Source organism: Anomaloglossus baeobatrachus, chromosome 3, assembly GCF_048569485.1.
Source record: "Anomaloglossus baeobatrachus isolate aAnoBae1 chromosome 3, aAnoBae1.hap1, whole genome shotgun sequence".
Taxonomy (NCBI): Eukaryota; Metazoa; Chordata; class Amphibia; order Anura; family Aromobatidae; genus Anomaloglossus; species Anomaloglossus baeobatrachus.
Window position 1 is genome coordinate 567,670,329 of NC_134355.1, and position 144,179 is coordinate 567,814,507.

The 144,179-nt window shown below is 47.2% G+C and overlaps 1 protein-coding gene across 6 annotated transcripts; it reads left to right on the forward strand.

Moving 5' to 3' along the window:
• Positions 1 to 8,828: 8,828 nt before the first annotated feature.
• Positions 8,829 to 111,418, forward strand: LOC142295563 (beta-galactoside alpha-2,6-sialyltransferase 1-like). Of its 6 annotated transcripts, none has more exons than XM_075338667.1 (8): positions 8,834 to 8,914; positions 15,791 to 15,928; positions 26,613 to 26,759; positions 40,097 to 40,710; positions 67,224 to 67,321; positions 86,923 to 87,024; positions 99,336 to 99,510; positions 110,747 to 111,418. In XM_075338667.1, the coding sequence occupies exons 4-8, from the start codon at positions 40,137 to 40,139 to the stop codon at positions 110,986 to 110,988; spliced, it is 1,191 nt and encodes a 396-aa protein (XP_075194782.1). In that variant the 5' UTR covers positions 8,834 to 8,914; positions 15,791 to 15,928; positions 26,613 to 26,759; positions 40,097 to 40,136; the 3' UTR covers positions 110,989 to 111,418. The 6 variants fall into 6 exon arrangements, with proteins under 6 accessions (XP_075194784.1, XP_075194786.1, XP_075194782.1 ...); XM_075338668.1 differs by lacking the exon at positions 8,834 to 8,914 and adding an exon at positions 11,078 to 11,137; XM_075338669.1 differs by lacking the exon at positions 15,791 to 15,928 and having other exon boundaries at positions 8,829 to 8,914.
• The last annotated feature ends 32,761 nt before the right edge of the window (positions 111,419 to 144,179 follow it).

The window sequence follows — 144,179 nt, forward strand, 5'->3', positions numbered from 1 at the left end:
ATGCAAGAATCAGTGACGAAGTTGAAGTTACGCAGGGGATGGATATTTCAGCAAGACAATGATCCAAAACACCGCTCCAAATCTACTCAGGCATTCATGCAGAGGAACAATTACAATCTTCTGGAATGGCCATCCCAGTCCCCAGACCTGAAAATCATTGAACATCTGTGGGATGATTTGAAGCGTGTTGTCCATGCTCGGCGACCATCAAACTTAACTGAACTGGAATTGTTTTGTAAACAGGAATGGTCAAATATACCTTCATCCAGGATCCAGGAACTCATTAAAAGCTACAGGAAGCGACTAGAGGCTGTTATTTTTGCAAAAGGAGGATCTACAAAATATTAATGGCACTTTTATGTTGAGGTGCCCATACTTTTGCATCGGTCAAATTTTGTTTAAATGCGGATTGCACATTTTCTGTTAGTACAATAAACCTCATTTCAATCCAGAAATATTACTCAGTCCATCAATTATTAGATATATTATTATTATTATTATTATTGTTTATTTATAGAGCACCATTGATTCCATGGTGCTGTACATGAGGGGGTTACATACAGAATACATATACAAGTTACAATAGACAGACTGGTACAGAGGGAAGAGGGCCCTGCCCTTGCGGGCTTACGTCCTAAAGGATTTTGGGGAGGAGACAGTAGGTGGGGTGTAGGTGGGGCGGCAGCTCCGCACGGTGGTGGGGCGGCAGCTCCGCACGGTGGTGGGGCGGCAGCTCCGCACGGTGGTGGGGCGGCAGCTCCGCACGGTGGTGGGGCGGCAGCTCCGCACGGTGGTGGGGCGGCAGCTCCGCACGGTGGTGGGGCAGTGGCGTCATTGTAGATTATAGGCATTTCTGAACAGATGAGTTTTCAGAGTCCGTTTGAAGTTTGCAAGTGTAGTAGATAGTCTGACGTGTTGAGGCAGTGAGTTCCAGGAGACTGGGGATGCTCGGGAGAAGTCTTGGAGTCGGTTGCATGAGGAGCGAATGAGAGAGGAGGAGAGAAGGAGATCTTGGGAGGACCGGAGGTTACGTTTTGGAGTGTAGCGAGAGATTAGTTCAGAGATATATGGAGGAGACAGATTATGGATAGCTTTGTAGGTCAGGGTTAGTAGTTTGAATTGGATACGATAGACGATTGGGAGCCAGTGGAGGGTCTTGCAGAGAGGAGAAGCGGGGTGGTATTGAGGAGAGAGGTGGATCATTCGGGCAGCAGAGTTAAGGATGGACTGGAGAGGGGCGAGTGTGTTAGCAGGGAGACCACAGAGGAGGATGTTGCAGTAGTCGATGCGGGAGATTATGAGGGCATGCACTAGCATTTTTGTAGATTGGGGATTGAGGAAAGGGCGGATTCTGGAGATATTTTTGAGTTGAAAACGGCAGGAGGTGGTGAGGGATTGGATGTGCGGTATGAAGGACAGGGCAGAGTCAAAGGTCACTCCGAGGCACCGAACTTTGGGTGCTGGGGAGAGCGTGATGTTATTAATTGTAATGGATAGGTCAGGTGGAGAGTGTAGGGGAGATGGAGGAAAGATGATCAGTTCAGTTTTGGCCACGTTAAGCTTTAGAAAGCGAGAGGAAAAGAAGGAAGATATAGCAGATAGGCACTCTGGGATTCTGGACAGCAGAGATGTGACATCTGGACCAGAGAGGTAGATCTGAGTGTCATCGGCATATAGGTGGTACTGAAAGCCATGGGACTTTATGAGTTGTCCCAGGCCAAATGTATAGATAGAAAAAAGTAAGGGTCCCAGGACAGAGCCTTGAGGGACACCAACAGAGAGAGAACGGGATGAAGAGGTTGTGTGGGAATGGGAGACACTAAAAGTGCGGTTGGAGAGGTATGAAGAGATCCAAGAGAGGGAGAGATCTCTGACACCAAGGGAAGAGAGGATCTGTAGTAGCAGGGAGTGGTCAACAGTGTCAAAGGCTGAGGATAGGTCTAGAAGTAGGAGTACAGAGAAGTGGTTGTTAGCTTTGGCGGTAAGTAAGTCATTTGTGATTTTAGTCAGGGCAGTTTCAGTGGAATGATGTGGACGGAAGCCGGACTGTAGGTTGTCAAAGAGAGAGTTAGAGGAGAGGTGGGAGGAAAGTTCAGCATGGACGTGCTGTTCCAGGAGTTTTGAGGCAAGTGGGAGTAGCGATATGGGTCGATAGCTGGTAGTAGAGGTTGGGTCGAGGGAAGGTTTCTTTAGGATAGGTGTGACTGTTGCATGCTTAAAGGCAGAAGGGAAGGTACCAGTTGTTAGAGATAGGTTGAAGAGATGGGATAAGGCTGGAATAAGGATAGTGGTGAGGTTGGGGAGGAGGTGGGATGGGATGGGGTCAAGTGCGCATGTGGTGAGGTGTGCTTTTGAGAGAAGATGTGCAAGCTCTCCTTCGGTGATGGTGGGGAGGAAGTTTATGGGGGAGGAGCAGTGGTCTGTTATATGAAGGGGTTGTGGTGGTTCAGCAGAAAAGACTTGTCTGGTTTCGTCGATCTTTTCTTTGAAATATGTGGCAAATTCTTCTGCGGAGATGAGGGAGGTTGGAGGGGGCAGCGGTGGGCGAAGGAGGGAGGTAAAAGTGTTAAATAGCTGTTTGGGGTTGTGTGTTAAAGAGGATATGAGGTTTTTGAAGTAATTCTGTTTAGCAGAGGTAAGGGCCAAGCGAAATGTGTGAATTGTATTTTTGAATGTGGTGAAGTCTTCCTGGGAGTGCGTTTTCTTCCAGCGCCGCTCTGCGGCTCTAGACACTTGCCGTAGTTTTTTAGTGAGGCTGTTGTGCCAGGGTTGTCTATTGATTCGTCTTGCTCTGCCATTCACAAGAGGAGCGACTGAATCAATAGCTGATGTGAGAGTGGCGTTGTAGAAAATGGTGGCACTGTTTGTGTCGTGGAGTGAAGATATGGAGGACAGCGGTAGGATAGAGTCAGAAAGGGTGTGTATGTTGATGTGTGCAAGGTTTCTGCGGGGGTGTGATACGTGCTGGACAGGGGGGGCAGGTGAGGAGGACAGGGCTGAAAAGGTCAGCAGATGGTGGTCAGATAAGGGGAGAGGGGAGGTAGTGAGGTTAGATAGAGAGCAGAGACGGGTGAAGATAAGGTCTAGTGTGTGGCCATCTATATATATATATATGAAACTGAAATAGCTGTTGCAAAAACCCAAATTGTTATAAAGAAAAAAAGTTAACATTAATAGGGGTGCCCAAACTTTTTCATATGACTGTAAATGTTGAAGCTTCACCATTATGTTCGGAAATTAAATATATTTGGACATATTGTGAGTAACTGCATTTTACAGTGGCAGCCGGTATTAAGACCATTTTGCAGGTATGGATCCATGACCAGGATCCTCCTTTTAAGATTTTTCTAGAGAAATTGTCATTTTTGCTTCAAATGGATTGGGTTGAGGCCTCCCTACATAGAGAGGGAAAAGTGCAGGCCTTCTTCGCAACCTGGGAAAGTTTCATCTCTCTGCTTCCACAACGCATTCAGGATGACATTAGAACTTGCATTCAACCTACAGTGTGGTTTCAAGAGCAACTACTACTGGGAGAAGCACCCGTATAGAATTATATTTGTGAGAACCGCTGTATAGAGTTCCTTCTCGGTGTTGGAAGTCTATCCGGGTGTTGGTGGATCTGCACAACTCTTAAAGATAGGGGTTACGCACCAATGTTGGGTGATTTATATATATATGCAAGAGAGGTACATGTTTCAGACATGCTTTCTTCTCCCCTCCTACTCTCCAAGTTCCTGGTTTATTCTTCTTTGAGTCAAAGTAATCCTATTTGGAATACATTATTGTCTCATAGTAATGCAGCCTGCATGTGATTGCATACTAATTAAATAATGTACGTCTGGAACACCATGGTGTGAACAAGGTGCAAGACTCAAAAATATACAACTAAACAATAGGATAAAGAGTTGCACACAAGTCACAATGTGTAAGGGATAATGATGAAAAGCAGAACTGCTATGGGAATACTAGACTAAAAAATACAATGGACTATCTGAAAAAAGTGAAAAACATGAAAATGGAATGTGCACAACTGCTATGAATAATAGGAATGAGAGATGTTTAGCCATTGTATTGATCAATGCAAAGGAGCCATGTGTCTTATTTCACATATAAAGCTTGGTCCTTTGTTTTCCATACAGGGCACGTTTTTTAACTGCAGGTGAGGTTACACATAAGTTAGGGACCCCAAAAATATAGATTACCTTGGCATTTGGTTTTGGAGATCCTTTGCATTGATCAATACAATGGCTAAACATCTATCCTTCCTATTATTCATAGCAGTTATGCACATATCATGTTTTTTTCATTTTTTCAGATAGTCCATTGTATTTTTCAGTCCAGTATTCCCATAGCAGTTCTGCTTTTCATCATTCCCCTATACATTGTGACTGGTGTGGAACTCTTTATCCTATTGTTTTGCATTTGATTGCAGGCTTTGCCTAACCCTTGTCATATACTGTATATGTATATTTTAAATGTGTATTTATGTTTGAGAGAATTTAAATAAAAAACGTTTATAAAAATAAATAAATAAATAAAATAAAAATGTCCCACTTGGGCAAATTTTCCCCAAAATTTTAATTTGCGGAAAAAAAATTATGTAAATTGCACAATTAAAAAACCTCTAATTGCCTGGAAAATAAGTGTAAAAAACACAGACGTAAGCAGCCCCATAGATTTTTATGGATACGTGTGGTATTGAAGAAAAAAACGGATGACATTTGTGTTGGAAACACAGACATGTGAAGGAGGCTTAGAACATATAAAAAAAGGTATAAAATGGTGATCCCAATGTAATTGTAGCACCCGGTCCCGGTGCCAGTGCGGAATCCCCACACTCCCCTGCTCCCAGACTCTGATGGGGGCACCCTCCCTCTCACCTGCCCGGTCCCAGCGTCATATCCCTGCAAGCTCCTGCTCCCAGGCTCCGGCAGTGACGCCCTCCCTCTCACTTGCCTGACGGCTCCACTTGCTCCTCTCCTGCCCAGCTGTCTGCCGTGGCCTCCTCCTGCTTCCAGGCTGTGTGCAGCCCTTCTGTGTGTACCCGTAGGGTGCGCTCGTGGCCACACTCCCTTTCTTAAAGGGATGGACCCTTAGTGTGTTGCTAGTTCTCAGGTCCCATTATGCTACTGCTTACTATGCTTCTAGTTCTGCTAATTGTGTCCTACTGCAAGTGTTATGTTCGTAACATGTGTATCGTCCTACAGCCTGCTCTCTACCACCACCTCCATGCTGCCACATCTGAGCCATCACCTCTGTGCTGCCATGTCTGAGCTACCTCCTCCGTAATGCCACGGCCGAGCTACCACCTCTATGCTGTCACATCTGAGTTTTCACCTCCTTGCTGCTAAGTCCGAGTTACCACCTCCGTATTGTCATGTCCGAGCACACAAGCACTGGACATTAAGAGACTCTACCAAGCCCGTAATAGCCGACCACCACTGGTTCCTGGCAGTTGTGGATTTAGGCACCCTGTTGCTGCGCCAGAAAGTCTTTGTAAAAGGGTTCGCTACTGGTTATCTCCTTCAGGGGAGTCCAGTGTATGGCCCAGTGGGTCCATTGCCGGACGCTTGCCGCCTCTCGTAACCAATAATGTAATATTTACATTGTAATACGCCATATGATGATTCTTGAGAGGTAACAAAGTTTTTAAATCATTGAATGGAGAAGGAGAACTCTTGTTTAATCATTGACTAGAAAAATCTGACTAATTCAACTATGAAAAAATATATGTCATAAATGTTATTTCATTTTCATATATAAGTACACGTATAGACTGCACAAGGAACTGGGACATCATTCATTCCTTATAAGGACTTTTCAAATGAATGGGGACATTCATTTCTTCTGGCAGTAAGTAAATTGCAGACCAATATGTGTGTATTTTTGTGTATTTTACAATATTGATAATCAAGCTATGAAACAATGTAACCCCAGGACGGTGGCAGATAGTTAATAAGTATTTATTAAAGAGCTAATTGCTTATTCAATAACAAATTTATTAACAAAATTAGGGATTGTTCAGACATGCTTATTACACTGACATGTGATATCCGTGAACACATGCACCCATTATAGCCAGTGTACACATGGTCAGTTTTCCACATGGGCCAACAGTCTGTAAAGAAAATAAATTGTTCTGTGCGCTCTCTCTCCCCTGTGCGGTCTCTCCTCTGTGTTCTTTCTTCTCCCCCTCTATAGTCTCTTCCTTTTGCTCTCTCTTCTTTCCCTTTTCAGTCTCTATCTTGTGCTCTCTCTCCCCTGTGCTCTCTCTTCACCCCCCCGTGCGGTCTCTCCTCTGTGCTCTCTCTTCTCCCCTTGTGCAGTCTCTCCTTTGTGCTCTCTCTTCTCTCCCCTGCGCGATCTCTCCCCTGTGCTCTCTTTTCTCCCCCCGTGCGGTCTCTCCCCTGTTCTCTCTTCTCCCCCTGTGCAGTCTCTCCCACATGCTCTCTCTTCTCCTGTGTGGTCTCTCCACTGTGCTCTCTATTCTCCCCCCTACGCTGTGTAATTAGCACAGCATCTGACTCGCCCACCCCAGGGCTATGGGACACCCGGTGCCGGGTCGGACTAGTCCGGTGGTAGTCAGTGGTGGCTGGGCCCGGCTCCGTGGCCCTGGTGGGTGTCAGTAGAATATGTGGCTTGATGAAATAAAGTTTGTGTTCGTGACACCACCTGTGGTATGCGGCTATGAAGCCGCCGCTGCTGTGTAAGGCCTCCGGGGTGATGATGTGGCAGCAATGATGGTACTTCTCCCCACAGGTGGAGCAATGCCCGGGGCGCTGTTGGTGCTTGTAAGAGTCTATAGTGTAGTGGAAGTCTGGATAGCAGAAATAACGGAGACCACTCCAAGGGTGCAGTTCAAGTTCTTTACTCACAATTCTTGTCTGGGCCCAAGGGCCCTTGGACTGCTGGGACCACGGCCAGGGACCTCCGCCGGTTCTGGGTGATTCTTGGAGAAAAACCCGGTGCCCTTCTCTTAAGTGTCTCTTCCTTCTGCTGTCTTCCTAAGCCTTGCCTTTTATAGGATAAACCTGGCTTGGCCTCCACTACAGCCTCCAGGCTGGGGGGTCACCTGTCGGCTGATTACCCCTTTTCCAGAGGTGCTGCTGTGGGCTGTGGCCCGGGGAGTCTACAACTTTCCCTGGGCCTCGGTTTTTACTGTTTGGAGATGATTTTACACTCCTCCGGTTTCTAGGGACCGTCCCCTGCTGCAGCTTGATCCCTCCACCGATGCTCCTGTGGAACAGGCCACCGCAGCTCTACAGCTACCCGTGGCCCTGGGATCCCTTCTATTCTCTGCTTGGTGTCACCTGGACCCTCTGAGTCCCAGGATCTTCACCAGGAAGCGTCTCTTTCTTTCCTTTCCTTTCACTTCTCCTCCTTGCCTGCCTCCTGCAGACCTCTTCCTCCTTCCGCACTCTCTCTCAGACTTCTGTTGCTTTCTCTGTGCGGACACTCTGAGCTCACAGAGCTCCATTCTCTTTCACAGCTACATGCTGGCTCCTCACTCTCTCACTCTCTGAGGTAAACTGACTAAACTTGACCTTCCTCTCTGTGTCTGCTCTCAGATGGCTCCTCCCACCTCCCCAATTGCCCTGTTCTACCCTATAGGAGCAGGGATGGGTCTTACGACCCCTCCCAGCATGCAGCATGGGAGGGTTGTCTGCCACTTTCCCTGGTCCCAGTGTGTTCCTAGCAATGGGTGTAGTGTGGATTTACCAGGGGACCGGAGTTCACTCTCTTCCTCTCCCAGAATGGGGCATCACACCGCTGGATGGGGTGCAATGACCTGTGGCGACGGAAGCCTCAGGGGCGCCACACATCCTTACTGCTGAGTGGTGTCCCAGCGATGCAGAAGGTCAGTGCTGCTGATCGCAGGTATCAAGTGATGTCACTGGTCTCTGCTTATTACTATTCATAAGCCGGGAGCAGTCAGGATGCTTCACTCATCACATAGTGCAGAGAGACAGAGCATGGGAGGAGAGAGTGCACAGGGGAGGGGGGAGACAGTTACCCGAGCCCCATACATCATAAAGGGCTGGGTACACCATTGGGCAAGCAGCACTGATGGTGTCCCCGACAGCAAGTGGGCCCCCTGTTTGTCCAGGGCTCCAGCATTGCCCAGGTGTGCCGGAAGGTGGTGCCAGCCCTGATCGATCACAGCCATGCCAATACTCGGCATGATTGTGATTGCCAAAGGAGTGTCCACAACTGAAAAGCTTGTTGAATGGCTGCACTGCAGCCTTTCAACAAACTTTATTCAGCATCCGATCTTCATCCAAACTCCGACTTTGACCATGAATTTCCGTGAGAAGTCTGTGTTCGCATTTGAGCTTTGAACACTATGTCGGTTTCGCTCAGCTCTGGAGATGAGATTTTCTTTCAATACTTAAATTGCCCGGCTTCGCCAAATTTTCAGCAAAAATTTGATTTGCGGCAAATAAATTTGCGAAAATCACAATATTAAAATACCTATAATTCCCTGGAAAATATGTGTAGTAAACAACGTCATGAGCAGCCCCGTAGGTTGTAATGGATATTTGTGGTATCCTTGAAAAAGTGGATGCTAGATGTACCGGAAACACAAACGGAGGGCTTACAATGTATAAAAAGGAAAGTAAGATCTGTGATCCCCATGTAATATTAGTATATTACCCATAATATAATATTTACATTGTACTAGGCTATATCATAATTCTGGGGAGGCAACTAGTATGTTAAATTATTACATGGAAAGCGAGAATTTTTGCTTAATGATTGACTAGAAAAATCTGACTCATTCAGCTATGAAAAAAGATGCCATAAAGGAGATATCGTTAACACAAATAAGTATAGACAGTACAAGGTACTGGGACATCATTTATTCCTTCAAAGGACTTTGCAAATGAATGGGGAAAATTCATTTCTTGTGGAGGTAAGGAACTTTACACACCAATATGGCAGAGTATATTTTACTGTATTTTACAAATTTGATAATCAAGATATAAAGTGACTTAACCCAAGGCACATGGCAGTTAATTAATTAGCATTTGTTAATGGGCTAATTGCATATTTAATAACAAATTTAATAACAAACTGAAGAATTGTTCAGACGTGCTTATTACACAGACGTGTGATATCCGTGTATGCCACAGACCGAGAGCACACTGCACCCATTGTAGTCAGTGTACCAGTGCACATGGCCAATATTCCACATGGAACAACAATCTGTAAGGAAATAAATTGCTACATGTACTCCTTTAGTCCGATTTACGGATCAGACTTAGGGTACTTTCACACTTGCGTTGTTTTTTTTTTGGCGCAATCCGCTGTCTTGGGAAACAGCGGAATCCGTTAACGGATTCCGTTGTTTCCCATAGACTTGCATTGATGACGGATTGTGCCAAAAGTACCTGCATTGCTTCCGTTGGCCGATGCTCCGTTGCTTCCGCCGAGCGGAAGCAACGCAGAATGTAACGTTAAATGCTGGCGTCAAAATGACGCCAACCAACGGATTCCGTTGGTTCCGTTAAAATTTATAATGGTTCCCTATGATAGCGGATTCCGTTGCTAAGTGCTTAACAACGGAATCTGCTGCTGGAATCCGCTAATTTTTACTGAGCATGCCCAGATTGAAAAAAAATGAAAAAAGAAATAAAACAGAGCCGACGGATTCCGTTAGACGGACGCCTAACGGACGCCAAACGGATGCAACGGTCCGTTATTTCACAGGAATCAGCTAACGGATTCCTGTGAAATAACGGACCCGTTGCATCCGTTGACACCACAAAAATAACGGATGCGTCAAAACGACGCAGCAACGGACCCAGCGGATTCAACCCAACGCAAGTGTGAAACTAGCCTTATGCAAGTAAATAGCAGCCAGATTCGACACTTGTCTAGTATGTGGAGGAGCACATAAAGCTACACACGGAGCCAGTCACGTCCACAATTCACTGATGTGACTTACACAAGTTTAAGCATGTCCATCTAAACCCAGCCTTAGGGTTATATTAAATAATTTAGTTATGGCTAATTAATAGTTCATTAAATAAACTGAATTATGATAGACCTGTGGCTTGTTTAATCTAAGGTAATTTGGAGAAAAGTGGATCGATCTGCAGTGCTGTGTATAAACCAAGGGTCCAGTCTGTGAAGAGGATAAAAAATAAAGCACCTTTTCATCCACTTCACGGACTGGACCTTTGCTTTAGACCCTTTTCAGACATCAGTGATTCTGGTACGTTTGTGCTTTTCTTTCCACGTACCAGAATCACTGAGATACGCAGACCCATTTTAATCAATGGGTCTGCTCACACATCAGTGATTTTTCACTGACCGTTTCTCCGTGCGGCGTACACGCTTGTCCATGATTGCCGCACGGAGACATGTCCGTTTTTTTCTGGCATCACTGATGTCCCACGAACCATGCAGTGGTGTGATCCGTGTGTCATCCGTGAAACACGTGCCAGAAAAAACGTACTTATACAATAAAAAACATTTTTACTCACCCGCCTTCAGCGGCGCTCTGTGCAGCCTGTGCTGCCTGCTGCTTCTGAGCCGGCTCATTACTGTTGTGCATATTCATGAATGCACGACACAGCCGACCCAGAAGTAGCTGCTGTGGGGGTCAGCGCCAGCCGGATGCTGCACCGTGGGAGCGTTCGGCATCAAGGAGAGCGGGAGCGGGCACAGGTGAGTTGATCGCCATGTGCAATCACAGACCAAAGAGAACGGAGCCCGGATTGCACATAGACAACCCACGTGTGCCGTGAATCACGGAACACGGAGGAACATGTGCATGTTTTACACGTCAGTGAAGAACGTTTGTGTTTTTCACTGACGTGTTAAATGGGCCTTTCGATTTGTGGATTTTAGGAACTGAGTACCAATGAGGTTTAGTAGGAAAGGAGGGTAGTAATTTTTCAGCTCTGTTTTTTGTCAGGAATCCCACACCTGCACACATGATTGGAGCTTGCTGCTTTTTTATAAACCTGCATAGTGAGGTCACTAATCTGTAAGACCTGTTGAAGCCCCACCTGCAGGGGCGAAACGGCCGTAGTCTTTTTGTGCTAACAATCCTCATTCCCTCCCTGTAACGCCGAAGCATGTATCCTCTGACCATGAAATAAATCTGAACACTTCACAGCAATTACCGGTGAGTGCCGTTCCTTTTTTCTTCCTTTGCTTAATGTTCTATGCTCTGATGCTTTTGGAACAAGCACCCCGCAGCTGTATTCAGTATAGTCCGACCTGGAAGTCTCCTCTGGTCGCAGCAGAGATCAATAGCACTGTGTGTGCTTTTCACAACTAGCTGCTGATTGTTTAATGTGGACAGTCCTCAGTGAAAGTAGTGCCCCGTAAATCCTTCTTACTACTACTTCTCCAAGTTCTTATCTGTTTCCCCCAGCCTTAGGGCTCATGGACCTTGCAGCAGCTGTTATCCCTTCTATAATGGTTATGTGTCACACAACGCACAGAGGAGAAAAAGGGCACACATAATTCAGGCGCACATCAAAGAATATTGTAATCATATATATTTTTTATTTTTACGAGAAAAACAGTTTATTAGGTCCATGAAAAACACACACAATAAAATCATTTAAAACCATACAATACAAGACACGGCCTCTATAAAGTGACTCCGGGATAATAAACCTAGTCAATATAAGACAGATATAATATCAAAATTGTACATCAATTGATTCTCCAATCCACAGATCTAAGGTAAGTAGTGATTATTTGCATGCAGAAAATAAGCTCTACTGGTGAGGTAGACAGTTGTATATACGGTATATATATATATAGATACGAAGTATGACACTATCGTGTATGTACTGTCTTATAACCATATCAAAAGACAATGGAGGTATAACCAATACCAGGAACAATTGATTGGCAACAATATATCAGTGTGAATTAATCATACAAGTGCATATCAAATATATAGAGCTTGTATAACAAAAAAAATACATCAGTATTTGGCTCTGGAAAACAGCTCTCTATAGGGGTGATGGTGTGAGCAGCAGAGAGTTATTAATGCAATACTGAAGAGCTGCCACCAGACTGCCTAGATACCTGCTGGCTGCATAAACACCAGATATAGATCAGCCAAAAATACCAAATGTACACACATGGTCAAAAAGGACCGAAAAAGTCTCATCAGAGAAGTATAATTACCAACCGGGCCCGGCTCTCCCCACGGCCTCTCTTACAGCATACCTTGCTCCTTTATATTCTCCCTATATTTTTTTGCATGCAGTTCTACTTATACACCGGGCCCGATTGGTAATTTTATACTTCTCTGATGAGACGTTTTCGGTCCTTTTTGACCATGTGTGTACATTTGGTATTTTTGGCTGATCTATATCTGGTGTTTATGCAGCCAGCAGGTATCTAGGCAGTCTGGTGGCAGCTCTTCAGTATTGCATTAATAACTCTCTGCTGCTCACACCATCACCCCTATAGAGAGCTGTTTTCCAGAGCCAAATACTGATGTATTTTTTTTGTTATACAAGCTCTATATATTTGATATGCACTTGTATGATTAATTCACACTGATATATTGTTGCCAATCAATTGTTCCTGGTATTGGTTATACCTCCATTGTCTTTTGATATGGTTATAAGACAGTACATACACGATAGTGTCATACTTCGTATCTATCTATATATATATATATATATATATATATATATATATATATATACAACTGTCTACCTCACCAGTAGAGCTTATTTTCTGCATGCAAATAATCACTACTTACCTTAGATTTGTGGATTGGAGAATTGATGTACAATTTTGATATTATATCTGTCTTATATTGACTAGGTTTATTATCCCGGAGTCACTTTATAGAGGCCGTGTCTTGTATTGTATGGTTTTAAATGATTTTATTGTGTGTGTTTTTCATGGACCTAATAAACTGTTTTTCTCGTAAAAATAAAAAATATATATGATTACAATATTCTTTGATGTGCGCCTGAATTATGTGTGCCCTTTTTCTCCTCTGTGCATTGTTGTTTTGCACACATTAGGCAGCACTCATTGTGTTACTATAGGCTGTGCACCCCTTCATTTTGTTTACAGTCATGTGTCACACAACCACACAAGATGAGTGGCCTGCTCCCTCTTTTATTTTCCTTTTATTGGTAAGACCCTATTACGCCGTTTCTTCCACAGTATTGTTTAATGTATGCAACCATGTAACATGTTTATATAATTGGTGTTGGTCAATTTAGATTTGAACTATTGGAGATCTATTGCCATTTTAAAGACAACCTTTCCCCATGTGAAGCACAGCACCCCCTTTATGCCCTTATATACAGCATTGTAGAATGCTATATATAAGTCATAAAGCTGATCTGCATTACATAAAAGGACCTTTTATTCTACTCACCTATCGGGCAGTCTGGTATCATGGGCGTTACTGGTCTTGATCTCTTCTTGCTTCTTGTGAATGATGCATCCCATGTCATCCACCCAGTGTCCTTTGTAACGCCGTTACTAGTGTCCCTGCACTGTCCTGCCCTTTTTCCTCAATGGGGAAGCTGGCACACTCACTCTTCCAGCCACTCTGCGGTGTCTGCTCTGTTTGTGGTCCCTGTGCATGCCGCACAGGCCACCTTGGAGCACACTTAGGGCGTGCTCGAGTGCACCTATTCTTAAAGGGCAAGAATGCCCTAACTCAGAAGTGCCTTTCAGTCTATGGCTGAGAGATACTAAGTGTTTAAGGCACTCTCCCCTTATGGGAGGTGTCTGGGCAATGTGGTCTAAACTTAGAGACGTGTTGTGGTACCTATCTACACCAGAAGTATCAGTCATACATGCTGCGGCATATATCCATAGAGACCATGCCTGCCGCATTAGTCATCCCAACAGAATCTGCCTTATAAGAGACTATCAGTATCTATACCCCTGGGGCCAGCTGTCACAGCACTGAGTATCCCTGAGTGGCACCTGGTTGCTACTGGTGTGGCGCCCCTGTCCTGGTCAGGCACCACTGAGTACTGCACCCATGCTGGGGGCAGTACAATACAGGTAATCCAGAAGGCTGACCGAGGTGTGACTACACAGGCGCATAGTAAGCAGGTCTCACACATCTACCTTTGGGAGGACTTCTGAGAGATTCCAGGAGGGGGTGTAGCCTCCATGTCCACTCAAGGAGTGTGGTAGAGGGCCTGGTTGCTTGGTGGCGTAGGCAAGAACAGGAGAGGAGGAGCAGTGAGCCAATTTAGTGTGCAGCTCAGGGAGAGCAGACGTGAGGAGCAGACCCTGGAGCTGTTGCAGTCTAACAGCGTCCGCGCAGTGACTACCGACGGGGGAGATCGGTCACCTGGTAGTGCCACCCGAAATCCACCCAAGGCTAAAGAGAGCAAAGGGTTGGCAGAGTAAGGGGACTGCCAGGGAGGTACCAGGCCCGCAAGGGTAACAGGTCCCAGTGCAGAGATAGATTCACCTTTCTTCTGCCAAACCTGCCGGTGGGGGCACTTCAGACCTCCAAGACAACACCACAGAGTCCGCAGCCACGTAGCAAAGAGAGGGCCCTTAGTTCACAGGAGGAAGCAGCTGGAGTGACCTGGTCCAGGCTACAACCAAACGGGCCGAAACGAGGGGAGAACAGACAGCAGCAACTTCCCTGGGTGACCCCTGTAGGGATTTCAAGTCGGGGTCACCACAAAACACAAAGGGCTAAGAAAGGCGAGTTGGTAGCCACCCTCATCAGCCAGCTGGAAGGATACCTGGTTCCAGCCTGGTTCATCTCAGCTACGCCCGGGTTACTCACTCTGCCACCTAATGTGAGTAAAACCCCTGAAAGACATTCTGCTTCTGTGTTTGAGTCATTCTGCGCCTTGTGGTTCCACACACTTAGGGTATGTGCGCACGTTGCTTTTTACCTGCTTTTTACCTGCTTTTTTGCTGCTTTTTCTTCTGCGCTGTTTAATGCCAAAATGGATGTGTTCTTCTATTCAAGCAAAGTCTATGGGAATTTGGGTTTCTTGTTCACACTATGTTGTTCAAAATGCTGCCTTTTTGAGGCAGAACTTTGGTCAAAAACTCAGCTTTTCAAAGAAGCAACATGTCAATTGTTTTTGCCATTTGGGTTTTGCACTGCAAAGCTGAGTTTTTGACCAAAGTTCTGCCACAAAAAGGCAGCATTTTGAACAACATAGTGTGAACAAGAAACCCAAATTCCCATAGACTTTGCTTGAATAGAAGAACACATCCATTTTGGCATTAAACAGCGCAGAAGAAAAAGCAGCAAAAAAGCAGGTAAAAAGCAGGTAAAAAGCAACGTGCGCACATACCCTTAGACAGGGCCCTGGGGCTTGCCTTACTCTCGGGAGGCCACTACAACTGACTGCACCCACCATCAGCCCCAGGCACCCCTTAATCTACAGTGGCGGTCCCCACTGACCGCAATACCAAGAGTGGCGTCACGAAAATCCTAAAAGAAGGTTCCCTACCTGTGACCAGATCGTTCCATCCACGTGGAGTCTCTGAAGGTAATGCACCGACACAACACCTGTGGGGCTTCACACTGGAATCCCAGTTCATTCTCACCATCAGAGGCTGTGGTGAAAACTGGTGTGCACCTAAGTCATGCCTCTCAGGTGTACCGTGTGCTGCGACCCAGAGGGTCCACTACTACTTGCACCCATAGGCATTAAATCCTCCGTCATCCTCCTGCGCACATGCCCTTTTTTTGCCCTGCTGAGGACACAACAAAGTACAGAAGCACACATGTGCAGCCGCTCTTTGACCTTTCCACGCACCTGTACATTACAGTATTTTGCTCTGCCCCCGACAGGGAAGAGAGATGTGCGCATGTGCATGAGCGCAATGGAGGACATTGTGTGGATGACACACGACACGTCATTCACGAAAAGCAAGAGAGAAGGCGCCGGATCAAGATCAGTGACACCCATCAGATCGGACTGCCCCGCAGGTGAGTAAAATAAAAGGTCTTTTGGTATTTGATACTGATACAGCATTCTAGAATGCTGTATATAAGGACATAATGGGGGTGGCCATACTTGTATGAGAAAAACATGGTGACAGATTTCCTTTAAGACGTCATTTGGAAAATGAGTGACTTATAAGGTATTTTCTTTATCTAAATCTGATCAAAATGCAGTTTATATGAATGTATGGACCATCTGTATAGTGGTATATCTGCAGATCTACCTTTTTTGTAGAAAAGTACACCATCCTACTTTGCTATTATTTTGCGATAACCTGTTATTTTTAATACAGAGACGGAGAAAATTAGCACTATTTAATGTGCATAAACTAGGGCTGTTAATTTTCTATTTACATTGTGTACTATGCTATTCTATAAGCCATATCTTTAGTACTATTCTTACACTGTTTGGTGTTTTTACTTACAAGAATATGTGTAAAATGCACAAAGGTTGGGGATTATGTCGCGGGCAGGGAGGAGGGTGTCAGCACACCGCGCTCACCCCTTCTGCTCGGGTCCGGCAGCTGCTCAGTGGTGGCTCGAGCGGTGGGCCGGATCCCGGGGTTTCTCGAGCGACACTCCTCGCCCGTGAGTGAAAGGGGGGTTTTGGGGTGTTGGGATAATGTCCATGACGCCACCCACGGTTGTGGTGATGTGTAGCACCACCGCTGCTCAATGCGGGGATCCCGGGGATGGTGATGGGGAGCAGCCAGGTGTTGTGTTGCCCCTCCGTGGGTAGGGGTTGGTGATCCCGGGACCCAGTGATGGCTTGTGAGGTGCAGGGCCTGGTGGGCGCAGGGACGCGGGGGCAGCGCTGTGCCTTGCGGCACTGTGGTACTCACTCAGCCTGAGACTTGGACACAGTTTGTACGGTAAACCAAACGGCTGGTAGGATGGTCCCACAGACGGCTGCTTTGCTTTCCCGGTAGGTGACGGTGATGTCCCTGTTCCTTGCACCTGTATGTACGGTTGGTTGCGATGGGTCCCCACCGGTAACCCGCTCCCCGGCTTCAAGCTGGGCCGGAGGAGCACTACACTTTGCCCGCAGGCGCTGGCCCTCAGAGACTGGTGCCCTGGCGGTGGCGGTGCCTCTGTTGTACGGGTTGGACTGTTGCCTTCAATCGGGACTTGGTTGTTGGGGGAATCTACGTCCCCTTCACTGACGGATTCGGCAAATTTGGCGACTCCTAGCCTTGCCGGGGTCCGAGAGGCCCCTGCCCTGGTGCTGACTGTCCTTCGGAACACTGCTCCAGACCACCGGGCACACAGCCAACGGGGTCCTTCCAGGAACTTCCAAACGGTCCCCCTCCGGACAGTCACCGCCGTCGCTGACCTTGCTGTTCTGGCCCTACACACGGCTGGGCCCTTCAGGCTTTGCACACTCTCTGCTCTGTCACCACTTCTTGCTCTCCTCCTTTTCCACTTTTCCTTCCTTCACTTTCACTTCTCTGTTTACTCTAGCCCTCAGCTAGACTGCACTCTTCCCCTGCCCGGGGCTATCTGCCTGTTACTTCCTGCCTCCAGAGCTGTGAGCCCCTTGGTGGGCGGAGCCAACCGCCTGGCCCACCCCCTGGTGTGCATCATCAGACTCCTGGAGGAAGGCAACAAGGATTTTTTGGTTCAGCTTAGGTGTGCCTACCTGGGATGTGGGGTGTGGTGGTGTTGTGACCTGTGACCCCTGGCTTGCCCAGGGCGACACATTCCCCCTTAGCAAAACGCAGACCGTCCGCGGGCTGCCGTCCTACACCGGTTTTATTTTTCTGTAAAAAGGGGTAACAAGGTTAAACATAACATATGACATTTTTAATAACTCTTCCCAAGACGGGAGGCACATTTACTTTTAACGTTTCAACGGTATACGGTTACGGTTTCCGCTCTCTCCCACCCAAGTAACCTGGCCCTGATGCTGCCCCTAAAACCCAGGCAGCACCCCTTGACCCACAGTCCAGCACACGGTACCCGAGCGGGATCTGTCCTTCCCTCCAGAGGGTAGCCACCGGTTCCTTTGGTGGCTGGGCCCTGGCCTGCTCTGCTCAGGGCCCTCCCTCCAACCTGCCTCTCCGGAGGCGGCATTGCGGAAACGGTAACGGTACCCAACATATTTACAAGCCACTAACGTTTGTGGTTGCCCTGCAAAGTTCACGGGCTTGTCCATGGATAGTTCCCATGCATTTTAAACGGTCCCCACGGGGACAACGGTGCCGGCTCCAGACGGTTGCAAATCACACGGTGAATCAGGTGAACACTCGGTAATCATTTTCACTTATCATTCTCTGTAAACTTTCAAACAAACAGGTGGTCCCAACGGGGACGGTGCTGCGGGCCTCCATTGCCCTACTCCGGTCTTTCAAGCGCTGGGGCTGCCGTCAAGGGGTAGAGGCCTGCGCTCGCTCGGGCCTCCGGGCCCCTCCTGAGGTTAACGTCCAGCGCAAACCACCCTCGCTCCCCAAAGTGCCGGGTATACTGCACAATATCTCCCGGCATCAGGTTACGGCCGGGATGTTCTTCGGGCAGGTGAGCATGCACATCCCGCCGGGCTACAAACACTTCGGCCTCCAGGCCCGGCTCGTAGATGAACCCGTAGCCCCGGCGGACATCAAACCGCCTCACCTGTCCCTCGTACAGCGGTCCCCGGTTACGGAATGTCGCTTGCCGGAGATTCTCTTTCTCCCGGATCGCTCTGGCCACTAGCTCGGCCTTCTTCCTCTCCCTCTCGGCGATCTCCAGGCCCAGCGGTACCGGCTCCCTATCCCAGTATGGCGCTGCTGCCAGCGCCGGCGCACGGGTCGGGCCCCGCGGGACATCCTGGACATTACCCACTGTCAGGACTACGGGCGGCATATCCCGCGGTGTCTTGGCCTTGGGCGCTGCCTTGCAGCAACAACCCGGCGCTACCTCAGCCGAGGTGTGGGGGATGGGCCTAGGGGCTTTCCGCTGCTGGGCCTTCGGCCCGGAGCGGGTCATCGGCTCCGGCTCGGGGAGTTTCTCAGGGGATGCCTCCGGTTCGGTCTTCGAAGTCTTCCACGGCAACACCGCTGACTTGCTGCGGGCTCCGGCTACAGGTTGGCCCGCTTGGGCGGGGACGCTGGGTACTGCTACCGGTTGCGATGGTAGCAGGCCTAGTGGCGGGGTCACGGCCTCCGGGACGGGTGGCGAGGGAGGCAGCGAAGGGAGAGGGCTTGGACCGGGCCCCACAGCCGCGATGACCGGCCCCTCAAGGGCGTCGGGACGTGGGTCACTCACCCTCCCTTTCTCCGCTTCCTCCTCGCGTCTCCGCACGGTGGCTACAACGTCCGCCATGTCGGCCTCCCACTCCTCCATGAGGAGCTGCATCTTTACCTGCAGCCGTTGGTAGAGCTGCGCGGTCCGGATCTCCACCCACGCCGCGGTTCCAGGCGCGGGGGGTACGGTGTCGCGGGACGGCATCCACATGATGGCTTTCTCTCTTTCTTCCAGGAACGGGATGTTTGCAGAGTCCTGGCGTCCCTGCTTTTATAGCCGCAGCTACATGCGGCCGGCCGCCATCGCGTCCCCCTTAGCTCTTTCCGGCCCCTCCTCTCTCGGGGCGGGGTTCTGGCCTTCGCGCCTCTACTGCTCGAGAAGACGCTCGAGCGGGAACTTTTCGCGCCAAAGATGGCGGCTTCTGCAATTTTTCTGCCGGATACCTCCGGCGGTAACAAGGCGCACCTCTACCAGACGGCAGAGCGGTAGGATCCTGTTCGTGACGCCAAGTTGTCGCGGGCGGGGAGGAGGGTGTCAGCACACCGCGCTCACCCCTTCTGCTCGGGTCCGGCAGCTGCTCAGTGGTGGCTCGAGCGGTGGGCCGGATCCCGGGGTTTCTCGAGCGACACTCCTCGCCCGTGAGTGAAAGGGGGGTTTTGGGGTGTTGGGATAATGTCCATGACGCCACCCACGGTTGTGGTGATGTGTAGCACCACCGCTGCTCAATGCGGGGATCCCGGGGATGGTGATGGGGAGCAGCCAGGTGTTGTGTTGCCCCTCCGTGGGTAGGGGTTGGTGATCCCGGGACCCGGTGATGGCTTGTGAGGTGCAGGGCCTGGTGGGCGCAGGGACGCGGGGGCAGCGCTGTGCCTTGCGGCACTGTGGTACTCACTCAGCCTGAGACTTGGACACAGTTTTTACGGTAAACCAAACGGCTGGTAGGACGGTCCCACAGACGGCTGCTTTGCTTTCCCGGTAGGTGACGGTGATGTCCCTCTTCCTTGCACCTGTATGTACGGTTGGTTGCGATGGGTCCCCACCGGTAACCCGCTCCCCGGCTTCAAGCTGGGCCGGAGGAGCACTACACTTTGCCCGCAGGTGCTGGCCCTCAGAGACTGGTGCCCTGGCGGTGGCGGTGCCTCTGTTGTACGGGTTGGACTGTTGCCTTCAATCGGGACTTGGTTGTTGGGGGAATCTACGTCCCCTTCACTGACGGATTCGGCAAATTTGGCGACTCCTAGCCTTGCCGGGGTCCGAGAGGCCCCTGCCCTGGTGCTGACTGTCCTTCGGAACACTGCTCCAGACCACCGGGCACACAGCCAACGGGGTCCTTCCAGGAACTTCCAAACGGTCCCCCTCCGGACAGTCACCGCCGTCGCTGACCTTGCTGTTCTGGCCCTACACACGGCTGGGCCCTTCAGGCTTTGCACACTCTCTGCTCTGTCACCACTTCTTGCTCTCCTCCTTTTCCACTTTTCCTTCCTTCACTTTCACTTCTCTGTTTACTCTAGCCCTCAGCTAGACTGCACTCTTCCCCTGCCCGGGGCTATCTGCCTGTTACTTCCTGCCTCCAGAGCTGTGAGCCCCTTGGTGGGCGGAGCCAACCGCCTGGCCCACCCCCTGGTGTGCATCATCAGACTCCTGGAGGAAGGCAACAAGGATTTTTTGGTTCAGCTTAGGTGTGCCTACCTGGGATGTGGGGTGTGGTGGTGTTGTGACCTGTGACCCCTGGCTTGCCCAGGGCGACACAATTATATTAATGTTTTTACAATGTGAACTGTTCTTGAAATATGCCTCAGGCTATGTGTCCACGTTGCTTTTTACCTGCTTTTTACCTGCTTTTTTTGCTGCTTTTTCAACTGCAGGGTTTAATGCCAAAATGGAGGTGTTCTGCTTTTCAAGCAAAGTCTATGGGAATTTGGGTTTCTTGTCCGCACTATGCTGTTCAAACTGCAGCCTTTTTCTGGCAGAAATTTGGGCAAAAGCTCTGCTTTGCAGTTCAAAACGCAAATGGTAAAAACAATTGACATGTCAATTGTTTTTGCCATTTGGGTTTTGCACTGCAAAGCTGAGTTTTTGTCCAAATTTCTGCCAGAAAAAGGCTGCAGTTTGAACAGCATAGTGCGGACAAGAAACCCAAATTCCCATAGACTTTGCTTGAAAAGCAAAACACAACCATTTTGGCATTAAACGCTGCAGTTGAAAAAGCAGCAAAAAAGCAGGTAAAAAGCAACGTGGACACATAGCCTCAGAGTGCTTGAATTGATGCTGTGTTTTATTGTTTAGTATTCAGAACACACTAAAGGATCTTATGGATTCTAAATGGATCCCTTGTAAATATGTATTCACATCAGGTGAACACATATTTTATATGAGGTTAATCTAGTCGAAACCCCACCGACTGGCAGCCAGCCAATTACATGACAGTGTATGGCCCAATTCTTCCATTCCTTTCTTATTCCTTTCCATACTGTGACGCCCTGGACTAGCCAGGTAGTCACAGGTAGGACCCCTGCACAAACACCAGCTCCTAAAAAGGTATCAGCAGCCAACCTAAAAACCCTGAGTCACCCCTCTCAGGTCTTGATGTTCACACCCGGGGGCAGAGCCAGGCAGTTGGCCACTCCCACCGAGGAGTTCAGATAGCCTGAGGTGGGAAAAACACACAGATCGGTTAGGGAAGTGAAAAGGAGAGGCGGTGAAGTGGAGTAGTGAGGAGTAGCATCTGTCAAGGATCTGGGTAGGAGCCCGGATACCCTGTGGCCAGGAGGCAGCCGGTGGTGGCCGCCTGCAGGAGCCGGGAAGACAGCCGGTGGAACCGTCAGGGACCGGGACAGGGTAGTGGCCCGCCGGTACTGAACCGGGGGACCGAATGGAAACCGAAGCACCAGGAGGGGTACTCAGACCCAGTATGGGGCCCAGAAGCCACTGGACCGAGTCAAATTCACTGATTGGGGTCTGGACCTTAGGTTCTTTCCCACCCAAGTCCCGACTGAAGGCAACAGCCCAACGAGGGGGATAGAAAGCCACCGTCCAGGCATAGAGATCCCACGGGCCAGCGTCTGCGGGCAAACGGGCTCCCCCGACATCCACTAGCCGGGGAGCGGACTCCCGTCACTGAAGCGAAGGAAGTTCGCATTCTACTACAGAGGTGCAGGAGAAAGGCGGGGACCACCAACCTCAGTAAGGGGCAAAGCGCAGCCAGCTGCGGGCACCGACCACCATCCTTTTGGTTTACTAGAGACTCCGATGAATTTATAATAGTGAGTACAACAGTGCCCTCGGGCAGCGCATCGCACCGCACCATCCCGCCCGCACCTCTTGCCCAATGGGGCCCCCGGAGCCACCAACCCCTGCCCACGGAGGGCATCAACACCAAGCTGCACAACACCGTCCCCGGGAGCCTAGTCAACGGCAGCGGTGGTGCCCACTCACTCACCACAACCCATGGGTGGCGTCACGAACTAAACTCCCAAACAACCGCGGCCCCCTGCCGTGAACCTCCCCACCGAACACCACCCCTCATGTAGCGCCAGCATCCCTTCAGAGCGACGTGGCCCCAGGGTCCAGGAGGTGCTCGAGCCACCCACCGACGAGCACGGATCCGAGTGGCTCGGCAGCTGGCTGAGGCCCGGGGCGGTACAATACCCCTCCTCCCCTTTTACTTATCTATATAAATAAACACACCACACCATCTTTTGGATAAATTTGGCCGCAGCAGCCATTTTATTAACATAAATAGAATAACCAATTAAATAACTGACAAATGGGGGCAGGTCCTTGAAGCTACCAGATCTGGCACATACCACCACATTGCAAGGTATTTCTATTTTACCCTCAGCCGTGAACCCCCATCTCAAGGGCACCATGCCACAATAAGTGGCCCAAAATGTGTAAATACCCTAAAATACCGGCTCCCAGGGCACAACCCCGTCCAGAGCCCCATTAAGTGCTAAATCACTAAATACCCCAATTCCATCCGGGAGGGAATTATCCATATAACTCCGCCCCCAACTTTACCAACTCCAAGGACCCTACCCCACTGCCACGACCACTGTGACATGAATCCCCCAAAATAAAACTACAGACAAACCAAAAATTCTTACACCTTTTTTTTTTTAATAAATATATGACCTTTTAACAAACCCCTTGAAAAATTGGGTGGGTGAGCGGGACTCCAGTCTTTGAGGCACCCTAAAATGGCTCCTCTTCCCGCACTTTTCCTATGTATTACCCCCACCCCGTGTCACATGCCCCTCCCCCATTTCCTTCCCTTAAAGCTACCCCTCTATTCCCTCATGGACCAACCCCTGTCATGTGGGCCTCTGCTTATTTTCCGCTCCAGCCCTTTCTTTAACGAGTGGGCATGATTTGGCTTGGGTGGGTGGTGTTTAATCCACCAAACACCAGAATTTTTACGACTACTGAGAGTCATTATGAGAATTTAGGGGCTCTCGCAGGGGTTATGGCTCCCATCATTCATAGCAAGGAGCCGGCTCTGTCTCGGATCATTCCCAAATGACATATCACTAGCTGCTATCCAGAGTAGCAGTGAGGCAGCCACAGGAAGACTGTAGGAGAGCAGTCCTCTCCATTGTTCCAGAGGCTGATACAGCAGAACTATCTGAGGAAAATATCGTGTAGTATGCCTGTCTACCCCTTAATTGGAGGAATGCTCTGATCCTTAGATTCTAGTAACTGTGTTAGGGTCAGCACACATGGCGAGTAATACGGAGAGAGTGGAATACGATAAATTGAATTCTACTCAGACCAATATTACTCTATGGGGCAGCTCCCATGAATGATTATTTTCTTAGCCCTAATCGGACCGAGAAAACAATCGCAGTATGCTGTGGGTGGAATGCAATCCTGTTCCACTCGCACCCATTCAAGTCTATGGGGAGAGAGAAACATCGCATTGCTTTCACGTTCCATCGGTGTAATGCGAGTGCAGTGCGATTCTCGCATCAGTCGGCAACGGAGGAGATAGGGAGATAAATCCCTCTCTCTCCTCCGCAGCGCTGGCCCTCCCCTCCGCAACTGTGTTCTGATCGGACCACAGTCACATGACACTCGGCTCCCGCTGTGCTGCGAGCATGTGCCGAGTGTCATGCGAGTACTCGCTATAATCCCCATATGGCCTCAGCCGAAGGAGTCGGCGAAGCCCCTCTGGTGAGACCGAGAGAAATAAAGAAGCAGTTGAATAAACTGATCACCAACTTACATGTAACGAAGATTAGAATGTACTTGGATTTGGAGGCCCACTAGGGTATCACACCCCCTTGCAGAGTGGAAGTTATTCACCAAACTAGGCTTTTAGTTTTGTCTTCAAGGATAAAAAGCAGCTCTTGGCACATACTCTGCTGCATTCCCATCTAGTTCCAGTGTGACTGTGCTGCTGTCATTGAAACCTATCTTAAGAAAAGTGTCTCTCTGATTGTCAGACATGTAACTATCAAGTTTAGATTATGTAACACCGTGTGCGGTTTTGCATCTATTGCTTTACTTAAAGTTTACTTCTGTTTTACAACACCAAGACCGTGGCCTCTTCTCTTTCCTCCCTATATCACCATCAAAGGTACTGACCATACACCCATGAGGGAACATTATTTGTCGGCATCAAGTCTGCACATTCATTCACCACCAAATGCCCACCACTGCCTCAGTGCACAGGATCCGACCCATGCCTAATGTATTCGGTTGCCTGCACATTGCACATGGTCGACATATACAACAGTTCCTGACCAGCGGAGGAAGGAAAAAAGAGTTTGTAGCCAGGACTGCTGATTCTTTCTGTGAGGTAAAACATTTCCATGCCTGTTTTTAAATATTTTAGCTCACAGAAAGCAGCATCTGCGATTTCATCTCTGCTGTTTCTCTATATTTCTGAAGCAATTTGCTCCTTTTTAGGGACTATAAATTTTAACATCATCTAAAATCATCTTTATTTTTAAAGTCTTTGGCCCATTTGGTAATTGCTTTTGAATCTTTTTTTGTCAAGTTTTTTTTTGTATTTAGCTATTGAAATTTTTTTTCGGCCAGCCTTTGTCTGCAACTTTAGAAAAAGCTGCATAATTTTGTGAGGCGCCACTCCAATTCCCTCCTTGGAGTGTTTTTGAGTATGAAAGTATTTTGGAGCAATATTTTGCGAGATTTTATGAAGCGTGTGACAGAAAAATTTCAGAAACAGTTTACAGCAGGAAAAAAGACTTTTTGACTTGGACCAAAATTCATGAATTCATGAACCACTTATATGAATTTCAAAGAGTAGAAATCCTGCAACCGACCTTCTTTAAAAATTTCAAATTTATTCCAAAAAGTTAAAACAAATCCATGAAATGGTGGCATAAATAGTCCAGGAAAATATCAGATGGAATCAGAAACAGACGTGTTTCGGATACTATTACTTATTGATTGTTCTTTAAAGAAGATCGGTTGCTGGATTTCTACTCTTTCAATCTCCTTTCGACTGGCATTACAGTGTCCTTGCAATGGATCTTCTGTGGCAGAAGTGAGCTGAAACTTTCCTTCTTTTTAACTTATATGAATTTAGTGCAGAAAACATCAGCAAAAACCACAACACAAAATAGAAAAGTGACTTAAAAAATGCAAAAGATGGATAGAACCCTTTTTTTTTTTATTTTACTTTGACATCTTTGATTAGCAAGATGTTTTAGCTATATTCATAAAATGGGTTTTTACCAAATGTCACATTTTTTGACATCTCAGTCAAATCCCTGCCTACAGTAAGGCTCTGTAGGAATGTTTAATTTGGCTTTTTTTTGCGAATTTTCAACTCACATACATCACTAGAACCACCATAAGTAGATAAAAACATCACAAGAACCACCATCAGTACCTGAAAACATTACCAGAACCATCACTACTATATGACTACATCACTAGAATCAACATCAATACATGAGTACAGCACCATAATTATCATCAGTACATGAATACAACACCAAACTTAAAGGGGCTGTCCTCATTTAGACAATTCTGATTCCTGAATGCTGTTTGCTATTAAAAAAAAAAGAAATAAAACATGATTTACTCCTTGTCTTGTTGCAACAATGAATTTCAGCTGCTGCTCCAGTGTGTGGAGCTAGATGCAGCACTGATGTAATGTCCCACTCAAAGCTGCTGAGCTCAGTGATTTGCTGTTTTACTTTTAAAATGATTTCAGCACTGCAACCAATACCACACACTGGTATTGGAGACTTGGCGCTGCACCAAAGGATGGTGCGTAAAATGTGTTTTTTGTTGTTTTTTTATAACAAACCTAACTTGGGGGACCAGAATTTTCTAAAAGGGGTCAATTCAAATAATATAGTAATCAATAAATCCCCCCTGATCACATGCAATTGTACCGCATAAATGTAAAACTTCCAGAATGTCCTTAATAGTAAGGTGACACTGAGAACTGTTGTTATTATCCAATTTATAGATTGACTGACGGCACTCACCAAACTGCAATGTGAACAGGTGCATAACTGAACATGACATAAAATACAAAGAAAGACAGTTTGCACTCTGATAATGCTAAAGTATGGAAACCATGAATGTATGAACTTGGACCTGCATTACTGCTAAGGTAAATCTAAGAAAAATGAGATATTTAGCATATAGAAACGGCCATTTCTATATCTGCCCAGTTGCCACATCATGGCATATCTCGTAATTTGGTACCTACTCTATGTTGAAGCCTCTCTCTGAGTTAAAAAACCTCCTGTGTATGGGCAAGTAGGAACCTGCTATATAGTATAAAATCACTTGAGGCAAGTGGGGGAGGGGTGCACGGTCAGAAGGTATGACCCTTTTGAATATAGAAAAAAATACTGACGGCACTCACGAAACTGCAATGTGAACAGGTGCATAACTGAGAGCTGTTGTTATTATACAATTTATGTAAAAGCAAAAATAAACAACAAAAATACACATACTTGGTATTACTGCATCCGGAACAACCCAATCTATAAAGCTGTCATGCTTCAGTGAACACCATATAAAAAATAAATTAAAACATAGTAAAAACTATGTCTTTTCATCATTCAGCTGACAAAAAAAGTGCAATAAATTGTGCCAAAAGGTCAAATGCAAATAAATATAGTAGCGCTGAAAATGTAATTTTGTCCAGCAAAAAAAACAAGCCCCCAAATAATTCCATCAGCAAAAAAACAAAAAAGCTATAGCTCCCAAATTACAGCAATGCAAAAACAATTTTTTTTTACTATAAATTTGTTTTTATTATGTAGTTTCATAGTTTCATAGTTTTTAAGGTTGAAGGGAGACTCTAAGGGGTACTTTGCACGCTGCGACATCGCAAGCCGATGCTGCGATGCCAAGCACGATAGTCCCCGCCCCCGTCGCAGCTGCGATATTCTTGTGATAGCTACCGTAGCGAACATTATCGCTACGGCAGCTTCACATGGACTTACCTGTCCTGGGACGTCGCTCTGGCCGGCGACCCACCTCCTTATTAAGGGGGCAGGTCGTACGGCGTCACTGCGACGTCACATGGCAGGCGGCCAATAGGAGCGGAGGGGCGGAGATGAGCGGGATGTAAACATCCCGCCCACCTTCTCCCTTCCGCATATCCTATGGAAGCCGCGGTGACGCCGGTAGATGTTCCTCGCTCCTGCGGCTTCACACACAGCGATGTGTGCTGCTGCAGGAGCGAGGAACAACATCGGACCATCGCGTCAGCGTAATTATGGATTACGCCGACGCTGCACCGATGATACGATTACGACGCTCGTTAATCGTATCATCTAGGCTTTACACACTACGATGTCGCCTGCGATGCCGGATGTGCGTCACTTTCAATTTGACCCCACCGACATCGCACCTGCGATGTCGTAGTGTGCAAAGTGCCCCTAAGTCCATCTAGTTCAACCCGTAGCCTAACATGTTGATCCAGAGGAAGGCAAAAAAACCCCAATGTGTCAAACAAGCTCCAATGGGGAAAAAATTCCTTCCTGACTCCACATACAGCAATCAGACTAGTTCCCTGGATCAACACCCTGTAATAAAATCTGATATACATAACTGGTAATATTAAATTTTTTAAGAAAGGCATCCAGGCTCTGCTTAAATGTTAGTAGGGAATCACTCATTACAACATCATGCGGCAGAGAGTTCCATAGTCTCACTGCTCGTACAGTAAAGAATCCTCGTCTGTGATTATGATTAAACCTTTTTTCCTCAAGACGTAGCGGATGCCCCCGTGTTCCAGTCGCAGGCCTAGGTGTAAAGAGATCTTTGGAAAGGTCTCTGTACTGTCCCCTCATATGTTTATACATTGTGATTAGATCCCCCTAAGCCTTTGTTTTTCCAAACTAAATAACCCCCAAGTTTAATAACCTGTCTTGGTATTGCAGCCCACCCATTCCTCTGATAATCTTGTAAAAGTGGCAAAACATAAGATAACACCAATATAAATGTGTTATCACTGTAATCGTACTGACCCGAAGAATAAAGCTGTCTTACCACTTTTACTGTAAAAAGAGAAAATACATGTGTCACACAATGGGATCACCCACAAACAGTTTATTGACAATATACAGTAACAGAAAAAACACAAACATTAAAAACACTTAAAAAGCCGAAAGGCTTAAAAAGGCATCCTAATTGACACCCATAATAAAATACAGAAATAAATCATCCAATTAGCTCTGGCAATATAATATCCACCTAACTATACACCAAATAATCCTGTACAGTGTATTTTATACACTGGCGATTTTGCAAGTTTTGCCACCTACAAAGAATTGAGAGGTCAGTAGTTTTTATTGTTTTATTGAAAGTTTGAAATTTGCAAAATTTAAAAACTTTTAGTCACAATTCCTACATTTTCACAACTAAATGTAAAAATTTTGACCTAAATTTACCACTAACATGAATGTGTCATGAAAAACATATCAGAATCACTGTGATTCATCGAAGCGTTCCAGAGCTATTAACTCATAAAGTAACAATGGTCAGAACTGTAAAACTTGGCTCTGTCAGGAAGGTGGAGACAGGCTTCGGTGGTAAGGGGTTAAAAAAAAGCAGTATCTAAAATACTCCTTAGGAGAAATATGTGCCCTATGCTCTGCCACTAAATAAATAATTATTCAACTAAATAATTGAAAAATAAACACACAAAATATTTTATTTGAAAAATCCCTCCCCCACTTTGCCACCAGACCAGGGCAATTGGAAAGAGCTGGGTAGAGCGCCGGAATTGGAGCATATAATGTATGCGCGATTTCTGGGGCGGCTGAGGGTTGACTTTTTAGGCTGGGAAGGGCCAAATAACCATGAGCCTTCCCACCCTAATAAAACCCTTCAGCTGTTTGCTCTATCTTGGCTGGTTATGAAAACTGGGGGGACCCCACATCATTTTTTTAAATTATTTTTTGATAAATACCCTTTAGTACCATAAGAAAGGCATAAAAGGGAGCAAGTTTAGCATGTATGTATAGGGGTGAGACATTATATAGGTGTTTGACGTCCTATCTATCTATGTAGCAATCAATCATCTATCTAGATATTTACTTGCTTGTTTTGTTATTGTTGCAAAATATAAAATGTACATAGAGTATTGTCTTATGTAAAAGATTATGTGAAAAATAGATTTCACATGGATCTCACACCGATGTCCCTCAGACGTTGAATAGAGGCTAGGTGAGGGGAAAAATGCAATCTCGTAGCACTTGCTTGACATATGGAATGACACTCGCATGTCAATCGCATCACACTCAAAGACGTTTTCAGGAGCAACAATAGAGTTACTGTATATTTCACACACAGATGTGAGTGAACCCTAAGACAGAGGGTTTTTCTGTTTATGGATGGGGCAGGTATAGTGACAGGATAATATTGGAGTCACATTAGCATATGGCATTCAATGCAAGATAATCTGATGTGATATGCTAATGATCCTCAGATCCCGCTCTGCTCCAAGCGGGAGCCGAGTGTCATGCAACTGTGATCTGAGCTTGTGATCAGATCACAAGTGCGAAGAGGAGAAATAGAGTGATCTCTCCATCTCCTACATTGTCGGCCTGTGCATATATCGCACTGCACTCAGATGTCATCCGAGTGCAGTCTGATGTGTTACTCTCACCCACAGACATGAATGAGTCCGAGTGAGCTAAGATTCGTAGACAATAGCAGCAGTCCTAATCATTATCGAAGTAAGGAAAAACTCGCAGATGTGAGTTGTATGATTGATTAATATTAGGTTGAGAATTTCTCACATTGCACTTGTGCAAATCATACACCAGTGTAACGCTGGCCTAAGGCTGGTCGTTCACTTGCATGTGACTAGCGCAAGGATCGCATCACAATGCCCCAAACGGCCATCTTCTATCCTGACAGGAGCGTGTCAGCTGCATAGAAATACATGAAGCTCACACGCTCCTGTCAGGAGAGCAGTGGCCGATCCGGGTGATACGATGAGATCCTCGCACAAGTCACACAAAAGTGTGACTACAGCCTAATAAAGATTTTCTGCACATGTTTGACCACCGAAAAACAGTTTCATACCCAGAAGCACATAACAGCCATTATTACTAATTCTAAAGAGCACCATCCTTATGATAAAAAGTATATTTATAATAATTCTTCATTTTTAAAATAAGAAAATAAAAAAATGGTCAAAAATAATATTCTATCCATTAATATATAGAAATATGATGGAGGTGCAACCCCCCAAGGTCCTTTTAGGCCTAATCACTAAGGGATTAAGAAAGACTACATCAGCATTATGTTATATTGTCATGGTATAAAGTCCCCCATACATATTAGACTAATGTCGGCCTAATAATGATGGTTTCAGACAACAGTAATGTGTATGGAAGTTCCAGACAATTGATTATCAGGGGAGTCAAAGAGGCTTTCCCATGAATAAAGTCAATTTTAATCAATAGATATTGGAATAATAATAATTTCCACAATTGGATGTGTTTAAAGAAATATTCTTCTGCTGAGATAATCTTATATATGTGTCCCTGCAATGTACTGTGTAATCGCCATGTCTGACCATACAGGGACATGGTCTGATCATACCACATCTACTGGGCATAGGTGGACGCAAAAGGGTATACAGACATTACAGCACATGTTTGCAAATAATTCATTCTTTGAGGTAAAACATTTTTAAAAACAGGAAGGGTAATGTTTTACCTCACAAAAAGAATCAGCTGTGAACCAGTGCTGTAATGTCTTTATACACTTTTGCTTCCTCCCCTGGCCATAGCTGTGGCATAATCATACCATGTCCCTGTACTGACAGACACGGCCATTACACAGTACATAGCAGGCGCACATATATAAGATTATCTCAACAAATGAACTTTTCTTTTAAAACATCTAATTGTAGAAATTATTATCATTCCAAGATCTATTAATGAAATAAACGTTAAAATTAACTTTGTATTAGGGTTCTAGCAGATCTGATTTCGGCCTGATAATCCTTTTATTCTCTCTGAGATTAGTCACCTTCTGGCAGCCGCTCCTTCATAGAACACAGATGAGTTCTTAACCGACAGCTGTCTTATGTGCATAGGGGCTTTATTGTGCCTACAGCACCATTAAACATCAATTAAATAACAGAATGTTAAGATTGACTAGATACAATAAAGATATAGATAGTAATGGATGTTAGTCCAGGAAAGTACAAAAAAGTATTATGTAAACTGACATCATTGCACAATAAAGCCATGTATATTATGAGTCACGTTATAAGCCACAAATTGAATAACCTGGGACACAATTAAGCCTGGAATGACGGAAGACCATGACGCATGTTTCGGTGCAACTTTTCTCAGGCAGGAATGCTGCTTTCTCACAATATAGTAAATCAAGTATAACCAAAAGATGTTTATATTTTTTAATTTATCAATTTTGGTTTTATTTTGGTCTGTTATTTTATTTTAGATTTATTGATACAGTAATAAATATTAACAACAATAATACAGGAACCCAAGGCAATTATCATTATGTAAGTGTGCAACAACTTTGAGGAATATACGGGTACATGAAGGGAAAGTCTTTAATTTTTGCACATTAATAAACCATCGCCTGAAGCCAAAATCATGCCAGATAAAATTTTATTATTGAAGTATTGCTTCAAGACAGTCAAATTTAATACAGCAAAATATCAGAAGAGAGGGTATGATGCAGAGGGAAAAAAGGGTAAGACCCCACATGCCCCTGGATATGTGTTCAAAGCAGGCTAAGGGGAAGTACATCAATTAATCATAGGGATATGTATAACGGTGCACCATGGCCCCAATACAATCTGATTACACTTGGTAACCTCACAATGAACGAACCACTCACCCATGCCGGTAAAGTGACACACCAGGGCTGCACGTGGGGACCAGCGTCCCGACACGTGTTTCACGTCTCCAACGCTTCTTCGGGGGACAGATAAAAAGTGTATGTGAAGTGCAACCTTATAAATCTCCCATGTGAGAAGCTTTATCACGCCTACTCCCGCCCAGTTGTCATTGCGCACAGCCGGTGTTCCAAGTGCAGCGGCAATCAGTCACACCGGCGTCCACAGCGGAGATCGAAAGGAAAAAAACTTCCTGTGACGTCAATAGGTAAATCCCGATCTCCGCTGTTAAGGACGCCACCGTAACCATGCATGCAGGAAGACACACACGGCCGCGCGTTAGGGGAGGAAGATAAGGAAAACAACCTGGATCATAGTCCACCCCAGGGAACCCGCAGTGTGAATACCATCCAGGTAGACCATCTGACCGGCGTCCTCGTGTGGTCTATCTCTGTCAAAAAAAGACAGAAAATGCAGAAAACCCACATCGCGGATAAATAGGGGAAAGTGACCAAAGGTAAACAGATAGAGGTGATCACCCCCATGAATACATAAATAGATAGATAGATGCATATGGCTGTAATATGAGAACATGTATAAGAGGCATCAATAGCATATCCTCATCAACATTATGCACATATGCACTATCAGTACAATACATCATGAATACAAAATCCTATATCTGTTGAAATTCTCCATAATTGTGAGGCTTCTTCCCTGGTATCAATAGTCGACTTCTTTGTGCCTTTCGTTGTGATACCATGAGTAGATTTTTTATGTTCTGGTTCTCAATTTTAACAGTGTGTTTTTCTTATGTTTATTGTTTAGTATTATCTCCTGCTGTGATGGACCCCCCACGCCTTTTTCCTCTTCCTGGATGTGGGATCTGCTTCCATTTTTGGAGAATTTCAACAGATATAGGATTTTGTATTCATGATGTATTGTACTGATAGTGCATATGTGCATAATGTTGATGAGGATATGCTATTTATGCCTCTTATACATGTTCTCATATTACAGCCATATGCATCTATCTATCTATTTATGTATTCATGGGGGTGATCACCTCTATCTGTTTACCTTTAGTCTCTTTCCCCTATTTATCCGCGATGTGGGTTTTCTGCATTTTCTGTCTTTTTTTGATAGAGATAGACCCCACGAGGACGCCGGTCAGATGGTCTACCTGGATGGTATTCACACTGCGGGTTCCCTGGGGTGGACTATGATCCAGGTTGTTTTCCTTATCTTCCGCCCCTGACGCACGGCCGTGTGTGTCTTCCTGCATGCATGGTTACGGTGGCGTCCTTAACAGCGGAGATCGGGATTTACCTATTGACGTCACAGGAAGTTTTCTTCCTTCTGAGCTCCGCTTTGGACGCCGGTGTGACTGATTGCCGCTGCACTCGGAACACCGGCTGTGCGCAATGACAACTGGGTGGAAGTAGGCGTGATAAAGCTTCTCACACGGGAGATTTATAAGGTTGCACTTCACATACACTTTTTATCTGTCCCCCGAAGAAGCGTTGGAGACGTGAAACACGTGTCGGGACGCTGGTCCCCACGTGCAGCCCTGGTGTGTCACTTTACCGGCATGGGTGAGTGGTTCGTTCATTGTGAGGTTACCAAGTGTAATCAGATTGTATTGGGTCCATGGTGCACCGTTATACATATCCCTATGATTAATTGATGTACTTCCCCTTAGCCTGCTTTGAACACATATCCAGGGGCATGTGGGGTCTTACCCTTTTTTCCCTCTGCATCATACCCTCTCTTCTGATATTTTGCTGTATTAAATTTGACTGTCTTGAAGCAATACTTCAATAATAAAATTTTATCTGGCATGATTTTGGCTTCAGGCGATGGTTTATTAATGTGCAAAAATTAAAGACTTTCCCTTCATGTACCAGTAATAAATATTAGTTTTAAAGATTAACCTAGCAATTATACTTTAATGGTTTCAAGTATATTTCATTTGTGGGGTCCATTGCTTGCTGCTCACAAAAACAAAATCAGTCATCTGATATGTATCTCCGCTAGTGATGATGAAAGCTGTTGATATCAAATTCTGATGGTTGAACAAATTTAGCCAAGAAATTCAATTTACTTTCAATTTTTTTAAATGCAAATTAAATGTATCTTATTATATTCTGGGGTCTGGGGAAATAAATATAAACTTGGCTGGATGTCATAGCTCTAGGTCCAATACTCTACTGGCTTCCTTTGGCTCTGAACTCTTCTAAACGTCCTTCACTCTGCACCTGGGCTTCGTGTGCTGAGCAATATCCACCTTGTGATGACGTAAAGTCACAAAGTCAGAACATAATAACGTACATCATCCAAGACATTTATTAGACCTTGGCTTATGCTTATCATCATATTTTCCCATCGTGTTATCATAAAATCAAAATGTGCATTGCCAGAGGGTTTCTCAGCACAGGAAGTGGCTGAACAAAAGAAGGTAGAATGCAAAAGAGGATGTTCCCTGTTATGAAGACCAGAAGAGACCAGTGCAGCAGTGAGCCATTGGAGGATTGGGATTGTGTGCTGCACCAATAGGACAGGTGAGGAGTAGGGTTAGTATACTCCTTTCTTTCCTTAACACCAGCCAGTTGCCTTTTTCTTGGATTTGCATGAGGCAAATCCCTCAAAAATTCAGATTCAAGTAAATCCAATTCCTTTGCAAAATTCAAATCAAATGTAATTCTCCTAGAACCGATTTGCTAATTTTTATTGGTCACATATAGAACTTACAATAAATAAGGGCAAATATGAGAAATGGAGAACTTTTTTTAGCTGGATGTGTTGTTTACGTAGACCACAAGAATTACCAGAATTACGATATTTTCGGATTGTAAGACACACTTTTTTTCCCCAAAACTGGAGGTAAGATGGGGATGCGTCTTACAATGTGGATATGGCTTACTGGGGAGGTGATGGTGGAGTGGGGTCATAGGAGGCACAGTTGGCGATACTGAGGGTGTCATTGCAGTGTCGCGGTGACAGCGGGCACCTGATCTAACTGTGGGATCTATTGAATCGCCCGTGGTTAACGCGAAGAACATAAAAAAAATGGCTGAGGAGGCAGCGCGTGCGCAGATTGATGCGATGGACTTCAATAAAATGGCCACGGAGGCCTTTCTGCACAAGCGCCATCTCCATGGCCATTTTCGTGAAGTCCATCGCGTCAACCGTGGGGGATTCAATGGAGCCTGCAGTCATATCAGGCACCCACCTCCACAGTGACACCCCGACACCCTGTACTGTGACCCTCCAGAATTTCTCCACTGCAGTGACACCCCCACAGCACGCTGGCAGATCAAAGGCGCCCGCCACCGCAACACCCCCGAGCCACAGTATTGCTGTTCCTCTGTCCACTGACCCTCCTGAGACGCAACACTTCTTTCTCTGATTATATCATTCTGTACACAAATAATATACATGCTTTACATTTCTATTACCATAACATGAAATCTCACTATATCTAACTTTGTGATAACATATTTTATAAAACAACAAATGTTAAATAATAAAATCTTCAGTTTTTAATTTTTCTTTCTAAAAAGGTTGAACAGGTTCATGCATTTTTACATTGAACATAATAATAAAACACGTTCTTTACATAGATATTTTGCACACCCAGCACATGTCAGATTTGTTTTATTATCACAAGAAGATGGACAGAAGTTACATCTCTTCCTTGTTTGGCTGGTAGTCATGCTGGTGGAGGCCGTGGAGTCTCTTTCTGGTAGCTGTGCTGGTGGAGGCCGTGGGTATCATAGCTGTTCTGGTGGAGGCCGTAGAGTCTCTTTCTGGTAGCTGTGCTGGTGGAGGCCATGGAGTCTTTCTTGAGCATGCTGCTGGACACTATTCACAATGGCTGCTGGTCCTTCACTTCTGGGGTTTACTTTTCTGGCCTCGATATACAGCCTAACTAGGGATTTTCCAAATTCTTTGAGAAAAAATTTTCTTTTATGCAGCTTATTTCTGTTCCAATTGGGGTCGATTTATCTACATAAAACAAATGCATTGCATGCAGAAACATCCAGAATGTTGTCAAATATAATCATTGGCCACAGATTGGTTTTGCGTTTGCATGTGTATGTTGATATTGCTTGATCTAGACTATAAACTGCCCCTTTTGTGGCATTATATTCTAATATTAAGTCCGGCTATCTGTCTTCTCGATTACTTATTGCATTGTCATAGTGCATTGTGCTCATTAGAATGACCTGTTTGGGTTTTTTTGGGAACGTATCTGTTGTATCTCCAGTAAAATAAAAAGTAGAACTATACATATCTCCTTTACTAAAGGCTGCTTTACATGCTTCAATTAATCGTGCGATCGCATTTCCGATCGCACCCACCACCATCGTTTGTGCGGCACGGGCAATTACTTGCCCGTGTCGCACAATGCTGTAACCCCCCGTCACACGCAATTACCTTCAAAACGACCTCACTGTGGGCGGCGAACATCCTCTTCCTGAAGGGGGAGGGACGTTCAGCGTCACAGCGACGTGACACAGCGGCCGGCCAATAGAAGCGGAGGGGCGGAGATGAGCGGGACGTAAACATCTTGCCCACCTCCTTCCTTCAGCATTGCCGGCGGGACGCAGGTAAGCTGTGTTCATTGTTCCCGGGGTGTCACATGGAGCGACGTGTGCTGCCCCGGGAACGATGAACAACAGGATGTGCGATTTTTAGAAAATGAACGACGTGTCAGCGATGAACGAGAAGGTGAGTATTTCTGCTTGTTCCTAGCTGTCACATGCTACGATATCACTAACGATGCCGGATGTGCGTCACTTACGACGTGACCTCGCCGACATCTCGTTAGATATATCGTAGCGTGTAAAGCCCGCTTATGGATACCTTGCGGCAGTTCAGGCTTGTTTTTCCTTATAGTGCCCAGCATGGTAAGTTGTCTTTTTCACAACATCTGGCCCAGTTGGTAGGATGGGAAAACGTTGTCACATGTGACATTTTGTCCTTTTAGTCCATGTATCAAATTGAGAACAATTCACATACTCAGATTTTTTTCAGCTCTTTCTCCAGGGTTTCTTCCTGTATATGTGGTGCCCCTGAGGCTCCAGTCGCCACAGAGTACTACACCTCATTTAAGGTGCGGTATTTGCCCCAGGTAAGGAGGGGGTTAATCACCGGTGTTCGACATTCACACCTTACATAAAGCTTAGGAGCCTTCTCACTGGGGAGCTGGACTAGGGTAGGCAGGGGGTTGGCCAACACAAAGCTTGGGACTGTCCCGGTCACTAGGACAGCCTCTTGGTGGTCGGATTCTACTTGGGGTAGAAATAGGAGCAAACTCACACAATCACTAGTTAGTTGACCTGGGACACCAGTTTTGGGACACAACACCTTCACCACTTTCTTCTCTTCTCTTCACGGGGCCTGCGGCTTGGAGCGGAGCACTCAGCCCAGGTTCCTCACGGCTGGAAGGGCAACTCTGAAAAGGGACTTTCTTCTTTCAAACACTGGTGACTTCTTCTAACTTATCCGAGGTCGATGGGGCACATCACAGCAGGTGACCGGTATTACCTGGGCAAGCGGCACAAAGAGTGAGTAAAGACACCTGGAACCGCAGCAACTGACTCGGACACTTATTACCGGTGCCGCCGCCGCCTCGGTGCCAAAGGTCATTGCCATCACTACTCCCCTCATCATCCTTCTCGGGGCCCGCTCCACCTGTGGGGAGTGATACCATCTTCGGCTGCTATTACCATCCACCCCAGAGAACAGCGACAGCAGTGGCGGCTAATCTCTGGCTATGTACTACAGATGTAGTCACAACAATCATCCTACTACAACCCCCATCATCCTCCCTCCTTATCGGTGTACACCTCGGGGCACGAAGCTGGGCAGGCCATAGCGACATCCCTGACCACCACACCGGCCCGGTGACAAGTAACTCAGGTACGAGACCCCGTGCCTGACTCCCTCTGCCCCCTGGGTGCTACATATACACTTGAGCGTTTACAGCATATGAACTTTTGTTGTCACAAAGTGTCAATATCTTGATGCCGTACTTTCCTGGCTTACTTGATATATTGTCTGAATGAGCACCTACCTCAGAATGCTACCAATTGTTCATCGACAGTTGCAGCTTCACCAATATTATAGAATTTTGGTAGAATCTCTACCCATTTATTCAAAACATTTCTAATAGGGGCTAGTTTATCTTTAGCTCTTCTTTCATTTCGATCTGTTTTATTAGTAAACCGCAGTACTCTAGAAATCTCATGAAACCTTTCAAGAAACATTGTAGATATAAATATGAGGCGACCAGTTTCCGAATTCCACAAACTTTTAGTTGATTTGAAAGTGAAATGACTGGATGAGCACTTGCTTACTGATGAGAACAGTGAAACCTCCACCTTTTTGAATAATGAGATGACGTGCATAGGAAAACAAATACATTTTGCAGGCAAAAATAATTAACGACCTGTTTAACAGTATAAAATGTTATCGGGTCATAATGACCCAACAGTATAAGTGTAACAATCAGCGTGTAGCCAAAAGTAAACAAAAAAAAGATTAAAAAAACAACACTCATAGTAATAACCCCTCAAATGAGGAAAAGTCAATTAATCACAAGTTTCAGATCAGTATAAAATAAAATATTTTTTCCTATTTTCCTCCTCTAAATTTGAGGTGTTTTATAATGCGGGGCGTGTTATAACCCAAAAAATATGGTAATAGATAATGGACCATGGGTCACTAAATAAATCATACAACTATTGGTCATGCCTCTGTCATTACCCTGGCTGTCAGTGTTTCCTTGAGTGTGGATGGGGGAGGGGCCTCCCCTCCGTGCTTCAATCCCGGGGTCACGATGCTTTTATGTTCTGGGCACTTCCGTTCATTCGGTGCCAGTTATAATCCTGCTCTGCAGTGTGCCGCTGGTCTCTTGTGAGTTCTGATTGTGCCTCCCTTCCTGTTTACATTCGTCCTCCGTGCCTCCTGCTCTGACTGTGTACGTTCTCCCTGCCGTCCATCCTGACTGCCTCTGTTCCTCTCTGACTCCCATCCTCCCTCCTCTGTTGTTCCATCCTCCTGTACTCCCTGCTCTTACCTGCTCTCCCGACTCCCGACTTCGGCTTGTCTATTTACTCTGGTTTCCGTACTCCCCCAGGTCTTTGACTTTCCCTCTCGGTTCCTGACTCGGCTTTCCCTGGACTCTGTCCCCGTTTTACCCTTTGTACCTTGTAGACATCCTGGTTCTGACCCCGGCCCGTACGACCATCCACTTCTTCCACTGGGCACTCTCCCGGTGTTCCAGCTCCCCCTGCTGGTTCATTACAGCCTCCTTGCCTATTAATCTCTAGATCCATGTTAGAGTATAGTATATTAATCACTAACCAAGAATCATGCCAGACAATGATACATTCTGAGAAACCTGAAAAAAAAATGATCCTTCATACACAGAACTATAGTAATGAGAAAAGACTCTTGCGCTGGCCTAGACTATTATTTCATCGATCATATTATGATTTACTTGTAACTTTTAGTAAAATTCAAATTAATAAGATATTTATAGCTCATTCAGAATGCAGCTGAATAAATTGAATGTTTTGCTTTTTTTTTTATAGGTATTGAACAGCTTATTTCATCTCCTTTGCACCTGCCACCATGGTTAGCCTCTTGAAAAAGCTAGGTCTCATCACTATAAGCCTCTGCATTTGGTGTTTTATTTACGCTGTTCTTTACAGACATCCGAAAACGTTTCACAAAATTGTGGAGGATCAGCATATATTTACCTTTATTTGGGAAAATGAAAAAGTTAGTATTTCATTATCGGAAACAAGTAGCTCAAAATATGTCTCAGAACAGAATACTCACTTACCAACACCTAGCCAGAAATCCATAAAGCAGCAAGCTAAACTGTGGGAAAAGCAGATGACTTTCCGTGACCTTGCCCTACAACTACAGAAACGGAAGAAATATTTTCAAGCTAAGAATATGTACAATGTTAAATTTGAGGGCAAAATTAACCAGCAGCACAATCCACATGACCTTCTGTGCCAGATTAAGCACAAGGTGAACATAACAACATTGGCGAGGTCTGACCTACCTGCCAATGCCAGTTACTGGAGTCAGTATCTACCCAACAAGGATATTACAGAGGTGGTGGGAAAGCTAAGACGGTGTGCTGTAGTTGCTTCAGCTGGATCTATGAACGGTTCGAGGCTCGGAGAGGAGATTGGTGAGTAGAACAGTCATCTAAATATTCATTCTGGTTACATACATTGTGAGACTAAAAAATAAAATCCATCTAGTTAAAATTATTTTCCTGATATTCAAAGTAAAGGCAAAGCCCTCAGATGGCAAGAGAACATTTTTTTAATCTTAATCCCTTCTCGACATTGAACGTACAAGTACATGCTATGTTGCAGTGTGTTTGCTCAAATGGACATACCATTAGGTCCTGGAGATTAGGCAAACATACAAGTAGTGTTCTATAGATTGCCACTGGGAGTTCGACGTAAACTACCTGCTTAAATAGCCAGGGCCAGTGCCTACACCACCCCTAGCTGTTTAACCCTCTAAATGCTGAGATAGTGATAAAAGCATTTAGAAGGTTAAGAGAGGGAGTGGGTTCCCTCTATCACCCGATCAGGACCCCTGCTTTGCGATCATGGGAACTCAATGGTTGTCATGGCAGCTGAGTGTCAAATAATGACCTCCTGGTCTGCCAGCATTAGTTGCCTGTTAGACAATGCCAAGATCACGGTCAAAAAGATGTTTTGTCAGTATAAAAGTGGCAGGTCTAATGCATTGCAATGCAAGAGATCAGTGATTAAACTAATAAAAATTAAAATCCCATAGAGGGACTAAGTAAAATAGTTTTAAAAAAAGGAAAAATATATAAAAAAAAAATCCCACAAAATAAAAAAAAAAAAAGATTAAAAAAAGCCAATAAATCCAAATATTTATGCAACACTAAAAATAAAGAAAAATGTACACAAATGTAGTATTGCCATGCCCATAACAAACCGACCTATAAAACTGTTGCACTACTTAACCCTCTGCCGTGAATACCGTAAAAAGTGGCAAAAACTATGCTTTTTTTGTCAAATTCCTGAAAAAAAAGAATAATTGGGAAAGATAGTGGAGCTGCACGGCTAAAGCAGATATACTCAAAATGGGTGCTCCATGCTAGTAGCATATGTGTCGCTCAAGGGATACCGATCCAGCTTCAGGGACGCCACGGGGTCTTCTTCTGTATATGGCAACAGGTATGTCGGTTTTGTATATGTGTCGTGATGCCACTCACGGCTTGCGGTCAGGCATATGGGTGACCGCCACTGCAAATTTAACGAGCGTCTGGGGCTGATGGGGTCTGCAGTCAGATGGTGTGGCCTCCTGTGAGTGAGGCTGGCCCCAGGGGCTTGGGTGTGTAAGGATAGCGGGTCAGGAATAACTCAGGCTCAATCCAAAAGTCTTTCAACTGCTTTTTACTCACTTCTAGATGTTTCTGTGAGCTGACCCGGGCAATGCTTCAATAAACCAGGTGAAACCAGACATCCTTCATGCCAGTCTGAGGGTGACATTTAGCTCGCCTTCCTAGTACCATGGGGGTCAATCCAGGGAGTCGCTACCGCCTTTTCTCCCTTTTTGGACCATTTGCCGGCAGCATGGACCAGGTGAGATGGCTTCTGGCTCTGCCTCCTTTTGGGTCCCTGCGTTGCTGCTGAGGCTCGGACTCTGTGTGGTTGGTGAAGTACTGTTAGTTCCCCTCACCGGCGGGTTTAGCAGATCGTTAAAAAGGGGTCTGCTCTAGGGACCCGTTCCCCGTACATGCCTAGTCACCAGGCACCTTTTTAGCGTCCTCACTCGACGACCGTTCTCCCCCACTAACTGTCACTACACTGCGCAGGGTCTGACAAGTGTGTGCGCGCGTCTGCGTCTCTTAACAACCGCCGCTCACCGCTACCAGACTGGCTCGCTCCACTCCTTTCCTTTCTGCCTCTGCATTTTAGCTCCCAGGCCCTCCACTACACCCCTTGACAAGAATTGAAGGCCAGACCTCTCTAGAGATTGCCCAAGGGTCCCATCTAATGGTGCGGGAGACCTGGTTGCTATGTGTCTGTGCGTACCCACCTCTTTCCGGCCTTTAGAACTACCTGGAAGCACTGTCCCAGCATGGGTGCACTACTCAGTGGTGCCTGACCAAGTCAGGGGCGCCACACATACACTTGGAGAAAAACACTCGGCACAAAAGTGAGCACACCATATACAGTATAATGATAAAAAACAATTCTTTATTCAGTACAAATAAGGCCACTAATTAAAAACAAAACCATTAAAAAAATACACTTGCCAGTAGAAGATCGGTTGTCGTGTAACCAAGAGACAAGCTAGTGCAGCAAAATATAACAGAAAGAAGTCAGAAATGTGGCATATAGTAGGTGAAGTATATGTACTAAGTAGCCACTGCCATGGATCTCACAACAGAGTATACAGGGACCAGAATGAATTCTGAAATAGAGCTAAATAAAAAAATGGCAAAACCATTATGAATGTATAGATAATATTACCAAAGAGAGGCATAAAATCCAGTCAAAAAGGGCTAAGTAAATACCCAAGGCATAGACAGCTGCTCATGGAACCACATGTCCCACACGTATCGCCACACACAAGCGGCTTCATCAGGGAAGACAATTAGAATAAACAATGATGGAAAGCTTATATAAATAGAGAGATAATAATAAAATTAGTAGTTGGTGTGTGGTGATCTGTGGCATCCAATATGGTGTCACGTGAGGCAAGTAGCACGGCACCAGGACTGACATGGTGGAGACTCATGAGGTAGTCAAGGAGACTAGAGGAAACGTCATCCGTCTAAAGAGGTATGCGATGAAAAGTGGCTTCGGCTGAGCGGAGCAGCTCCAGAAATGATGCGATGATGTTTCCTGGAGCGTAGTCAAGAAAATGGAGGCCAAACAGCGATGCACCAAAGATGACGCAATGAGGGTTCCTGGAGCATCGTCAAGGAGATGGAGGAGAAGCATATTCACCCAGAGAGATGTATGACACCTGCGTGAGTTTAGAGTAATAGTTACAATGTTATAACAAAGGAGGATAAGTAAGGTAATGACTCAGAAAGAGGTATGACTATTAAGAGATATCATGGGGGACAAAGAGGAACCTCAGTGCATGAAGGGAAAAAGTATACATAGCAATTGTGACCAGGAGAATTGCACTGTGCATGAAAGAATGCAAAAAATAATGATAAAAATGAAAAATAATAATAATTAATAAAATTAGGAAAAAAGATGTAATGAAGCAATGATAGTCACATAAGATATTGAGCAACAAAGCAATAAAAGTGAAGGAAAACAATGATCTGAACAAGACCCAAGAAGCGAACAAAAGACGCTTCTCAGGACAAGTGGATTAAAGCGATACTGGCATGGTGTCCCTGGAAATGGCATCTTCTACAAAAAACTTCCCCCATTTACCGTAGATCTGTCAGAGGAAAAATTAAAAACCTATAGCCCTTAGAATATGGTAATGCAAAAAGAAATATTTCTTCCTATAAATTTCTTTTTATTATGTAAAAGACGCAAAACAAAAAAACATAAATCTTGTATCGATGTAATCAAAGAAAAAAGATGTCTTATCAGCTTTACCAAACAATGAATGATTTAAGAAAAAAAAGGTTCCTGAATTGCTGTTTTTGTTCATTCTGACTTGCAATAATCAGAATAGAAAGTGATAAAAAAAAATAATGTGCCTTAAAATGATACCAATAAAAACATTACCTCATCTTGCAAAAATGGCCCTCACATAAAAAAATGATAGATCTAGAAATATAGTGATGCAAAATCATAATTTTGTTTCATAAAAATCCCTTTTTTGTGTGTCATAGTAGCCAAACATAAAAAGATACAAATCTGGTATTGCTGTAATCATAGTGACCTGAAAAATGAAGTCATCTTTTAACTTATAAGCACGGTGAACAGTGTAAAAAAAAAATAAATAAAAACTATTCTTGACCTGCTGTTGATTTGTTCATTCTATCTGCAAAGAATTTTAGTAAAGCCCGGCGCACATTTACCCTGCACTCTTCACTGAGCACCTATATCGGGATTTCTGTGTAAATGTAGCACCCCTGAAGCCATCAGGAGCTACAAGGAACTGCATCCTGTTAAAGATCCAGGGCCTAACCCCAGGGACCCAGAAAATCAGTGCCGGTAGCACCAAAACACATATATAATCCCTGTTTTTCCCTTCCCAAGATCTGGTGACAGGCTAGGGTTGGACCCAATGGATGGCCACCTAGAGGTGGAACCGATCCAGTCCACTAGACGACAACCAGGGAGGAGGGGTCAGACAGTAAGTGGAAGTGAGAGGAGACGGACGTAACCATACTGACGGGAGTGTGTAACAGTGACCTGTCAGGCGCAGGCGTCTGGTTGCCAAAGGAGTACAGTGGAGTAGTCTCGGAACCATAGCACCGACGGGGCACAGAGCCCTAGGTCAGGCAAACGCTCCAGGCAGACCTGATAAAATCTATATGGTGAGGGGACTATCCAGGACCTCACTGACCGTAAAGTCCAGGACACCAGCACTGACGGGAGAACCAGGGACCGGAACAGAACACCGACCCTACAGGGTTCAAACTGTCACCCGGACTGACAAAGACTGAAAGACTACCAATAGGGGACCCCCAGACACTCCAAGACACTCCGTAGACCCACCAACCAGAGACAGGTGCAGGGGAAAGAAGCCACCAGGTTACCACACCGGCACTGGAACTAAGGGGACCAGTGGTGAGGACAAGCCTTCTTCGGGTTGCAAGGCATAACAACGCTGTGAGTATACTGCAGTCCCTTGTGTACCTACCTTCTTTCCGCCCCTAACTCCATCACCTACTCCCTCCTAGGCCTGGCCCTACTTGCGGAGGGCCCAACATCCAAGCTGCCATTAATATCAACCCCAGCGGTGAGAGACTGTGCAGCGGCGGCTCCATCTACATAACCGCAACCCGCAAGTGGTGTCACAACCAAACCTTTATTATTATTATTTCCCTGTACATAACCCCTTTCAAGCGACCCCCAGGGTCACGGAACCGGGCAACGACCACCCTGTGAACTGTCCAAGTAAATATACTGACCGGGACCGAGTACCCCAAAGCCCTGGGGTGATTCATAAATCTAAAATACGTGATTCACACAAAATTCACAATAAAACATTGCCTTTAACTGTTTCACAACCTTTAGTGTACCATATGTCTTGGTCAGAAAGAGTTCCCTACCTATGACATATGGGTACGTCATGGCAATCATGAAAGGCACAGTAACTTTGCCAGCATGATTGTCACCATGCGCTTGGTTTAATGGATAGCCAAGCTCCAGTTTTCACAGTAGGGGACGATGCCCACACTGCCCCTATCTGTTTAACCCTCTAAATGCAACAGTCAGTAGTTATCCCTGTGATGTGATCACTGTCTAGACAGGAGGAGCACTGAGTCCTGTCAGCCATGTTTACGTGTAATTGACAAGCGACCTGTTGAGGTCACTAGTCCGTACACAAGTTGAGGGGGGAAGGGGTTGTAACATTATATCCCCCCAGCCTGTACCATAATGTAATCAGGCTCCAGAAGTAGCTATTATCCTTGATCTGGTGGGGGATTGCACGTATATTGTTCTCCTCTGCAGGGGGGCTTGTTCCTGGAGACTGTGTTCTAGAAACTTCTTTATAACTAGGAGCTACAAGTAGCAAATGTTAAAGGGGTGGGTGTGAGCACTTATGCCCATGCAGGAGGTGGATCTAAGGAGAGGTAGGAGATTCAGCCACATGTTTTGAGTTAGTTGATGCTTTGCTGGCTGAAGGACGAGGATCTGTGCTGAGAGCAGATCCTGGTACCCAGGTATGGAGTATGGGACATTGAAGATCAGCTGCTACGTGGGATTGTGTTGTTGCAGTCACACTACCGGATTTAAGGAACTCATCTAAGGACTGTTGATGCATTTTCCTTAGCGTCGGATTTCTTGGTGGCGCCCCCGGATCTGTTTTCTTTGTGTGGACTCATTGTGGACTCTAAAGAACCATTTGGATATTGGATGTTTTATGCTCCGTGCCTCAATAAAATTTGTTGGATTGTTCATCGGCCTGGTGTTCCTGCCTGCTCTGTCACATACCCCATCACAATCACAAAGTCACGTTTGTTATGACGGCAACCTGAAATCAAAAATGACTACTGAGTTTACTGGCTTTGGTAGCTTTTTAGAGCATGCTAGCCGCATGGTCTTAGAGGCGTTCAGTCAGTGTCACACTCATAAATGAAACACATTACGATGCATGTGCATGGCAATGCATTATACCAAAAATCAGACTTACAAAAATTAATGCACTGTACGGGGATTAAGTAAAAAATTTAAAATAAAAAAGTTTGAACAAATTGTAAAAATATTTTAAAAAATCCCAAACAAAATAGCAAACAAATGAAAACAACATCATGCAATATACAGGTTTGTACATACATATATATATATATATATATATATATATATATATATATATATATATATAAAATAATCTTTATTTCTATAGCGCCAACATATTCCGCAGCGCTTTACAATTCAGGAGGATCATATACAAACAAGTAACAGTTATAGAAATACAATATTTAGAGGAAAAAAAAAAAGAAAAAACACAACCCTGCTCGTGAGAGCTTACAATCTACAATGAGATGGGGGGAGAGGCAAGGTTCAAGTGTTTATTTACAATGACAATCCAGCCATCTCACGGAAATGGGGGATAGATAATGGTTTCCTGGACCAGTGGGCCACAGCCTTGAGATGCCTTTGGTTGCCATGGAGTTTGATGTGGAGTTATGTTGTGAGAAGTTGTAGAGGGACTATGTGAATCGAATCTGATTAGGGAGTGTAATAGGCCACCCTGAAAAGATGCGTCTTTAGGGTGCGTCTGAAGCTGAGTCTCTGAGGCGAGAGTAGACCAGGCGCTCCAAGAGTCTGGAGATGAAGGGGAGATTGGAGACTGGTCTGTAGTTGCTTGTGCAGGACGGATCGAGAGAAGGTTTTTTTTAATAATGGAGTAATGATAGAGTGTTTGAGGGAGCAGGGGAAGATACCCGAAGAGAGAGAGAGATTGAAGATTTTAGTTAGGTGAGTGGTGACAACTGGAGAGAGGGACTGGAGTAGAGGTGTGGGGAAGGGATCAGTAGGGCAAGTGGAAGGACGAGAGGAGGATAGGAGCCTGGAGACTTCCTCCTCTGTGACTGGGTCAAATGTGGAAAGTGAGCTGGATGGGATATGGGGATGGATGGGATTCACAGCGCTTGGTGGCTGGGAGCTGATCTCTTGGCGGATGTTTTCTATTTTCTCTGTAAAATACGAGGCCAGGTCATCAGCATGAAGGGCTGTGACAGGGGTCTGTACTTTGGGACTGAGGAGGGAGTGAAAGGTGTCAAAGAGCTTTTTTGGATTGTTGGCAAGTGAGGAAATAAGGGTGGTGAAGTAGGTCTGTTTGGCGAGGTGAAGGGAATAGTTGTAGGTCCTTAACATTAACTTGTAGTGGATGAAGTTTTCTGGTGTGCGTTTTTTCCTCCATAGGCGTTCGGCACTCCTGGAGCATCGCTGAAGAAATAGAGTTTGGGATGTGAGCCAAGGCTGTTTTACTCTGTGTTTGGTCTTTCTGAAGGTGAGGGGCGCTACTTGGTCTAGTGTAGTCCTGAGTGTGTCATTGTAGTGCTTTACAGCCATATCAGGACAGGAAACTGAGGAGATAGGGGACAGTGATGCGTGTAAAGAGTCTGAAAGTGTCTGAGAATCGATGGCCTGTAGGTTTCTGAATGTGTGATTGGTGGGAGTGTGCTGGGATGGGCAAGGGTTTGTGAGTTTGAAGGAGAGGATGTTGTGGTCAGAGAGGGGAAGAGGTGAGTTGTCAAAGTCAGAGATTGAGCAGAGGCGGATAAAGACCAGGTCAATTATTATTATTAATGTCATTATAACACACATGGCCGCGCAGAGTGAATTGCGCGCGGCCGTGTCTCTTGTACTAAGATGTGGCCGGCCACACTGACAGGCGCAGGCAGTGCTGACATAGTACAGGAGACCCGGCCGCTGGCATGCACAGTGCACGGCCACATGCGTTATAATGACGTCATGCAGTGCGCGCTGCCTCCATCCAGTGTTGTGGCTGCATCCCAGTGATTAGAAGCTGACTGGGTAGTGGGCGTGACCGGCTTTGTTAGTGGGCGTGGCCATGTTTCCTCCCGTCCACTATAATCATGTAGGCTTCGCCCCCCCTCTCCCTCTGCGCCCCCCTGCACCCTCCATCTGGAGGTCTTACCTCGGTCCCCGCTTCTATTATAAAGAACTCCAGGACACCTGGAGTTTCTTTCTGTCATCAGCTGCGTTGCTGAGGTCCCGCCCCTTCTGATCACATGGGCGTGACATCACCACAGGTCCTTTAGCTTAGAGGGATTTACCATGGCATGAAACAAGTCTGTGGCTGCACGAGAGAGAAGTGTCCCTAAATCATCAAAAGTAAAAAGCACCTCCAGTATGTGTCTGAGTGTATAGGATTGTGTCTGTCTTTTGTGTATGATTATTTGTATGTGAATGTTTTCAAATATGTATACACTTCTATGTGACTATATCTGTGTATGTTATATACGGATAAGGCTGCACATCAAACTTAGATAATAGTATAATGCCTCAAGCATATGGACAAATATTGGAATATACAATGAAAAATGCTACTTGCTAATTTGAACATGTGAATAATGAATTGCATACCTGCCATGAATATTAGGAAAAAGGAGATATTTAGCAATCGCATTGATCAATGTAACTGAGCCCCAAGGCCTCGTCAAGGCATATCTCTATATTGGGGTCCCTAGCTCTGTGACCCTAACTGTGTGTCATCTCATTGCAATTAAAAACTGCTATGGGTGGAGAGGGGTAACTAAGGACTTTCTTATATAGGAGATGGAAAAAACATGGCCGAAAGGGGCGGAGCTGTGTTCACATTCAGAAAAAAAACTACATATAACTGAATAGGATAACTGAAGTGAGCACTAATATATATATTATGAGTGCAAGCCAAAAATTACATACTATATACGGATAAGGCTGCACATCAAACTTAGATAATAGTATAATGCCTCAAGCATATGGACAAATATTGGAATATACAATGAAAAATGCTACTTGCTAATTTGAACATGTGAATAATGAATTGCATACCTGCCATGAATATTAGGAAAAAGGAGATATTTAGCAATCGCATTGATCAATGTAACTGAGCCCCAAGGCCTCGTCAAGGCATATCTCTATATTGGGGTCCCTAGCTCTGTGACCCTAACTGTGTGTCATCTCATTGCAATTAAAAACTGCTATGGGTGGAGAGGGGTAACTAAGGACTTTCTTATATAGGAGATGGAAAAAATATGGCCGAAAGGGGCGGAGCTGTGTTCACATTCAGAAAAAAAACTACATATAACTGAATAGGATAACTGAAGTGAGCACTAATATATATATTATGAGTGCAAGCCAAAAATTACATACTATATACGGATAAGGCTGCACATCAAACTTAGATAATAGTATAATGCCTCAAGCATATGGACAAATATTGGAATATACAATGAAAAATGCTACTTGCTAATTTGAACATGTGAATAATGAATTGCATACCTGCCATGAATATTAGGAAAAAGGAGATATTTAGCAATCGCATTGATCAATGTAACTGAGCCCCAAGGCCTCGTCAAGGCATATCTCTATATTGGGGTCCCTAGCTCTGTGACCCTAACTGTGTGTCATCTCATTGCAATTAAAAACTGCTATGGGTGGAGAGGGGTAACTAAGGACTTTCTTATATAGGAGATGGAAAAAACATGGCCAAAAGGGGCGGAGCTGTGTTCACATTCAGAAAAAAAACTACATATAACTGAATAGGATAACTGAAGTGAGCACTAATATATATATTATGAGTGCAAGCCAAAAATTACATACTATGAACGGGACCCCAATATAGAGATATGCCTTGACGAGGCCTTGGGGCTCAGTTACATTGATCAATGCGATTGCTAAATATCTCCTTTTTCCTAATATTCATGGCAGGTATGCAATTCATTATTCACATGTTCAAATTAGCAAGTAGCATTTTTCATTGTATATTCCAATATTTGTCCATATGCTTGAGGCATTATACTATTATCTAAGTTTGATGTGCAGCCTTATCCGTATATAGTATGTAATTTTTGGCTTGCACTCATAATATATATATTAGTGCTCACTTCAGTTATCCTATTCAGTTATATGTAGTTTTTTTTCTGAATGTGAACACAGCTCCGCCCCTTTCGGCCATGTTTTTTCCATCTCCTATATAAGAAAGTCCTTAGTTACCCCTCTCCACCCATAGCAGTTTTTAATTGCAATGAGATGACACACAGTTAGGGTCACAGAGCTAGGGACCCCAATATAGAGATATGCCTTGACGAGGCCTTGGGGCTCAGTTACATTGATCAATGCGATTGCTAAATATCTCCTTTTTCCTAATATTCATGGCAGGTATGCAATTCATTATTCACATGTTCAAATTAGCAAGTAGCATTTTTCATTGTATATTCCAATATTTGTCCATATGCTTGAGGCATTATACTATTATCTAAGTTTGATGTGCAGCCTTATCCGTATATAGTATGTAATTTTTGGCTTGCACTCATAATATATATATTAGTGCTCACTTCAGTTATCCTATTCAGTTATATCTGTGTATGTGTCTGTATATATGTGTGTGTATATGGCTGTATGCAGGTGTCTGTATATATGTGTGTGTATACGGCTGTACGCAGGTGTCTGTATATATGTGTGTGTATATGGCTGTATGCAGGTGTGTGTGTATGTGTGTACGGCTGTACGCAGGTGTCTGTATGTGTATATGGCTGTATGCAGGTGTGTGTATGTGTGTATGGCTGTACGCAGGTGTCTGTATGTGTATATGGCTGTATGCAGGTGTCTGTATGTTTATACAGCTGTACGCAGGTGTGTGAATGTGTGTACAGCTGTACGCACATGTCTGTATGTGTATACGGCTGTACGCAGGTGTGTGTATGTGTATACGGCTGTACGCGGGTGTCTGTAAGGAGCTGTAGGCCCATCATACTGTGTATAGGGGAGGTGTAGAGGTATATTATGTATAGGGAAGGGGTAGAGGCATCTTACTGTGTATAGGGGAGCCATGGGAACATCGTACTGTGTATAGGGGAGGTATAAGGGCTTCATACTGTGTATAGGGGAGCTGTACATGGGAGGGACATTATTAAATGTTAAGTGGACACTTAGGAACCATTATTGTTATAGGGGAAGTCAGGGTATTGTGACCGTGAAAGGCACACTGGGGGCTCTATTACTTTCTAGGAACAATATGTGGGCACCTTTCTAGGGCACTTACACAGGTCATTAATATTTTCTAGGGGGAAATGTTACCATTTAGAGGGCACAAATGAGGCATTTTACCATGTAAAGAGCACAGTGGTGGCATTAATATGTGGGGGGCACAGTGGTGGAATTAATATGTGGGGGGAACAGTGGTGGCATTACTATGTGGAGGCACAGTGGTGGCATTATTATGTGGAGGCACGGTGGTGGCATTATTATTTGGGGGCACAGTGGTGGCATTATTATTTGGGGGCACGGTGGTGGCATTATTATGTGGGGGGCACAGTGGTGGCATTACTATGGGGGGGCACAGTGGTGGCATTACTATGGGGAGGCACAGTGGTGGCATTATTATGTGGGGGCACAGTGGTGGCATTATGTGGAGGCACAGTGGTGGCATTATGTGGGGGGCACAGTGGTGGCATTATTATGTGGAGGCACAGTGGTGGCATTATTATGTGAAGGCACAGTGGTGGCATTATTATGTGGGGGACACAGTGGTGGCATTATTATGTGGAGGCACAGTGGTGGCATTATGTGGAGGCACAGTGGTGGCATTATTATGTGGAGGCACAGTGGTGGCATTATTATGTGGAGGCACAGTGGTGGCATTATTATGTGGGGGCACAGTGGTGGCATTATTATGTGGGGGACACAGTGGTGGCATTATGTGGAGGCACAGTGGTGGCATTATTAAGTGGGAGGCACAGTGGTGACATTATGTGAGGGCACAGTGGTGGCATTACTATGTGGGGGGCACAGTGGTGGCATTAATATGTTCGAAGCACAGTGGTGGCATTATTATGTGGAGGCACAGTGGTGGCATTATTATGTGGGGGGCACAGTGGTGGCATTACTATGGGGGGGCACAGTGGTGGCATTATTATGTGGGGGCACAGTGGTGGCATTACTATGGGGAGGCACAGTGGTGGCATTATTATGTGAAGGCACAGTGGTGGCATTATTATGTGCGAGGCACAGTGGTGACATTATTATGTGGGGGCACAGTGGTGGCATTATTATGTGGGGGCACAGTGGTGGCATTATTATGTGGAGGCACAGTGGTGGCATTATTATGTGAGGGCACAGTGGTGGCATTACTATGTGGGGGGCACAGGGGTGGCATTAATATGTGGGGGGTACAGTGGTGGCATTAATATGTGGGGGCACAGTGGTGGCATTAATATGTGGGGGGCACAGTGGTGGCATTATTATGTGTGGCAGTAAGAGGAGCATGGTTTTTGTGCACACAGCAGGTGCAGTAATAGGGACACACACGGCAGCAGTGGCTCAGTATTGGGGTGACGGCAGGATGAGGAGTTTGTGCAGGTTGGGATTAGATGGGGTTCGGTGCCGGAAGTGTGAGGAGTCAAATATGTCTTTGTTGTAATTTCTGTAGATGAGTTGTGGCTGGAAGAAGTTGTCATATCGGTCTGGGCCAGATGGAAAAGACGGAAAAGGTGAACAACTCCATCCGAAAGAACGTCAGCTGTAAGTCACCATCTATAACTGCACTGTGATCTCTTGTATGTGCTGCAGCACCGATATTTACCACTATATAGTCACCATATAGCGATAACATCAGTGTCATCTGCCAAGGTCCACTATACCCACGATTAGTCTGCGCCACCGTAGTTATCATGGTTACCTGGTAAGGGGCCCACTCAGATGTTTTGCCCCCCCCTGAGCTGAAACCCTAGTTTCGCCACTGCCACAAGAGAAGGGACATTGGGGATGCAATAACAATGGTGGGCCCTAGCTTTAGGGAGAGGGGTAGATGGGACACCTCCTATCCTCACATGCAACTGTCCCTACTCTCCTTGCCAGGCCTACTCATTCTCCGCAACTGTCCCTGAGCAGGAGATCATGAGAAAAACCCTGTAGTTGCCCTGGCTAGTGCATTTGCAGTTGGGAGATGCTAGCTCCTCTGCTGCACTAATGTGACGCCCTGGCAAAACCAGGTAGTCATAAATAGGCCCCCGCATTACACCGTTCCCTCACTAGGAAACATACAGCCAACCAGAAACCCTAGTCACCCCCCCTTAGGGAAAGATAGACACACCAGTGGGTGTGACCAGGCGGTTAGGACACGCCCACCCAGGGGTCCAGACAGCCCAGGGTGGGAAAAACAGTCAGTTGAGTGTTTAAGTTCCTTTTGGAGAGGAGTGTGGGCTGGAGCTAAGTGTAGATCCAGCAGGAGAGTTCAAGTTGAACAGTACCAGGGAAGGAGCCCTGGTGCCACTGGCTAGGAGGCAGACAGTGGTCTCCATCAGCAGGAGACGGGAAGACGGCTCGGCAGAACCGAGGTGGACTGGGACAGGGTTGTAGCCCGCCGGTACCGACACGGGGAACCGATCCAGAAACCGTAGCACAATGGGGGGTACTCGGACCCTGAAGCCAGAAACTGGAACCAAGCGGACTTGTTAATTCACCGATTGAGGCCAGGACTAGAGATCCTGTCCCACCCAAAGTCCCTCATAGAACACAACAGCCCACCGATAGGGATAAGAGGTCACCACCAGGGCCCATAGATCCCATGGGCCAGCACCTGCGGGCACAGCTCCTTAGGCCACATCCAGCCGGCAGCGGACTCCTGAGTTTCACACTAGTAAGTCCACCTAACACAAGCAGTGCAGGTAAAGGATAGAGACCACCAGCCGGGTGGGGGATCTGAATGCAACCGGCCGCGGCACTGGCCACCATCACCTTGGTTTACCAGAGACTTGTGTGGTTTATTAACAGTGAGTACACCAACACTCCCTGCGGTCGCTATCCCCTGCACTAAGCCACTGGGTCCCAGGCCACCATCCCTGCCCACGGAGGGGTTAACAACTTGCTGCACAACATCTCCCCCGGGTGCCCCATAACAGCAGCGGTGGTGTCCCACCTCACCACACACAGTGGGTGGCGTCACACACTTACTACAGCCTAGCCCGTACATCTACATCCCCCCATTTATTCAGCATGTCCGCGAGACCCCCGGGTCCAGAGACCCTCGAGCCAACTCCCCTGAAGGCCTGGACCCGAGCAGTGCCGGCTGCTGGCACGGGGGCGGCACACTAATATAACACAAGAAATGGTAAGACAAAGGGGGGAAAACAGCAACAAAAAATTATAAGGTCCGGCTTCTGGTTCACTCCTTCAAAGCTCCTTCCACCAAGGGGGCCAGTATGCAAAAGGATTGTATCTTCAGCAAGGAATCCTGGGTAACACCTCTATTTAACCTGAAGGGTGTGACTACAAAGCAGCTGCAGCTGACACTCTCAGCTAGGAACTGCTGGAAAAGCTGCTAACAGCAAAACTGACATTAACCATTTCAGTACCAAAGAAACAAAACCCCATTTAAATGTAGAGAGCCAGTTGGAGATTAGAGGCTCCAGTCCTAAATCTGTCACTAGTCTCAAAAAACAGGGTGATGACCATGACAAAGACCCCTAGATAATACATTAATTTGAGCATCTGACAAAATCACAGAAAATAATATAAAATCACATAAAATAGTGCCAAATGTTACTTTCTGCTTCTGAAAGGGTATCATTTTTTGGGGTTTTTCTTGTTCCCTGTTACATATCCTGTTTTTTGACCCCCTCCAAGGGGGAAATCCTCACTTCCTCACCAATAGATACAGAGAATTCGTCAGTGTCACTTTTAATAAATATAAAGGAATCAGATTTATATTCAGGTGAATAAAAATCCGTGGACGTTCACATGAAGAGATCTCCATTAACTCTTCCATTCCCCTCTAGATAAGAATAGGTTTGATGGAGGAATTTCCGTTTTTTTCGGCAAGAATATTATACACAATTATCTTTAAAATCCTTAGTGTCTCTATTGAACTTCTGTTTTTATAGCCATAATGTTCATCTCTAATTTGTAGAAATTATCCTTCATTTTCCTCTGAAGTTTGTTGTATTTTATTGTATTGTTAAATTCTTCTGATCTGATCCTTCAGACATTTTAATAAATCCTCCTGATAAGAAAAAATTATATTTGTGAGTTCAATCAAACATTTGGATAAAATTCCATTCCATTCATTTTAGAGTTCCTCGGAGAAGTGCATTATAGGAGTATTCTTGACTCTAAGGGGTACTTTGCACGCTGCGACATCGCAAGCCAATGCTGCGATGCCGAGCGCGATAGTCCCCGCCCCCGCCCCAACTGCGATATCCTTGTGATAGCTGCCGGAGTGAACATTATCGCTACGGCAGCTTCACATGGACTCACCTGTCCTGCGACGTCGCTCTGGCCGGCGACCCGCCTCCTTATTAAGGGGGCGGGTCGTGTGGCGTCACTGCGACGTCACACGGCAGGCGGCCAATAGGAGCGGAGGGGCGGAGTGAGCGGGATGTCAACATCCCGCCCACCTCCTTTCTTCCGCATATCCTACGGGAGCCGAGGTGACGCCGGTAGGAGATGTTCCTCGCTATTGCGGCTTCACACACAGCGATGTGTGCTGCCGCAGGAGCGAGGAACAACATCGGACCGTCGCGTCAGTGTAATTATGGATTACGCCGACGCTGCACCGATGATACGATTACGACGCTTTTGTGCTCGTTAATCGTATCATCTAGGCTTTACACACTACGATGTCGCCTGTGATGCCAAAGTGCGTCACTTTCAATTTGACCCCACCGACATCGCACCTGCGATGTCGTAGTGTGCAAAGTGCCCCTTAAACTACAGGGTATCATTTGTTTTCCAATCCACATTTTCAAGCTAAAGTGATCCTGCCAGACTTTTGTACCTTATATTAGACATTTTTCCAGATTAATCATTACATTTTTTACAATCATTCGTGTCTTTTTTAAGTGAAGCTTCAATGTCCAAACAGTTTTTCACTGGAAAGGTTGATGGCAATAATGAGATTTATGATTTTGCTAAAACTGATAATGACAGATTTATTAATGATAACATCTATAAAAATGTTAATTTCAGAGAACAGATGGCTCTTTCAACATTATGTAGTCTACAGAGTGAATATGGGCAATATTACATGTATTTCTAAACATCGGTAATTTAAAACCAATGATCCTATATATTTTCCCATTCAAAAAAGAACTACTGCATGTGATCAATTTCAGATACTAATAGAGAAAGAACTGAGGGAATTCCACACACAAATACTAATTAGACAGTAGGTAATGTATCCCGAAAGGAAAAAGCTGCCATTAAGGAATTACAAAAGAACAGCAATATATTATATGACATAATAACTTTATTTATTGTCATTAAGATTTTGGATTTGGACCTACAGTATATGATGTATTTATGTATATTCTATGAGATGTAGTGATGTATATTTTATGAGATGTATTTATGTATATTATATAAGATGTTATTTAGTTTCACTATTTACCACAGATATATTTGATTAATTAATTAGATGTATGATATCAGGTACAGGGAGTGTTTAGTGATTTTAAACATCAGAACAGCATATGAGTAGATGTTACGATTAAAGGGTACTTTACACGCTGCGATATCGGTACTGATATCGCTAGCGAGCGTACCCGCTCCGTTGGTTGTGCGACACAGGCAAATCGCTGCCTGTGGCGCACAACATCGCTAACACACATCACACGGACTTACCTTCCCTGCGATGTCGCTCTGGCCGGCGATCCGCCTCCTTTCTAAGGGGGCGGTTTGTGCGGCGTCACAGCGACATCACATGGCAGCCGTCCAATAGAAGTGGAGGGGCGGAGATGAGCAGCTGGAACATGCCACCCACCTCCTTCCTTCCTCATTGCCGGTGGATGCAGGTAAGGAGATGTTCGTCGTTCCTGCAGTGTCACACATAGCGATGTGTGCTGCCGCAGAAACGACGAACAACATCGTACCTGCAGGAGCAACGATATTAAGGAAATGAACGACATGTCACCGAGCAACGATTTTTCACGTTTTTGTGCTCGTTGATCGTCGCTCATTGGTGTCACACGCTGCGATGACGCTAAAGGTGCCGGATGTGCATCACTAACGACATGACCCCGACGATATATCGGTAGCGATGTCGCAGCGTGTAAAGCACCCTTAAGGGGTACTTTACACGTTGCGACATCGCTACCGAAATATCGTCGGGGTCACGGTTGTTGTGACGCACATCCGGCGCCGGTAGCGACATCGCAATGTGTAAATCCTAGGAGCGATGATGAACGAGCGCAAAACAGTCAAAAATCGCTGATCTGTGTCACGTCATTCATTTTCATAATGTCACTCCAGCTGCAGGTACGATGTTGTTTGTCGCTCCTGCGGCGTCACACATCGCTGTATGTGAAGCCGCAGGAACGACAAACATCTCCTTACCTGCGTCCACCGTCAATGCGGAAGGAAGGAGGTGGGCGGGATGTTATGTCCCGATCATCTCTGCCCCTCTGCTTCTATTGGCTGACCGCTTAGTGACGTCGCGGTGACGTCGCGGTGACACCGAACGGATCTCCCCTTTGAAGGAGGGATTGTTCGGCGGTCACCGCGACGTTGCCGACAAAGTATGTGCGTGTGATGCTGCCGTAGCGATAATGTTTGCTACGGCAGCGATCACCACATATCCCATGTGCGACGGGGGCAGGTACTATCGCGCTCGACATAGCTAGCCGATGCTAGCGATGTCGCAACCTGTAAAGTACCCCTTAGACTTGTGAAGTCGAAATTCGTCAACATGTTCACTCAGATGCAATGATTTTTTTTTTGTGAAAATTTAATAAATTAGAAGAGGAGTTTATTAGACTTACCATCGTTTTCTTTGCTATGGACTGAATCTACAAATCTATTTCCGGTGGTTTATGATATACAGCGGTGAGTGTGCAAATTCCCTTTCAATTCATTTTTTATGCAAACATGACATCGATCATGATTTTCTGAATATCCAGACCCACAAAAATGCCTTATTTCAGTTGTGCTTCAAACAATTCCTGAAGCTTGGTACTTAAGGCTATGTGTCCACGCTGCGGAAAATGCGCGGATTTTGCCTCGGATTTCTCGCGGAAAAGCCGCGGATTTCCCGAAAATCTGCAGCTCAGGCACTTCCCAGCCATTTCTATGGCGTTTTGGAAATGCTGTGCCCATGCTGCGGATTTTTCCGCAGCGGATTTCGTGCGGATTTTGATCCGGAAAAATCTGCAACATGTCAATTATTGTTGCGGATTTTCATCCGGATTTTGGCTTTAAAATTGGGGGAAAAAAAAAAATCCGGTGCAGATTTTGCGGGAAAGCCACGGATTTTGATGCAGAAAAATCCGCAGCTACATTCTCCCATGGAGACATAGCCTAAAAGTCTCTCCTTCTTTCAGTAAAGCTTTCACAAACTGCTTTATAAGTCCAAGCCTAATATGGAGTCCTGGCTGGAGAACTTTATTCAGATCAACTAAACTTTCCGCAACCACCGTATTTTTTTGGATTATAAGACGTACTTTTCCTCCACAAAATTTGGGGGAAAATGAGGGTTGTGTCTTATAAGTCAAATGTAGCCTATCGGGGAGGGGGCTGGAGAGGGGTCACAGGAGGCACGGGAGATGCTGCGGGCTGTGCTGTGCTGCAGGCGTTGTGGGCTCTGCTGCACTACGCTGTGGGCTCTTCTGTGCTGCGCAGTTGGCTCTGCTGCACTGTGTATGATGAGGCAGGGGCTGTCATCTTGAATGTCGACTGTGTATGCTTCAAAAAATGGCGTCCAGAGTCAGCGCATGCGCAGATGGAGCTCTTGGCTCAACATCTCATCTACGCACGCGCCGCCTCTGGACCATTGATCTCACAGCAGCCGACTTAAGGAAAATAGTGCCCGGAGGTGGCACATGCAGAAATGAGATCACGGCTTGTCATTGAATCTATAGTTCAATCTCCTCACTCGCTGACTCAGGGTGCTATTTCTTTGAAGCCTGTACCGCTGACATTTTCTGGATGCTCCTCCTGCATCACAGTGCCGTAGTCCCCAGCGAGCACCTAGGACACCGACGGCAGCCTCTCCCTACTCCAGCCTCTGCCTCAACCGACCCCGCTCCACCATTGCTGCTGCCCCCGCTCTGGTAAGACACTACCGGATTGTAAGACAGACTCCTTATTTTTTTTCCTTTTTTTTGTCTCTAAATATGGAGTGCATCTTATAATCCAGTGCATCTTATAAAATGAAAAATACGGTATGTTCTAGAGTCCAGGTTGCAAAGATGTTCTTGTTCGACAACTTTTTTTCAATCCAGTTACAACTACTATTCCTGTGTACCGCCCATGTGTCAGTTGCCGAGCCGCTTGGATCCAGAGCCGCGGTGGCTCGAGGGGTCTCTGGACCCGGGGGTTCACGCTGACACTTGAATTAAAAGAAGAGGGGGAGTATGTACAGGGGATTAGGAAGTTCAAGACGCCACCCATGGTGTGTGGTAATGTAGGAGACCACCGCTGCTGTTGGGGGAGCCCGGTGGCGATGGTGTAGCAGCAGGATGTTTAACCCCTCCATGGATAGGGGGTTTGTGCCCCGGGGCCCGCTGGCTGTAAGTGTTTGGGATGCCGCTGGGTAGAGGAAAAGGGGCTTTTCAGCGTACTCACTCAGTCCAGGAATAATAACACCGACAGCTTGTAAACCAGAATTCTGAGCACCACTGCAGCCTGGAAGGAGCACGCTGAGATCCGTGCCCTTGGTGTTGCTGTTAGCCTGTGGCCTTTCCCGTGGCACCTTAACACTAGTTGGACCCTCAAGCTTGAAACTTTTCGGTCCCACTCACCCGTATGGCTAACGGAGTGAGCTTGTTCTCAGGTTTCATGCGTAGGATTTCTTTGGACTGTATTTGGGAAAGTCCTATCCCATCGGTGCGCTAGTACTCCGATTTTGGAGCGGGTTGGGGATGAATCTTGAAGTCTTCCCTGCCTAGAGTCCACTTACCCCGTCGTGCCCGGGCCCCTGACCGGTGATGGCTCAAGGCCGCGGCTGCCTTCCTCCGCAGTCCGTGCCCCTTGACGCGATCCCCGGCTACCGACGTTCCAGTTCCTACCAGACCCAGACCAACATCTGCCACCTAGTAAACTCCAGGAGCCCTGCTCCGGACCAGTGACCTCTCTCTCCCAGAGAATCACTTTCCACCTCCTCCTCCTTTCACTCCTGTCTCACCTCTTTTTCACTTTCCCCTACCAACCCCCATATGGGTGGCCTTTTTCCCTTCAGGCCCCCAATGGTGTGTCTGGTGGGTTCGGTGTAAAGTGTTCCTAGGATTTTGACTGGCTAAGCTGTTAGCAACACCAAAAGACCAGGATCCGTAACCAAGGAGGAGTGGATACTGTGCAGCAGGGCAGATTGCACAATACCCTGTGATAACCTGATAGGCCAGGGCATCACATTCCCCCTTGGTTAAACGTAGCTCATCCCCGAGCTACAGGACACCAGAGGTTTATTTTTGTTTTTAACTTTAAAAGGAAAAAGGAACATTTTAACATTATGCATTTTTTTTAACGGGTTCCATCCCTCACAGGGGAGACACTTTACTTAAAGGTTACTAAAATTATTAAGAGTTCGTCGCCCAACCGTGGGACACTACCGGTTTCTATGGTAACGGAGGCTCAACCTACTCCGTTGCAGCCCCTTCCTGCGACAGTCCAGTCCCAACGTCCCGGACCCCAACAACCTGCCACCCAAACAACCTGTTCCCACTGGAAACCTATGGTGGGTCCGTGACCGGGTTAAGGTCCCGGGTGTTGTCTTTTAGACGACTCTGGTTGGCACAGGATGTGCAACTATTATACAAAACACAAGTTTGTGTTCGTCACGCCAGTCCTGTGACCGTAGTCCATATTCACTTATGTATAGAAACTTAAACGAAGTCTATGTACCAGTTGTACACTTTTCTACAATTTACTTGAAAATCTGGTAACTTTCACTCTTTTCATTAAAACTGGTTCATTAAGCACTTATTTAATAACATTTTCTATATGGAAAATTACAAACTATGAAAAATAACAAACGAAAGCACCGATACCTAACAATTCTATGGCATCATAACTACTGGTACTGTAACACTTTTTTTTAGTAATAGACGGGTCCCGCAGCCACGCTTCCTTGCGACTACGTGCTACAGATGCCGACACATACCCTTCCTCATACATCACATGCTTAGTTACCTCCAGGGCATACCAGCCCCGCTTTCCGCAATGCCGGGTATAGGTAACCATCTCCTGCGGCTGAAGATTACACTCTGGGTGGCCCCAAGGAAGGTGCTGCGTTACATCTCGTCGGGACACATACACCCCTGCTGTGGGGCCCGCTTCGCGGATAAACTCCCATCCTTGCTCAGTGTCAAATTGCTCCACAAGGCTACGGCATCGTGGCTCTCTTACTCGGAAAGCAGCGCTCCTTATCTGCTCCTTCTCTTCTTGAACACGGGCGGCAAGCTCCCGTCATCGCCGGTCTCAAGTTGCAATCTCCGTCTGCAATTGGTACTGTTATCGTTCCCAGTAGGGGGCATCGGCGTCCGGCCTCCGCTCCCTTTCTGGCTCTGGCTTTACTTTGACTCTGGTGGCGCCAACAGCCGTCGGGATGCCGCGCGGTTGCGGACAGGGTGGACATCTTGGTTTTGCTCCCGCTGGTGCAAACTGATGAACCGACTGCTCTGCAGCTGGGGTTCCAAGGCCCGGGTGCCCCGCCTCTGAGGACGGGCCCGGTGATGCAGCCGGGGCTGGTCTGGTCGGTGTCTGGATGACCGCTGCCGTGACCGGGATGAGGGTTGTGGTCTGGATCTCTGCAGCTAGAGTTTCCTGTAGATACACTGAAGGTTCTGCTGCCGGGTTGGTGTGGGCAGCTCGGCTTCCGCCGAGGACGGCGTAGTTGATGGTGGAGCGCTCACCGCGAGCGGCGACGGTCCGGATCCCTCGGCCGCTGTGGCTGGATTTGGGCAATCAATAGGGACTGGGTAATCGCTTACCCTCTCTTCACGTGGGATTTCAATCTCACGGGCTCGCATCGCCACCGCCAGGCTCCTCATCTCTTTCTTCCAGTGATTCAGAATGAACAGGAACTGCGTCCGCATTCTCCTGCACAGCTGCTCTGTTTCCTCCTCTATCCATGGCGCGGTCCCAGGAACAGCACGTTCTGGGGACCAGTCTCGCTCCACTATCTTGCCACTGCGTCTTCCAGGAACATTGTCGCAGAGTCCTGGCGTCCCTGCTCCATTTCCGCTAGTAACACATTCTGGCCCGCCCCCTCGGTCTTTTCGCAGCACTCTTTCGCTGACCGTGGCCCTCTAGGAACCTCCGGTTCCGGCCTCACAAGGAAGACAAAGGGCGGGGCTTAGGCTTTGCGCACTTTTCCGATGAAGACAGCTTTTTGGCGCGAAAAGATGGCGGACAATGGCGGAATTGGCGGGAATAGGACTCTGGACCTGCAGTCTTCGGCTTTCAAGGCGCACGTCACCCAGGTAAGTGGGTCCTGCTCGTATCCTGTTTGTGATGCCAGGTTTTTTGAGGTGTACCGCCCCTGTGTCAGCTGCCGAGCCGCTCGGATCCAGGTGGCTCAAGGGGTCTCCGGACCCGGGGGTTCACGCAGACACTCGAATTAAAAGAAGAGGGGGATTATGTACAGGGGATTAGTAAGTTCGTGACACCACCCACGGTGTGTGGTAATGTAGGAGACCACCGCTGCTGTTGGGGGAGCCCGGTGGCGATGGTGTAGCAGCAGGATGTTTAACCCCTCCGTGGGTAGGGGGTTTGTGCCCCGGGGCCCGTTGGGTGTTGGTGTTTCGGGTGCCACTGGGTAGTGGAAAAGGGGTACTTTAGCGTACTCACTTAGTCCAAGAATAATAACACCGACAGCTTGTAAACCAGAATTCTGAGCACCACTGCAGCCTGGAAGGAGCACGCTGAGATCCGTGCCCTTGATGTTGCTGTTAGCCTGTGGCCTTTCCCGTGGCACCTTCTCACTAGTTGGACCCTCAAGCTTGAAACCTTTCGGGTCCCACTCACCCATATGGCTAACGGAGTGAGCTTTCTCTCAGGTTTCACGCGTAGGATTTCTTTGGACGGTATTTGGGAAAGTCCTATCCAATCGGTGCGCTAGTACCCAGATTTTGGAGCGAGTTGGGAATGAATCTTGAAGTCTTCACCCCCGTCGAGTAAATTACCAGGACTCGTGAAGCTACTTCCCGGCCTAGGGTCCACGTACCCCGTCGTGCCCTGGCCCCTGCCCGGTGATGGCTCAAGGCCGCCAGCTGCCCTCCTCGGCAGTCCGTGCCCCTTGACGCGATACCTTGCGACCGGGGTTCCAGCTCCTACCAGGCCCAGACCACCTAGTAAACTCCAGGAGCCCTGCTCCGGACCGGTGACCTCTCTCTCCCAGAGAGTCACTTTCCACCTCCTCCTCCTTTCATTCATGTTTCACCTCTTTTACACTTTCTCACTTTCCCCTACCAACCCCCATATGGGCGGCCCTATTCCCTTCAGGCCCCCCAATGGTGTGTATGGTAGGTTCGGTGTAAAGTGTTCCTAGGATTTTGACTGGCTAAGCTGTTAGCAACACCAAAGGACCAAAATCCGTAACCGAGGAGTGGATACTGTGCAGAAGGGCAGATTGCACAATACCCTGTGACGACCTGATAGGTCAGGGCGTCACACCTGCTGTCCCATTCACACAAAAAGCATGCTACTTTGTGTATTCTCCTGGTTTCCCAAGGAGAAAAGAGAGAGAACTTTCAGATCACCACATATTGACCATCCTTGAGCCTTATAGTTAAGTTTCTTGAGAATAAAGTCTACATGGATACTGCTGTATGGCAGGAATACACAAGAAAAGTAAAAAATCCATTGCCTTTTCTTGCAGACTTATTTCGGTAAGAGTACCTTAGTCATTGCATATAAATCCTCTTAAATCTTTAGAAGTTATTATATTTCTTGTATGATATACAACATTGTCTGGACCGATAAGAAGTTAACATTCACCTTGTGATTAATTCTGTGCTTACTCAGATAGAGCTTCAAGGAGGTGGAGTCATTTATAATGGTGTATGAGATCATGACAAATAGTAATTCCAGCTGGAGATCTAGTTTTAATGGAGTTTTTCACTACTTTTTCACCCCCTTGTCATATATCATAGCTCTTCAAGACAATACATTATTACTTGGATGCAGAGCTTCTAGGAGTGCATCTCAGAACAGATCACATAGTACTGGATTGTTATGCAGATTCTTCTTCCTCCACTGTTATGTCTGATACTTCCTTTTCTAGGATATAAATCAGACCAAAAGAAAGCAAGTCCTCACTGCTCCACATGGTGGGTGTAGACATTTTGCAGAGCATCACAATTAGTCTGCATCACAAGCTGAGATTACAGTTTACTTCAGCAGTAAGAGCAGGGGCCAACACTTTTGCTTTTGAAATGCAGATCTCTAGCAAAGGGTTTAAGTAATCCAATCACTGAATTGGACAGCTTAAAGCATAAAATTTTGCATAGCAAACAGTGACAGAGCTGTACTTGCAATCTGGGCTGGTACCTACCCTGGGCTGCTCTGACACTTGGAATCTCCCTTTATCTTCATCTACAATGAACTCGCTGCCGCCCGACCACCGTGCGGAGCTGCCGCCCGACCACCGTGCGGAGCTGCCGCCCGACCACCGTGCGGAGCCGCCGCCTGACCTACACCCCACCTATTGTCTCCTCCCCATAATCCTATAGAATGTAAGCCCGCAAGGGTAGGGCCCTCTTCCCTCTGTACTAGTCTGTCTACTGTAACTTGTATACGTATTTTGTATGTAACCCCCTTCTCATGTACAGCACCATGGAATTAATGGTGCTCTATAAATAAATAATAATAATAATAATAATAATCTTCAGCAGCACAGGGTGGAGAATGGAGGGGACAAGCTAAGTGCTAGATCATCATTATGGAACTTGTAGTAACAGAACACAGTAAGCATAGGGAGAGGAAGTGATAGATGTAAACATCAGAGCTGCTGCTGGCAGACACCAAGTGATCTTTAGCCTCAGCCCGCTGATGACACCAGTGTGGTGAAACATGTTGGGGAGGTTACTGTTTGTTATGTTTTAATCAGCAAACACTGTGGTCACTTATGACAGGAATGATGTATAGGTTTGCCATAGACGTCTAATAAGTCTAAATAGCGAATCCCTTATGGCCAGGATGATCACCTATATTATTTGAAGATAGATCACAGTGCTCTGCGTTTTTATAAAGTTTGTCCTAAAGATCTTAAAGTAATTAAAAGTTATATATTCATAAATCACTCTTTAGTTTGGGGATTTAGTTGACAAACGGCAAATTGTAAATTGATTAATATGCTCACTGCACCCCTAGATGAATTCATTGAAGGCTGTAGTTTGTAAAATAGTGTAAAGTAAGGGAGGTTTCTGCTTTTCTGTCATGTCATGGTCCCTGTGACTTGGCACCCTCAAACCATTGTAGGAATATCTGAAATCCAACAAGGGGTTTCTTTCCTCACAAGCATTACATTTTTTTTTAACCACTTCCTAGCTGACTCAATTTGCTTCTAATTTATTCAATGTAAATTGTATCCTTCCCCCGTCCACCCAGAATACAGTTGAATTTTGAGAAATTTGCTTAGTTCTAATGGGTTGTCTCAAGACATGGTAATGTAGTACTAAACTCACATCTTAAGGCCCCTTTACACACTGAGACTTTCTAGCGATCCCAACAGCGATCCCGACCTGGCCGGGATCGCTACAAAGTCTCTGGTGAGTCGCTGGTGAGCTGTCAAATAGGCAGACCTTACCAACGACGCAGCAGCGTTTAGAGACTTTCTATCGATCCCGGACCTGCAGAACGACCTAGCTGGTCATTGGGGACGTGTTAAAGCAGCTATTTGAAAGGGAAGTCGCTAACAAAGTCGTTGTAACGGTGTCAAACACACCAATGCATGCTGCTCAGTGGGAAACAAAGGACCAAAAAATGGTCCTGAAAGATTTGTAGTGATCAGCGACCTCACAGCGGGGACCAGGTCGCTGATGCGTGTCACACACTGCAATGTCGCTGGGGAGGTCGCTATTACGTCACAAAACCGGTGACGTTACAGCGATGTCGTTAGTGATGTTGCAGTGTGTAAAGGGGCCTTTAAGATACCCATAAAAAGATTCTTAGAGATAACAGCTATAAATAGGTAAACTTTTACCAAAGATCTTGACTTCTACAGCTTTTGTTATTCTTTCATTGTCACTTATATCATAGCTCTATATCACATGGATCTATAGTCTCAATGTAGACAAGCCTATCAACTCCCTTATCTTAAGATTGACAGACAACATTCAAAAGCAAAGAAAATTGAATTGTAAATTTTCAACTACAAGGTGTCTTTTTGTCTTTACAGACTCCCATGATGCTGTTCTTAGATTTAATGCTGCGCCTACAAAAGGGTTTGAGACTGATGTGGGATCAAAAACTACATTCCGCCTAATAAACTCACAGGTAAATGTAAAGATATTGTCAAGAACAGAGCTCTCTACTACCCTACATACAACAGTATACTAAAGACACCATGACTCCACAAATTCTGTAGCAACCAGGACTATACTTACAAGTTCCACCATGTGCTTGATGGCTCTAAAAGCAAGCCAGGTTTTTTATGTAGTCCTTTGGCACTGATCAATTTACCCACATGCGTTCAAAACTCCATACATAATTGCAAAATGTCTTACCAACTCACATATTATTTGAATAGGATCTACAGTATTCTACAGAGGCTAGTAAGCAGTGTGATAGATTTACACTATATACATCTGGCCACTACCAGACCTGGAAACAGCGGATCATTGGCGGTGCTCAGTAATAACCTATTCAGAGATGACAAGCATGGCAAGCTATTCACAAGATAATACTTTAAAGTTGAGTTGTGGTAAAATAGAAGTGGGCTTTAAGGGGTATTACTTCTATAAGGGAGTGTGGTTAGGAGGTGAACATAACATTGTTCACCTCCTAATCCATGACTTGTTCATCTTGATGAACGTTAGATGGTTACTCTTTCAGGGGACAGTGGGATGCGCTTATTCATCAGGACACCACCAGCAGAACTGAAGACACCTTCTGAGAGAACGCTGGCTGCCAGGAATGACAAAACCTCCAATGCATGACTGGCGAGTTCAGGCCGCTCTTCCATTTGTGAAGACTAAAATGCAAAAGAGTTCAAACCCCTCTGATGGCAGCGATATTGAGCTCTACATACTCCTGCACCATCCTCTCCAGTCTTTCAATATGTATAGGGCTTGAACTCTTTTCTGCTGGAGCACGTGATGGTCTAAAAATGTGTGCCACAACTCACAGAAATTGCTTCTGACATTTAAACTGCTGCTGCTAATGTTCCTGAGATAACGACTCAACGTTCCCAGTGTTTTAAGTCAAAAACTACAATTCTCACTGTGTGCCTCACTGCTGTTTTGGGGAAAACCAATCTTAACCCCATTACGACAGCCTTACGGAGATAAACGGCGGCAGAATAAGGTACTTATTCTGATCTGCTGTTTATAAACGGCAGGCAGAAATAAGTGAATAGCTCTCCCCAGCGTCAGAAAATCTCAGGGGTAGCTGAGACCCTGGAAATCATGATTCAGGACGTTTTTCCGTTCCCCGCTCACGTGATCACCAGTATACACCGTATATTGATGATCACGTTACAGTAAATGACAGCGCCGGTAAAAAATGGTTTATCTCCCATCTGGCATGATCAAACATGTCAATTGGGAGATAAATCTCCTCCCCGATGCCCCCGGTGTCGCCAAAGTGCCCCCCGACCCCTCAACCCCCTCCTGGAAATCCAAGATGGCGGCGCGCACAGCAGTGCGCCAGCCGCATTCACCCTACTCCTCTGATTTCTGACGCATGTGCCATGACGCATGCGACAGAAAACCCCTCCACAGGCCCCGCCAGGTCACCCTCCCATACTCCCCCAGTGTCCCCTGGTGTCCCACCATACCTGTGCAGCGTTGATCCCCCGCGCCCCTCCTCCTTCGCAGTAGACGCTGCTGCATGCGCAGAGCGGCTGTCAGCTCAGCTTCCTGTGTTCAGTCACAGTGCGATGCTGAGCTTACAGCACGCACACTGCTGCTGTGGACCTGGGGAGAGTGGGTGCAGATTCATTGCACCACCACTCTGCACTCCTAGAAAATGGGGGACACGTTCCCTGAGCGTGCCCCCCATAGTCTAGAAGGTCCAGAGTCGTCGTGGGACCCCCTTATTGGATTACTGCGGACCAGATTTTTTTTTCCTTACAATAAATTGGTGAAAGAGGGAATGTGTTGGGGAGTGTTTTTTCAAATACATTTTTTTTTGTCATTATTTTTTTTGTTAGTTCTGACAGTTTGTGATGTCAGGTATCTGATAGACGCCATGACATCACAAACTGCAGGGCTTGATGCCAGGTGACATTACAGCTGGTATCAACCCCATTTATTACCCCGTTTGCCACCACACCAGGGCACGGGATGAGCTGGGGCGAAGCGCCAGGATTGGCGCATCTAATGGATGCGCCACTTCTGGGGCGGCTGCGGACTGCTATTTTTAGGCTGGGAAGGGCCAATAACTATGGACCTTCCCACCCTGAGAATACCAGACCACAGCTGTCCGCTTTACCTTGGCTGGTGATCCAATTTGGGGGGGACCCTACTTTTTTTTGTTTGTTTTTTTGTAATTATTATTTATAAAATAATTACAAAAAAGAGCCTGGTGTGACCTCCAAATTGTATCCCCAACCAAGGTAAAGCTGCCAGCTGTGGTTTGCAGGCTACAGCTGTCTGCTTTACCCTAGCTGGCTATCAAAAATGGGGAAACCCACCTTGTTTTTTTTTTTTATTTATTTTTTGGCTAAATACAAGACTAAGCACCCTTTAGTGCCACATGAAAGTCACTAAAGGGTGCCAGCTTAGAATATGTAGGGGGGGGTGGGACATTATATACTGCACTAGCTTTTTTGGCTGAGTGCCCGCGATTAAGGTTTCAAGCGTTTTGGACACTGTGTTTTTGCTGCATTGTACAGTATAATCGCAGTGGAAGGATTTTTAGAAATCTCCTGCCCGCTGTGCTTATTTTCTCCACAGCATAAACTGACATCTGGCGCTGCAGAATGTCAATTTATGCTGTGGAGAGGAGAGTTCTCCGTGGAGAGAATAGAGCTAAAGTCAGCAGTAGCCCGCACCTGGATCGAGGTCATAGGCAGCTGCGCTCATCCATGGACAATACTTATGTGATGCCTTGGCGCCGCCAGGTGGTCACAGAGAAACACTACACCTCACACAACACCATCCCACATCAGGTACCATCTGGCACAAAACCCTAGCCACCCCCTTCAGGGTAGGAAGGACACACCAGTGGGCGGGACCAGGCGGATTGGGAGCACTCACCTAGGGGTCTTGAGGATCCGAGGTAGGGAACCAGTCAGTTGAAGTGCTAGTTGAAGTTCAAGTTGGAGTTCAGATTGAAGTGCAAGTGGAAGTGAAATCTGCTCCTAGTGAAGGGTTGCCAGGGTAGTGGCCCTGGTCTACTGGCTAGATGGCAAGCAGTGGACTGTGTCCAAAGGCGACGGGAGTCCGGTTGCAGGAAATCCAAAGTGGACCAGGGCAGGGTTGGAGCCCACCGGTACCGACAGCGGAAATCCGGTCCGGAAAACGTGCACAGGCGGGGTACCTTGACCCTAGTTAGAAGATGGTTGCAAGCCCCTTCTCTAGTTAACCAGGCCGGGGACAAGTTTCCAGACATTGTTCTAGTTTGTTAGCCCAGATAGAGCGAAACGGCAGCCCACCGTGGGGGATAGGGTATCCGCAACAACCCACTGAGATCCCAAGGGTCAGTTTTCGCAGGCACATCTCCCAACCAAAACCAAACCGGGAGGGGACTTCCCCATTCCACACGAGGTTGTCCAAAATAGAACAAAAGTACAAAGTGCCGGAGGAAGGGACATTGGTACACCAGCCGGGTGTTGGACCCGTATACACCCTGAAGCGGCAGCCGGCCACTGCCACCTTAGTTTACCAGCCGACTTGTGTGCAATAATTTAATCGTGAGTACACCAACACCCTTCGGTCCGGCCCGGTGCACCACCACCAGCAGCCATCACCTCCCGTGTTATGGACACTGAGCGCCGGGGCATCCACCCCTACCCATGGAGGGATTAACATCCAGGTGCCACTCCATCTCCCCTGGGTGCTCCCCAACAGCAGCGGTGGTACTCCACCTTACCACACACCGTTGGTGGCGCCACGAATTATCCTCAAAAATCCCCTGTACATATTACATCCCCTTTTTATTTAAGTGTCCACATGACCCCCGGGTCCGGAGACCCCTCGAGCCACTGCGGATTGGATCCGAACAGCCCGGCTGCTGACGTGGGGGCGGCACACTCACATCTCCGCAGACTCAGTGTCGCCGGATAGTGGACCTGGGGGTTCAAAATGCTCACTATACCCCTGAATAAAATCCTTGAGGGGGTCTACTTTCCAAATTGAGGTCACTTGTGGAGGATTTCTGTGGCATAGGTACCTTTAGGGGCCCTGCAAATATGACATGGTGTCCGCAATCTATTTCAGCTTTTCCAAAATTCAAATATTGCTCCTTCCATTCCAAGCCCTCCCATTTATCCAAACAGAGGTTTCTGACTACCTGTGGGGTATCACCACGATCATAAGAAAGTGGGTAACAAACTGTAAGGTCAACTTTTTTGTGTTACCTCTTGAAAAGTGAGAAATTTGGTGCTACAACAATATTTTTGTGAAACAAATGAAAATTTTCAATATGGCGGCCTAATGTTATCAAATTCTGTAAAGTATCTGTGGATTCAAAATGCTCACTATAGCTCTAGGTAAAATCCTTAAAGAGTCTAATTTCCAAAATGGAGTCAATTGTGGGGGTTTCTGCTGTTTAGGTACCTTAGGGGCCCTGCTAATGGAACATGGTACACGCAATCTATTTCAGCCAAATTTGCTTTCCAAAATTCAAATATTGTTCCTTCTGTTCCGAGCCCTCCCATTTGTCCAAACAGAGGTTTCTGACCACATATGGGGTACATGGGGTATCAGCGCGCTCAGGAGAACACATTTTGGGTTCCATTTTGTTGTGTTACTTCTTCTAAAATGAATAAATTGGCGCTAATGCAACATTTTTTAGGTAAATTATATATTTTTTTTTCATTCCACATTGCTTTATTCCTGTGAGGCACCTGAAGAGTTAATAAACTTCTTGGATGTGGTTTTCAGTACTTTGAGGGGTGCAGTTTTTAGAGTGGTGTCACTTTGGGGTATTTTCTGTCACCTAGGCCCCTCAAAGCCACTGCATATGTGATGTGGTCCCTAAAAAAATGGTTTTGTAAATTTGGTGAAAAAATGGGAAATTGCTGATGAACATTGACCCCTTCTAACTTCCAAACCCCAAAAAATTTTGTTTCAAAAATTGTGCTGATGTAAAGTAGACATGTGGGAAATGTTATTTATTAACTATTTTGTGTGACATAACTCTTTGATTTAAGGGCATAAAAATTAAAAGTTTGAAAATTGCAAAATTTTCGTCAAATTTCCGTTTTTTTACGAATAAACGCAAAATATATATGATCCTAAATTTAAAACTAGCCTGAGTTACAATATGTCACAAAAAAAAATCTCAGAATCACCGGGATCCACTGAAGCGTTCCAGAGTTATTATCTGTGAAAGTGACAGTGGTCAGAATTGCAAAAAATGGCCTGGGCATTAGGGACTAGAGTTGAGCGCGGTTCGCGGTTCGAGGTTCTCCAGTTCGCGGCTTGAGTGATTTTTGGGGCTGTTCTAGATCGAACTAGAACTCGAGCTTTTTGCTAAAGCTCGATCGTTCTAGATACGTTCGAGAACGGTTCTAGCAGCAAAAAGACCAGCTAATTACTAGCTGGCTTTCCGCTGTAATAGTGTAAGTCACTCTGTGACTCACACTATTATGAAATTTCAGTGTATAGTGTGCGGGAACAGCGCATTCAGATCACTGCTGTTTGGATAATGTTTGGATCGCCATTTTTTTTTTTTCCTTGTCTTCCTTCCCTAAGCGCGTGCGTGTAGTGGGGCGGGCCACCATGTCAGCCAATCCCAGACACACACACAGCTAAGTGGACTTTTAGCCAGAGAAGCAACGTCATGTGTGATAGGATGTCCATGTCACATGTCCCTGCATTATAAAAACGGACATTTTCCTCCAGCACGCCATTATCTGCCTTCTGCGTCTTGGTGTCAGTCACCGCTGGCGTAGCTCCAGTCTCCGATACTGCTGTGTACGCTCTATACACAGCGCTATACAGAATAGGGATAGAAGTTTCTATTAGTCCTTGTAAGGGCTAATGCCGGCAGGGTCAGAGCCATAGGTGACAGTCAGGGCCGTGAAAACAGATTTTAACAGCTACACAAGATGACAGCGTCTGTGTAGCTAAGGTCAGGGATTTTTTTGCTGCATTTCCCCATTAGGAGGGATAGAAAGGGAGGCTTCCTTTCCTCTACCCAGACCCACAACCCTGCCACTGTACCCTCCTGCCCTTTGCACACTCAAACTCATTGTTACTAAGCCATTATACTAGCAAACACTGAGGAAACTTAGTGGCATCCTAAACGTGGCTGTTGGACTTCTGTATTGTCCCACTAGTGCAAAGATATTTGCAGCACGTCTGCCTGCATTGCACACTCAAACTCATTGTTACTAAGCCATTATACTAGCAAACACTGAGGAAACTTAGTGGCATCCTAAAAGTGACTGTTGGACTTCTGTATTGTCCCACTAGTGCAAAGTTATTTGCAGCACGTCTGCCTGCATTGCACACTCAAACTCATGGTTACTAAGCCATTATACTAGCAAACACTGAGGAAACTTAGTGGCATCCTAAAAGTGGCTGTTGGACTTCATTATTGTCCCACTAGTGCAAAGATATTTGCAGCACGTCTGCCTGCATTGTACACTCAAACTCATTGTTACTAAGCCATTATACTAGCAAACTATGCTGCCAGTTTAAGGGCCATAGTTGCATTGTCAGGGATAATTATTGTTGTTTATTCTGCTGTTAATAAAGCTAGACCACCGCTGAAATCTACACCACCTCTCAATTTTTACTACCACATTTTAAATGCACAATCTTGTCGCAATCAAAATGAGTGGCAAAATGACAGATGCTGGTGGAAAGGGGAAGAGGCGTGTTGGAAAAGGAAAAAAAGGGTTTGTCCGTGGGGAAGGTGGCAAAGCTCCATTAACATCTGCTGAAGATAGACCATCTTCCAGCAAAAGTAAGATGTCTACTACTTACCGTGGACAATCCGATGTGCTCCCTTTTTTACGGACACGAACAACTGGAACAAAGGTAGATGATGGCCAAAAAAGGAAAATGCTTGAATGGATCTCAAGTGGTCCAACAAGTGCCCTCTCAGCCACCTCAACTACTGCATCCAAAAAACACCAGTCCTCTGAGTTGTCAGCCCAATCACACTTGCATTCTCCCAGCTCTGAAGTCTCCATCCGCCCTTCACAGTATGGTGGAACTGAGATGGCTGAGTCTGCAGAGCTGTTCAGTCACACTATAGCCTGGGAATCAGAAGTCTGCTCCCAAGCTACAGTGAGTACAGACCAGGAAATGGTCTGCAGTGATGCCCAGAACCTTTGTGACTCTGATTCAGGCCATGAGGACCAAGTTTCTGAGCATAATGTTGACCATTTTTCACAAACTGTAACACCTGTTGTTATAGACAATGAGGAACATACTGATGACGATGAGACGCAGATACCAGATTGGGATGACAACTTAAATATTCGGTCAGGGCAAGAAGAGGCTCGGTATGAGGGTGAGGGGAGTGCAAACACAACAATTGATGAGGAAGTTCTAGATCCCACCTACTGTCAATCCACAGTCAGGCACTCGAGGAGGTCAACAGAGGCGGTGGTGTTGTAAATGTTAGTTATGTCTTGGCTGCTGGGAGGCTCCCTCTGGTGGCCAGGAAGGGTTTGGACAGAGACCAGGTGGGTTGTACAGTGGGTGTTTCCTTTCCTAACTCTCTGCTTATTTAAGTCCTGGTCTGATTGCAGGCTGTTGCCGGATGTCAGTTCTTTGTATCTCTAGCCTGCTTAATCCTGCTTTACACCACATCTTCCCCAGATAAGTGCTTGCTCTTTATTTATTGTCTTGTTCTTTTGTTTATCTGGGTTTGTCATTTTGCTGTGGTTATTTTCAGTTTATTTGCTTGCAGGGATTTTCCCCCTTAGTGGATTGTTGAGGAACTCCCTGCAGTTCTGTGTGGAGTATAGCTCCTTTGGGTCCATGTGTTTGTGGCTTGTTGACTTTGTTATGAATCTTGTTTTCTGTTCAATGATATGACAAGGGCACCTGGTATAGGACGGAGTTCAGATCGAGCGATCTGAGGGCCTTTTTGTACTATCAGGAAGTTGGTATTTTGCAGGGTTTTTCTCTGGCAACCATCAGTCCCTTTCCTGTCCTTTCCTATTTTAGTCAGCGGGGGCCTCACCTTTTGCTAATCCTGTCATCTACCTGTGTATTGTGTTTTTCCTATATCACCGCAGTCTTTGAATGTGGGGGGCTTGCTATTCTTGTCTATTTTCTGAGGCAGAGAGTTATTCATCTTTTCTACCTTTAGGATAGTTAGTTCTCCGGCTTGGTTCGCGGTGCACATGTTGTTAGTTCACCCCTCGGCTACTTCTAGTTGTGTTGGTTAGTAAGGGGATGGCGGCCAGATTAGTTTCCAATGCTCTTGTCACCTTTTTGCCAATGATTTGTGGTGGTCTTCCATGGTTCCGGATCATAACACAGACGAGGAGGATGCAACCGACGACGAAGTTACCTTGCGCCTTCCTGGACAGAGTCGGAGCACTGGTAGCACGTCTACAACTGCATCCTCAGCTACCACTCTGCCTCTGAGCACTAGTCGGGGGGGCTCAGCAGATCGCATGCCCTCTAAGCCTTGCCTAGCCTGGTCCTTTTTTGACATAGCAAAAGGTCGCCCAAATTATGTGATCTGTAAAATTTGTCGTGATTCTGTTAGTAGAGGGCAAAACCTCAGCAGTTTGACAACTTCTTCCATGAATCGTCACATGAATAAATATCATATGTACTAGTGGGAAGCTCACCGTGCTGCACCCTTCCAGTGCATCTGCGCGCTCTTCATCTTCTAGGACTGTGGGGACAGCTGTCACAACTGGTTTTCCACGCACAACTTCCACCACTGTAACCGCAACAGGCAGTTTGCTTGGTAGGTCGTCAGTTGGTTTGGAAGGGGAAACAAGTACGTGTGTACAGCTCTCTCAGACATCGATAGCACCAACGTTGGATGAAGGCAACATCATGTCTACGCCTGCACTTTCCTCACAAAGCTGCATTTTTCCAGGGACACCCTACTCAACAAAGTCTACACACAGCAGCCAGATCTCTGTCCCTCAGATGTGGAAAAATAAAAGGCCATTTCCTGCGACCCATGACAAAGCTAAGAGGTTGACTTTATCCCTCTGTAAGCTCTTGGCTACCGAAATGCTGCCTTTCCGCCTGGTGGACACACAGGATTTTAGAGACCTTATGTCTGTCGCTGTGCCCCAGTACCAGATGCCCAGTCGCCACTACTTCTCTAAGAAAGGTGTGCCCGCGCTACACCAGCATGTCGCACACAACATCACCGCTTCCTTGAGAAACTCTGTGTGTCAACGGGTGCATTTCACCACCGATACTTGGACTAGTAAGCATGGACAGGGACGTTACATGTCGCTGACTGGGCACTGGGTAACTATGGTGATAGATGGTGAAGGGTCTGCTGCACAAGTCTTGCCTTCCCCACGACTTGTGTGTCAATCCTCTGTCTGTCCAAGTTCCGCCACTGCTTCTGCATCCTCCACCTCATCTGGGTCCTCCACCTCCGCCCCAAGCCTGCCTGGTCAGGCCACCAGCATTCTCACTGCGCAGAAGGAATCACGCACCCCTCATTACTATTCTGGCAGCAGAGCGCAATGGCATCAGGCGGTCTTTAGCTTGACATGTCTTGGAAATAGGAGTCACACAGCGGCTGAGTTGTGGGCAGCTCTGGAGACTGAGTTTAATAAATGGTTGTCTCCACTCTACCTGCAGCCTGGTAAGGCCGTGTGCGACAATGCTGCAAACCTGGGTGCGGCCCTTCGCCTGGGCAAGGTGACACACGTGCCTTGTATGGCTCACGTGTTGAACCTTGTTGTCCAGCAATTTTTAACACACTATCCCAGCCTAGATGGCCTTCTGACCAGGGCACGAAAACTGTCTGCTCACTTCCGCCGTTCAACCGCCGCAGCTGAGCGACTTGCATCGCTCCAGAAGTCTTTCGGCCTGCCGGTTCATCGCCTGAAATGCGATGTGGCGACACGCTGGAATTCAACTCTCCACATGTTACAGCGACTGTGGCAGCACCGCCGAGCCCTGGTGCAATACGTCATGACGTATAGCCTGGGCCAACGAGATGCAGAGGTGGGGCAGATCACCCTGATGGAGTGGTCTCAGATCAAGGACCTATGCACCCTTCTGCACAGTTTCGACATGGCAACGAATATGTTTAGCGCTGACAATGCCATTATCAGCATGACAATTCCAGTCATTTACATGCTGGAGCACACGCTAAACACTATTCGGAGTCAGGGGGTGGGACAACAGGAAGGGGAGGAACTACAGGAGAATTCATATGCGCAAGACACAACAACATCACCAAGGTCCAGACGTTCATCATCACCAACGCGGCAGGCATGGGACCATGGGGGACAGGGATCAACAAGGACGCATGGTAGCAGGCGAAATGTTGAGGAAGGTGCAGGAGAACATGAAGAAATGGAGGACGAACTGTACATGGACATGGAAGACACAGCGGATGAGGGAGACCTTGGTCAAATTTCAGTTGAAAGAGGTTGGGGGGAGATGTCAGAGGAAGAAAGAACGGTTAGCACCTCTATGCCACAAACACAGCGTGGACTTGGTCCGCATGGCTGCGCAAGACACATGAGCGCCTTCTTGCTGCACTACCTCCAACATGAACCTCGTATTGTCAAAATTAGAAGTGATGATGACTACTGGCTTGCCACACTATTAGATCCCTGGTACAAGTCCAAATTTTGTGACATTCCAGCCATAGAAAGGGACGCACGTATGCAGGAGTATCAGCAGAAGCTGTTACTCGATCTTAGCTCGGCTTTTCCACCAAACAACCGTGCAGGTGCAGGGAGTGAATCTCCCAGTTGTAGCTTAACAAACATGGGACGGTCTCGTCATCTTCAACAGTCTACCCGTACCAGTAGCACCGTATCTGGTGCTAGTAACAGCAATTTTATTGAATCTTTTCATAATTTTTTTAGACCGTCCTTTGCAAGGCCACCAGAGACAACAAGTCTGACACACAGTCAACGGCTGGAGAGGATGATACAGGAGTATCTCCAAATGAACATCGATGCCATGACTTTGCAAATGGAGCCTTGCTCATTTTGGGCTTCAAATCTTGAAAAATGGCCAGAGCTCATAACTTAAGCCTTGGACATTTTGTCGTGTCCAGCTGCCAGCGTTGTCTCGGAACGTGTCTTCAGTGCTGCTGGGTGTGTGCTGACAGATAAGCGCACGCGTTTATCCAGTGACAATGTGGACAGACTAACGTTCATCAAAATGAACAAGTCATGGATCCACAAGGAATTTACTACCCCTGTGTCATCCTGGGGAGAGTAAATGCTTGTGGATTTGGAATGTGCTTGATGCAAATCAAAACATCCTGTTTGCAACTAGGGCACAAGTGCTGCCACTGATGGGGTGTGTGTGTGGCCCAATTTTTGGAAAAATGGGAGACTCCGCTTGGAGTAACCCTTGCTTGCTGTGTTTTTTAAAAGGAGTCAAGATGAACAAGTCATGGTTCAGCAAAGACTTTGATACCTACCCCGGTGTCATCCTGGGGACGGTTAAGTATGGCGTATTTTTGAATGTGCTTAATGCAAATCTACCTGTGAAGTGTACAACTGGGGCACAAGTGCTGCCACTGAAGGGGTGGGTGTGTGTGTGGCCCAATTTTTGGAAAAAAAGGGAGACTCCGCTTGGAGTAACCCTTGCTTGCTGTGTTTTTTAAAAGGAGCCAAGATGAACAAGTCATGGTTCAGCAAAGACTTTGCTACCTACCCCGGTGTCATCCTGGGGACGGTTAGTTATGGCGTATTTTTGAATGTGCTTAATGCAAATCTACCTGTGAAGTGTACAACTGGGGCACAAGTGCTGCCACTTAAGGGGTGGGTGTGTGTGGGGCCCAATTTTTGGAAAAAAAGGGAGACTCCACTTGGAGTAACCCTTGCTTACATTGTTTTTAAAAATGATCCAAGATGAACAGAGCTGGGATCAGGAAAGACTTTGCTACCTACCCTGGTGTCATCCTGGGGACGGTTAAGTATGGCGTATTTTTGAATGTGCTTGATGCAAATCTAGCTGTGAAGTGTACAACTGGGGCACAAGTGCTGCCACTGAAGGGGTGGGTGTGTGTGTGGCCCAATTTTTGGAAAAATAGGAGACTCCGCTTGGAGTCACCTTGCAGTGTTTTACATGATTTTAGAAGGGCGTACCATGCCTATATCTGTGTCTCCTCCTCTCTTTCCTTGTCCAGCTCTTTTGTTTTCGCATGAGTATATGTTCTTGTCACTTTCCCATGTGTTTGTGTTGTGTTGTGAGTTGTTTGTCACCTTTTGGACACCTTTGAGGGTGTTTTCTAGGTGTTTTTATGTGTTTGTGATTGCCTGCCATTGTTTCCTATGCGGTTCGAGTTTGGTTCGTCGAACGTTCGCCGAACTGAACTTGAACGAGACCTCCGTTCGACGAACCGAACTTGAGCCGAACCACGTCCGGTTCGCTCATCTCTATTAGGGACAAAACTGGCTTCGTCCTTAAGGGGTGTGTGCAAATTGGTTTGATATTCCAGCATGTTTAACAAGAAAAAAATGTCAAGATTGTGGGTAGACTGTAAAGCGGACAAAAATCCTCAACCCTTATTAAAATGTAATTTTTATTAATAAATATTAAAACAACCCCATTGACACACAAACAAATAACCAAACAAGGTCAGGTAACCTCTCAATTAGTTGATACCAATACAAAGGACAGAAGGGAGGGGGAAGCCCTGGTGACCCACAATAGTACCGGTGTCCCTACCTAACAACGGAGGGTGTGACACCTTAAGTTACCGGGCGCCCCCGTTCCTTGTCGAATAGCCCTTTTCCTCACCCTAAAAATAAAGAGGGAGAAAGGGGAAATAAAAGGGAGAAGAACTGTCCCAAGAGAAAGAGGAGAGTAGTTAATGTGAATAATATATACGTCTTTTATAATTCCTGACCCAAGATAATTTAAATATACAACCACACAATGGACAGCACGATTTAGCTCATATAGTCTGTCACATTATGATACGTCACAGAGAGCCACCATAATCCCTATGTGTACGTAACCAGGATTAGATAATCGGCAGGCAGAATAACTACCACCCACCAGTACTAATGTCCTTACTATGGGTGCCGATAGCTCCCGTTATAAATACAGTTAATAAACACACATAGGACAAATAGGGGAATAGAAAATAATCACTTCCCTAAAAAAGCAGGTCTTCCTCCCTGCCTAGCTCAACCCGTTTCTCCTTTCTCGTCAAAGGTTCCTCAGGAGGCTTTGGCAGACACCGCAAATCCTGTAAAGTGGTGATCCATGCCTGTAAGCTTACAGCAGACTATACCAGCATGAGATACAAAAGCTGTGGACCAACAAATAGTTGGGAGACAGTGGGTATCACCTGGTAGGCCACTGATTTGGGATCTTGTGAACTGAGAGCATCTCATTTGCTGCAGAAGACTGGAGAAGAGGGAAGTCTGCAGAGATGATTTGTGGATTTAAAAAGTCATCATAGAGTATTGACAAGATGCAGATCAAAAGAAAGAGAATGATTAAATCAGAGAAGATGTCTTCTATAAGGTACCTGGGTATAAATGTCTGTGCGATCCTGCTTGCATTTCATCAGTACTGTGGTTCCTGTATGATCCACAGTCTGATGATAGCTTGTAACAACAATTCCAAGTATCTCCTTACCATTGTTAAAGACATTCTGAAGTTGTAGATTCATGCAATTCAAATGTATATGGGTTTTATTTGACATTACATTTGATTGCTTTACTAAGTTTGGTACGTGTATTCAAGTAGTGATGATGGTTCTGGTAATGTATTCATGTATTGATGGTCATTCTGGTGATGTATTTATTTACTGAGCGTGATTCTGGTGATGTATTTATTTATCTGATGGTGGTTCTGGTAATTTATTCATGTATTAATGGTGGTTCTGGTGATGCATTCATGTATAAATGGAGTTATAGGTGCAACATTCATTTACTGATGGTGGTTCTTGTGCCATAATCATGTACTGATGGTGGTTTTGGTGCCATATTTATTTACTGTTGATGAATCTGGTGCTGTATTCATGAAATATTGATAGCTCTGGTGTTATATTTATGCACTAATGATGATTTTGGCTTCCTTGTTATGTACTAATGAGATACAGTTAGGTCCAGAAATATTTGGACAGTGACACAATTTTCGCGAGTTGGGCTCTGTATGCCACCACATTGGATTTGAAATGAAACCTCTACAACAGAATTCAAGTGCAGATTGTAACGTTTAATTTGAAGGTTTGAACAAAAATATCTGATAGAAATTGTAGGAATTGTACACATTTCTTTACAAACACTCCACATTTTAGGAGGTCAAAAGTAATAGGACAAATAAACCAAACCCAAACAAAATATTTTTATTTTCAATATTTTGTTGCGAATTCTTTGGAGGCAATCACTGCCTTAAGTCTGGAACCCATGGACATCACCAAACGCTGGGTTTCCTCCTTCTTAATGCTTTGCCAGGCCTTTACAGCTGCAGCCTTCAGGTCTTGCTTGTTTGTGGGTCTTTCCGTCTTAAGTCTGGATTTGAGCAAGTGAAATGCATGCTCAATTGGGTTAAGATCTGGTGATTGACTTGGCCATTGCAGAATGTTCCACTTTTTTGCACTCATGAACTCCTGGGTAGCTTTGGCTGTATGCTTGGGGTCATTGTCCATCTGTACTATGAAGCGCCGTCCGATCAACTTTGCGGCATTTGGCTGAATCTGGGCTGAAAGTATATCCCGGTACACTTCAGAATTCATCCGGCTACTCTTGTCTGCTGTTATGTCATCAATAAACACAAGTGACCCAGTGCCATTGAAAGCCATGCATGCCCATGCCATCACGTTGCCTCCACCATGTTTTACAGAGGATGTGGTGTGCCTTGGATCATGTGCCGTTCCCTTTCTTCTCCAAACTTTTTTCTTCCCATCATTCTGGTACAGGTTGATCTTTGTCTCATCTGTCCATAGAATACTTTTCCAGAACTGAGCTGGCTTCATGAGGTGTTTTTCAGCAAATTTAACTCTGGCCTGTCTATTTTTGGAATTGATGAATGGTTTGCATCTAGATGTGAATGTGGCGCCCCTGAGGCTTCCATCGCCACAGGTCATTGCACCCCATCAGCGGTGTGATGCCCCATTCTGGGAGAGGAAGAGAGTGAACTCCGGTCCCCTGGTAAATCCACACTACACCCATTGTTAGGTACATACTGGGACCAGGGAAAGTGGCAGGCAACCCTCCCATGCTGCATGCTGAGAGGGGCTGTAAGGCCCATCCCTGCTCCCATAGGGTGGTAGCTTAGCAACTGGGGAGGTGGGAGGAGCCACCAGAGAGCAGATAGAGAAAGGAAGGTCAAGTTAGTTTCAGTTTACCTCAGGGAGTGAAAGAGTGAGGAGCCAGCATGTAGTTGGAGAAGAAGAACGAGAGCAAGGAGGGAGGAGGAGGCCTACTGGAGGCAGGCAAGGAGGAGAAAGAAAGAAAGAAAGAAGGAAAGAAAGGCTCCAAGTCAGTCAGGAGCAGAGAACCAGAAGGAGACGCTTCCTGGTGAAGAACCTGGGACCCAGAGGTCCAGGTGACACCACGCAGAGACAGAAGGAGTCGCAGGGCCGCGGGTAGTCCTGGAGGTACCACGAGCAGTCCTTGTTAGGTACCGAAGAGAGGGCCTAGAGGCGCCACGGGTAGTTGCAGGCTGCGGTGGCCTGTTCCACATTAACATCGGTGGAGTGATTAAGCTGCGACAGGGGACGGTCCCTAGAGACTGGAGGAGTGCAAAGACAATCTCCAAACAGTAAAAACCGAGGCCCAGGGACGTTGCAAGCTCCCAGGGCCAGAACCCATAGCAGACCTTCAGAAAAGGGGTAATCAGCCGACAGGTGACCCCCCAGCCTGGAGGCTGCAGTGGAGGCCAAGCCAGGTTCATCTTAACTAAGGCAAGGCTAGTGAAGACAGCAGAGAAGGAGACACTAAGAGAAGGGCACCGGATTTCACGCCCTGAATCACCCAGAAGGCGGAGGTCCCTGACAGAGATTCCAGCAGTCCAAGGGTCCTGCTGCCCCGATATGAACTGTGAGTAAAGAACTTGAACTGCACCCTTGGAGTTTCCTCTGTCATTTCATCTGCATAGACACTCACAAGCACCAACTGTGCCCCGGGACACCGCTCCACCTGTGGGGAGCAGTACCACCATTGCTGCTATAACATCCCCCGGAGGCCTCATACAGCAGCGGCGGCCTATTAGCCGCATACCACAGGTGGCGTCACGAACACAACCATTACTAAGCAAGCCACATATTTTACTGACGCCCACCAGGGCCACGGAGCCGGGCCCAGCCACCACTGACTACCACCGGACTAGTCCGGCCCGGCACCGGGTGTCCCATAGCCCTGGGGTGGGCGAGTCATGAACCCTTTGTATTTACTTTCATGGAGTCTTCTCTTTACAGTTGACTTAGAGACAGATACACCTACTTCACTGAGAGTGTTCTGGACTTCAGTTGATGTTGTGAACGGGTTCTTCTTCACCAAAGAAAGTATGCGGCGATCATCCATCACTGTTGTCATCCGTGGACGCCCAGGCCTTTTTGAGTTCCCAAGCTCACCAGTCAATTCCTTTTTTTTCATAATTTACCCGACTGTTGATTTTGCTACTCCAAGCATGTCTGCTATCTCTCTGATGGATTTTTTCTTTTTTTTCAGCCTCAGGATGTTCTGCTTCACCTCAATTGAGAGTTCCTTAGACCGCATGTTGTCTGGTCACAGCAACAGCTTCCAAATGCAAAACCACACACCTGTAATCAACCCCAGACCTTTTAACTACTTCATTGATTACAGGTTAACGAGGGAGATGCCTTCAGAGTTAATTGCGGCCCTTAGAGTCCCTTGTCCAATTACTTTTGGTCCCTTGAAAAAGAGGAGGCTATGCATTACAGAGCTATGATTCCTAAATTCTTTCTCTGATTTGGATGTGAAAACTCTCATATTGCAGCTGGGAGTGTGCACTTTCAGCCCATATTATATATATATAATTGTATTTCTGAACATGTTTTTGTAAACAGCTAAAATAACAAAACTTGTGTCACTGTCCAAATATTTCTGGACCTAACTGTAAGTGCAAATTCCCACGCAGCAGCCTTGCAAAAGCATCTGTTTTCTGTTAAAGTGGTTCAGTCTCCTATTAGATACTCTAAAATTTAAGGATCTAGCAGTGTCCTCAAGAAAACCTTAAAGGGATGTTCCAAAACTGAAATATCCATAATATTAATATCCATTAATTAAAGGGAATCTGTCACCAATTTGACCTTTTTAGACTGTTAATGTGGGCATACAGGTTATAGATTGCTGAAAAAATTCATACCTTTATGTCTCATATCAGATATCTTGTTGTGGATAAATCATCTTTTATCACTTTATGTAAATGAGCTCTTCCAGGCTATGGGGCGGATGCTGCCTGGAAGATAACTCCACCTCCAGAGATTATTTACATAAAATTTGCGTTACCAGTGTGACACAAGTAACTGATACAGAACAGGAGAAATTTAAATTTGTCTTTTTTCAAACACATTTTTTGCAGTTCCCTGAGCTCTGCTTCACTGCAACAGTGTTGCAACACTGCCTGCAAACTGGAGGCTGAAGCTGAGCGTAACCTGCAGAAGTGTTAATGGTGCTTTACATGCTGCGACATCGCTAGCGATCTCGTTAGCGATGTGACACACCAGATCGCAGATGCGATCTGCCGAGATCACACATGTGACCGGCGCTATAAAAACGTCCTATGTGCGATCTCGGCAGATCGCATCTGTGATCTGGCGTGTCACATCGCTAACGAGATCGCTAGCGATGTCACAGCGTGTAAAGCACCCTTAGTTATAAGCTCTAGTTATATAGCTCTGTAGTGAGAGCAGAGAGCAGCTATCACACATCATACTGGTAGCGCCCCTTTTATTTAAAATAATCTCAGGGGGTGGTGTTATCTTCCAGGCAGCATCCGCCCCATAGCCTGGAAGAGCTCATTTACATAAAGTGATAAAAAGATGATATTTCAACAACAAGGCATCTCATATGAGACATACAGGTATCGCTTTTTTTTGACAGTCTATAACCTGTATGCCTATATTAACAGTTTAAGAAGGTCAAAGTGGTGACAGATTCCATTTAAAGGAATAATTCATTCAATTCACTTAATGAATTATAATTTAATTCAATAAATTACCCTAAATTATGTTGTCGCGGGCGGGGAGGGGACGCTGCGCTCACCCACTGCTCGGGTCCGGCTGCTGCTGCTGCTGCTCGGTGGCTCGAGCGGTGGGCCGGACCCCGGGGACTCGAGCGGCGCTCCTCGCCCGTGAGTGAAAGGGGGTGGTTTGGTTTAGGGATATTGTCCGTGACGCCACCCACGGTTGTGGTGAGGTTGTGGCACCACCGCTGCTCTGGACGGGGATCCCAGGAGCGGTGACAGGGAGCAGGTTGGATGTTGTTTTCTCCCCTCCGTGGGTAGGGGGGTTGGTTGTCCCGGGGCCCGGTGAGGGAGGGATGGCAGGCGGGTTACGGGGCCTGGTGAGGTGCAGGGTCGCGGGGGCAGCGCGGTGCCGCACGGCACGGTGGTACTCACTCAGCCAATGATGAATGCAAAGTCTCCGGTAAAGCAAACGGCTGGATGGACGGGTCCCACAGACGGCTGCGGTAGTTCTCCCGGTAGGTTGGTGGTGACTGCCTTTCCCTGCACCTGTGTCATGTTCACGGTTCCAATGGCTTCCCACCGGTAACCCGCTCCCCAGCTTAGATGGAGGCTGAGGGAGCCCCTTTTGCCCGCAGGCTCTGGCCCTGGGAACTGTAGCCTTGGCGGTGACTGTGTTTCCCTTCACGGTTTGAGCTGTTGCCTTCAATCGGGTCTTGACTGGTGGGAAACCCCAAAGGTTCCCTTCGCTAATGGATTTGACTGGTTTTACGGCGACTCCTAGCCTGGTCGGGGTCCATAAGCCCTGCCGAATGGTGCTGGCTTCTCTTCGCTCCACAATCCGGTACCGGCGGGCCACCGCCCATCCCTGGTCCTTACGGTTTACTTCAATCAGCCTCTCCTGCAGACCGTCACCACCATCTGCCAACCTTGCTGTATGTGCCCGGGCCACGCATCCGGACACGGTCAGTCTCCTCCACTGCCACTTCACTTCTCCTCTCTTCAAACTCGAAACTCTATCTGACTTCCTTTTCCCGCCTCCAGGACTGTGAACTCCTCGGTGGGTGGGGTCAACCGCCTGGCTCCACCCCCTGGTGTGGACATCAGCCCCTGGAGGGAGGCAACAAGGATTTTTGTTTGACTTCGGTGTGCCTAGCCGGGGTGTGGGGTGTGTTGTTGTAGTACCTGTGACGTCCTGGCTTGTCCAGGGCACCACAATGTTATCAGCCCCTATATAGCTATATGGTATACCCCTACATGACTGCTTCCCTGAAACGTTATTAAAAAATAAAAATAAGGATTTATATTCTTTACATACACTAAACGGCAATAATGTTAAGCTATGTGAACTGTACACCCTGATCGCTGTTGATGATAAGAAGTAACTTAGGTAAGGAAATTAGAGTTATTTACACGTGAATTGTAAAATTCAGATAATTATCTATATGTTTCTCTTATTTGCAGGTGGTTACAAAGAAATGGTTTAAATTCCTGAAAAACCCAATCTATAAAGATGTAATATTACTTTTGTGGGATCCAGCCCCATATCACGCAGATATATATCAGGTAAAATTGGACATTCTGTCAATATTATAGAAATACCATTATCTCTAATATTAGAGATAATAATGTTCTAGAAAGAGAGGAGACAAGTAAGGAATGTAACTGACATGGGGCTGATATACTGTCAATATTCTAGTAGGTGCACAATGAGTAACTGATTATTTTTTGCTGGCAAAATGAATGAGATGTATTTGTTTGATTTAGAAGGGCAATGTTACTATTGATATACCACAACTAAGTAAATAGGCTTGTGTTATTCGCCAGTGTAGAAAAGCTGAGTTTGTTGTTTAGTCCAATTGGTGGCAGCGTGATGTACGTTTTTGTACACCTGGAAAAATAGAAATGAACCGCACATCCCAAAATCATAGTTTGATCTAATGCCGCTAGGCAAAATTTATATACCTGAACATGAGGTTCACTTCTTGGCTTACCATTTTGGTCAGACTTTATGAAGCCCACTGCCACATCACGGAAAAACCTCTGAGTGGGTCCCTAATCTATACTTTAAAGGTGCGGCGCCATGCACCAACCACCAAGGCAGCAATAATGCATCAGCAGAGCAGGTGACCTGGTACCTCACAGCATCCATGCTGTAAAGCAGAGTCCCCATGAGTCCAGGCCACACTGCCCCACTGACACAAAACCACCATGTCAATGGCTGCCACACAGCACCAGCACTCTGGGAAAGGAGCTGTACCCTCTCCTTCCACAAGCTCCCAGTATGCGAACTGAGGGTAAACAAGGCAGAACCCCTCTTTGCAGTCTTCTGCTAATTAAAAACGTCTATGCCAAATGGGAGGACTGGTGGTTCAAGTAAAAAACAGAGGGGGATTGAATGCAAAATAGCACCCCTGGAGAAATAGACATGAACCGCATCTCTAAAAATTATATTTTGATCTAATGCCGCAACGCAAAAAATCAGTCACTGGGGCAGTGTGGCCTGGAGTAATGGGGACTCTGCCTTGTAGCATGGGTGTTGTGAGTTATCAGGTCATCTGCACCGCTTGCGTACTGTTACTGCGGCAGTGGTCGGCACGTGGCACCACATCGTTTGAGGCGTCATACAAATTAGGCTTCATACAGTTTGGTCAGCATGTTAAACCAAGAACCTAGTGTTCAGGTATTTAATTTTTGCCTATCGGCATTAGATCAAAGTATGATTTTTGGATGTGCGGTTCATGTCTAATTCTCCAGTTGTGCTATTTTGCATTCTATCCCCCTCTGTTTTTTACTTGAACCAGCACTCCTCTCATTTCGCACAGGCATTTTTAATTAGCAGGAGACTGCAAAGAGGGGTTCTGCCTTGTTTGCTCTCAGTTCACACACTAGGAGCTTGTGGAAGGTGAGTGTATAGCTCCTTTTACATGGTGCTGCTTCAGTGTGACAGCCCTTCTTGTGGTGGTTTTGTGTCAGTGGGGCGTTGTGGCCTGGAGTCATGGGGACTCCACCCGTCATTCACCAGTGACCAGTCACACATGGAGACTGGGTCCCGCCTCGGTAATGCCAGGTCAACTTCCAATTCCGGAAGTTGACGTGACATCACCGGTCATCAGAAGTCACTGCAGCTTGGATCTGGTGATGGGGATAAGCGGACAGTGATAGCGTCACTCACAGGCAGAATTGACAACAGAAGTTATTCAGAAAAAGCCTTCTGTCACAGTTTTACATCAATGTGGCCACTATGCTTTGTAGTGGACCACCAATAACAGTTCCCAGCTGCCACTAAGCCCTAGGTCAGTAATGGGAGATGTCCATTAGACTCCCCTGTTACTAATCTGTAAGTGAAAAGAAATAAACACAAACACCGAAAAATCCTTTATTTGAAATAAAATACAAAAACCCACCATCTTTCACCAATTTATTAACCCAAAACACCCAGATTCGATGGAATCCATACGAGGTCCCACAACGATCCAGCTCTGCAATTTAATTAACAGCATGCAGCCATAGAACATGATCGCCCACTGCAAGCTTAAGGCAGAAGCTGAGCTGAGATGAGCGGTGATGCCACTCATCTCTCAGGTTATTTGCAGTCACAGCTGAAGGTTACCACGGTCCTCCTCCTCCTCTAATCTCAGGTAACCTGACCTCAGTTGACCTTATTGAACTGATTGACCACAGGTGAGGCTACCTGCGGTCACAGGTGAAAAACCGTGGGAACCTCCAGCTGTGACCGCAAATAACCTGAGTGATGTCACTGCTCATAGTGCAGATCATTCTCTGTCTGAAGCTCACAGTGGGCAGACATGTTCTGTGGCCGCGTGCAGTCACTTCAGAAGTAGCAGAGCTGGAATCATTGTGGGACTTCGTGTGGATTATGCCAGATCTGCGTGTTTTGGGGGTTTAATAAAGGGGTGAAAGAGGATGGGGCGTTTGTATTTTATTTCAAATAAAGGATTTTTTTTGGTGTTTGTGTTTATTTTTTTGCACTTACAGATTTGTAATGAGGGAGTTCTCATAGACGCCTACCATTACTAATCTAGGGCTTACTGGCAGCTGTGACCCCTTATTACCCAGATTGCGACCAAACCAGGGAAATTGGGAAGAGCTGGGTAAAGTTTGGGATTGTTGCTTTTAATGGATGCGACAATTGTGGTCAGCTTCAGGCTACTATTTTTAGGCTGGGGGGCCTAATAACCATGAGTCACCTCAACCTGAGCATACCAGACCACAACTCTCAACTTTATCATGGCTGGGTATCAAAATTGGGGGTGACAGCATGCAGTTTTTTAAAATTATGTATTTACATATTTGAAAGAAAAAAAAGAAGCTGCATGCAGTTCCTCTTATTTTGGTACACAGCCAAGATAAGTACACGGCTGGGGGCTGCAGCCTGTAGCAGTATGCTTTATCTGTGCTGCGTATCCTAATATGGGGGGACCCTACAACAATTTAATTATTTATCTTTACATCAATAAAGACACACACAGCACCTCTTATTGGTTGCAATCAGACATGCTGTCACCCAGGGTGAGGGTGCGTCTGACTGTAACCAATCAAAGATGCAGGGACTGACGGTGGGAGGGGGAAGCAGTGAATATATATGAAGGATAATGAGCAGCCCCTGAAAGTAGCATTAGAGCCGCATGTAGACTCAGTAGGTATAACACACCTGCTCCAATTCCACTGTCCCTTCTACCACCATTTTAAAGATCTAGATTCTGGTCCCTATAGATTTATTTGGGGATCAGCGCCCAGCCAGATATCCGGGATCAATTCTGGGCCCCAACTGTTTGTTTTTTTTTAACCCAGTTGGACCCGCCGATCCTAGGTATCTGCGAGTTCGCCCATCACTAACGGCATGTACTCTTGGTTACTTCCATCCAGAAAGGACGGAGCAATGCCCACCCCACCCCCCTGGGGCATTTGCGGAGGCCGGCATGACACCTGATTGGTGGGGAGATCAGGGTATCATAGGTGGGGTGAGGGGAAGGGTGCCCGTTTTGAACGGAAGTGATAGCCAAGGGGGAGGAGCGGCACTTTTCCCGCTCCCACGGCTGAAGTGAGAGTCGCATCCCTAGTACCTGAGGACATGGAGTCCGTGGAACAGATCCTGGAGCGTCTTAGAGCGGCTGCTGGGGACCATCCTCCTGGCTGGCTGCAGGCGACTGTAGCAGGGATCATCGGAGGGAGTCTGGTGGTGGCGGGGACTCCCCCCCCCCCCCCCCCCCGTCGGAGCGGCACCTCAGGAGATATAAACCGGCGGAGCGGTTATCTCCTTCACTTACTCCCCGGGCCCAGCGTCACCGCAGAAGCCCCTCCAGGGACCCTCCAGGCCGGGCACCACATGCTAGGAAGTCCAGTAAGCCCCGGTCTGGGAGGAATTCAAATGTGCGGCTGGGCCCGGCGGCGGTTAGCAGGCCTCCGCTGGAGTCGGGGGCGGGGCCTGCTAGCGCTATTGCAACGATGGATGCCAGCGCTGCGGTGGGGCGCTCTAGTGATGTTCCTGCCGAGCGCCCTGTGCCCTGTCTGCAGAGCGGTATGGAGGAGCAGGTGGGCACCAGCAGAGGGGGCGGAGCAGGATGACTGGGATTGGTGGTGCACCGGGCCTGGCATGCAGGGCCTATGTCGACTGAGGCCCAGAATGTGGAGGGGGCCCCATGGATTGGTGCTAGGGAGCTGCACTGCCAGGAGGGGGAGGAAGGCAGGCAGCTCTATGGTGCAGCCGGCTGGCAGGACAGACGTCAGACACAGGATCCGGGACCAGTGGGACCGTCCGGCCTTGCAGCAGCCAACGGCAGGGTGTTTGATGAGAGGAGGCAAGAAGATACAGCGCAGTGAGATGGACGTCTGGAGTCTGGTGGTCCGGCTGGCGGGGCTTCTACCCTTGTGCAGCCTGGTGAGTATGCTTCTATGTCTGTTTTGTCTTCTCAGTGTTGTCAGGACCAGAATGCAAGGGGGGGTAGGTCACCCGGGGCTTAGTCAGGGGGTACCGATGGGTGGTGAGGGGTATGCATCGGGAAGTGGGGAGTTGGAAGAGCTGATAGGTTGCGTTCGCACATTGCTGGAGCGGATTGGGGGGGTAAGGGAACCCCCAGCCCCAGTGGGGGCTTGGGTGAACCCATCTGTGCTGGGCGTGAGTGAATCGGTGGTAGCGGGTATTTCATCCCCGGTGTCGGTTCAAACCGAAAAGAACAAGGAGGATAAGATTCATTTAGATGATCGGGCGCGTGGGGAAGTTTATGTCTGTTTTGAGGGCCCCTTAGGTTCTCATCCTAAGAAGGAGGTGATGGAAAAGATCTGGAAGGATGAATATGTCGAGATAGTTCCCTCGTCCTATTGGCCAAATTTAATTTGGTCAAAGGGAAAAAGGAGGATAGCAAGATGGAGGATGAGGAAAGTGGCGCTTGATTCCGCAGACGTTTAGTAATTGGCTACAAGCCTTTGCAATTTTGGCAAGCGTGATTGGCGAAAAGGCGATGGAGAACTGTTCGCATCTGTTTTGCTATATGGACTCAATTGGCGAGGCGTACAGGGTGTATGGGGGGTAGACTTGACTTACAGTTAGGTCCAGAAATATTTGGACAGTGACACAAGTTTTGTTATTTTAGCTGTTTACAAAAACATGTTCAGAAATACAATTATATATATAATATGGGCTGAAAGTGCACACTCCCAGCTGCAATATGAGAGTTTTCACATCCAAATCGGAGAAAGGGTTTAGAAATCATAGCTCTGTAATGCATAGCCTCCTCTTTTTCAAGGGACCAAAAGTAATTGGACAAGGGACTCTAAGGGCTGCAATTCACTCTGAAGGCGTCTCCCTCGTTAACCTGTAATCAATGAAGTAGTTAAAAGGTCTGGGGTTGATTACAGGTGTGTGGTTTTGCATTTGGAAGCTGTTGCTGTGACCAGACAACATGCTGTCTAAGGAACTCTCAATTGAGGTGAAGCAGAACATCCTGAGGCTGAAAAAAAAGAAAAAATCCATCAGAGAGATAGCAGACATGCTTGGAGTAGCAAAATCAACAGTCGGGTACATTCTGAGAAAAAAGGAATTGACTGGTGAGCTTGGGAACTCAAAAAGGCCTGGGCGTCCACGGATGACAACAGTGGTGGATGATCGCCGCATACTTTCTTTGGTGAAGAAGAACCCGTTCACAACATCAACTGAAGTCCAGAACACTCTCAATGAAGTAGGTGTATCTGTCTCTAAGTCAACAGTAAAGAGAAGACTCCATGAAAGTAAATACAAAGGGTTCACATCTAGATGCAAACCATTCATCAATTCCAAAAATAGACAGGCCAGAGTTAAATTTGCTGAAAAACACCTCATGAAGCCAGCTCAGTTCTGGAAAAGTATTCTATGGACAGATGAGACAAAGATCAACCTGTACCAGAATGATGGGAAGAAAAAAGTTTGGAGAAGAAAGGGAACGGCACATGATCCAAGGCACACCACATCCTCTGTAAAACATGGTGGAGGCAACGTGATGGCATGGGCATGCATGGCTTTCAATGGCACTGGGTCACTTGTGTTTATTGATGACATAACAGCAGACAAGAGTAGCCGGATGAATTCTGAAGTGTACCGGGATATACTTTCAGCCCAGATTCAGCCAAATGCCGCAAAGTTGATCGGACGGCGCTTCATAGTACAGATGGACAATGACCCCAAGCATACAGCCAAAGCTACCCAGGAGTTCATGAGTGCAAAAAAGTGGAACATTCTGCAATGGCCAAGTCAATCACCAGATCTTAACCCAATTGAGCATGCATTTCACTTGCTCAAATCCAGACTTAAGACGGAAAGACCCACAAACAAGTAAGACCTGAAGGCTGCGGCTGTAAAGGCCTGGCAAAGCATTAAGAAGGAGGAAACCCAGCGTTTGGTGATGTCCATGGGTTCCAGACTTAAGGCAGTGATTGCCTCCAAAGGATTTGCAACAAAATATTGAAAATAAAAATATTTTGTTTGGGTTTGGTTTATTTGTCCAATTACTTTTGACCTCCTAAAATGTGGAGTGTTTGTAAAGAAATGTGTACAATTCCTACAATTTCTATCAGATATTTTTGTTCAAACCTTCAAATTAAACGTTACAATCTGCACTTGAATTCTGTTGTAGAGATTTCATTTCAAATCCAATGTGGTGGCATGCAGAGCCCAACTCGCAAAAATTGTGTCACTGTCCAAATATTTCTGGACCTAACTGTAGGTATAACGAGCAGTTTCATCAGAGGAAGGCCGTACGTCCTTCCATAAGATGGGATCAAAAGGATATAGGGTTGTGGTTGCGGGTCATGGCGCCGTCCAGGTATGGACAGCCCTTTCAAGGGGGGGCCGGGTCGGCCGGCCAGTCTGGAGCACAGGGTACCGGTAGGCAACAAGGTCAGGGGGGATCGCAGAAGCCCAGTTTGTGCTGGCAATTCAACGAGGGGCAATGTAAGGTTGGGGCCACCTGCCGTTTTAAGCACCTCTGCAGCCATTGTAATGGGACATCCCATGGTGCCGCCAGGTGTTTTAAGAAAGGAAAATAAAGAAGGTTATAAATAGCATAATCTTACAGGTAGATAGAAGAGCAACCAAGATCATTAGAGGAATGGGTGGGCTGCAACACCAAGATGGGTTATTAAACTTGGGGTTATTTAGTTTGGAAAAACAAAGGCCTAGGGGGGATCTAATCACAATGTATAAACATATGAGGGGACAGTACAGAGACCTTTCCAATGATCTCTTTACACCTAGGCCTGCGACTGGAACACGGGAGCATCCGCTACGTCTTGAGGAAAGAAGGTTTAATCAAATCACAGAGGAGGATTCTTTACTGTACGAGCAGTGAGACTATAGAACTCTCTACCGCATGATGTTGTAATGAGTGATTCACTACTAACATTTAAGCAGAGCCTGGATGCCTTTCTTGAAAAATATAATATTACCAGTTATGTATATTAGATTTTATGACAGGGTGTTGATCCAGGGAACTAGTCTGATTGCCGTATGTGGAGTCAGGAAGGAATTTTTTTCCCCATTGGAGCTTATTTGACACATTGGGTTTTTTTTTGCCTTCCTCTGGATCAACATGTTAGGCTACGGGTTGAACTAGATGGACTTAGGCGGGCTTTGCACACTACGACATCGCAGGCCGATGCTGCGATGCCGAGTGCGATAGTGCCCGCCCCCGTCGCAGCAGCGATATGTGGTGATAGCTGGCGTAGCGAAAGTTATCGCTACGCCAGCTTCACACACACACTCACCTGCCGTGCGACGTCCCTGTGGCCGGCGACCCGCCTCCTTGTTAAGGGGGCGGGTCGTGCGGCGTCACTGCGACGTCACACGGCAGGCGGCCAATCAGAGCGGAGGGGCGGAGATGAGCAGGATGTAAACATCCTGCCCACCTCCTTCGTTCCGCATATAATTAATAATAATTAATAATTTTATTCATTTATATAGCGCTATTAATTCCACAGCGCTTTACATACATTGGCAACACTGTCCCCATTGGGGCTCACAATCTAGAGTCCCTATCTGTATGTCTTTGGAGTGTGGGAGGAAACCGGAGTACCCGGAGGAAACCCACGCAAACACGGGGAGAACATACAAACTCCTTGCAGATAGTGTCCTTGGTGGGATTTGAACCCAGGACCCCAGCGCTGCAAGACTGCAGTGCTAACCACTGAGCCACCGTGCCGCATATCCTACGGAAGCCGCAGTGAGGCCGGTAGGAGACGTTCCTCGCTCCTGCGACTTCACACACAGCGATGTGTGCGGCCGCAGGAGCGAGGAACAACATCGGACCATTGCGTCAGCGTAATTATGAATTACGCCGACGCTGTACCGATGATACGATTACGACGCTTTTGCGCTCGTTAATCGTATCATCCAGCCTTTACACACTGCGATGTCGCATGCGATGCCGGAAGTGCGTCATTTTCAATTTGACCCCACCGACATCGCACCTGCGATGTCGCAGTGTGCAAAGTGCCCCTTAGAGTCTCCCTTCAACCTTAAAAACTATGAAACTATGAAACTATGAAAATCCTCTCATACCCAAGGGTCTGACGCCAGTGAGCTTGGTCGTGATGCTGCCGTACCTAAACAGGTACCCGGATAAGGAAAAAGCTGAAGTGTTGCGGTTGGGTTTTGGGGAGGGTCTCAGGAATCCGGCACTCGTTTTTGATGTTCCGGGGGCAACTAGGAATCTTCTGTCAGCTTATCGGCATTCCGCAGTCATGGCGGAAAAATTAGGTAAGGAGGTGGCGTTGGGGAGGATGGCAGGCCCTTTCCGGGCCCCTCCTTTTCCCGATTTGGTGGTCTCGCCCTTGGGGGTGGTGCCTAAAAAGGAGCCCGGGAAATTTAGGCTTATTCACCATTTGTCTCATTTGTCTCACCCAAGAGGCAGGTCGGTGAATGATGGGATACCGGCTGAACTGTGTTCAGTGGTGTACACGTCCTTCGATGAACCCACAAAGTGGGTAAAAAGATGTGGGAAGGGGGCGCTTATGGCTAAGACAGATATTGAATCAGCCTTTTGGCTCTTGCTGGTGCACCTAGATTGCGTTTGGTTATTGGGTTGTTTTTGGGAGGGGTACTATTTTGTGGATCGCTGTTTGCCCATGGGGTGTTCGATCTCGTGCACATTTTTCGAAACCTTCAGTTCCTTTTTAGAATGGGTTGTTCGGGATGTTTCGGGCCTGTCATCAATGGTACATTACCTAGATGATTTTTTATGTATAGGTCCTGCCGAGTCGGCGCAGTGTGCCGGGATTTTGGCGACTATGGAGTGGATTTCGAATCGCTTTGGGGTGCCTTTAGCACCTGAGAAAACAGTGGGGCCAACCACTTGCATAAGTTTTCTGGGTATTGTGATCGATTCCTTGGCCTCGGAAGTTCGGCTTCCTGAGGATAAGGTCACTGCACTGAAGGAAGAGGTAGCAAGGGCACGACTTAATTTTGCTTGTAGGGTGAGGCCCATGGGTCGAATTTTTTCGCGACAACTTGCTAGCGCCACGGCGGGGGTGGTCGCTCCTCACCACTACATTCGGTTCTCGGCGGACTTAGCAGTTTGGGGACAGTTTTTGAAGCAGTACAAGGTCGTTCTCTGCTGATGGAGGATGCAGTGGACAATTTTGATTTCGAGTTGTTCACGGATGCGGCGGGCAGCTCGAGTTTTGGGGCCTTCATTCAGGGTCAGTGGTTTGCGGATTGGTGGCCAGAAAAATGGAAAGCTGAAGGTTTGATGAAAAAATGTGGCACTATTGGAAATTTTTCTAATATTGGTGGCGCTGCATCTTTGTAGAGAGCAGTTAGCGAACAAGAAGATCCGTTTCAACTGTGACAATATGGGGGTGGTGTTGGAGATTAATAAGTTTTCGGCGTTTTCTCCTCCGGTTGTTCGGGTGTTACGGGAGCTGGTGTTGGTTTGTTTGCAAATCAATGCGTGTGTTACGGTGGCCCATGTGCCTGGTGTGCAGAACCTAATAGCCGATTCCCTCTCTCTTTTCCAGTGGGACCGGTTCCGGGTTTTCACGTTAGAAGCAGAGGCCAGCGGTTTGGAGTGCCCAGCACGGTTTTGGAATGGTGTCTTCAGGCAGCCGGGCCACTGATTCGGGCTTCCTTGTCCGATAACACATGGCCAGCTTATCATGCAGCATGGGTTCTTTGGGAACAGTGGTTGCAGGGTTGCGGTTTTCCTGAGGAGGATCAGTTAGGAATGTTGTTGGAAAAGTTGGGGGGGTGGCGGTTACAGGGTGGTCTTTTGCAAAGGTAAATCGCTTTGTTGCAGGTTTAGCGTTTGGTTTCCGGTTGCGAGGTCTACGGGATTTGACTAAGAGTTTTTTGGTTGTCCAGGCTTTGAAGGGTTTTCGTAAGGAACAGAAGCCACGAGATGTTAGACGGCCTGTGTCATTTGGCTCATTGGAACGGATAGGTAGGGCGTTGTGGGGGTTTGTATATCTCCGTTTGAGGTGAGTTTCTTTCAGTTGGCTTTTTCTTTGGCGTTTTTTGGAGCCCTGTGGGTTGGGGAGTTGGTGTCGCCCAGTAAGGCATCACCTGGGGGCTTGGGCCATGGTGACATTATGGCTGTGGAGAACGGAGTCGAATTTTGGATTGGGAAATCCAAAACTGATCAGAGAGGTGTGAGTAGACTGGTTCGTTTGGGGGTGGTGGCATCTGATATGTGCCCGTTCAAGTGTCTCTGGAATTTTCAACAGATCTGTCCGAAGGTGAATGGACCCTTGTTATGTCATGAGGATGGGTCTTTTCTATCCAGATACCAATTTGTGAGTGTTTTTAGGGCAAGCTTGAAGTCTTTGGGGTTAGATATGAAGTATCTCGCGTCGCATTTATTTCGCATTGGGGCAGCGACGGAGACGGAGGCCTTGATGTGCGGTCTGCCGGAAGAGACAGTTAAGCAGATTGGTAGGTGGAAGTCGCTGCGTTTTAAGTTGTATGTCCATCCCCAGGCGGTTGTCGGCAATTGAGCGGGGAGTGTTATAGTAGCAAAGGGGGGGTGGACTGTGTGTTTTTCAATTTGGATTGGTAATTCAATAAAATGGTGGTTTGTTTTGTGCATTTTGTATTGCAGAGATGCCCCCCCCCCTTCTTTGGTCTGGATCCTTGGCCATTCTTACGTGTATTGGGGAGCCCGGCGAGCAGATGCGAGAAGGAACGGGAGACAGCTAGGTTTTAAGAGGGATTTGGCTCTCGTTCGATGGCTCGGTGTTCGGGGTTTTGGGTGGAACAGGGTGTTGCAAGAGGTGCATAGATACGCCCGGTTGGATAGGCCTCCTGACATTTTAGTTTTACACGTTAGGGGGAATGATTTGGGTGGGCGTCCTTTTGGAATCTTGATAAAAGACATCAAGCATGATTTGTAACAGTTATGGGTGTCCTTTCCACGTTTAACGATAGTTTGGTCAGAGATGGTAGCACAAAGGAGTTGGCAGAAAGCACGGTCGGTCGACAGGTTGAACAAGGCGCGGGCAAAGGTTAATAGCGCGATTTCGAAGTTTGTTAGTCGGTATGGGGGTGTATCAGTACGGCATGTTGAGTTGGAAAGGACAGAGGAGGAATTTTGGTTGGCCGACGGGGTACACCTGAATGCGGTGGGGATTGATTTATGGGCCCTTGGGTTACAGGGAGGTATTGAAAGGGCCCTGCGGTTGCGGGGGGTCTCAGGCACTTGAAGGTTTCCAAGGTGCCTTCGTTGTGGCGTTTTCATTGGTGGGTCCTTGAAGTTGGTTTAAAATTGGTTCGGGGAATTCATCCGGGTATGGATCCCCTCATTGGCAGAATCACCTGGTGACTTTGGGGGGAACCCCGACGGGGTATGTCGGGGCCCCTGGGGGTGTGTTTAGGGTTAACGGAGGATTAAACCTTACCGTTTGGTGCTCCTGAGCCAGTGTGGGTTATGGCTGGAAGCAAGTTGGTTTTTGATGGTTGAATCACCAGGGTTTTTGTAGCTTCAAGGACCTTACCATATTGCACTTTTATTGGTTATGTATTTGTGTTTAATAAATGGCTGCTATGGCCAAAAATTATCCAAAGATAAATTGGTGTCTGCGTAGTTATTTTAGATAAGAATGGGGAATGGAGGGGTGGAGTATGAAAGGAAGACCGGAGTCAGCAATTCCAGGGTCAAGCCTTATCATGTTGGATCTATTAAATAGTTATGAGTAGCAGTGGTTAATGATTGGCTTGAAAGGTCTATTACACCATTTCCAAACAATTCACATCTATGAAAAGCTGGAATATGGAGAGACAGCTGTCAAACAAACATGATTACACATATCTAACTATATAGTCAGTGAGCTTTGACCTGTGCAATGTTATATCCACATCATATCTTTATTGTCTCATTTTTTTTCCCCCTCAGTGGTATAAGAAGCCGGAATTCAAATTCGTTGAACCATATAGGAAATATAGATTGGCGAATCCCAAACAGCCGTTTTATATCCTGAAACCACAAATGCTTTGGCAGCTGTGGAACATAATTCAAGAGAACTCACCAGAATTTATCCATCCAAACCCTCCATCATCAGGATCCATTGGTGAGCATACATAAATCATTGTGTAAAAAAAACCTGCATCTCCAAATAAAAGTCTAAACAGGTGCCAGTTACTATAAATACAGAAAACACAAATAAAAGGAAACATCAACACTCTGTAAGTGACAAGACATATGGAAAAATAGAATATATGGCAAAACTGCATTACTTACTGCTATATAGAATATACCGTACTTATCGCGCTGAAAATTTACTTACAGGCCGATACTGAAAGTCACGTGACGTAATCACGTGACTTCCGGTGGTTGTCATGGTAGCACAGGGTCATGTGATGACTCCTGTGCTCACATGACTAAGGTCTTGTAAACAAACAGCTGAGTACTGGCTGTTACAAGAGATGATCATTTCTCCCGGTCTAAGCGGTGCTGCTCTGATTTGGAGAAATGAATGAGCGATCAGACTGCTGATCGTTATAGTCCCCTAAGGGACTTAGTAACATGAAAAAAAAAAAGTTTAAAAAAGTTTTAAAAAATTAAAAAAAATAAATAAAACCTAAAAGTTGAAATCACCCCCTTTCGCCCAAATGAAAATTAAAGGGTTAAAAAAATAAAAAATATACACACATTTAGCATCACCGAATTCAGAAATGTTGGATTTATCAAAATATAAAATCAATTAACCTGATCGGTAAACGGCGTAGCGGCAAAAAAGTTCCAAACGACAACTTTTTTTGGTCGCAACAAATTTTGGGCAAAATGCAATAACAGGCGATCAGAACCTAGCATCTGCGCAAAAATGGTACGGTTAAACACATCAGCTCGAGATGCAAAAAATAAGCCGTCACTGAGCTATAGATCCCGTGGAAAATGGCACAAAACGTATTCCACTTTTTTCGGACAAATTTCTTCTTTTTTTTTTAACCCCTTAGATAAAAGTAAACCTATTCATGTTTGGTGTCTACGAACTCGCACTGACCTGAGGCATCACAGTGACACATCAGTTTTACCATATAGTGAACACTGTAAATAATATATCTCAAAAACAATAGTGCAATCGCACTTTTTTGGCAATTTTTCCGCATTTGGATTTTTTTTGCCGTTTTCCAGTACATTATGATAAATCTCTTAGTTTCATTTAAAAGTAGAGCTCATTTTGCAAAAAACGAGCCCTCACTTGACCATATTGACTGAAAAATAAAAAAAGTTACATCTCTCGGAAGAATGGCCAAAAAAACCCCCCAGAAAGTGCAAAATCGGTCGTGAAGGGGTTAATGGGACCCTATCCTAGTGTCAGATCTCTCCATGACTAAAAATCTACAAATATATGGGCAGATAAGACTTGGCACTAATTACAACCAATCTGTTGCTGATGGGCAGAGAGCATAATTATAATAGGAGTGTTATGGTACTGAGACCGCAAAAGATCTTGCAAAAATCCCATAAAAATGTAGTGGATGATACACAAGAGTAGTTGGAAGCTTAACTGGTTGCAATCCACTGACTACACAACTAGAAGTTGCGGTGGAGCGTTCCTAACAAACCTAGACGCCTTGTCACCGCCGGAGAACTAACTAACCTCAAAGATGAAATGAGGATTTCTGACTTGCCTCAGAGCAGCTCCAAAGGAAAGTCAAAAGCCCCCAACATATAATGACAGTGATATAAGAAAAAACAACACACAGATGGTAGATATAGAAAGTAGCAAAGTGAGGCCCTGCTAGCTAGAAACAAAAGTATAGGATATATTGCTGGTTGCAGCCATTAAAAACCCTGATAAATACCAACACCTGATAATCAAAAATTCCCTTAAAGATCGCACGATCTTTATTTCCACTATATCAGGAGCTCTTGTGCAAATACATTATATAACATGAGATACAAAATTATAAAACTCCTGATAAAAACAGGGAGTAAAAACTCCCTTTCTTTAGTGCAGGAAGAATACTTATTCACTTGCAAGAAACAAAAGGAATATTCTCAAACACAGATTTAGAAAAAGACATAGATTAAGTAGAAACACCCTTGAGTGCAAATTCAGCATTTAACCAAGTCCAGACTAAGAAAACAAAATACTTATCAGACATAGCTGCAGACTGAGGAGGACATGGGAAAAAAATGATGCAAAGGAGCGAACGCTGCAGAAATCATTCCTGGAGAATCCAAAAGGCGCACAAAAGGCAAAACCAAAACCTAAAAGGGAAAGGCAAAAAGCCAAAAGGCTGGAGGACAAAATTCAGGACATCTTCACATGAAGCAGAAAAAATTATCCCCGGCAAAGGTTAGACATAGACTGCCTTCCTATATCCCCCCCAGGCCTGAGTCCATAGGCTACTTGAAACAGCAATCATCTCCCACACCTGTCTGAGCGACAGATGCAGAATCAGATTCAGTACCAGCAGTAGCCACCAGAGGGAATACAGAAACACTCACGGGAACAGCACCATCTCTGATGATATTCACAACAAGGAGGCTGTCTACGCCTCCAATATATACTGCAAAAAACTGCATCTCCAAATAAAACATAGCAAGTATGAACAGGTGCCAGCTGCTATAAATCATTATGATCCTATTTTAAGAGGATTTCCCAGAACTTTAATCTTAGGATAGGACATCATCAATTTCTGATCAGTTAAAGTCCAAATCTTATATGTTTCCCTACTGTAAACTAATAACACCTATACTCACCTCCGCTGCAGCTCCGGCAGTGTTGGCATTGGCTCTCCCAGGAATCAAATGACACTGTACTGTCACACGATCCCTGCAGTCAATCAGCACTGACCTTTACCTCCTTCGGTTGTCTTGATTTGTCCGCAGATGGGGAGACTGGAGCCAGTGTTGATTGGACAGCGTAACATAACAATGCATTGCAATTCTTGGGAGAGCCAGTGCTGACTAGAGATGAGTAAACCAGTCGCGGTTCGGCTTGAGCTCGGTTCGCCGAACCGAGGTCTGGTTCTAGTTCGGTTCGGCGAACCACTCGAACCCATAGGAAACAATGGGAGGCAATCACAAACACATAAAAACGCATTATAAATGTACACATACAGTTAATAAACATTGCCATAACACTTACCTGTCTCCGGGATGCGTCCTGCACTCTGTCTCCTGCCGCTATTCCTCCTGATAATCGCTGTGTCCTCCGGGAACACAAGCAGTGATGCAGGACCTATCGTGATGTCAAAATAGCAATGTGACCAGTCATGTGTCTATTATCTCATTGGCTACAGACTGGTCACATGACTATGACGCATCATGTAGGACCTGTCATTGCATCTCTCTGTTACACGGTGCATGTTTGTGTATCGCCATGTACCGGCGACATGCTCGAGCACACGGTCGACTCCCCGCTCTGCTTCCCCGTTTCCTTAAGGTACCATCACACTAAGCGACGCTCCAGTGTTCCCATCAACAACCGGACCTGGCAGGGATCGCTGAAGCGTCGCTACACGGGTTGCTGGTGAGCTGTCACACAGGCAGATGTCACCAGTACCCAGTGACCAGCCACCAGCCAGCAGCACGCGTGGAAGCGATGCTGCGCCTGGTAACTAAGGTAAATATCGGGTAACCAACCTGATATTTACCTTGGTTACCAGCGCACACCACTTAGCGCTGGCTCCCTGCACTCCTAGCCACAGTACACATTGGGTTAATTACCCAATGTGTAGTCTGGCTATGTGTGCAGGGAGCCGGCACTGGCAGCGTGAGAGCGGCGGATGCTGGTAACGAAGGTAAATATCGGGTAACCAAGGAAAGGGCTTCTTGCTTACCCGATGTTTACCGTAGTTACCAGCGTCCGCAGAAGCCGGCTCCTGACCGGCTGACACAGCCGGTCAATAACGGAGATCACCGTTACCATAGCAACGCGCTTGGTAGCGGTGACGTCCCGCTACCAGCACGCAGTGGCACCGGGTAGGAATGTCAGGCAATAGTATTGATCACAGGACACGGCACAAGGGGGACCTGAGCACCTAGCTTTCAAGACAAGGCTTACAAGACACGTTGATCAGGCCCCGCCCACATGGCAAGGCCAGTCTTATATACCCAGCACAGCCTCATGTCATATCCTGCTGCAGCAGTGCTGGGCCCATAAGACCAGGTGAGTGGGCGTGGCCCGAGCCTATACAGAAGCATGAGTCAGACACATGAGACTGGGGACAGGACACAGGAAAGCATGAGCGGGAGCGGCAGCCGTGACCGGTGGACACGTGGACCGGATCAATGGGTAAGGAGCGGTGCTGTGCAGGTGCGACCGGATCAGTAAGGAGCGGTGCCGAGGCATCGGGAGCGTGACACGTATACGGTCCGTATGTCATCCGTTTGTCATCCGTGCAAAGGAGGGAAAATACATAAATTTGTACACTTCATATCAGTCTTTCCTGTCATTATAATGGCAGAAAGACACATAATGTCCCACTCTCCTGCATTTTGTAATTTTGCACCCTTTGGTGCCTTTCATGTGGCACTAAGGGGTGCTTAGCCTTGTATTTACCAAAAAAATAAATAAGTTTAAAAAAAAATGACGTGGGGTTCCCCTATTTTTGTAGCCTACTAGGGTAAAGCAGACAGCTGCAGCCTGCAGACCACAGGTGGCAGCTTCACCTTGGCTGGTAATCCAAAACTGAGGGCACCCCACGCTGTTATTTTAAATTAAATAAATAATAATAAAAAAAACACGTTGGGGTCCCCCCAAAATTGGATTACCAGCCAAGCTGAAGCGGACAGCTGGGGTCTGATATTCTCAGACTAGGGAGGTCCATGATTATTGGACTCTCCCCAGCCTAAAAATAGCAGGCCGCAGCTGCCCCAGAAGTGGCGCATCTATTAGATGCGCCAATCCTGGTGCTTTGCTCCAGCTCATCCCGTGCCCTGGTGCGGTGGCAAACGGGGTAATATATGGGGTTAATACCAGATGTGTAATATCACCTGGCATCAAGCCCTGGGGTTGGTGACGTCAGGCGTCTATCAGATACCCGACATCACCAACCCAGTCAGTAAGAAAAAAAAAAATAAATGACAAACACATTTTTATTAGAAAAAACACTCCCCAATACATTCACTCTTTCACCAATTTATTAGAAAGAAAAACAAATCCAGGTCTGCTGTAATCCAAGGGGTTCCCATGACGATCCATATCATAGTCACTGTCCCAGTCCATGAAGAACAGAATGTTCCCCATTGGCTGGGAGAGCAATGCAGTGACCTGAGCTAACATCAATAGGTCAGCCCAGGTCACTGCAGGGCATGACAAGTGCTGCTGTCAGGAGCGAGGTACATTACCTGCGGTGACGATCTCCTGCACTGCTGACAGCAGACCTGTCACTGACTTCAATGACCTTCACAGCCAAGTATCGCGAGAGCCTGTGACGTCACCGCTAGTGACAGTCTCGGGCCGCAGTGACAGATGTGAAGCGACGGCCATGGAAGACAGTGTCAGCGCTGAGGTCGGGAGGGCGGGACTTCATCACCGCAGGTAAGCTGAGCGGGGTAATGTGTGCGGAGTGCGAGGTGGGCGGAGCCTAGCGAGTTAATGTATGCAGAGTGCGAGGTGGGAGGAGCCTAGCGGGGCCATGTGTGCAGAGTGCCAGGTGGGTGGAGCCTAGCGGGGTAATGTGTGCAGAGTGCCAGGTGGGCAGAGCCTAGCGGGGCCATGTGTGCAGAGTGCTAGGTGGGCGGAGCCTAGCGGGGCCATGTGTGCAGAGTGCCAGGTGGGCGGAGCCTAGCGAGGTAATGTGTGCAGAGTGCCATGTGAGCAGAGCCTTGCGGGGCCATGTGTGCAGAGTGCCAGGTGGGCAGAGCCTAGCGGGGTAATGTGTGCAGAGTACCAGGTGGGCGGAGCCTAGCGGGGCCATGTGTGCAGAGTGCCAGGTGGGCGGAGCCTAGTGGGGCCATGTGTGCAGAGTTCCAGGTGGGCGGAGCCTAGCGGGGCCATGTGTGCAGTGCCAGGTGGGCGGAGCCTAGCGGGGCCATGTGTGCAGAGTGCTAGGTGGGCGGAGCCTAGCGGGGTAATGTGTGCAGAGTGCCAGGTGGGCAGAGCCTAGCGGGGCCATGTGTGCAGAGTGCCAGGTGGGTGGAGCCTAGCGGGGCCATGTGTGCGGGCGGCGGAGTGTGAAGTGGGTGGAGCCTAGCGGGGCCATGTGGTGCTGAGGACGTCAGTGTCGTGGACTACATGGCTGGGGACAGGTGAGTGTGTGTGTGTGTGTGTACATGCCGCGTGCAGGAGGGGGCGGAGCGAGCTGAGCGGGGAAGTGTCGGCTAACTAGGATAAATATCGGGTTACTAAACAAAGCACTTTGCTTGGATACCCGATGTTTATCTTGGTTACCAGCTTACCGCAGGCTGACAGCGATGGCTCCCTGCACACTGTAGCTGTAAAAAGCCACGCTTTTGCTGATAGAACCGTTCTCGAACGTAACTTGAACTGTCGAGCTTTTAGCAAAAAGCTCGAGTTCGAGTTCTAACTAGAACACCCACCAAAATCACTCAAACCGCGAACTGGAGAACCGTGAACCGCGCTCAACTCTAGTGCTGACACTGATGTAACAGTGTCGGCACCAGAGGCGAGTATAGTAGTTACTATTTTACTAGGGGGAAAAAAGGGATTTAGAAAGGGATGCCAATGTATTGGACTCCCCCTTTAAACAAGGATAGCCCACGGACTGTACACTAATGCCATCCGTGTGCTGTACGTGTTGTTCATAGGCCCATAGATTTGTATTGCCAATACTTATCCATGCTGCTGGGAAAAAAACACGTTTTGCATGGACACACGGACTATGAACAAACTGGATAATTTTCGTGTACTGATTAAGGCAACTGATGTATTGCCGAAACGTGACAGCATGTATGCAAATCACATGCTTGCTATCATGCGTCTGCCTCTGGCACTGGAGATTTTTGACAGCATGTGTACCGCCCCGCGGGCTCGGCTGCAACCGCCAAGCCGCTCGGATCCGTGCTCGTACGGTGGGTGGTGGCTCGAGCCTCTCACGGACCCAGGGGTCACGTCGCCCTGCAAGGTGGTTGGCGCTACATGCAGGGACTGCAGTGGGGAGATGTCCCACGGCCGGGGCCGCGGTGGTTTGGTAGGGGGGTTGTAAGTTCGTGACGCCACCCACGGGTTGTGGTGAATAGATGGACACCACCGATGCCGTTAACTAGGCCTCCCGGGGACGGTGTTGCGCAGCTTGGTGTTGGCCACTCCGTGGGTAGGGGAGTGATGGTCTCGGGGGCCCGAGGGTAAGTGAGGAGGCGGGAAAGCGGGTGAGTACTGGAACGCGGCCCGAAGGCACTGGTGTACTCACTATGACACAATACACGGGAGTCTCTGGTAAACCAAACGGGATGATGAACGGGGCCCGCAGCCAGCTGCAGCTTCTCCCTGAACGGGTTTGTGGTTTCCGCCTTTCTCCTGCACCTTTTTAATATGAATGTTTGACTCCTATGCCTATGCCGCTCCCCGGCTTGCTGGTTGTCGGAAGAGCACTGTTTGCCCGTAGACGCTGGACCTTTGGGTCTCTATGCCTTGGTGGTGGCTTTACCCTGTATGGTTGGGCTGTTGTCTTCTAACGGGTCTTGTGTGGGATAGGTCCTTAAGTCCAGTCCTCAATCAGTTGATTTGACTCGGCCCTGTCGGTTCGGGGCTTTGTACTGGGTCTTAGTACCTCTCCTGGTGCTCCGGTTTCGAATCGGTTCCCCGGTTCGGTACCCTGGTGCCTACGGTTCCACCGGCTGTAATCCCAGCTCCTGCAGGCGGCCACCACCATCTGCCTCCTTGCCAGAGATGACTGGGCTCCGACCCAGCCACCTAAGTAGACTATTGGCAGGCCTGGTCACAGATCTGCCCTTGAACTCAACCTCTCTCCTTCACTGTCAAGACTCATCTACTTGTGCACTAGAATTAGAACTTCTGTGTCTTTGCCGCCTCCAGGCCTGTGAACTCCTCGGTGGGCGGGGCCAACCACCTGGCTCCGCCCCCCTGGTGTGGACATCAAACCTGGAGGGTGGTGACAAGGGTTTTAAGTTTGGCTGCTGTCACCTTTTCAGGGAGGGTGTGTGTGTGCATGGGACTACCTGGGACGACCTGACCAGTCCAAGGCATCACACATGCACACTGTGAGCACTGGGAATTCATAAGTTTGCAGTCACATAAACTGCAGACTTTTACCCCAAGGCCGGATCACCCCTTTGACCTCTGTAGGGTATGATCCAGATCTCAGTCACTGTGAGACAATCCCCCCCCAAACTCCTTTCATGCATTGCACATTGTAACGCCCATCCCATAAAAGTTCACAGCCGCTCCAAGTATAAAGTGGTGAATTGATACCTATGCCCTTTAAAGTATAACACAAAAGTGTAACAACACACAGTACAGTACAATATTACTTCAGGCCCAGCATGCAGTGTAACACCTCTCCTCCTCATACAGGGTATGGAATGCAGATGACCCTACAGCCCTCAGCCCCACAGGGTAACATCCATAGCAGCCTCACAGGGTAACATACCCAGTCCCTCCATCACAGCACACAATGCTGGATGGATGCTGTTTGCATCTTACCATCAATTCCAGAGACAGGAGCTAGTGTGCCGCCCCCGCGTCAGCAGCCTGCCGCTGCTGCACGGATCCAGATCCGCGGTGGCTCGAGGGGTCTCCGGACTCGGGTGTCGGGGTCAAGCGGCCACTCGGAATAAAGGGGGGTTATTTACAGGGGATTGTATGGACAGTTCATGACGCTACCCGTGGTGTGTGGTAAGATGGAGTACCAAGTGCTGCGATGGGGAGGACCCATGGCAATGGTGTGGGCAACAGATGTTTAACCCCTCCATGGGTAGGGGGAATGCCCCGAGACTCGGTGTAGGTGGCAGGGAGGTGCCGTTGTAATGGTGAGGGATCACTTAAGTACTCACTCAGTCCAATAACGCTGACACCGACAACCGTGGTAAACCAAAGTTCTTGATATCGCTGCAGCAGGGAGGGAGCACGCCTGGATCCCGTGCCCGTTAGCGTTGCTTGTTAGCCTGTGGCCTTTTCCGTGGCACCTTACTTCTAACTGGTCCCTCTATCATAGAACTATCGGGTCCCGCTCACCAGTGTGGCTAACTGGGTGAGCTTGCTCTCAGGGTTCACGCCTGGGATTTTCTGGACTACGTATTGGGAAAGTCCTATCCCACTCGTTGCGCTGGTACCCCGATTTTGGAGCGGGTGGAGAATGGATCATGAAGGCTCCGCCCTCGTCGGGTAAATTGCCATGACGCCTGAAGCTCCTTCCTGACCTAGGGTCCACGTACAACGTCATGCCCTGGCCCCTGCCCGGTGATGGCACAAGGCCGCCGGCTGTCCTCCTCGACAGTCCGTGCCCCTTGTCATGATCCCCTGTGACCGGGGTCCAGCTCCTACCAGGCCCAGACCAACGTCTGCCACCTAGTAGTCTCAAGGAGCCCAGCTCCTGACCTCCTCTCACTTTTGCCTCCAACGCTACACTGTTCTGTTCCTAACACTTCTGACCTCCCCTTAACCAACCCCCCAAGTGGGCGACCCTATTCCCTTCAGGTCAGCCACTGGTGTGCCTGGTGAGTGTAGTGCAGAGTGTTCCTTAGCTTGTTCTTAGCAACACCAAAAGGTCAGGGACCCGTAACCAAGGAGGAGTTGGATACTGTACAGAAGGGCAGATTGCACAATACCCTGTGACGACCTGATAGGCCAGGGCATCACACTGGCAGCAGGTGAGAATCACTGAGAGGCAGCACAGTAAGGAGGAGGCAGAGCCAGCACTAAGCCCACCACAGTCTTGCTGCAGCAACAGATGGCCGGGAATCCCAGGGGATCTGCGTGCTGTGTGCTCCATCCGAGCAGGCTGCTTTAAAGGTACAGCGATACCCAGCAGCCGCTAATATAGCAAGTTGCACGGTGGCCCTCAACAACCGTTGGAGGAGCGGCATGGCAAGCATTTTCCCCCTGGGTCAGCCCAGCATCCCCGGCGATCTTCAGCTCACTGGAGTGCTTACCAGCTTTCCTCGTTGGCTGCTGCGTTTTTACTACCTCTGTGCTCTGTATTGCCTATAAGGTCGCAGAATGATGACCTCATCATGTTGACCCGCAGTATGACGCACCTCCTCCCTTCTCTGCTCTACTGACCCTACTGCCTCCAGCACACATAGTTAATTTGCATGCGATGCCTGTAAAGCACGTTGCCTGCAACTTAGCGATGTGTTGTAGCCGAAGTGACATCGACAGGCCCCTCTGCTATGGCTGTGACTTGGGCCTGTTGAAGAGGGGGGGCCCGGCCAGAGCCTGGGGCTTAACAAACAAGCTAAGTAATTACCCTGGGCCTGGCCGGGCCCCCGCTCGTCACCGGGCCACCTACACCAGTCACGGTTGTAATGCCCTGATGGTGGTCCTGTGTCCAACAGTCAAATGGCTACACACTCTCTCAAAGCATATGGATTTTTTGTAGTGTACAAAGGCCAAATGTATTAACGTTTTCAGCTTTAATATAAAAAATACTGTTCTTACACAAAATCATATAAAGAGAAAAATAAAGAGACACAAATAGGCAAAACAGTTATAAAATAATAAATGGAGAAATAACAGAAATACCTAAACATTTCAGTCTAAAGTTGCTTTTCTATTTCGTTGACGGAAGGATATAACTTTATATTGTACATCTTGAAAGAACAAGAAATGGTTTATGGATTACATCCAGTGGAAGGTGACTCGCACAGGTGAACATCTTTCCATTGTGTAGCCCATCTTTGATATATCTGGTCCTAGGGTCAAGTTTGCTATATGGCCTAGATTGTAATATTGGAATCACAAGTCTGTACCTGGACTGTGGGCTAATTGGGGCAAGCACCCTATATATATATTAAATTCCTTGTTCTTCCAACCACTGGAATCCCTATAGTAAGCAGAAAATGTCCAGCCTTGCCAAAAAAAAGACCATCTGCCCTAGCTTTGAAGCTTGGGTTAACAGACCAAAATTTCAGGAATAACTCTCAATTTAGTCTTTTGGCTACCCCCTTGGTGCTTCTGAGTTCATGTAATAAGAATTCATCGAGGTTTTGCCCCTTGTGTAGTGTCAGTCATGTGAATGGCATACTTAATCTAATGATATATGACTGATGTTACCACTTCCCTCACAATCACAGGTATGTAAATGACCCCACCGACTCTTATTGTCATGAGTGCTATTCCTGAATAACAATCCTACAAGAGAAAGTACCTTCTGAATGAGTCCTAACACAACCTATGTATAAAGAAGGTTTTTTCTTTCTCTGTACAGGGATCCTGCTGATGATGAATTTTTGTGATGAAGTCAATGTGTATGAATTTCTGCCATCTTCACGTCAAACAAACCAATGTTATTATTACAAACCATATTCTGACTCGGCTTGTACTTTTGGTGGCTACCATCCACTTATATACGAAAAAAATATAATTAAAAAGCTCAACCAAGGAACTGAGGAAAATATCTACAAAAATGGGAAAGTGACCTTGTCGGGAATTAGAGATTTACAATGTTAAACGCAAATTAAATAATGTGTAGATCAAATGGCAATAATTTCAAGCTCAATAAAAACCATGAAGACGTTGAAGATTATTAATGATTAATATTGATGCACGAGCACTAAAATGCTAAGGTGTTTGTCACTTGAGCCGAGCAATTTCTAATGCTCAGGTGCTCATCTCGAGTAATGAGCATAATGGAAGTCAAAAGGAAACTTGAGCATTATTTCAGCAAACCCTCTGGGAGGTCTGAAGGGGGCCTGGAAATCACTGAATTGAATGCAAACACCACTGAAACGGAATGGGAACAGCATGGGGAAGATCCCTGGACACATCCCTGACTCCCATATTTCTGCTGAAAACAATGTTGACAGAGTATTACGCCCCTTTAATGGACTGAAAATAAAATGTACAAAACTGACATTAAAATAGACTTTAGTGAACAAAATGTTAGTCAACATTCTTTCCTGTATAATGAACTAGCTGTAGTACCCGGCGTTGCCTGGGATAGTAACTGTCTCTGTCTCTCTCCCAGTCTGTCTGTTTGTTTCTGTCTGTTGTCTATCTCTTTCTGTCTGTGTGTCTGTCTCTATGTGTGTGGCTCTGTATGTGTCTGTCTCTTTCTCTGTCTGTCTGTGTGTCAGTCTCTATCCATGTCTGTCTGTATGTTTGTGTCTATCTCTCTGTCTGTCTCTGTATCAGTCTCTCTCTGTCTGTCTATCTCTGTGTCTGTCTGTCTCGTTCTAGGTCTGTCTCTTTTCCTTCTCTGTCTCTTTCCTCCCTGTCTATCTCTTTCCCTGTCTGCCTGCCTCTGTCTGTCTCTTTGACTGTCTCTGTCTCTCTCTGTCTGTGCTTATGTATGTCTTTCTCTTTATGTCTCTCTATCCGTCTCCCCACCGACATCTTCTTATTATCTCTCACATAAGCTTCTTCTACTAACAATTTATTTTGTTCCTATAGCAACCAACCACAGCTCCTATTAATAAGCTGTAGCTCCTATCTCCATTGACGTTAATGAAGACAGGTGTTTTGGAGAGCGCGGGGTTAAATTTTCCTGTCATAACATAGTCTATGACGTTCCCTGAGTCACATGGGGTGTCTGTGCAAAATTTCGTGATTGTAAATGCGACGGTGTGGATTCCTTTAGCGGACGTACACACACACACACACACACACACTCAGCTTTATATATTAGATGACATGTTTCTAAGTCAAATTTAACTAGAGAGAAAAATTGCCTGCTGCACCCCTTTGGCTATATTCACACTTAATGTTTTTTCAGTTTCCCATTTCAGTCAGGCAAAATAAGCAATCGTGTGCATTAGCTTTATGAAATGTAAATGTAAAATCAGCCTTTATTTTGCATCAAACTCATTAAAAAGGCTGCCAAAAACCATAGCAAAATAATATAATAATAATTTTTATTTCTATAGCTTCAACATATTCCGCAGCCCAAGAAGTATACAGGAGGGCACCTTTCCCCTAATGGGATCACCATTAGCAATACAGTAAACATGAAAATAAAGAAAGAAAGAAATGCTGGACCGATGGGATCAACCAAGAAATATAATATCTTATTGTTGTATTACTAAAACACTAAGCAAAAGTGTGACAATTAAAACCATTTAAAAAATAAAAAAATTGATTGTCAAAAACATCCCACAATTGTACCCATAATGAGGTACTAACACGGTGTCCCCAGGAGAATGTAAATAATGTCCACGGTAAAATGTACACCCGCAGTACTCGATTGAGTAACGTGTACCCAGGCGCCCTGGTGCTCGATCCAGTTTCGATCAGTGGCGAGCACGCTCACTCATCACTACTCTGCATTATAGAACAATGTACTGAACTCTAAAATGTATTGGTTTATATAAAGAAAACTTGCCTTGAGCATAAGTATAATATCTTATTTAAGGCTCAGCTATGTTTATTGTCACAGCAAAAATGGTGTAATATTTTTTTGTCATATTATTATTAAGCACTAGATGGCAGTGATGTATCTTCTATATCCGTACATTGCACTATATTAGTAATAAAACAAAATACAGAGGAAATTGCTTACAATTATCAAATACGAATTGAAGAAAAATTTGTACTGTATATACGTCTGCTCCCATGTCCTATTCCGCATGTTAAGCCATAATGAACAGTATTTTTGCAATACTTTATTCAAACATGTTCCAATCCTTATGAAGCTTTAAAGCGCATCTGACCCCATATTTCTCATTACAAATTGCTTACATTACTAAACTGATCTCTTAAACCTGATGAGAATGGTACTTTAAAAATTCATATCAGAATGACTAATATTAAAATGCTCAATTTAAGATATAACGGAGAAACATTGCAAAAATACAGTCATTCTGACAGAATAGTAAGTATATCAGCCTCATCAGGTCTATTAGATCTGTTTATTAATATATGCAGTTTACAATAATAAATCTTATTTCCCATATAGAGACTAGAGTTGAGCGCGGTTCGCGGTTCGAGGTTCTCCAGTTCTAGGCTCGAGTGATTTTGGGGCCTGTTCTAGATCAAACTAGAACTCGAGCTTTTTGCAAAAGCTCGATAGTTCTAGAAACGTTCGAGAACGGTTCTAGCAGCAAAAAACCAGCTAAATCCTAGCTTGGCTTCCGCTGTAATAGTGTAAGTCACTCTGTGAATCACACTATTATGACATTTCAGTGTATACTGTGCGTGAACAGCGCCTTCAGATCACTGCTGTTTCTATAATGGCGACCGCCATTTTTTTTTTTTTTCCTTGTCTTCCTTCCCTAAGCGCGCGCGTGTAGTGGGGCGGGCCAGCATGTCAGCCAATCCCAGACACACACACAGCTAAGTGGACTTTTAGCCAGAGAAGCAACGGCATGTGTGATAGGATGTCCATGTCACATGTCCCTGCATTATAAAACCGGACATTTTCCTCCAGGACGCCATTATCTCTTCTGCGTCTTTGGTGTCAGACATCAGTGTCGCAGCTCCGTCCTCCTGAGTCCTATAGCCGATACAGCTGTATGCGCTCCATACACAGCGTTAGACAGCTTAGGGATAGCACTTTCTATCAGTCCTTTTAAGGGCTGAAACCGGCAGGGTCAGAGCCATAGGTGACAGGTCCTGAAAACAGAGACAGCGTCTGTGTAGCCAAGGTCAGGGATTTCGTCGCTGCATTTCCCCATTAGGAGGGAATAGAAAGGCAGGCTTCAATTCCTCTACCCAGAGCCCCACAATCCTGGCACTGTACCCTCCTGTCCTCTGCACACTCCAACTCTTTTTAACTAAGCCATTATGCTAGCAAACAGTCAGTGTACCTAGTGGCATCCTAAACGTGGCTATTGTACTTTTGTCTATTCACACTATTGTAAAGATATTTGCAGCATGTCTGCCTGCATTGCACACTCAAACTTTTTTTAACTAAGCCATTATACTAGCAAACAGTCAGTGTACCTAGTGGCATCCTAAACATGGCTATTGTACTTTTGTGTAGTCAAACTAGTGCAAAGATATTTGCAGCACGTCTGCCTGCATTGCACACTCAAACTTTTTTTAACTAAGCCATTATACTAGCAAACAGTCAGTGTACCTAGTGGCATCCTAAACGTGGCTATTGTACTTTTGTCTAGTCACACTAGTGCAAATCTATGTGCAGCACCTCTGCATGACACCCTCCTGCTCTGTTTTTAATAAGCTATAATGATAGCAAAAAATACTGCCATTTAGTGGCATCATAGAACTGGCTGTTGTATTCCATTAGTGCCCCACTGGTGCCAAGCTATTTCTAGCACCTCTGCATGACACCCTCCTGCTCTGTTTTTAATAAGCTATAATGATAGCAAAAAATACTGCCATTTAGTGGCATCATAGAACTGGCTGTTGTATTCCATTAGTGCCCCACTGGTGCCAAGCTATTTCTATCACCTCTGCATGACACCCTCCTGCTCTGTTTTTAATAAGCTATAATGATAGCAAAAAATACTGCCATTTAGTGGCATCATAGAACTGGCTGTTGTATTCCATTAGTGCCCCACTGGTGCCAAGCTATTTCTAGCACCTCTGCATGACACCCTCATGCACATTTTGCTACGCTAATGTTATAGCAAACTCATGGAATTCATTGAATATTTCCCAGAGGGGCATTGCAGCTATAAGTCCCCTTACCTGGCAGCCAGACTGGCTTGCAAAGTCTCCTTAAGGAGAATAGTGTTCCCCCGTGGAATTTTAGGGGCATTGCAGCTATAAGTCCCCTTACCTGGCAGCCAGACTGGCTTGCAAAGTCTCCTTAAGGAGAATAGTGTTCCCCCGTGGTCCCCACATAGCTTTCTCATGAGCCAGATCAGACACCCCCATACTTTGCACTGACGAGGGGCAAGCACCCCGAAACACCGTGTCTGCAAATTGGGATTCTGATCTGGCTTATATATCCTGAGTCATATTGCAAAGGATTGTCAAAAATCCACTTGTGACTTTTAGGATCGCTACTTCCAATAGGTGGCGCTGTGCTAGAGTTTGTCTCCTTTACTGGAGAGACAATTTGAATATTTCCCAGAGGGGCATTGCAGCTATAAGTCCCCTTACCTGGCAGCCAGACTGGCTTGCAAAGTCTCCTTAAGGAGAATAGTGTTCCCCCGTGGAATTTTAGGGGCATTGCAGCTATAAGTCCCCTTACCTGGCAGCCAGACTGGCTTGCAAAGTCTCCTTAAGGAGAATAGTGTTCCCCCGTGGTCCCCACATAGCTTTCTCATGAGCCAGATCAGACACCCCCATACTTTGCACTGACGAGGGGCAAGCACCCCGAAACACCGTGTCTGCAAATTGGGATTCTGATCTGGCTTATATATCCTGAGTCATATTGCAAAGGATTGTCAAAAATCCACTTGTGACTTTTAGGATCGCTACTTCCAATAGGTGGCGCTGTGCTAGAGTTTGTCTCCTTTACTGGAGAGACAATTTGAATATTTCCCAGAGGGGCATTGCAGCTATAAGTCCCCTTACCTGGCAGCCAGACTGGCTTGCAAAGTCTCCTTAAGGAGAATAGTGTTCCCCCGTGGAATTTTAGGGGCATTGCAGCTATAAGTCCCCTTACCTGGCAGCCAGACTGGCTTGCAAAGTCTCCTTAAGGAGAATAGTGTTCCCCCGTGGTCCCCACATAGCTTTCTCATGAGCCAGATCAGACACCCCCATACTTTGCACTGACGAGGGGCAAGCACCCCGAAACACCGTGTCTGCAAATTGGGATTCTGATCTGGCTTATATATCCTGAGTCATATTGCAAAGGATTGTCAAAAATCCACTTGTGACTTTTAGGATCGCTACTTCCAATAGGTGGCGCTGTGCTAGAGTTTGTCTCCTTTACTGGAGAGACAATTTGAATATTTCCCAGAGGGGCATTGCAGCTATAAGTCCCCTTACCTGGCAGCCAGACTGGCTTGCAAAGTCTCCTTAAGGAGAATAGTGTTCCCCCGTGGAATTTTAGGGGCATTGCAGCTATAAGTCCCCTTACCTGGCAGCCAGACTGGCTTGCAAAGTCTCCTTAAGGAGAATAGTGTTCCCCCGTGGTCCCCACATAGCTTTCTCATGAGCCAGATCAGACACCCCCATACTTTGCACTGACGAGGGGCAAGCACCCCGAAACACCGTGTCTGCAAATTGGGATTCTGATCTGGCTTATATATCCTGAGTCATATTGCAAAGGATTGTCAAAAATCCACTTGTGACTTTTAGGATCGCTACTTCCAATAGGTGGCGCTGTGCTAGAGTTTGTCTCCTTTACTGGAGAGACAATTTGAATATTTCCCAGAGGGGCATTGCAGCTATAAGTCCCCTTACCTGGCAGCCAGACTGGCTTGCAAAGTCTCCTTAAGGAGAATAGTGTTCCCCCGTGGAATTTTAGGGGCATTGCAGCTATAAGTCCCCTTACCTGGCAGCCAGACTGGCTTGCAAAGTCTCCTTAAGGAGAATAGTGTTCCCCCGTGGTCCCCACATAGCTTTCTCATGAGCCAGATCAGACACCCCCATACTTTGCACTGACGAGGGGCAAGCACCCCGAAACACCGTGTCTGCAAATTGGGATTCTGATCTGGCTTATATATCCTGAGTCATATTGCAAAGGATTGTCAAAAATCCACTTGTGACTTTTAGGATCGCTACTTCCAATAGGTGGCGCTGTGCTAGAGTTTGTCTCCTTTACTGGAGAGACAATTTGAATATTTCCCAGAGGGGCATTGCAGCTATAAGTCCCCTTACCTGGCAGCCAGACTGGCTTGCAAAGTCTCCTTAAGGAGAATAGTGTTCCCCCGTGGAATTTTAGGGGCATTGCAGCTATAAGTCCCCTTACCTGGCAGCCAGACTGGCTTGCAAAGTCTCCTTAAGGAGAATAGTGTTCCCCCGTGGTCCCCACATAGCTTTCTCATGAGCCAGATCAGACACCCCCATACTTTGCACTGACGAGGGGCAAGCACCCCGAAACACCGTGTCTGCAAATTGGGATTCTGATCTGGCTTATATATCCTGAGTCATATTGCAAAGGATTGTCAAAAATCCACTTGTGACTTTTAGGATCGCTACTTCCAATAGGTGGCGCTGTGCTAGAGTTTGTCTCCTTTACTGGAGAGACAATTTGAATATTTCCCAGAGGGGCATTGCAGCTATAAGTCCCCTTACCTGGCAGCCAGACTGGCTTGCAAAGTCTCCTTAAGGAGAATAGTGTTCCCCCGTGGAATTTTAGGGGCATTGCAGCTATAAGTCCCCTTACCTGGCAGCCAGACTGGCTTGCAAAGTCTCCTTAAGGAGAATAGTGTTCCCCCGTGGTCCCCACATAGCTTTCTCATGAGCCAGATCAGACACCCCCATACTTTGCACTGACGAGGGGCAAGCACCCCGAAACACCGTGTCTGCAAATTGGGATTCTGATCTGGCTTATATATCCTGAGTCATATTGCAAAGGATTGTCAAAAATCCACTTGTGACTTTTAGGATCGCTACTTCCAATAGGTGGCGCTGTGCTAGAGTTTGTCTCCTTTACTGGAGAGACAATTTGAATATTTCCCAGAGGGGCATTGCAGCTATAAGTCCCCTTACCTGGCAGCCAGACTGGCTTGCAAAGTCTCCTTAAGGAGAATAGTGTTCCCCCGTGGAATTTTAGGGGCATTGCAGCTATAAGTCCCCTTACCTGGCAGCCAGACTGGCTTGCAAAGTCTCCTTAAGGAGAATAGTGTTCCCCCGTGGTCCCCACATAGCTTTCTCATGAGCCAGATCAGACACCCCCATACTTTGCACTGACGAGGGGCAAGCACCCCGAAACACCGTGTCTGCAAATTGGGATTCTGATCTGGCTTATATATCCTGAGTCATATTGCAAAGGATTGTCAAAAATCCACTTGTGACTTTTAGGATCGCTACTTCCAATAGGTGGCGCTGTGCTAGAGTTTGTCTCCTTTACTGGAGAGACAATTTGAATATTTCCCAGAGGGGCATTGCAGCTATAAGTCCCCTTACCTGGCAGCCAGACTGGCTTGCAAAGTCTCCTTAAGGAGAATAGTGTTCCCCCGTGGAATTTTAGGGGCATTGCAGCTATAAGTCCCCTTACCTGGCAGCCAGACTGGCTTGCAAAGTCTCCTTAAGGAGAATAGTGTTCCCCCGTGGTCCCCACATAGCTTTCTCATGAGCCAGATCAGACACCCCCATACTTTGCACTGACGAGGGGCAAGCACCCCGAAACACCGTGTCTGCAAATTGGGATTCTGATCTGGCTTATATATCCTGAGTCATATTGCAAAGGATTGTCAAAAATCCACTTGTGACTTTTAGGATCGCTACTTCCAATAGGTGGCGCTGTGCTAGAGTTTGTCTCCTTTACTGGAGAGACAATTTGAATATTTCCCAGAGGGGCATTGCAGCTATAAGTCCCCTTACCTGGCAGCCAGACTGGCTTGCAAAGTCTCCTTAAGGAGAATAGTGTTCCCCCGTGGAATTTTAGGGGCATTGCAGCTATAAGTCCCCTTACCTGGCAGCCAGACTGGCTTGCAAAGTCTCCTTAAGGAGAATAGTGTTCCCCCGTGGTCCCCACATAGCTTTCTCATGAGCCAGATCAGACACCCCCATACTTTGCACTGACGAGGGGCAAGCACCCCGAAACACCGTGTCTGCAAATTGGGATTCTGATCTGGCTTATATATCCTGAGTCATATTGCAAAGGATTGTCAAAAATCCACTTGTGACTTTTAGGATCGCTACTTCCAATAGGTGGCGCTGTGCTAGAGTTTGTCTCCTTTACTGGAGAGACAATTTGAATATTTCCCAGAGGGGCATTGCAGCTATAAGTCCCCTTACCTGGCAGCCAGACTGGCTTGCAAAGTCTCCTTAAGGAGAATAGTGTTCCCCCGTGGAATTTTAGGGGCATTGCAGCTATAAGTCCCCTTACCTGGCAGCCAGACTGGCTTGCAAAGTCTCCTTAAGGAGAATAGTGTTCCCCCGTGGTCCCCACATAGCTTTCTCATGAGCCAGATCAGACACCCCCATACTTTGCACTGACGAGGGGCAAGCACCCCGAAACACCGTGTCTGCAAATTGGGATTCTGATCTGGCTTATATATCCTGAGTCATATTGCAAAGGATTGTCAAAAATCCACTTGTGACTTTTAGGATCGCTACTTCCAATAGGTGGCGCTGTGCTAGAGTTTGTCTCCTTTACTGGAGAGACAATTTGCTGCATTTGATAATTCGGAGGGATAGAAAGTCATGCTTCCTTTAGCTTTTCCTTCTGTTCATAGACAGCATCTCCAAGAGCAATTTCCCCTCCACGTCTAAGTGTGGAGAGGCAGCTAGTGCGCATGCGTGTGCCGATTTACCCCAGCTGCAGCCTAATTACAGTGTTTCGCCTAGTGAGTATGCTCAGCCTGACTGTGCTATTCCTGATGCTAAGTCTTCATTTCGGGATACAGCGCATGCTCCCACACTAAGTGTGAAAAGCCTCTTTGCACAGGTGCTTGCATTACGTGCCGGGTCTAAGTCCTGTTTTGTGCCTAGACACCATGCTAAAGCTGATAGTCTTTTTTCAGATACTGTATTTCATGCTACTGAGAATGCTCAGGCACTTACTGCATCAGAGACTAGGTCTGGTAATGAACTCTTTGGCCCTGCCCCTGATGTGGGGGGGCACATATAGACCACAGGGCATCAGGTGTCCTCCCAAATGGCTTGCAGAGGGCCACCCCTATGACTTGTCACCGCATTATTGATGGTCAGACGATGACTGGTGAGGTGTTTGGGTCATGGCAGCCATGAGGTCATCATTGAAGTTGCGGTTCCAAATAGGGCGCTAGTTATGCCACTCATGACGTGTCACTCTTTTGTCACTGCTTTTGTCTCCAGGAGGTGCATTGTGGTTCACCCTGGTTTGGGGCGGACCCAGGTTATAAAAGGGGCTGGAGCCAACAAGGAGGTGCGCAGTCTTCTATTATGCTCCGAAAGAGCACACCTCCATGTGTTGAACCCATTGCGGCTTTAGGCCAGAGGTAGGCAAGGATAGGGTGTCGATGCAGGTCACCACCACAGTTGGTAACGCAGAACGGTTAAGACCAGCTCCTGTCCTACCAGTCCTGCTTGTGCAGCCCAGTGGCATTAACAGGCCTGCTGCTGCTGATGCGTCTGCTGTCCACAGGTGTGCCCCTACGCACACGGTCAGCGTACTCAATGGCCCCTGTGTTGTTAACAGGGAGTTCCTGGGCTGGGTGGGCATGTGGACCCTGTGACGCTAACAGGGCTCACAGTCTCCAGATCCGAATGGCGTCTAACTTGGTTCAGGCTACTATTAGTTTCATAGCCACACAGCTCTGTATCCTCCACCAAACCTTCCAGTTGCCAACCTCTCCTTTTCCAACTGGGAGCACGGTGGACACTGACTGCTGATGGGGATATATACCTTTCTCTTTCTTTTCTTATTAATTTTCGTTATATAGCGGTAACATAGTTTATACCACTTTATCCAAATCTGCCAGTCCCACTGTAACAGATGGTGTTTCTTCAGCAAATGTTACTGTTGCTTAACCACCAAATCCACGGACCAAAACTTTTTTCCCCTTTCCAACACACCTGTTCCCCTTTCCACCAGCATCTGTCCTTTTTCAACTCATTTTGGTATATGACCAAAAGTGCAACTGTGCAGGGACACCGTACTCAACGCCATCTCAGCACAGCAGCCAGCCCTCGGTCCCTCAGATGTGGACAAGTAAAAGACCATTTCCTCCTATCCATGACAAAGCGTTGAGATTCACTCTGTGCAGCACTGGTGTTTAGTGGAAAAGTAGATCTAAGATTGCGTACCACATTCTGCAGATACTCCTGTATACGTGCGTCCATTTCTATGGCAAGAATTATTTTGCCAAATTTTGTCTTGTACCGGGGATGTAACAGTGTGGCAACCCAGTATTCTGGATTACTTTGAATTCGTACAATCCGAGGGTCATGTTGTAGGTAGTGCAGCAAGAAGCCGCTCATGTGTCTTGTGCATCCAGGAGGACCAAGTCCTTGGTGTGTTGGTGGCAGAGAGGTGAGAATCGTGCCTCCTTCCTCTGCCCTCTCCCCACAACCTCGCACAACCGAAATGTGAGCAAGCTCTCACTCATCTGCTGAGTCTTCCATGCCCATCGCCAGTTCGTCCTCCATTTCTTCATGGGCTCCTGCACCTTCCTCAACACTTTTTGCTGATACTATGCGCCCTTGTTAATCCCTCTCCCTCACCATGACTGCCGCATAGGTGCCGCTGACCATCTGGACCTCGTAGATCTTGTTATCCCTTCCGCATATGACTCCTCCTGTACTTCCTCCCCTTCCTCTTGTCCCAACACCTGACTCCGAATAATAATTACAGTGTGCTCCATCATGTAGATGACCAGAATTGTCACGCTGAGAATGACATTGCCAGTGCTAAACATCTTCGTCGACATTTCAAAACTGTGTAGCAGGGTGCATAGGTCCTTGATCTGACACCACTCCAGCAGCGTGATCTGCACCACCTCTGGATCAAGTTATCCCAGGCTATATGTCATAACGTATTGCAGCAGGGTTCGGCGGTGCTGCCACAAACGCTGCAACATGTGCAGATTCAAATTCCTGCGTGTGGGCACATCGCATTTCAGGCGTTTAACCACCAGACCTAAAGACTTCTGTAGCGACGAAAGTTGTTGAGCTGCTGTGTGCGCACGATGGAAGTGAGCACATAGCGAGCGTGCACGCTGCACAAGGCCATGTAGGCCGTGATGGTGTTTTAAAAATTGCTGGAGAATTAGGTTCAACACGTGAGCCATACAAGGCACGTGTGTCACATTGCCCTGACGATGTCCCGCAGCCAGGTTTGCATCATTGCCGCACACGGCTATTAAGTCACCAACGGAGTCCGCTCCGTCAATTTGTACTCCGGTCGCCAGGTGACAACGTGTTCCTTTCATGAATAGTGCTGATGATGGGAGAGGAGTCGATGCCTGCGGCGCAGGTGGACGCAGGTTATGCTCACCCACTGGGCTGCATTACCTTGACAGATGCAGAATCTCTGGCTGAATGTAGCTGGTGGGTATCTCACAGATGAAATACCATCATTCAGCTACAACCAATGGGAAGACACCACACCCTTTTTTATGCACATCCTGTCTGCAGACCACTGCCAGACATAGCTATGAACCTCTGGTTAATTTTACCCCCAGTTCAGTTTTATGATTTTGTGTGCTTGTTACCTGACTACTTTTCCTGCTTTCTGTTTATGTACCTTGTTGGCCGATTTGCATTTCACCTCTGCTTGTTTTCTGATTAAGTCCTGGCCGTCCCATTCTGTTCCTGTTCCTCAATTAATGTTTTGACCCTGCCTGATTACTATTCTCTGGAACTGCAGCCTTCCACAGGTATTAATCACCTTGGCCCTGTGCAATTCCTAATCCCTGTATAAGGGTTAAAGGGTTTCAGGGTTCTAGGGGTCCTGCTTGGTGAGTGGCTTCCCTCTAGCCTATCATTAACAGCCCATCTGAGTGTGTGGATCAAGGAAGGCGTTACACCGTGCTCTCTGCAGAAGGCCATGTGGGCCAGGATAGTGCTTTAAAAATTGCTGGACAACCAGGTTCAACACGTGAACCACACAAGGCATGTGTGTCACATTGTCACAGCGAAGGGCCGCACCCATGTTTGCATCATTGTCGCACCCGGCCTTCCCTGGCTGCTGGTTGAGTGGAGACAACCATTGATGAAACTCGGTATCCAGAGCTAACCGTCCACAACTTCTCTGCTGTGTGACTCACATTTCCCATACATTTCAAAGTAAAACTTTGACCGCCTGATGGCATTGAGCTCTGCTGCCAGCATAGTAAGGAGGTGTGTGGTAGTCCTTGTGCGCAGTTACAAGGAAGGGTGGCCTGACCACACAGGGTTTGCGCCAAGGTGGAGGACCCACACGAGGTTGAAGAGGCAGAAGCAGTGTATTAACTTCTACATACAGAAGAAGGATTGAAACAACTCGTGGGGACGGCAAGACTTGTACAGCAGACCCTTCTCCATCTCTCACCCTAGTTTGCCAGTGCCCAGTCAGTGACATGTAATGACCCTGTCTATGCCTACTGGTCCAAGTATCTGTGTTGAAATGCACCCTGTCGCACACAGAGTTTCTCAAGGAAGTGGTGATGTTGTGTGCGACATGCTGGTGTAGCGCGGGCATGCTTTTCTTGGAGAAGCAGTGGTGATTGGGCATCTGGTAGTGGGGCACAGCGACAGACATAAGGTCTCTAAAATCCTGTGTGTCCACTAGGCGGAAAGGCAGCATTTCGGTAGCCAACAGCTTACAGAGGGATAGAGTCAACCTCTTAGCTTTGTCATGGGTCGCAGGAAGTGGCCTTTTATTTGACCACATCTGAGGGACAGAGATCTGGCTGCTGTGTGTAGACGGTGTTGAGTAGGGTGTCCCTGGAAAAATGCAGGTTTGTGAGGAAAGTGCAGGCGGAGACATGATGTTGCCTTCATCCAACGTTGGTGCTATCGATGTTTGAGAGAGCTGTACACAATCACTTGTTTCCCCTTCCAAACCAACTGACGACCTACCAAGCAAACTGCCTGTTGCGGTTACAGTGGTGGAAGTTGTGGGTGGAAAAACAGGTGTGACAGCTGTCCCCACAGTCCTAGAAGATGACGAGCGCGCGGATGCACTGGAAGGGGCAGGCGGTGAATGGTTCGCTCCGCTAGGCCGCATTGCAGCACGGTGAGCTTCCCACCAGGCCATATGATATTTATTCATGTGACGATTCATGGAAGAAGTTGTCAAACTGCTGAGGTTTTGACCTCTACTAAGAGAACCATGACAAATTTTACAGATCACATAATTTGGGCGATCTTTTTCTATGTCAAAAAAGGACCAGGCTAGGCAAGGCTTAGAGGCCATGCGACCTGTTGATCCACCCCGAATAATGCTCAGAGGCAGAGTGGTGGCTGAGGATGCAGTTGTAGACGTGCTACCAGTGCTCCGACTGTGTCCAGGAAGGCGCAAGGTAACTTCGTCGTCGGTTGCATCCTCCTCCACCGCCTCTGTTGACCTCCTCGAGTGTCTGACTGTGGGTTGACAGTAGGTGGGATCTAGAACTTCATCATCAATTGTTGTGTTTGCACTCCCCTCCCCCTCAGACCGAGCCTCTTCTTGCCCTGACCGAATATTTAAGTTGTCATCCCAATCGGGTATCTGCGTCTCATCTTCATCAGTATGTTCCTCATTGTCTATAACCACAGGTGTTGGAAAGGCAGCATTTTGGTAGCCAACAGTTTGCAGATGCTGAAAGTCAACCTCCAAGCCATGTCATGCCCTTCTAAAAGCATGTAAAACACAGCGAGGGGACTCCAACCACAGTCTCCCTCGTTTCCACTAACTGGGCCACACACACCCCACTTGCCTGGCATCGGTGGAGCCCCCTTTTGAAAAAGAAAAAGATGCTTTGCATGAAGCACTCTCAAAAATACGCGTGCCTTTCCCGTCCCCTGGCTGACCCAGGGGAAGAAAAGTCCTCTGAGAGCCATGACTTGTTCATCTTGGTTCTTTTAGAGACACAGCGAGGGGACTCCAACCACAGTCTCCCTCGTTTCCACTAAATGGGCCACACACACCCCACTTGACTGGCATCAGTTGACCCAATTTTCAAGATGAAAAAGATGCTTTGCATGAAGCACTCTCAAAAATACGCGTGCCTTTTGCCTCCCCTGGCTGACCCAGGGGAAGAAAAGTCCTTTGAGAGCCATGTCCACATTGTCAGTGGACAGACACGTGTGCTTATCTGCCAGCAGACCCCCAGCAGCACTGAAGACAGGTTCCGAGAGAACGCTGGCTGCAGGACACGACAAGATCCCCAAGGCGTACATGGCGAGCTCAGGCAATTTATCCAGATTGGAAGCCTAAAATGAGCAGGGCTCAAGTTGCACATTAATGGAATCGATGTTTCCTTGCATATACTCATATCTGTGTGTCCTCCTCTTTTTCCTTGTCCAGCTGTTTTGTTTTCGCATGAGTATATGTCCTTGTCACTTTCCCATGTGTTGTGAGTTGTTTGTCACCTTTTGGACACCTTTGAGGGTGTTTTCTAGGTGTTTTTCTGTGTTTGTGATTGCCTGCCATAGTTTCCTATGCAGTTCGAGTTCGGTTCGTCGAACGTACGACGAGCCGAACTCGAACGGGACCTCCGTTCGGCGAACCGACCTCGAGCCGAACCGGGACCGGTTCGCTCATCTCTAATAGAGACTGAAAATCGACCTATTTATTGCTTAAAATGGCAAATCAACTGACAGAGACAGCAAAATATACGAGATTTCTATTATAACTTTTACATTAGACGGTAATTGTAATCTGCAACGTTTCACTATTTAACTCACCATATTGAATCATAACTAGAGACGAGTGGACCTGTGGATATTCCACTTCGCCAGGTTTGGCCAGACTTGAATAAAATTGAAAAAAAAAAAGTTTGGTTAGGGAACTGAACTTGATCCGAACTTGACCCTGGAGACTGAACCCCATACAATTCAATGGACACCTGAATTTATGTGCTGAAAAATGACTATAAAATGTTCGTAGTAAATACTAGGGGGCTGCAAAAGGAAGCAAAATGGCAGTAAGAGCAGGACACATACATACCGTATTTCCCAGAAGATAACTCAGCAGTCAGGCTCTTTTCTGGGCCCTTTTCTGGCCTGTTCATTAAACTACATGAATATTCACTGCTTCCCCCCACCCACTCTATGTGACACTATCTAGGATTGGTTGCAGACTGCTACCCACGAACACCACTTTCTGTGATAGTATCAGTTATTGGCTGCAGACCTGTTTGCTGTATTGTAGTGTAAAAGTAAATAAATAATTTAAAAAATTGGCCAGGGCTCCCACCCTATTTTTGATAAGTAGGTAAAACAGACAACTACATGCTGCAACCACCAGCTGTCTGCTTTACCGTGGCTGGTTATCAAAAATAGAGGGGATCCCAAGGGTTTTTGAAAATTATTTAAATAAATAATTTTAAAAAATGGCACGGGGTACCACCTCATTTTTGATAGCCAGCCATGGAAAAGCAGACATCTTGAGGCTGGTATTATCAGGGTGTTAAGGGTCAATATGGCCTCTCCCATCCTAAAAATAGCAGCCCACAGCTGGCCCCAAAAAGGTGAATCACATTAAATGCATCAATTTAGGGTTTTTACCATGCTCATTCCAATTGCCCTAGTGCAATGACAATCGGGGTAATACATGGGGTTGATGATATTTCTGATTTCTCAAAAATCATAGCTGCCATCAACCCCAAGGTTAGTAATGGGTAGGTGTTACGAAGGGGGACCCGGGGAAGCGTGCCAAGATGGTATAGAGACAGCTTCCGACGGTCAAGGTCCACTGTGCAGTGTAGGGGATCGCTGCTATGGTTATTGAAGAGTGAGCGGGTTGCTGCTGACGATCGTCTGCTATGTCACAGACGATCTGCGTACACCGACCCACCCTAACCCGTGAGGGTTGTATGGCACGGGGCTCACAGCTCGGTGTACTTGTTGCACGAGGAAGCACAGCGGTGCCCACGCACGTGTGCTTCAAGAACCAGGTGAGTCTGAAGGAGTCCCGAGGAGCTCACCTAGGACAGGAACATGGCCTGCAAACAAGGTACTGCCGGAGCAACAAGTAGACAAAAATGCCTGTACAGCGGCGTAGCAGCACGCTGCCAGTCATCCAACAATAGAGGACGGTCGCGCACCGCCATATTGGCAGGAGAAGCTTTTAAGGAGATGCAGCTCCATCCAAGGGCGGGCGCGAGGCGGAGATGACAGCCTTGTCCCAATCAGGGTCCACGACGTCCCAGCCCGGTCAGTCGGGGTTCACCACATCACCAGCCTCATCATCAAGCCGTGTGACGTCAGTGGGTGAATCAGAACATGCCACGTAGTGCACATGCTCATCTTCCCGCCTCTGGGACATAGAAGCGGGATCCTCGGTTTCACAATGTGCAAGGATAACGGAAGTCTTGCTGCTTTCCTGAGCAGTTAACCTCTGCACATTGCGTAGTCTCCCAGACGTTTGGCGCTGCTGAGCAGGAGGGCTCGCGGCAGGCAAGGAATGGGAGACCACCTCATTCCCTGCAACAGGAGAACCACGAGGTGAAACACTCCTGCTGTCTCTCTGAGCAGGCATCCCGTGTATATTGCGCAGTCTCCCAGACCTTCGGTGCTGCTGAACAGGAGGGCTCATGGCAGGCAAGGAATGGGAGACCACATCATTCATTGCAGCAGGGGAGCCACAAGGTGTAACATTACCCCCCTGTCTAGGGCCCCCCTCCTGCCTGTGCTCAAAGGCCGCCATCAAACCCAGGGCGCGGATATGATCCTCCAATTCCCAAGATCTATGCTCCGGGCCACGACTGGCCCACTCCACGAGGTAGTATCTCCTGACCCGTATGACTTTTGTCTCCACAAGCTTCACTACCTCAGGGTCGTCGGACGAGGAACCGGATTGGGCCGGCAGAGACCCCGAGAATTTATTAAGTCGTACGGGTTTCAGAAGGGACACATAAAAGGTATTGGCTATAGTCCAGCGTGGAGGCAGCTGGAGTCGGTATGCCACCGGGTTTACCTGCTCCAAGACTTTAAACAGGCCCAGGTACCTAGGGGCGAACTTGGCTGCCTGTACACATAGGTTGATATTCTTAGAGGACATCCACACTAGGTCACCAGGGGTGAAACATGGTGCAGGGCGGCGGTGTTCATCAGCTGTCGTCACCATCCGGTCTTTAGTCCTCTTAAGGGCCTCCTGGGTGTTATCCCAGATCACCCGGGCCTCGGTCGCCCAATCCTCCACTCTAGGATCGGGTGACGTAATGGGCATCGGGACCGGGATTCTGGGATGTTGTCCGTTGTTAACCAGGAACGGGGTCTGGCCAGAGAACTCGTGGACCGCATTATTGATGGCAAATTAGGCCCAAGGAAGGAGGTTAGCCCAGTTGTCGTGGTGCGCGGAGATGAAGTGGCGGAAGTAAGTTACCAGGGTCTGTTTGGTCCTCTGCACCAGTCCATTGGTCTCGGGATGGTATGCGGAGGAGATGTTAAGCTCTATCTGCAAGAGCTTACAGAGTTCTCTCCAGAAGCGAGACGTGAGCTGGGGACCCCGGTCGCTCATCACCTTGTCAGGCATGCCATGCAGTCTAAATATATGCCGAATGAACAAGGTGGCGAGGGCACGTGACGTCGGGAGTCGTGGGAGAGGCACCAAGTAGATCATTTTAGAAAAGTGATCCGTGATGACCCACATGACCTTGTGCCCTGCTGACTTGGGCAGATCTCCCAGCAAGTCCATCCCCACCACTTCCCAGGGATGATCCGGCACCGGCAGTGGGTGAAGAAGACCGCAGGTCTCTGCCGGGATGGCTTATTCCGTGCACACGACATACAGGAGTATGTGGGAGTCTGTATGTCCTGGGCTACTCTCAGCCACCAATAATGCCTGGCCACTAGGTCTCTGGTCCTTTTGACCCCGAAGTGACCCCCGACCTAGGAGGCATGGGCCCAGGATAGCACCTCGTTCCGTAGCTCAGGGGGAACGAGGGTCTTGCCAGGTGGCACCTGGTCCAGAGAAGTGGGGGTGACCATCCTCAAGCTGTCCGGGGGTAATATAAGACGAGGCTCCTCCTCTTCTTCCTCCAGCATGACCATACAGCGCGACAAGGCATCGGCCCGTACGTTCTTCTCACCGGCCACGTGGCGGATAATAAAGCGGAACCGGGAGAAGAAGAGAGACCAACGAGCCGACCTTGGGTTCAGGTGTTGTGCTGTCTGGGGGTATGTGAGGTTTTTATGGTCGGAAAATACCTCAAATGGATGCTTCGCTCGCACCCTCCAGGAGATGCCGCCACTCCTGAAATGCTAATTTCATCGCCAGTAACTCCCTATCCCCTATGGAGCAGTTTCTCTCGGCCGGAGAGAAGGTCTTTGAGAAAAAAAAGCACGGATGCTTCCTTCCTCATTCGTTTTTCTGGTACATGACTGCACCTGCACTGACCGAAGAGGCGTCTACCTCCAGTAGAAAGGGTTTGGAGACGTCTGGACGATGAAGGATGGGAGCTCCGGAGAAGTGGGTTTTGAGAGTGTGAAAAGCCTCTACCGTCTCCCGTGTCCACGCTTTGGGATTAGCTCCCTTGCGGGTAAGGGCAATAATGGGTACTGCCACCGTCGAAAAGTTGGGAATGAACTGGCGATAATAATTAATGAACCCCAAGAATCGCTGGATCGCCTTCAGCGAGCGGGGCTCAGGTCACTGTCTTCAACTTCCCCGGATCCATTGCTAACCCCTGACTGGACACGATATATCCCAGGAACGGCAAGGATTCATGTTCAAAAACACATTTCTCCAGCTTAGCGTATAAAGAATGGGCGTGGAGCCTCTGGAGTACCCGGATGACATCCCTCCGATGTGTGGCAAGATCGGGGGAGAAAATGAGGATGTCATCCAGGTATGCAACCACAGAAAGATACAAATCCCGAAAAATGTCATTCACGAAATCTTGGACCACGACGGGGGCATTGCAGAGTCACTCGTAGTGACCGTCCCTGGTGTTGAAGGCGGTATTCCACTCATCGCCCTCTCGGACTCGCACTAGATTGTATGCCCCGCGTAGGTCCAGCTTTATGAAGACCTTTGCCCCGCGGAATCGATCAAACAACTCCGTAATGAGGGGCAACGGGTATTTATTCTTAATCATAATTGCATTTAATCCCCTGTAGTCGATACAGGGGCGCAGATCCCCTTCCTTCTTCTGCACGAAAAAGAACTCCGCAGCGGCCGGTGATATAAACTTGCAAATGAACCCTTTCGCCAGGCTGTCCTGGATATATTTGGACATAGCCTCCGTCACTGGAGCAAAGAGTGGATACACTCTACCCCTAGGGGGCTCGGAGCCTGGCTTCAGGTCTATTCGGCAACCGTATGGCCGGTGGTGGGGTGGGGGGGGAAGAGTATCTGCGGCCCTCTTGGAGAAGACGTCCCTATAGGCCTCATAAGGTGCCGGTAAATCCGACCCCTCTCTTTCCCCCGAAGACCCAACCAACCTGATGGTAGTGGGTGGTCCGGTAGTCACGATGTGCTCCCTACAAGACCCTGCCCAGGACGAGATCTCCCCTGTTGCCCAGTTGAGTATAGGAGCATGCTGTCTCAACCAGGGGAGTCCCAGTAGGATCTCATCCGTCCCCTCTGTAGGCACCAGGAAGGACACCTGCTCTTGGTGTCCTGGTGGTACGTCCATCCTGAGAGGGATGTAATCTGGGTAATGGAATCGACAAGTAGGGACCCGTTGACTACCCGGATCCTGATTGGCTTAGGCAACAGAACCAAGGGAACTGAGTACTGAGTTGCCAGGGAGGTCGAAATGAAATTGCCATCAGCGCCAGAGTCCAAGCAAGCCAGGGCAGAGAAGACAGTAGTGCTGAACTGCAACTGGGCGCTGATGGTCAACCTAGAGGGAGAGGCAGCGTCTAGAGTCCCCCCTCTGATGGAAACTAGACGTTGTCGTTTCCCGATGGTTTAGGACATCGGGTAGTTATGTGTCCCCTCTGCCCACAGGAAAAGCAGATGACAGAAGACCGAGGACCTGTGGTAGAGGAGGCCGCTTTGGACACCTCCATTGACTCCACGGAGTCGTCTACAGAGCTGGCTGGGAGACCTGTCCGGTGGAAGATAGGGGCCAGACACTTTTTAGGCCGGGTAGACGTGGGTGCCGAAGAGACCTCGAGCCTCCGCTCTGCCTGGCGGATATCTATGCGAGAAGCAACTTGAATCAAGGACTCTAAGGTGGCAGGCACTTCACGCATGGCCAGTGCGTCTTTGATGAACCCTGCCAGGCCCTCCCAGAACACAGGGACAAGGACCTTATCCGGCCAGTCCAGCTCTGCGGCGAGTGTCCTGAAGTGCACCGCAAAGTCCCCAACCGAAGTGGACCCTTGCCGAAGTCGTAGGAGCCGCAGCGCGGAGTCATGGGTGACTTGAGGCCTGAGGAACACCATTCTCATGGCCCCAAGATAAGCTGCAAGGTTATTCACCACCCGATCTCCACGCTCCCACAACGGCGTGGACCACTTCAGTGCTCTCCCTGTGAGCAGGGACTGGACGAAGGCTACCTTCGCCTTCTCAGTAGCATAATGAGTCGCGGACAGCTACAAGTAGGTGGTGACCTGATTTATAAAACCACGGCACTCGGAGCTGTCCCCGCTAAAGCGCTCTGGAAGCGCAAGGCGAGGTGACCTTCCGCCCAATACCACAGGTTGAGTAGCCGCCTGGGTGGCGACTGTCACCAGAGCAGCCTTATTGGAGGAGGACTGCTCCAATGCTGCCAACCGTGACTCCAACTGCTGCACATAACGCAGCAACTGCTGCTGCTCTTCAGCCATAGCCAGATCTTTGGCGCGACCGTAATGTTACGAGGGGGACCCAGGGAAGCGTGCCAAGATGGTATAGAGACAGCTTCCGCCGGTCAAGGTCCACTGTGCGGTGTAGGGGATCGGTTATTGAAGAGTGAGCGGGTTGCTGCTGACGATCGTCTGCTACATCACAGACGATCTGCATACACCGGCCCGCCCTAACCCGTGAGGGTTGTATGGCATGGGGCTCACAGCTCGGTGTACTTGTTGCACGAGGAAGCACAGCGGTGCCCAAACAAGTGTGCCCAGAGGAAAGTTACGGAAAAGTGGCACAAGGGTAGCACAGCGGTGCCATCGCACGTGTGCTTCAAGAACCAGGTGAGTCCCGAGGAGCTCACCTAGGGCAGGAACACGGCCTGCAAACAAGGTACTGTCGGAGCAACAAGGGCAAAGCCCACAAGTAGACAAAAATGCCTGTACAGCAGCACGCTGCTAGTCATCCAACAATAGAGGACGGTCACGCACTGCCATATTGGCAGGAGGATCTTTTAAGGAGGCGCAGCTCCATCCAAGGGAGGGCGCGAGGCGGAGATGACGGCCTTGGCCCAATCAGGGTCCACGACGTCCCAGCTTGGCCAGTCGGGGTTCACCACATCACCAGCCTCGTCATCAAGCCATGTGACGTCAGTGGGCGAATCAGAATATGCCACGTAGTGCACATGCTCATCTTCCCACCTCTGGGACATAGAGGCGGGATCCTCGGTTTCACAATGTGCAAGGATAACGGAAGTCTTGCTGCTTTCCTGAACAGTTAAGCTCTGCACATTGCGTAGTCTCCCAGACCTTCAGCACTGCTGAGCAGGAGGGCTCGCAGCAAGCAAGGAATGGGAGACCACCTCATTCCCTGCCACAGGAGAACCATGAGGTGCAACACTCCTGCTGCCTCTCTGAGCAGGCATCCCCTGTATATTGCGCAGTCTCCCAGACCTTCAGCGCTGCTGAGCAGGAGGGCTCGTGGCAGGCAAGGAATGGGAGACCACAGCATTCCTTGCAAAAGGGGAGCCACAAGGTGTAACAGGGAGGCATGTATGAGACACCACTATTACCAACCCTATAAGTCAAATGAAATAAACACAGAAAAAAATCTTTATTTGAAATGAAGAACACAAAATGACAAAAGAAAACAGTTGCACTCTGAAATGCTAAAGCATGCAAACCATGAATGTAAAAATATAGACATGCATTACTGTCTAAGAAAAAAATGAGACATGTATCATACAAAAATGGCCATTTCTATATCTGCCCATAAGGCATATCTCATAATACTGGGTTCTTACATTGAACTGAAGTCTCTCTCGGGTTCATAAAACCTGTATGTGTATGGGCGAGTAAGAACCTGTTATAGAGTATAAAATCACCTGTGGTTAATGGGGGAGAGGTGCACAGTCAGAAGGTATGACCCCATAATGTAGACAAAAAGACTTTAGGCATTCCCAATCATGCAGAGGGAACAGGTGCAAAACTGAACATTACATCTAATATATAAAGCTCAGTGTATGTATGGATGTATGTATGTATGTATGTATGTATGTATGTATGTCCACTAAAGGAATTTGCACAGTCGCATTTACAATTACGAAATTTTGCACAGACGCCCCATGTGACTCAGAGAACGTCATAGACTATGTTTGGGCAGGAAAAATTTAACCCCGTGCTTTCCTGTTACTCTACAAAAATCCTGCAGCCATTAAACTGAATGGAGCTGGGAGCTGCAGGCTATAAATAGCAACTGTCAGTGGTTGCAATAGTAACAAAATGAACTGTTAGTATAACAAGCTTATGTGTGAGGTAAAAAGATGTCAGTGGTGAGACAGAAAGAGAGACAGAGACACAGACAGAGACAGCTGGCCAAAGAGACAGCCGGGCAAAGAGACAGAGAGAGAGACAGACAAATACAGAGATTGAGACAGATAGACTGATGCAAATACAGAGATATAGAAACAGACAGATAAGGAAAGAGACAGACAGCGAGACAGACAGACAGACAGCGACACACAGACAGAGACTGGGAGAGAGACAGAGAGACAGTTACTATCCCGGGCAACGCCCGGGTACTACAGCTAGTAAAATGATAAAAGAAGACAGTTGCACTCTGAAATGCTAAAGCATACAAACCATGAATGTAAAAATATAGACATACATTACTACTTAAAAAACTAAGAAAAAATTGAGAAAGTTTGCAAACATGACCATTCATTGCATCTTCCGGAACACACTGAGGGCTGTGTGAAGCAGTGCCATCACTCAGTTCACTGTATTTCACAGCTCGGGGCTCCCACAGTACTAACTGTAACTGCTAGGAAAAACAAAACATAAGGCAGAAAAAAAAAAACTTTTAGGGGGGTCGTAAAGCTTCTAAAGCAGTAAAAATACGTTTTACAGTGCAATACCACTGTTTCGGCATAGCCATTAGCTTGCTAGTCTATTGACATAATAAATATAGAGGTGGATGACAGACAGGTGTAGGGCTGATGCTCCTATACCCCTGTCAGTACAGACAAAAGACAACTTTAAGGCTATGTGCGCACTGGGAAATGGAATTTTCTTGAGAAAATTCCGCGTGCTCTCAAAGATTACCGCACCCGCGGTAAAAAAACGCGGGAAACCGCACCCGAAAACCGCATGTGGTTTGCTGCGGTTTTATCGCGGTATTGTTCGCGGTATTGCCGCGGTTTTGCCGCGTGCGGGTTGGGATGTGCTTTATTGCATTCAATGCAATAAAGCACATTGAAAAAAAAAAAAAAAAGTCATTTAATTCTGAGATAGTAGATAGATAGACAGAAGAATAGATAGAGGGATAGATAGATAGACAGACAGATAGAGGGATAGATAGATAGATAGATAGATAGATAGATGACAGATCGCTGCATTTCCCACGGTCGGCAGTGAGTTCACATTACCGGCCGTGGGAAATGACCGGTAATTACCTCTGCTGTCTGCTGCATTCATTCAGCCCTGTGTCTGTGACAGTCGCGGCTGGATGTAAGCAGCGCAGGACCTGTGGATTACGCCGGAGCGGTGGATTACGCCGGAGCTTTGGTGCGGGAGGGGTTAATAAAATGGTGAACGAGGCTTGTTTGTTTTATTTAAAATAAAGGATTTTTCTGTGTCTGTGTTTTTTTCACTTTACTTACGGGTTGATCATGTCAGCTGTCACATAGACGCTGCCATGATCAAGCCTGGAGTTAATGGCGGTGGTCCCCCACCATCATTAACCCCTTGTATTACCTTGCTGCCACTGCTACACGGCAGCAAGAAGAGCCGGGGACACGCCGGTGCTGCCGCATAATGCATGCGACAGTCCCGGGGCAGCTGTGGATGATATTCTCGGCTGCGGGAGGGGGAGTGAGGCGGGGGACATTAACCCTGCCCCTCTCCCTCCCCAGCCTGAGAATACCAGGCCGCCGCTGTATTCTTACCTCGGCTGGAAGGTAAATATGCAGCGGAGCCCACGTTCTTTGTTTTCTATATTTCCGTTTTCTTTCTATGTGTGTTCTATGTGTCTGTGTGTCTGTGTCTATGTGTTCTATGTCTGTGATATCTATCTGTGTCTGTGATGTGTTTGTGTTTACTCTCTGCTTTGCTTCCTCTTCCTGTAATGACATCACTTCCCTGCAAAATCGCAGACAAGCGATGTACATTACCGGAGGTAAACCGCGAAATACCGCAGGGAATAACGCAGGAAAACGCAGTGAACCGCACAGAATTTGCTGCCTGCGTTATTCCCTGCGGGATTTCATGATTAACATTGGAGTCAATGGAGTGAAATCCCGCAGCGATGTGCGGAAAAGCATTGACATGCACTTTTTTTTTTGATGCGGGATTCCCGCAGCAAAACATGCAGCTGTCAAATTCCGCCCAGTGCGCACAGGATTTTTTTTCTCCATAGGATTTGCTGGTGATTCACTGCAGAGATGTTATGAACATTTTCTGCAGTGAAACATGCAGCAAATCCGCGGAAAATCCGCGGGAAAATCCGGTAAGTGCGCACATAGCCTTAGACCTATCTAGTAGTCTCAACATTGAAAACCCTTTGAGGCAGGCAGTAGTACAGTGGCATCAATTGCCCACCTCCCTATAGTGCCTTAAAAGAGCAGGGAGGTAAAGTCCATGCAACACAGGCTTTGTCCCGGCATTTCAATTTTAAAAATGAAGACATGCTTGAATGACCGGAGCAGACCTCTTGCTCCTAGAAGACTGACACTACCCACAAGAAACTTTGAAACCCATCCATGCAACACACAGGTTGTGGCCCAGCATTTCAATTTAAAAAAGTGAGCACACAGCGACCGTGACTTCAGCAGTGCATCCAGGACATAATAGTGTCCTAGAAATTACTTTACAACCAGGTTGATACATGCCGTGTATATGTGATGTCGCCCAGGAGTAGTGCCACCACTAGTTTTGCACCGTAATTGCCCATAGCCTTCAACCTGGATAGTGTTCCACAACTCTGCAGCTGTGTTAGTGCATTCTCTGATGCATATTAATTTTAGCACTGCCTAATTGCATTGACTTAAACACAGGATGTTGCCTGACATTGAAATTTTAAAACTCAACATAAATGTTTAAAAACCCTTCAGGCAGACAACAGTACAGTAGCATCAATTGCCCCCCTCCCTATAGGGCCTTAAAATATCAGCGAGATACGGTCCATGCAACACACAAGCTGTGGCCCGGCATTTCAGTTTTAAAAATAAAGACATGCTTGAGTGACTGGTGTAGGCCTCTTGCTCCCAGAAGACTGGCACTACAGACATAATCTCTTTGCGTGTAAGGGGGAAAGAAAGGGTATCTTCTTCATGTAGACTGTAATGACATCATCAGACTTGAAGTGACTCATTTGCATCCTACTTTGGCAGCATTATTGCCTTTGCATACACAAGGCCGCAGGTCAGCGATCAAGAGCTGAGGTAGCACATGCAGGTACTTATGGGACCAAGTAAACCAATTTCTCAACTAAGAAGAAATATTGTAAGATGCAGAATACAACACGGCTGGAGAGAGGGCAGTGGTCCAATAACTCAATGGAAAGGGACTGTTTTGGATCAAGTCCCAGTCAACCCTTCTCTTTATCATATAAAATATGATGGATTTTGTGGAGACCCGGGGGTCAGTAGGTGCTCTCATCCGCTGATCCGGCCGCCTTTAGAAAGACAGCATGGCCCAAGGCTCATCCCAACTGAACGCCTGACCTCCTTAACCGTGGGCGGAACACTACTCAGACAACACAGGGTGAGGGCATCACAATATTAAGACTTTATTGGATCCCCAAACAATTAACGGCACATAGCACATAACCAGCAAATCACACAAATGTAACAGGCAACAGAGTCTCACCCTTCCGCTGGCTCAGCAGGGATTTAGAATATCCGTGCCTCAGAGCTTCCAGGGCTACTTACTCCAATCCAGCAGCACCCCGCTTTCGGCGGGCACCCACCGAGAATGGAATAACGCCAGATATAGGAAGATGGCTGAGGTCCGCAAAGTCTGTAGTCAGATGACTGGATTTTCCCAAGCTGGATTCCTTCCTTAGGTAGTCCTTGATATCAAAGCCAAATCCTTACATTCGATGCTGAAGTCCATATAGTGTTATAATCCAGGTTTGGTTATGGCTTGCCAATCGGATCCGCAGGTCCTATATTGGTAGCATGTAGCATGAGTCTCTTTGGGCAATGGACAGTCCTCCTTCTTATACCCCAGAGCTCTGTATTCAGACCATTGGGGTCTTCATGATTGGTGGAAAAGACTGGGCTCTTATTGGCTAGATTTCAAGCCATATTCAAATATCCAGAGACAAGGGAGAGACAGATAAGTTACATCACATCTAGCAATTCACTTAGTAATACAATGGGAAGTTTGCATAATTGATTTATCTCTGTGTCTGGCCTTCATTAGCCAAGGCAATTACTAGAGTCAGCAAGAGTCTTGTAAAAACAATGAGGGCTTATCCCCCGTCTATAAACAAAAACTATCTTCATGTCTGGCTTAATTTCAAGAAATGTAACCCCGGCTAAGCACTGACAGAGTCCAGGTCGTCACAGATTTGATTATGTGTATGGACTTGAGCTTCACAAAGATGAAAGGTTGTCTACTCTTGAAGTTCTTCGAGATAGAGTTGCATCATCCTGAATCAGCAATGCTCATTTAGCAGGGGGCAGCACCGGGGGCACCTACATGGAAGACCTCCATGAAGACAACCTGCCTTTTGGTGGCACTTCATGGTTGAAAATCTCTTTGTGTGACAGGTGGAAAGAAAGGGTATCTTTTCATGTAGACTGTAACAATGTCATCAGAGTTGGAGTGACGTGACTCATTTTCACCCTAGTTTGGCAGCAATGTTGCATACACATATGAATGAAGGCTTCATTTGGGAACTGCCAACATATCCCCCTCTGCTTCCTCCTCCTCCTTATCTGCTGAGCTACACTCGTCCTTATCTGCTGAGCTACACAGCTGCGTGCCTCTGGGTTCACACCAAGTGGGATCTACAACTTCATTATCAGGTCTATGTTGTCCCACTCATCTCCTAACATCACAGGATAGTACACCTGCCTCAAGTATCTGAATCTCATCATCATCCCCTCCACCCACGGGGGTTAATGTCAGTTGATGAGGGTCGTGATCCTGCTGGGACCCTACTTTGTCTGGATCCAACTCACAAAGATTATGGGCATTGGTGCAGATGCTTTCCTCCTCTTCAGTCTGGGAATCTTTGGAGTGGACCTGTGATGGCCATGGGAAAGAATGTGTGAACAGCTCTTGAGACTCACCCATGTGTGCTTCCCCATATTCAGTTTGCAGTTTGGTGATTTGTGACGCGGGCACAAACAAGTGTAGTTGGGGTGGCACCTCTGAGGAATGAACTCGGTATGATGTTGAGGTGCAGGAAGAGGGAGAGAGGCCACTTGATGCAGTGCTTACCATCCACTCCAGCACATGCTGTTTATCAGCCTCATTTCAAAGTTGAAGTGATGTGCGGCTGCCAAAGAAATCTACTGGAGTAGGTTTTCCAGTAACGGAAAATGTTCTCAGTTCTCTTGGAATAGGATGCCGACGTTTGCTCACTACAATTTGACTAAAGGCCGCTTTACACGCTGCAACATCGCTAAAGCGATCTTGTTGGGTTCACAGAATTTGTGACGCACATCCGGTCGCTTTAGCGATGTTGTTGCGTGTGACACCTATGAGCGATTTTGCATCGTCGCAAAAAAGTGCAAAAGCGCTCATCGGTGACATGGCGGTCCATTCTCGAATATCGTTGCTGCTGCAGTAACGATATTGTTTGTCGTTACTGAGGTAGCACATATCGCTCCGTGTGACACCGCAGGAACGAGGAACCTCTCTTTACCTGCGTTCCGCCCGCAATGAGGAAGGAAGGAGGTGGGCGGGATATTACGTCCCGCTCATCTCTGCCCCTCTGCTTCTATTAGGTGGCCGCTTAGTGACGTCGCTGTGACGCCGCACGGACCGCCCCCTTAGAAAGGAGGCGGTTCGCCGGTCACAGCGACATCGCTGGGCAGGTAAGTAGTGTGATGGGTCTGGGCGATGTTGTGCGCCATGGGCAGCGATTTGCCAGTGTCGCACAACTGATGGGGGCGGGTAACCACGCTAGCGATATCGTTACCGATATCGCAGCGTGTAAAGGGGCCTTTACAGAACATCCCACACATACACCTCCAACATCCTGTTAATTCCTCCTTCCACGACAACCTTGTCATGATTTACTGTAACGGGGGACTGGCTGATTAAGATAAGGGGGTGTATATAACATTCGCCAGCTGGGGTCCACCGTGCTCCAGATGACAAAGGAGCTGCTAGCAACCCGAAGGTTAGGCGAAAAATTCAGAGCTGGGTGGCTCTGAAATAATAGGGGCCTGATCCAAGTTAAATAGCACTTGGATCGGGAGACTGTTAACCCTGTTAGCTTCACAGGGTCCACTCACCCAGCCCAGGAATTCCCTGTCCATGCCACAGGGATCCTGGGGTATGCTGTTCGTGCACGGAGGGGGCACAACCGTGTCCGGTGGCGCAGCAGCCGCGGCCCAGTTGACTCCACTGAGCTGCACTAGCTGGACTGGACGGTAGGAGGTGGAAGCCTGACCCTAGCATGCTGAGCCACGGGTGTCTCGGTGTGACGCCTCTGGACTATCAGGTCGTCACAGGGTACTGCACAAGCTGCCCTTCCGTGCAGTATTCCGCCTCCCTCTTGGTTCTGGGTCCCTACTTAAGTAGTGTTGCCTCCAACAGCAAATCAAAACCCTAGAGACACCTTGCACCACAACCACCTGACACACCAGTGGGCGGCTTGAGTGGAATAGAGTCACCCACCTGGGGAGTCAGAGAGGGGAGGTGAGGTGTGTAGGGAGTTGTAGTCTGTCAGTGAATGGAGAAGGAATTTGAAGTAGCCCTCGAGCTGAGAGGAGCTCAGAGGAAGTCGGGAGTGGTGATTCCCGAAGTAATGGCCTAGGTTGCAGACGGTGGTCTGGGCCTAGAGGAGTCAGACCCCCGGTCACAGGAGATTGTGGCGAGGTTCTCGGACTCGTTCAGGAGGACGGCCGGCAGCCTAGCCCTGTCATCGGTCTGGGACGAATGCACGACGGGGTACATGGACCCTAGGTCGGGGAGTAGCTTCAGGCAACCATACAATTCACCTGAGGAGAACAGAGCCTTTTTGATCCGTTCCCACCCGCTCCATAATCGGGGCACTAGCGCAGCGAGGGGGATAGGACTTTCCAACTAAAACGGTCCAGAAAATCCCAAGTGTGAGCCCTGAGAGCAAGCTCCCATACTTAGCCATAGTAGGGAGCAGGGCCCGGCTAGTTCCACGCTACCGGGCCATCAAGTTGAAGTCTACACTAAGTGCCAGGAGGCAGGTCACGGATCACCAGGCAGCACAACTTGGGGACGGGACCCGGACGAGCTCCCCTCAGCGGCAGCAGTACCCAGAGACTTGGTTTACCTGGTTGTCGGTGTCTGTTTATGAACTGAGTGAGTACGAGAGTGACCCCTGCATCCCCACGGCATCCCCTTCACCGAGTCCCGGGGCACCCCCTACCCGTGGAGGGTTACAACACCTTGCTGCCCCGTTCCATCATCCCCGGGTACTCCAAACAGCAGCAACGGTACTCCCACTTACCACACACCACGGGTGGCGTCACGAACTATAACTCCCCTGTAAATACCCCCCCTTTTCATTCGAGTGGCCGCATGACCCCCGGGTCCGGAGACCCTCGAGCCACAGCGAACCCGGATCCGAGCAGCTCGGCTGCTTCCTCAGGGGCAGTACATTAGCATGACAAGCACCGGATGCCTAACTCTGCCTACCACTTCCAAACTAAAGGCTTATGCCGCAATGAGGCTCTAATAAACATAGAGGTGTGCTTTGTCTGAGAATATGAGGAGACTGCGCACATCCATGTTGTCTCCAGCCTCTTTTATAACCCAAGTCTGCTCCAAACCCAGGGTAGACAACAATGGCACCTCCAGGGGCCAATAGCGGAGTGCCACATCATCAGAGACATCACCAGTGGCCTATCCGGCACCGCCACGTCACTGATGACGTCATGGCAGCCATGCCCCAAACACCTCATCAGTCACCGTCTGACGACCAATGGTGGGGCGCCGGGTCATAGGGGCGGGCCTCCGTGAGCCAGTCCGGAGTGGCTGCATCTTCAGGACACCTGATGCCCTCTGGCCTATCAGGGCCTGCTACCTCACGGATATGCCCAGTGAAGTCCTTCCCGAACTTAGCCTCCAATGCACTAAGTGCCTGAGTATGCTCAGTAGCCTAAACCACAGACTTTGTCTCAGAAATGAGGCTGAGCATGCTCTGGCTGGGGAAAATCGTCACGCGCATGCAACCTAGCCGCCACTATAAACTTAAACGTGGAGGAATAAGCAGCCAGCTGGACAACCCAAGACACGGCCAAAAATGGCGGCCGACGCCTGGGCATAGCAGGAACCGCAGCAGGCCGCTTGCGGCTACGGCGACGCCGATTCGTAACATTTACCACTCATGGTTGATGTACCCTTCTCCTTTCTAACAGATGTTTTGCAAATCTTTGCCCACACCTGTCAGACACGACAAAGAAAAATAATTATTTCTTTCCTGCCTGAGTTGGCAATACTGTGAAGGCTCTAAAAAGTACCAATAACTACAAATGTGTTTCACTGCATAATTTGGAGCAGCAAAACTAAATTTCAAACACACATGGCTCAAGTAGATCAAGGCCATATAAACAAGAAGTGAACAAGGACATAGAAAGTCAGCAAAAAACTCCAGGAATTAATAAATATCGGAGAATTGGAGTACAAAAGCACAGGGGAATTAGAGTAGTGAAAAATTACAAAACTTTATTGATGTAAAACCAGGTAAAATCAATCATGAGAGAGAAATGATCCAGAAATTGAGAAAAGGAGTGGGGAAAGGGGGAGGGGGACAAAGAAAAGGGAAGCCCAGAAAGGCCGGTACTGCAATAAATTGTATAATACCAAGGGTAGTGTGGAATCAAAAAATGCTAAATTGCAGAGAAACAAGCCATTGGAAGAAGTAAGTGCAACAGTGAAAAAGTCTGAAATCATGTTGACATAAGCCCTGAAAACAATAAAGAGTCACAGTACAATGACATACATATAAACAGAGGGATAAATTTCGAATATGAGTCAGACAAGGGCAAAATAGCCCATGTGAACAAAAGAAACACTTACTTCAGCAGGTGGTTATGCAGACAGGAGTGGAGGCCAAAAAGGGAAGAAAAAACCTAACGTATGTTTCGCATATTAAAAGTATAAAGCTTCATCAGAGGATCATGGCACCTGCTTGCAGACATAGCCTTCAAATAGGCATTTAGAGGAGTCATGTGACTGCAGTTCTAGTCACATGACCACATCACATGGAGCCTGTGCACACCCACCATAAGTATACATCATCATGAGGAAGAGTCACATGGAAAAACCATGTGACTGCGAACAGGGGGTCCCGGGGAGGATGATGAGGGATGCAGTGGTCATTGGCGCTGAAGCGCGGGGCGCCGGCAATAAGAGGCTGAGTAAGCTGCTGCGGGTCCAAGTCTTTTTACTCACAGTTCAAGTGCTGCCCTCAGAGTACCGGTCTCTGCCACTAGTGGTCCCAGCCGATCCTGGATAATTCGGGGGTCACCGCCGGTGTTCCCACTGTGTGTCCTTTCTAGTTGGGGTCCCTTCAATCCCTTGGATGGAATGTGGAATGGGCTGCAGGTGTTTCCTGCACTCGCTGCAGGCCCTAGAACCCCCAGTAGCTGTAGAGAACCCGGGCTGAGCTGTCTGCTCCAAGCAACGGGTCTTGTAGTGCTCCCAGAAGTGTGAAGGTAGCGGGAATATGCCTGGACCAAGTCCCGACTTTGCTCCTCACCCCAAGCTGTGCCCAGGGCTAACTGAACTATGTGTGGAGATGCTCCTTCCTTTTCCCCAAGTGGTGTCCACCCCCAGGTCGTTGTCCTAGTGACTGGGAAAGTCCCATGCTTTGTGACGGCCAGCCCCCTATCTACCCCAGGCCTACCCCTGGTGGGAAAGCACCAGACTGTGTGTGGTTGCGAATGCGAGAAACACCAGCAATTAACCTCTTCCTTACCCGGGATGAGTACCACACCTTAAGTGAGGTGCAGTACCCTGTGGCGATTGAAGCCTCAGAGACACCACATATCCCCTTATTGAGTCTTCTCTGCTACTCTTCTAGAACCCTCTGTTACCTTCCGTAGACTCTTTTGTTATTCTTCCAGTCTCAGAAATGCCCATCTGTGGACACCTCTATCTTCTCCTCCAGACATCTTTACATTCTTCAAACTCCTCTGTCCTTTCAAGACACCTTTGCCCCATCTCCACATTTCACGGTTCCCTTTTATACTCCTCTGTCTCTACATCCAAAGACCTCTGTCTCCCCTTCAGACTCCTCTGTCCCTCCTTCAGACATATCATCCTCCTCCTCTGATTTTTTTTTTTTAGAGTCATCTGTTTATACATCTGTTGAGATGAGACTACAATGGGTCTCTTAAGGTCTGACTGCCGTGTCCAAATTATGTAGAATGTTGTGTGTGCACTTGAGATAGATAATAATTGAATAGACCAATTATGACTCTCTCTCTCACGACTGGCAAGCAACTCCAACTGTTTTTTATTTCCAAAGCAAAGCTTTTTATAGTATGGGTGTAGACAAAAGTATAGTCCAATCAAGTATCGCAGGCTGGACTCAGGACGTATAGGAATTTGCATAGTCTCTGCTG

Bases quoted from the DNA above. Each gene is read 5' to 3' on its own strand.
- LOC142295563 (XM_075338669.1), top strand. From the start codon at position 40,137: ATGGTTAGCCTCTTGAAAAAGCTAGGTCTCATCACTATAAGCCTCTGC. The intron at 67,322-86,922 runs GTAAATGTAAAG...TCTTATTTGCAG, and splicing joins TCCGCCTAATAAACTCACAG to GTGGTTACAAAGAAATGGTT. The intron at 99,511-110,746 runs GTGAGCATACAT...TTCTCTGTACAG, and splicing joins TCCATCATCAGGATCCATTG to GGATCCTGCTGATGATGAAT.